At 37.7% G+C, this 144,179-nt stretch overlaps 1 protein-coding gene across 14 annotated transcripts; it reads left to right on the top strand.

Moving 5' to 3' along the window:
• Window positions 1–27,794: 27,794 nt before the first annotated feature.
• Window positions 27,795–114,469, top strand: POT1 (protection of telomeres 1). Of its 14 annotated transcripts, none has more exons than XM_074827642.1 (22): window positions 27,801–27,890; window positions 28,795–28,968; window positions 29,163–29,248; window positions 37,172–37,305; window positions 42,285–42,357; window positions 43,904–43,995; window positions 50,006–50,116; window positions 51,430–51,477; window positions 52,681–52,795; window positions 66,775–66,905; window positions 76,959–77,249; window positions 81,534–81,689; window positions 88,011–88,171; window positions 95,120–95,208; window positions 96,329–96,373; window positions 96,820–96,976; window positions 100,455–100,660; window positions 103,440–103,575; window positions 106,342–106,436; window positions 108,036–108,127; window positions 111,443–111,548; window positions 112,539–114,469. In XM_074827642.1, exons 4-22 carry the CDS (start codon window positions 37,183–37,185, stop codon window positions 112,649–112,651), a joined length of 2,340 nt encoding a protein of 779 aa, XP_074683743.1. In that variant the 5' UTR covers window positions 27,801–27,890; window positions 28,795–28,968; window positions 29,163–29,248; window positions 37,172–37,182; the 3' UTR covers window positions 112,652–114,469. The 14 variants fall into 14 exon arrangements, with proteins under 14 accessions (XP_074683739.1, XP_074683741.1, XP_074683749.1 ...); XM_074827641.1 differs by lacking the exon at window positions 27,801–27,890 and adding an exon at window positions 28,513–28,695; XM_074827645.1 differs by lacking the exons at window positions 28,795–28,968; window positions 29,163–29,248 and adding an exon at window positions 33,998–34,057 and having other exon boundaries at window positions 27,814–27,890.
• The last annotated feature ends 29,710 nt before the right edge of the window (window positions 114,470–144,179 follow it).

Below are 144,179 nucleotides of genomic sequence, written 5' to 3'. Positions count from 1 at the left end.
AACCCATTCTGTGAAGAAATACTTCCTAATATCCAGTCTAAACCTTGCCTGGCACAACTTGAGGCCATTACCTCTTGTCCTATCACTTGTTACTTGGTTAAAGAGACCCATCCCCATCTCTCTGCAACCTCCTTTCAGGTAGCTGTAGAGGACGATGAGGTCTCCCCTCAGCCTCCTCTTCTCCAGACTAAACAACCCCAGTTCCCTCAGCCACTCCTCGTATGACATGTGCTCCAGATCCTTCACCAGCTTCGTTGCCCTTCTCTGGACACGCTCGAGTAATTCAATGTCCTTTTTGTAGTGAGGGGCCCAAAACTGAACACAGGAATCGAGGTGCAGCCTCACCAGTGCCGAGTACAGGGGTAAGATCCCTTCCCTGTCCCTGCTGGCCATGCTACTTCTGATATAAGCCAGGATACCATTGGCCTTCTTGGCACACTGCTGGCTCATGTTCAGCCGGATGTCAATCAACACCCCCAGGTCCCTCTCTGACTGGCAGGTATGTGCATCAGAAGGCTCTAATATGTGCACCAGAAGGCTCTTAATTGCCCTGCCCACTCTGTCATTCTCTGTAACCTCTTTGCTCAAGGATCAGCTGTCTGTGTCAAAGTCAGCTACGCTATAGCACAGCTGTGAAATCCTGGTTCAGACTTCTGTGAAGACAACTAAGTTGTGAAAAAGAGCAATGAGAAGCCTCATCTGACTTTTCTAAACATGTACTCTATGCACATTGGCTCACAAGATGCAATTAACCTGAGGCCCTTGCTTTTCATTCTTTCTTGTGCTATAATGTATGCATGCTGTGTATGGCCTTGTATCTTGTTGATCCTGGCCTTGTTGGATTGACTTTCTGGTTTGACTTCAAATGTGTCACTACAGCATTCTCTGGTGATCACTTGATGAACTTGGTTACCATCACCAGATCTGCTCTCCTCATTTGCGTTCTGTGGAACTGTGTCCCCTGTCTGCAAGGGAACAATTTGCCTGCTAGAGGCAATTTGTGTGCATTGCCTTTTGCCCCATCAGTGGGCACCACTGAGAAGAGTCTGGCTCTGTATTTTGTTCTCTCCCATCAGGTATTTACAAACATTGATAAGATTCCCCCTGTGATTTCTCTTCTCCAGGCTGAATAGTCCCAGCGCTCTCAGTCTTCCCTCATACGAGAGATGCTCCAGTTCCTTAATCATCTTCATGGTCCTGTGCTGGACTTGCTCCAATACATCCCCCTGTCTTATACTGGGGAGCCCAGAACTACACACAGTGCTCCAGGTGTGGCCTTACCAGTGCTGAGTGGAGGGGAAAGGTCACCTCCCTCTCCTACTGGCAACACTCTTCCTAACTGTGTTGGGTATAAATGCCAAGGTTTTGGGAGCAGGAAGGGATGCATGGCTAGTCTCTGTGGGAGGTGTTAAGGGGCTCCTCTGTGCCACTGCAGCTGTTCCCAGCTGGCTCCACACCAGACCCACCACAGGACACAGCTGAGGCCATCCATGAAGCTGGCGCCTCTGTGCCAACATATTTAAGAAAAGGCAGTAAACACCAAGACAAAGGAACAAGGCCAGAGCAGAAGGTGCTACACAGTGGAGATGGTAACATCCCAGAGGGATTGCAGCTTGTAGATAAGCCCATGATTGAGCAGGTACAACCACAAGGAGCCTGTGGACCATGAAGAACCCATGCTAAAGCAGGTACATCACTGAAGGGACTGCAGCCTGTGGAGGACCACCACCAGAGCAGAGGAAGCCACTAAGAAGGAAGACACAGTGGAAAAAAAAGAGTAAGGAACAAGTAGCTTCGGAAAGAAATTGCTATGTAGTGATCCCAACTTCCTGCAGTGTCCCTTGCCTCAATGAAGGGACTGACTGGAGTAAAGTTGAGCATGGGAAAGGGGGAAAAAAGATGTTTTCTTTAACTATTTAAATGTCTGTCTTCTTTGCTTCCCAATACTGGATCAGTAATTAAATGTTTTAAATTGAGTTGAATTCTCCAAGTCAAGTCTGTTTCATCCATGACAGTAATGGTTTCCCTGTCTTTACTCTGATTTGTGGGTTTTCTCACTCTTTTTTTTTTCTGGTTTTCTCCCCTGTCTCAATGTGTGTGTGTATGGGAGGAATGAACGAGCAGCTTGGCTGTTAGCTGGGGCCAACCCACCACATTGTAAAGAACTGAAGGAAATAAGGCCTCAAACATTCTTTGACACAGAAAACCTCAAGGACAAGCTGTGGCCTTTGTGATTAGTCTAAGGAATGTCACCCAAGGAAGTGGGAGTGAATCAAAGGATGCACAAACCCACTCCCTTATGGTTGTATTGACAAACTCCTTAGATAAACCTCAAAGGGGGGAAATGTGAACTGAGTGAAACCAAATGTTTCTCATCAAGCACAAGCACCGCTAATTACTGGCTCCATTGTGTAAGCACAATAACTTTGTACACCATGCAGGCTTTGCTAACAACTTCACCATTGAAGAGGGGATAAGAACTGGTAAGAGTTGAGCATTTCTGCCCAGAAGTGGGATGACTGCTCAAGAAGCAGGAAGTCAGCAAAATCTGTGGGAACTGAGGAAAAAACAAAGGTGGCAGGGCGAGCATGACCACCAACTCAATTGGACAAGGGGGACGGTGCACCGGATTTCCCCCTCAATGCATGCGCAGAACCCATGCTCCACCTTTTTCCTTGTCTCTCATGGAAATGAGTTCATGGAATACCTGCCTATCCATGTATAGTATGTTAATCAGCTGATAAGATGATCTTAAAAGGTGACAGAAAACTTTGCTGTGTGTGCATCCACCACTCAAGATTACTGGAACTGAGACAATGCTGGATCCAGGAGTGCTGACCAGATTTCTTTGACCCTTCCCTTCCCTTCCCTTCCCTTCCCTTCCCTTCCCTTCCCTTCCCTTCCCTTCCCTTCCCTTCCCTTCCCTTCCCTTCCCTTCCCTTCCCTTCCCTTCCCTTCCCTTCCCTTCCCTTCCCTTCCCTTCCCTTCCCTTCCCTTCCCTTCCCTTCCCTTCCCTTCCCTTCCCTTCCCTTCCCTTCCCTTCATTTTGTCAGCTAATCTATGAGGATGTTATGGAAGACACTGTCAAAAGTCAAGGTAAACAAAACCCACTGTTCTCCCCTCATCCACCAACCTAGTCACTCCTTGTATAATGCTATGAGGTTGGTTAAGCATGATTTCCTTTTCATAAATCCATGCTGCCTATTCCTGATCACCTTCTTATGCTACCTTTGTTTAACTTCTCCCTAACATGGTCCTCCTCCATCAAGGGTAATTCTTCCTTGCTCCAGACTTCCTCTGGTCTCAGGGGCTTGTGATTACTGAAGGCTGGTCTTAACAGTAAAGACAGAAGCAAAGAAGGCACTGAGTACCTTGGTCTTTTCCATACCCTTTGTCAGTGGTTCCTCTTTCCTATACAGCATTGAGGACAGGTTTTCCCTAGTGTTCCTTTTGCTGTTTATATACTTTTATAGTCCTTTCTTTTTGTCCTTTGTATCCCTTGCCAGATTCAATTCCAGGTCAGCCTTGGCTTTCTTAACCCCATCCCTGCATGATCAGACAGCAGCTTTTGTAGAGCAGCCCACTCATGCTGCTCCCTGGCACAGAGCTAACTTCCAAGGCTGGAGCAGGTTGTTCAAGGACTTGCCTGGTTGAGATTCTGCATCCTCTCTGTGCAACCTGTTCCTGTGCTTAACTGCTCTCACTGTGAAGACATTTTTGAGCAGCTCCAAGAAGAGTCCAGCTCCATTGTCTCTAATCCCATTTCAGTAGGGGAAGAGCACCTTAGCCTAAACAAATTCAGCTTTGCAGCCCTTCTTCCTATGTCCTATGCTCCAGGCCCATAAACACCTTACTGGCCCTCCACTGGATTCTCTCCAGTTTGTTGATGTTTTTCTTGTACTGGAGTACCCAAACTGGGCAATTATAACTGGTTAATAACAAAACATTTAAAATTATAGTCATCTTCAAAATTTTCTCCTCTTCTGAGTAATTCTTTTAACTAAAGAAAATAACTTCTGACACTACTAAAGGAAAAACTATGCTGACATACAACAATAAAAAAATTAAGCAATTTACTCCCTCTAGCTAGCCATTCTCATCCCCATAGGGCTGGGATGAGAAGGGTTGGGAAGGATATTTAAGGAACAACAGAAATAGGAAACTGAAACAACAGTTTCAGGAAACTGAAACTTGTTAATTTGTGAGAGACGAAAAACCAGGCCTGTGAGAAACACGGACTGAGAAAAACAGCCTGAGAAAGAGATAAAAGTTGAGGCCCTCTGAGCTAAGGAATGTCTCAAACACTTGCAAGACAAAACTATAGTCATGGGGTGGAGAGTGTGGAGGTCGAAGCTAATAAGGCTGCCCAAATAACACAAGATGCAGCTGGAGAGGGGAGCCCTGTGGAGACAGGATGGCTCTTCTCTGGTGCACCTGGTCAAATTTCAAGGGCCATATGTCCTGTGACTGACCTTTGCTTCATTATCCATGAAATGCATATTAAAGTTAACACCCCTGAATATGCTAACAAAGACTAACAAAGTCATGCTAATTGCATCATCCCATGAAACACCTTACTCCACCCCATACATGGGATACGTAGGTATGTGGGTCGACATAGGGGACGGACCCAAGGAAAGTGTGTATAAAACAAGGGGGAGGAAAGAAGGGGGCCCGGCCCAGAGAGTGCAGTGAAGTGAAGAAGATGGATGCCTCCTGGAACCCTCACTGGCGGGATCGACACAGAAACCCAGACCAGTGATCTCTATTCCTCTATTCCCCCTTTCCTTTTTTCCCTTTTTCCTTCACTACCATTAAGAAATGCAAGGCATACTGTATTACTCGCCACAACTCATAATATACTTAGCCAATTATCGTGTGTCCAGTTAGTACATTGTGGGTAGTTAATAAATGTTTGGACTCTGAGACTTGTCTCACCGTTGTCCGCTCCATTGGGGATCTGCGAATCTGAGTTACTTGTCTCCCTCATCTGAGCGGGATGTGACCTTAAAATTGGCGTAGTCAGCAGGATCCCCTTTGGATTAGTGAAAGGCTGAGACATTCTCCTTGTCCAAATATCCTTTCTGCCTCCTCAGACTGTGAAATTCTTGTGCATCTGTTTTGTTTATTCTTTCCTTTCCAACAATCAAGAAGAAAGGAATGGACTGCAGTTATCTGATTTTTTTGAGATGCTTTCAGTCAATGCTATAGGGTTCAGAGTCAGAGTTTCTATTTCAACAAAACCTCCAGTAATCTAACACTGCCTTGTTTTAACATGATCCCTCTGAAAATTTGGAGTAAGAACTTTAGGCTGATAGCTAAATCCCACAGAAAAGAATCAGGAACAAAATAAAGAAAAAACCCCAAACCTATGTCATTTACTCATATAAAAATGGCTGACAGCATTATTGGTAATGTTCTAAAATATAACAATAAAAATAAAATTAAGTAATAAAAATATATGTTTAAATAACATGTAAAGCTTTAGCTACTAGCCCTCATAAGCCAGATGATGGAAGCTTTAACATATTTTCTTCCCACATGTTACAACTACATTTCCAAACAGGAGCTGCAATATTTTACAATGTAATAGGCAGAGACTATAATAAAATGGTTAAAGAATGGAGTTTAAAATGCTAATTTTGTGTTCTTTGTGTGAAGTGGGCCCCTATGTGCAATATGCTTATGATGAGAGAGCTTCTTGACAAGAAGAAAGATTTGCCTATTTTTCAAAGGTAATTAAGAAGCAAAGCAACAACTGAACAACATTAGTACTGTGCAACATTTCCAGTCCTCAGTCTGAGGAGAGCTACTTCTCTCAAAACATAATTATTAGTTATGATTAATTGTTCTCTCATACAGACTGGCTAGGATCATTGATTCACTTCAGAATTTAACAGTTTATTGTCTCAAAGGAGGATATTTAAGCCAACAGCAAACAGGAATAATGCTGAGATGGAAGTGATGTCAAAGTATTTAAACTGAAAGGGCTGAAACACAAAAACATAAAGCAAAAGGACAACGTGCAAAATTTACATATTTGTTCTTGCCTTTCAACGAAGAAATGCAATGTAACACCTGTCTTAAAGTCTGCTTGCTCATTCCATTAGCTTTGCCTCTTTGATTTTATCTTTTAAAAATAGGTCTGTTGAAGGATGATTCCATGCTTGGATTTTATGCTGAGCAAATTTTTTTGTTTGTCATGCTACAGAAATTGTTGCTCATAGACAGTCTGGTTAAAGGATACACATACACCCTTGCACTTATCCAAATTAAGGCTCTTCAGATCCCGGGAAGATTATTCAGAAAACTCTGTTTCAGCTCCCTCTGTGCTACTGCTACCATCTAGTTGATCATTTAAACTAACAGATTACATGACTGCTAATACACTTCAAAAGCACGCAAAACTTTAGCTTATGTTCCCATTGAAACAATGGGTATTTATCATGGATATTAGCGGGTGCTAACTTGACATAGATGTCTTTTTTGAGGCATTTGGTGGTTAAGATAAATAATTTTGTAATGATAAATCACACGAAGAATAGGTCATTGGAACAGAATTCAGCAGGGCTTTTGTCTTAAAATGAAATGGCAGAAGTAAAATTTGGGAGGTATTCCAGTCCAGATCCCTCAGCCCTCATGATGTGGCTGAACTGTGCATTGGGAAGCCAGATACTCTAGGGGCAGGAACAGACCTTCCAGGGTGCTGCAGGCCATGCAACCTGTTGAATTTAGCTTTGCAAAACTGGAACAGCCACTGAATTGAAAAAGGCCCCCAAGACTAAGCCCCATTTCTTGCCAAAACTATTGCTGAGAAGCAGCAATAGGCAGGGTGCTCCCCAGGGAGGGCAAACCACAGACAAGGTTTTGCACAGCACAGGCATCACTGTGTCCTCAGCAGCGGGGCACACACCCGCAGCAGCAGAGCAGGGCAAGCACAGCAGAGATACCCATCACAGTGGGTCCCACCCTCAGGCCAGACAAAGCTGAAGTAACAAGTCATGTCTAATATCAGTCCAGAAAATCTAATCAACAGCTCAGGAATGGCAGTGGACAGGGCTGGAGAGAAGCAGATGAAGCAAACACGAGGGGCCCAGGCTTGAGCTGAAAGGGGGCGCCTGGGCATGGACAGAGCAGGTGGGTAGGTGGGAGGCCCAGGTGAGGCTTGTCAGGGCACTAAGACTACTTCACAAGGGGATTCAGGAGCCTCAGCAGAAGAGGTTTTCACAGTTAGTAAGAGGAAAATGCTCACAGCAGGGCCTCTAAGCTGTCCTCTTACTTCTGTAGCAAAACATCCCAGTCTCATTAGAGTTAGAATTACCTTGGGTAACCGACTGTGAAGGAAAAGCAAATGACTGTAGACAGACCCATAAAACCAAAGAAATAATTAAATAGGTCCTTGTGGATAAGTAGCATTCCAGAAAAAAGAGCAACGGTTGAGCCTATTTATTATTTGGTAGATGGTGTTCTGACTTTATGGGAAGAATTAAAGCTGCTTATTACTTCTCCCATTTTCAGTATTGATCCTGGTATCATGAAAAATAGTGCTTGGATTATGATTCCAACTGGTTCCTGGGAAAGTAGAAAGTACACAAACCGTATCTTTCACATTTCCCTCCTGATGCAACACCAGCGCCCATCCTGCCTGTTTCACCCATGATTAGTGTTAGTTAAATTTAAAATTAATAAAACCCTAGAAGTATAGATTAAAAGATACCTTCTTGTTCTCTGATTCCATTCCCTTGCTTTCTGTTCTATAACACAATCAATAAATGACTAAGCTTGGCATTTGAAATAACTGGTGTTTGTGCCATCACGTTTTTTTGAAGGCTACTCCAAGCTATTTCTTTGCACACTCTGTAATCAGGATGTGCAATTCTTAACACTGGTAGGTCTTAAAATCAAATGTTCCTGGCAGATTTTTAAAAGAAATGGCTAATTTTATGACTGGCAGTATCAAGTCATTTATTTTATCAACAAAAATTGATCAATTCTTACTCTTCACTGAATCCATGAGTGGAAAGACCATTACAGAATTGATAAGTAAACAAGGTCCTATACTTCAGGACAGGAATGGATCATCAGATCATTGCAGTTTTCTCAGAAACATCACTAAGCCTCTCTCAAATGTGTTTATCAAGTTGAATAAATGGGTTGATCAGAATTAACAGCTTCACTTACATCCATATAACACTGAAGTGTTGCAAATAACTGTGGCAGACAGAATCTCTACCTGACAAAAATTCAAGATAGTTCAAGCTACAGAGTGAGATTTTTCTGAGTTTTGCTTCATTCTCTATTCCTTCCCCCAACTTTTCTCTGGTCTGTGGCAGAAACATGTTAATACTTGCCCAATAACGGAATAACATTTAAATGAATCCTCTTTCCTCCAGCTCTGCCAGTTTTTTCAACTACTTGACTCCTGCCACTCTATTTATCTTATATTTCATTTATCTTTATATTGCTGTGGCTACAATGGTACTACTAATGGTGAAAGAAGGTCACTTAGAGCAGCCTTAGTATTGGCAAAACAGTTTGAGTGCTGGAGTAGCAGATTTGCTGTGTAAACTTAAATAACCTCAAACTACTCTTAGTCATAAGAAGAGTTGAACTGTTTCTTGGCTTACCAGGATCATAGCAACAGAAATTGGGCTTTAAGCATAGTTCACCAGAACTCAAGGGAAGCTGTTTGGGCTCAAATGGTCTTAGCTTAGTGTCTGAGTATTATTTAATATGGCTATACAGAATTTTTAAAAAGTAAACGTCCCATGGAGAAAGGATAGGTTCTTCTATTTCAATTGCCATCTTTAACTTTAGATGTTGTGAGCTGGATCCATATCTCTCTGAACACCTGTCAATTACTTTTCCATGAGGAAATCTGGTATAGTAAAAAAAAAAAAAAAAAGAAAAAAAAACCACTAGGCTAGCCAGAAGGGCTTGTAATAACTTACCTCTACTCCTTAATAAAATCTTGGTGTTTTCCCTTGAGGGAAATCGCAATTTTACAGAACGAGATTACATTACATTTTAAAAAACTGAGGTAAAATTCTGAGGTGATAGTTTTTTCTTTCTTATATGAACTTTCACTGGCAGAGAGAAGCCAAAATCACTACTTCTTTTTAAGAGAACTGACCCCCGGGGTTTTATTTATTTTGTGGTCACGAAAATTTCTAAATTTTTTACTAAGTCTGCTCCATCTGACTATGGAATTTAAAAAAAAAAAAAAAAGTTTTATTTTACCTATATGTGATGCTGCTGCAATTACCAATGTTTGTCCATAATATCAGCCACTGTGAGATGTCCTACTGATTTCACAAGGATTAGTTATGTCAGTAATATTAAATGCATGCATCTTTGACAACAGAGAGTTTAAAATAATGTAGTACATGAATTACTGTATGCCTTCAAGGACTTCTGCAGTTAATTTTATGCACTTCTTGCATTTTATGATGTTTTGTTGCATATTACATTTACAGGAAAATCTACTGACAATTTTTTTTCCAAAGCTTCAGTGTATTCTGGTGATTCATGAGAAGCAAAAATATTAAATTACTAGACCTAGGTAGTTGCAGAGAAAAGTCTGAACATCTGAGATATGACACTTAGGGTAACTTGAAGCAATAAAAGAAACCTCAAGTTATTTTCTTAGTTGACCTTTCAGCCAGTTTCCTAAATATGAAAGACCCAACTTACTTTTTCTGAATGCAGTCTCAGTAACTCTGGGTTGTAAGAGATCAGAGGGAGTTTTATGGAGATCAAGTAAAAATGAAGGGAAAAGAAAGATAAGACACCTGAGAATTATGCTAGTAAATGAAGTTTACTGAGAGTATTCCTGGCTCTTGGAACCAGCAGGCACAGAAAAGCCTGTTTCTACACTAGTAATTGCTGTTATCCTAGGAAATCGGGCAGTTGCATGCAATCTATTTGCAGCCCTCACTGGAACTTTCCAACTCCAGCATCATGTCCAGGAATTCTTTGGGTAAGTTACTCATGGAACATGAAAATATCATGCCAAAAACACCAGCTAAAAAGCTAAAAGCTTACTAGCATAGGCAGTTGTGTTCCAACACTCAGAAACAGCACTACACATTGCGTGAAGAGATAGTAGTTTGTATCCAGTATTAACATTGCATGAAATATATATATATAAAATTTTAGATATACATAAAATAAACATATAAAAAATAAATGCTGTAACAGCCATATAACATGACAACAGCTCCTGTGGCTTTCTACGTATGTTACAGTCTCAAACACTATGTCTATTCATACTGATTCAATTTTACATCATGTCCTTACATTGGGTTAATCTAATGCTATGTTTACTTATTCACTATTCATCTCACACATTGCTCTTCTGCCCCAAGTTACAGCTAACTACCCTGGCAAGGGAACCGGCTGCATTTTCACTGAAAAAACCCACAGAGCACAGCACAGCGGTGAAACACAGGATGTCTGACGTGCACACATTCCTTTTGTCACGTATTTTCTGACATTGTTTATAGCTCTGCCATTCTTCAAGAAAATCCTCTAATTCACTGTGTCACGATCACAGAGCACTCTCAGGCTATCTGAGCTGACCCTTCCACCGTCAGTAGAATGGCACCTTACATGGACAGGCTGGAGTATATGGAGCTGATGACCAATAGCTATTAACAGTGTCCACAATAAGTACAAGCTATGATAACATACAGCAGCAGGGAATTTATCCTGTCTAGGTAAACTCTGTTGGTATAAAGTTAGCAAAAAAGTGTATGCAAGGAGCATAGCTGGACTAGACCAATAAAACTGTTTCCACGCAGCTCCAAACAATTCCAAACTGCTTTGAACTATGTTGCTGTACTGGCTACTTGCAGCTGTCCTGTTCTATTACGCCCAGCCTCTGGAAGGTATTTTGAATGCACAGATCACAACCTCAGGATGAGGAAACTTATCACAGAAGACTACCAAACAGTCCTTCTCGGTAACAGAAAACAGAAGGAACACTGGCTCTTGTTGGCCAAACCCAGCCATGATCATCTCCTGTAGCTGTTTCCAGGTGATTAATGGAGTGAACACTGTCTCAAGGCACGAGAAATTGTTGAAGGCTTGTGAACAAACTGCTACACAAATTGCAGGCTGGGACAAATGTCTTGGACCCAAAGAAAGGAAAAAAAAATCCTCATATTTTGAAGCATTTTTCATCTTGAGGATGGAACATCAGGTTTGGGAAATTTACAAACCTGCCAGGTGAAACAGTCAAATTGATTTCCAGAAAAGTGTTTTGAGCAAGAGTGGTTCAATTTGTCAAATTTGGTAGTTCTCTCTGCTGACAGAGAAAATGTCAGGTGTGGTAGCACAAATCAAACTACCTCAAGTAATGTTTGCATGCATGTAGCAAGAACAAAAGGGTTTTGTTATTACTCTGGGCTCTCTGACATATAACTGCCACAGCAGAGCCAAGCATGCTGGTTAGTACTAAGGCTGTGAGGCAGAAGTAATTGTATAAAAGATTGAAGGTCACATTTCTAGTGCTGTTTATGCCATAAATCCTCCAAGGACTTTTGTGATTTTGTGAATATCAATTACACATCTCTGCCCACACATTCAACTTATCTCGAGCTCATACTTCTGCCAACAACTGAAAGAGTCCTGCTGCTTTGGCCAGCACTGAAAGACCACTTCGCATCCTCTGAAGCAACACTATATATGTTGCTCTGCTAAGCAACAAATCTGCTTTGTCTTTGTTCAGAGCCTGGTATTGTTATTCAGAAAAGCCAATGCAGTTTTCAAAAAACTGAACTAATCTCTTCACTTCATGCAAGAGATTAAATCAGTACAGAAAACAGAAAAAAAAATTGAATCCTTCAAAATGTCTACACCACATCAAGCAATGATACTATCAATAGGCTATATCATTTGATAAAGTACAATGATGTGAATGAAACTTAATTCCAGCTTAGAATTCCACACAGTCAGAATTGGTTTATATGTTTGTATTTTTATTTTTCCTCTTCACTTGCTTTCCCCCTAGTAATTTAGATAGTTTTGCTTCTTTTAACTCATGGCATCTGCTAAAACATGGCAAAAATCAATTTCACTAAAATATCACAAATCACATGTGTGAAAAGAAAGCGGGAGAGAGACCTGTTAGGATCTGACCTAACTTTTCTTGGTTTACTGCCGTATGTATTGTAACAGCTTAATACCCTGCTCTTTGCAATAGGGAAATAAAAATAGGAAAAAAAATAATCTATGAAGTGGAAAACTTCTTTGAAAACATAACTTCAAAAAGATGACAATATTTGAGGAATGGAGGACTCAAGTTGTTTATCCAGCCAGCAAAATAAGTGGGTTTTTTGATTATCCAAGTGCTTAAAGGTTGTATCCTAATCATTTTTATAACATACACTCTAAGAGCTTACAGATATGGACCAAATACTTCCTCAAGGGAAGCTCTGAGTTTTCCTAGACCAGTGAGAATTTTCTGAAATAAATCTTTGCTGCACAGCAGACTCTCAGATGTTGTTAGATAATTTTTAATGAAGCCCTTCTGCGACCTTCTGAGCTCCTTTCTTTTGTTGAGATTTAAAAATATCTTACACTATTTCTAAATTAGTCACACTTGAAGCAATCACCAGGGGTTTCCTTGCAGGTCTCTCAGAATTGGTTGCTTCACTGAAATGTTGACTTTATGAACTGTGAAAAGATTGGAGAAACTGACAAATTTGTCAAGCCTGAACTGGAATGTAAAGACAGCTTGTTTGATGCAGTAAATCATGTGAAAGCTATTTCCAAGGAGCCTATTGACAAGCTGTCAGAGCATTGGTTGGACAAGCACTGGGTAGCGCTACTCGGGAGTGAAATGGTGACAATGGTGAGGAAACTCATGTCATTTCAGCTCTGTGTCCCACTTCTTGAGAACCAGTTGTCATAGGATAGAAAATATCTTTCCTGTCAGATTGATTTTATGTGCTAGGGCTCTACACTGGCTGCTTAAAAAGTGCACATTCACAAAGTGTAACTTCAGGCACAAGAGCTTAAACTATGTAGGTTCCTCCTTTCTCAGCCAGTGGTGAGAGACAAACTCTTCCGCAAACTCCTTCAGAGATCACAGGTGAGGTTCCTTCCATGAATTCACTCTAAAATGGCTTGTCTCCTGGTTTCTTGTTGGCCCCCTTCTCTAGCCTGTTGAGGTCTCTCTGAAGGGTAGCACAACCATCAGCCACTCCTCCCAGTTTTGCATCATAATCAAGCTTACTGAAGGTGCACCCTGTCCCATTGTCCAGGCCATTAACAAAGATGTACTGGCCCCAGTATTAGTTCCTGGGGCATACCACTAGTGACGGCCCTCCAGCAGGACTTTATCCTGATGACTGCAACTCTTTGAGCCCAGCTCTTCAGCCAGTCTTTAGCCTACTTCATTATCCACTTATCTAGCCTGTACTTAATCAGTCTGTCCTCAGAGACAAGCTGTTATAAGAAATAGAGACTTTATCATCTAAATTTCTCTACTTTATTACAGATTACCACAAGTACCACAAAAATCACCACTAGCCAGTATACCTATAAGTAATAAAGAAAAAGAACATGTATAGATATCAAGCTATTACAAATTATTATCAGCAGTCTGTAATACAGTATCAATTAATGGTATGGCACCAATCAACTATAGTAACAATCAATAGCAGCAGCAATCAATAGTATAGCAACAACTAATTATATAGCAACAATCAACATAATAGCAACAACCAATAATAGCAACAACCAAGTAGGTATATACAGGTTAAAAGAAACATCATTAGTGAAGCAAATTGATCAACAATATACATTCATGTTCATATACTTATGAAAGACGACTTACATGGATATATAATACCTGTATTAAGCAAATTAGACAGATTTCAGAGGGGGGCAAACTACTCCAGAGCAGGAACCAACCATCCCAGATGTGGGAGGACAAAGCAAACTGACCCCAAAAGTGTTGGCCCAGAGAGGGACCAACAGAATAACAGACAGTCTCAGTGCAAAAATGATCCATGTCACAGAGTCTGGAGTCAGTCAGGCATCCCCAGTGACAGCCCAAGTTCTTTTAGAAAGTTTGTGTGGAAAATTCAACCTGTTTAGGAAAGAAAAAGTATGTTCAACATCAGAAGTTCTCAGAGAGAGGCTCCATTTTGGGTAAACATTAACTCATTTTTATATCATAGAGATATAAGAGGGCATAGGACACCACCACTTCAAGCAGCCAATAGGTCTAGTTAATTTTTATTTTTCATCTGGAACAGCCAGCAGATGATTATGTTTTCTATTCTCTCAGACCAACTTTTATTTTTCCGACTGTTTTCCTGTTCTTACAGTTAAAAGAGGCAACAGCAGTTACGGATTCTTAATTTCTGAGGGTGTTTCCCCTTTTTGTGGAAAATTGTGAACAATTTTCAGCAGTATTTAAAAATATTATGATGATTACTGCATTGATTTAAAGGAAAAGCATTATGTCAGACTCATAGCCCCACATGATGAGCTCTGATGTTTCACAAGACCCACCAATAACTGACATCCTTTGGCTTTTATAAGAGCCTTATAAAATTTTAAAGTCTACTATAGGGATACTTCTCCTTAGTTATCAATAAACCTCAGACCTAATTGTTAGTCTCCCCTTTCCTAGAGTTCTTATTCATCCTAGTTTATGCCCTAAGGGACATGGTATAGATTTACAGTAAGTTATAGATGTCTGGACAGATAGTAAAACATATGGTTTTGGTTTTATAGCCTTCTTTTTTCTTGTCCTGTTCCTTTTCTATCCTGTCTTCCATTTCAGATTTTCATATCAGCTTTCTCTGGTTTTCTATGTAGATACGCGTATGACAGTTAAATAATTCATATAAGGAGTGTTCATGACTTTTCCTAAATATCTATTAATTTCTGGAATGTCATTCTACATCATAGAGTCCACATCAATTCTCAGATGGTTACATGCAACACCTGTTGATATCAGTGGAAGCTGTGCTCTGTCATATGTTATACCACCTGATAAATATTTCCAGAACAATCTGATTCCTGACATCAATATAAGAAAGGAAGATTTTTAATATTCTGAGCAGTGTGTGATGATACTTTGCTTTACAAGTGCATTGTGGGAAATCACTCTATATTTCAGTGATTATTAAGTTTAGAGTGAAATTACAGTAGTAAACAGCCTATGAATTAAACAATGTCTTACTATTATTTTGCCTATGAACTTCATGATTGTCATCTCTGCATCTTTTCACTTGTGAGATGTGCCAAACTGCAGTACCACTGTCCTAAGAAAACCCTGTAGAAAAGTCCTCTCCATAGAGACCAGAGGCGCTGACCCACAGAATGCAGAAACCTTCGTCTCTTTGTTTTCTTCTGATCCCAAGAGTTTCGTGAAACTATTATGAAGGGTAGATGAGAAAAAAGGCAGAGTTAATAGGTAGTGATGGTATTTTCAGAGTTTGAGATGTACAAAGTAATTATCTTTAATCACTACTGCAGTCCTTTTTTCCCTCTTTTTTCCCTAATTATCTCTGTTTGTGATTTCTACTATCATTTAGCCAAATACACTAGCTGCGGGATATGTGAATCCTCTGGAATGGTTATTGGATATTTCTCCAATGAAGGTAATGACCTACACTGTTCATTACGATCCTTTTTTTAAAATCTTGTCCACCACAGTTCATGCCTTCTGGCTTTTTTTCCCTCTTGACTTTTTCTCACACATGGAGACTGGCTTCTGTCAGACCAACAGGAAAATGGACAGATGACTCACTAAGAAATTGGACTGCTGACCCTGGCAACACTTAATTTGCTGCTGTGTTAAAACTACCTCTCATCAGGCTGACCTTATTACCTTGCTGGCCTTCTCTTGCCTTCTACTGGTTGAAAGCACTTACTGTCTGCAGCTGTTTTTGTCTTCAGGACAATGTGGTGTTAGTTTCTGATAAAGCTCATACTTACTACAGTAATAAACCTAATAAATAAGAATAAAATTTGCCCACCCTGAGAGAAATGTAGAGCTGGAGGTCAATACAAATGATAAATTCTCTTTGTCAATGCATAGCTGTATCTGTTGAATATCACATAAGTCAGACTAATAGCTATAAAATACATATTTTTCATATTATCTGATTAAAAGCCATGAGGCAGGCTGAGAAGAAAGGAATGATTAAAGATGATGAGAGCATGCAGAACTTCAAATTTCTGATGATTCTATTCGTTCGTAGAGTGATCTTCTGTCTGAAAAAGCAATCTGGATAAAAGTTTCTGTGTTGGTGTGGCAAGGTTTTGGTAGCGGGGAGTTGCAGGGGTGGTCTCTCTGGAATTTGGTCAGGGACTTTCCTGTGCTGGACATAGTCAGCTCCAGATGGCTCTGGACCCATCACAGGCCAAAGTTGAACCTATCAGTGAAGCTGGTGTTGCCTCTGTGAAAATGTATTTAAGAAAGGACAGAAAATTCCAGAGAGAGGAGGAGGCAACATGGAGAGAATAAGTGAACAGAGATAGGAGGAGGAAATCAGAGGGAAACAGGAGAACACTGAGGTCAGATGTGCTCCATGGCAGAGCACATATTCCCGAAGGAACAAAGCCCATGGAAGACCCACACCAGAGGAGAGGAAAAGAGCAAAGAAAGAGCAACAAAAGGAACCACTATGTCCTGACTGCAAACACCACCACTGCTCCACCATTGCTGTTCCTTGCCACACTGAAGGCACTGCGGCCATAACGAAGTGCGAGGAGAAGTGTCTGTTGTGAAGTCGAGCCTGTGAAAAGGTGTGGTGTGTTTTCCCTAAATGTTTTAATGCTTTTTTCTCGTTTTGGTTTTTGCTTCTTAATACCTGAAAGAGTAATTAAATATTTATATTAATTTTCAATAAATTAATTTGCCCAAGTCAAGTCTATTCTGCCTGCCACAGTAATTGGTAAGTGACTTTGTCTGTATTTCAACTCATGAGCTGTCTTGTCCCTGTTCTATTTTCTCCATGCTGAGAGTGGGGAGAGTGAGTAAGCAGCAGGGTGGGTGCTTGGCTGCCAGCCAGGGTCAACCCCCCACAGACTTTTTTGGTGATTATCTTTTTGGTAATGTTGCTGATTTCTTCAGTCGTCCCTAGTCTTAAAAAAGAAATGAGCCTTTTTTGGAGGAATCCACCTGTCTAAGCCACAGAGAAGCTAAAACTCCTGCAGTGCTCACTGTTGTAAATACTTCAGAGACAGCTTCACATTTGAGAAGACATATTCAGATATGTAGTGTTTGATCAACTGTAATGTTGTCCTGTGAACAGAATCACACAAAAGATTCACATGACACTAGCAAAGAAATACTCATATTCACCAAGGTTGAGACAAATGTGATCTATGTGACTCTTCCTAATGTGTCTTCTTGGAAAAAGTCCTGTTTTCTTAGAAAATGGCATCTTGGGCATCCTCTCTAGAGCTATAAGTTATATCAACATTAATAATAATGTGCAAATAAATTTAACTTCTCCTATAAGAAAAGATTATTTGTATTACCAAGAGTTGCAAGCTCCAAATTTGGTGTGTTATTATACTCCTTCATGCTTGACTGCTTTCCTAATAATGCAGAAATCAGTATCAGAAACCCTTGTCTATATTCAGTGCAAATGCAGCATCCAACTGCAATTTTTCAAAATAATTAGATGCTTGGTTGAGCACCTAGTTTTAGCCAATTCAGTTGAATGCACGTGTAATTATGATGTATCAGAAAATACTGTTTACAGTGTTTATTTTTTTTTGCTACTAATCAAATTATCAAATAAATTTTAAAATTTAATTTTGAAACCACTTAGCACTTCTTCTTAGATTTTTATGAGTTATCTAAAAGACGACTATTAAACCAATAACATTAAAACACACAAACCACAAAACTGAATGACACTGTCAATACAAAAAAAACCCCAGACAACTAATGCGGCATGAAAATGTGGCAATGAACAATCATGCAAGATTGTGTAAAAAAACCCTAAATGACAGCTTTTAAGCACTTATTAACCACATCTAATCAAATACAATGAACATATACTAAGCCACAAAAAAGCAACTAAAGCTTTCTCAGCTTTCTATTACAGAGGAAGTTTTGATTCCTGATCAGAAATACAGCTTAGAGCAGATTCATTGGGAAGTTTCAAAGCATCTCGGTAGAGTCTGGTTCCCGGACATGATGCCCACATGGTAAAGTCCTTAAAAAACTTCAGGGCAGATGGAATAGTACCTTAAACCCAAGCTTACCAGATTGCAATTTACTGTATAAGCTTATTTAATACTATAGTTTCTACTGTAAGCTACTTCATTGTTTGATTAGAAAATTAATTTTTCATTCAAAAATTATTTACGAAATCCCAATTCAGAAGTAGAAATTGTGGATAGCTCCAAAACCCTTCTTCATCCAAACAGAAATCTGTTTTCTGTTTTAGATTTCTTGTTCATTGACAGTGACCTCAAACTTTTATGGAAATAAAAAATGTATTTAAAATACTGGAATGTACCTGCAAAATAGCAGTTTTAATATGCTGTCCTCCTTTGATTTAGATACTAGTATTGAACACAATCAGATTTGATTTTAAACAAACAAACAAAACCCCACCAAAATTGCATGCTTCTGTTGCAGACCAGCGCATTTCTAAATCCAATCATCTGGATGACAAGATAAAGATTATAAGGAGTATTTAGTAGGCTGTGAAATGTACGTGTTCTTTTCTATAAAAGTCATAAAAGGCAAGAGCAATACACAATAATATAGTTTAGACAATTAAAATATCAAGTTTGCTACCTTATTCAACAGATTATTAGATCCATCTAAAATATATTTAGAGTGCAAAGAAATAGTAGTGTGAGCTACCAAAAGTGGTGTGGTTTGTTTTCCCTCTATGCATTTTAACGTAGTTTGCTTATGGCGTCTCAGATCTGTGTCTAAACCTGTTCTAAGGTATTTTATGTCTAGCTCAGGAAGCAAAAGTATTCTGGGGAAAAATGTAGATACATTGTATTTAAAACCACATTGGAGTTAATGAGCATTTCTTGCACATTAACTGGTTTTGCAGCATACGGTTAGATGGAATAATGTATGGTTTGTTAAATATGATGACATGGATGTGAACAGTGTGAGACAAGAAAGTTAAAATTTGAATGGTGACCAAGAACCTTTTAACAAAACCTTTGATCTTTTGGCTGCTTTCAGTTTGAGTGAATGACATTGTAACAGTGGCTTAAGCTGTATAAAAATTTTTAAAATTTAAAAATTTCCCCAGGGAGGTGGTGGAGTCCCCATCCCTGGAGGTGTTTAAGAGTCGGGTTGACATAGCGCTGAGGGATCTGGTGTAGTTGGGAACTGTCAGTGTTAGGTTAATGGTTGGACTGGGTGATCTTCAAGGGCTTTTCCAACCTAGATGATTCTGTGATTCTGTGAAATTGTTAATATTTATTTCACAGTCTGCATATGAACAGACTTCCATCCTTGGCTAGTGATTGCTTTGGATTCACGTAAATAGCTTAGAATACTGCCATCTAACTGAGAATAATACAGCTTTAAGAAGTGAATAAATTTAAGTAAAAGTTTTGTACCAGATCTTATAGAACCATAGAAAAATGGAGTTGAAATGACCTTCAGAAAGTATCTTATCCATCCATCTACTCTGAGACAGATCAGATGGTTAAACTAAATATTTCATTAACCTAGTTCAAAAAAAACCATTCAGTAATGCAGATTTCAGAAAAATTATTCCATGCCTCAACGTTTATTTTTTTGTCAGAAAGTCTGTCCCATTAAGAATAATTCATTTTGGAATTTAAGCTTATTACTTCTGCTATGTACCATTGACACACAGAAAAAACTATTTCTTCTTTGTTTCTATTTTTTATGTACCACATGATTCCACATGAGAAAAACATATTCTTGACTTTAGGCTAAGTAACCCCAGGTCTTTCTATCCATCTTTGGAGGTCATCTTTTCTAAGCCTTTCATCATTCTTGCTGATGTCCTTCAGAACCCCTCCAACTGACCTATGTTTTTCTTGAAGTTTTATGACAGAAACTGAACACATTACTTGAGCTTATCAGAGCTCTTGAACAGAAAGGTTATTTTATGTATCTTATAGTTTATTTATGTAATTTTTTTTTTTTTTCAGAACAGAATGACATGGCTGACTCACAATCAGTTTGTGATTCATTCCTTTTTTCTCTAAAAAACTACGACTCAGCCCATTGTTTACCCTCATGTATTTATGCAGTTGATTATTTTTGCTTAAGTGCAGCATCTTTTGCTTGTCCCTGTTGACTGCATCTTATTTTTTAAAATAATTTTCTTTAATTTGACAAAATACTTCCATAGTACAGCAAAGAATCAACATCGTCAGTATTTGATATTATTTAAGAGTCTTTCTTAGAATCATAGAATCATAGAATGGTTTGGGTTGGAAGAGACCTTAAAGGTCATCTAGTTCCAACCCCTCTGTCATGGGGTAACAAGAAATTCTTCAGTTTAACATGCCTCCCAGGTGTGCTATATTTTAGAGGCCACAGCAACAACTCCATTGTCAAGGTTGTAAGAACATACCAGCACATTCTTGTAATTCTGGAGGTGCTGATTATCTGTTCTGACACTTTTATCAAAATTGAGCTCATGCAGTACCTGTCAAGAGCTCAGTAATCTGTTAAATAAGCTCTTAACACAGTTGAAGAAACCTTATTACTGCAAAATTCCATGTGGCTTTAAGTCCCATTGAAGTCCACGAGAATGTAAGACATTAAGTAGTACCACACAGGTGCATTCAAAAAAATGTGGCCAGTAATGGACGAAATCACAAGCACTCTTGAGTTAAGCAAACTCTAGAAGTAAAGATGAGTGCAAAATGATCACTAAACTGTTATATCAGATACTATCACAGAAGTCAGAAGTTTTTCCTGTGCTTCTCCCTTATTCAGTTCCTGAGGGACATTTTTTCATTTCAGTCATGGTCAAAAAACAAATGGCATATTTTGCCTCAGTTTGAAAATTCTGGCCATTTCCAAATGTAAAAAAATGTTTATGTTTACCATGTTTTGCAAAATACTGTTTCTGGTTTTCTGTAATACGGAAGCTTCAAAAAATAATCATCTAGTTTAAGAAAATAAACAGATAAAAATGTTTGGAAGATTAAAGACAAACATCTTCAAAGTTATAAAAGTTTTAAAATAAGGTGGTCTGTCATTCATGGTAGAACAACTTCTGTTCCGTTTTTCATAGAACACTGAAGCTAAAGAAGTTAAGAGCACTGGATATCCAATACTTTAGCTTCAGGGTACCAAAAACCACTTCAGGCCCTTTGAGCTAAAACCCCAATTAAGGACTTCTTAGAGAATGTTCAGGATATCTCAGGATAGGAGGTGTAATAAAGGTGTAATAAAGTAATTCTGTTTAAGTCGCAGGTCTTTTCACTCCTTTATTTACTTAGTTTTGATTTTAATTTAATTTTCCCTTTACTTTTATCTTACTGAAAGCCAAAAGAAATACATAATTTTTAAAAAATACATTGATGCAAAGCCAAAGTGAGAATTAATTTTAAAAAGCGGGGGGGGGAAGAGATGCTTTTTGTGCTTTTAGGGTATTTGATATATACCAAAAAGTCTGGGTTATCCTAAATTATAATTAATTTTATGTATTGAAGTTTTCTCCAGGCTGGAGAATGCAACAATGTCTAGAAAACTGGCACCATTCTCACACTAGCGAAAGCTAAGAAACTTAATAGAAATAGGCTTCCCAGTAACATCTCTTCCCAAGTCTCCTCTTGCTTCCTGATGTACTTTTTGGTTTCAAAGTATCTCACTACATTATAAATTAACTGCAGTTCTAATTGTCTCAGTGTATTTGGACTGTAAACCTAGTGGGGTGGAGACTGGATTTTTTGTTCACAATTGCATTGTTAAAACACAAAAGGATTCCAGTTTACTATGGCATCTATAGATTTCCACAAGGAGGACAATGATGCCTGTGATAATACCCATAGTTAGACTTTCATTCCTGAAACTGAAGAACCTGAATTTTCCCTGGTTCATAAAAAATTATGTTTAAAAAATCAGAAAAAAAATTCTCAGGTTTTAATATGTTTCACAGAAAAGCAATTGCTTCCTTCAGTTAATGAAAATAACAGAGCAAGGAACACTTTACTATTTTACAAGTAAAACTTAAATAGCTCTTACAAAAATAGTTCTATTTATCTGTGCTCACACAAATGCACCCTTTAATAAGCTCTTTTAATGACCTCCTTGAAAATATGTCCTAGGTTCCTGTCCACCATCGTCTCCATCTGAAGTACACCTACCAAAATTCATGTGCAATGAATGGACATAGAAACAAATGCTCCAATATTAAGTACAAGCACTTAAAAGATTAAACATGTCAGGGATGCCATTTTGGTTTTAATTACCTTGTACCTATGAATGTTGTGCTTTTCTTGCAGAAATAGCTTAAGATATTCCCGGTTTTATTCCTGTGTTTGCAACAAAAGATCCAGTGCTTCTGAAGTGCTGGGGTTTCCTTTCATTGTCTTACTCCCAGGATATGTGTCACACTATGAAGTGCTAAGGCTTGGACAATAGGCCCAAGCCAGAGTTGACCTATAGATGAATCCTGTATATTTTATAACTGATAACCATTGTGCTAGTAGGTATTGTACTAAGTTATAACAACCCACTTACCCTGATGTAAAAAGTGCTAAAACATTGAAATACTGCAGCCTGAACAACAGGCCCCAAGCCGAAGCTGCTAACTTAGTATGTAATCATTAACAAAGTATGTAAGCTCACTAGCGAAAGATGCAGCTCAGACAGAATATAATCAGTAGTGAGGATGAAATGCTGAGAGAATATATCCAACTTCCCTTGTTTAACCTTGTTCAAGGCTGAGAACCCACGTATTTGGCCTTGTTAGAAACTCCCTTGGTCTCCCCCCCCGAGCCCTGGCCAGGCTTTGGGTGGAATCCAACAGGAGAATGAAACCAGAAATTTTCTGCTCAAAACAAAGGTGCCAGTTATTCTCGCTTGCTGATCTCTGGTATATAAGGCTGGACCTGTTCACAGCGACTTTGGATGCCTCACCTACGGCTGGACGCACCACGTAGGATTTCCCACTTGCCGGGACAGGCTCTCCAAATCCTCGCTGTAACCGGGGCTCCCCAGCGACTGCGGATCTGGATGATGGTAACGTATGCAAGTGGTGATGGATCTTTCTTAATCGCTATTCTCTTTCTCATGTAGTAATGATTTGATGCATTACCCTGTATTTTCATGTTTGTTGCTTTAGGTGCATTATTCTGCCTTTTCTTACTGCATGTTTTCTGTATTACTCTGTTACATTATTTGGTTATCACTAGTAAAATACGCCTACTCTTTTCACTCTGGTGTCTGAGTTTAATTGGTATCCTTAATCAGCAAAACACACTAACATATCAACTCCTTGGGAAATCATATAAATTAGATTTATTTTTGCATTAGCCTTCTTAGGCACTATAAGCTTATAAGCATCAGTGAAGGAAGCACAAACTTCTATAGCTAGTCAGACAGCTGAGGTTTTAGAATCAAGAACAATATTTCAACATTCTTAGAGCTAGGGAGTATTTAATTTAAAATACAGAAAAACTACTATGCAAAGAGATAACAAATATCCATTATTGTTCATTTCTACAGAAGGCTTTTGGGTAGCTGCCTCATTTGAAAACAAAATCCTATTGCTAAGCAAATTAGCTAAGAACACAACCACAGAGCAAGCATACTTAATGACTGTATTAAATTTAGAAAAGAAAAACGTCTCATTCTAAACAAAGAAGCAGACTTAATACCAGCAAACAAAAATCTAACCTGCAGTATGTGTGATGATTTGATGAATAGGAAACCCTTGAAACCAGTGGAAAGACTAACACTGATGTCAAACAGCTTTGGGTCAGGTTCCAAAATTTACACTGGCTCTTTATATTCTATTAGTATCTGTATTCTTGATGCTCAAAACACCAGTGAGTTCTGAAGTAGCCAGAAGGCACAGGAACTATTCCTTTGTGAGAGACTCCACGTATCATGTATCACCTTCCTTTGCAAGAAAAGTTGGACTTTTTCAGACATGTTTTAGACTTGCTAAACCACAGAATTGCCACAAGCAGAGATGTCTCCAGAATCACAACAGTGGATACCTTCTTCTCTCCCTTGCCTACATTCAGTCTCTTGCTTTCCCTGGACCCTCTCCCATTTCTTTTTCTCATCCCCTAAATATAGGAGAAAATTGTCTCCTGCTCAGAATGAGTCTTTCTTCACCCACTACTCCATTAGTGAGTTATTTAAAGCTGGCTTCTGCTAGTCAGGGAGCCAGTCATGAATCCGCTCTGTGAGTGAGCTACTGAAATACCAGCAACAGTCTGTGAAAGTGTTCCACTGCTATCATAAAACTTGTACAATCTATAACCTATACAATTTAGTCTAATAAAAGGTTTATCCTCCTCTGCAAATCTTGCTTCTTAAATTACCATAATGTACCCATTAAATTCTTATTAAATGTATGCTCTATTTATTTTTACATCCACATAAGCTATATCCATGTAAGTGAGGTTCAATTACATGGAACACTAATATAATACAAATAGGGAAGAATGACTTATTTTAGTACTTCATATATATATTTATTTCAAAAGACTCTAATTCTGGCCTCTGCATTTCAGGTTTGCCAGCAGTGATAACAAAAACTCATGGGTCTGACTGTCCTTTACAGAAGGAAAATCACTTAAGCACAGCACTTTGTAGTGAGAAGCATGTTATAATCACATGATTTCTTATTGATTCATTGCACATGAACTATGTTTGTAAATAAGCAATTAGTCAAAATGCACTCTTGGAAATCGTCTAGAAATTATTAAATATTTAAATTTTAATAAATCTGGATTTTTAACATCTGTGAGAATCAACAAGCAACATGTCATTTCAGATGTACTGTAAAGGATCTCTGCCCCACAACTGACTGAATTTGGCCTGTATCCATAATAGTCTACTAAAAAATCAAATGCTGTCATCAAAGCAAAGTTAAAAGAGTAGAAAAGGGCTGCCTTTAGCTGTGGAGGTATTTGAAATACTTTCACAACAGCTCTCAAATGAAATGAAAGCTGAGCCTTTTTGAGAGCTGCATTAGTTAGAATCATATTTAACGTTGTATCAGCAGCCTGTGAAATGTCTCATGCTGAACCTGGAAAACATTATGTCAAGACAGCTGCTAATGGAGCTAGCCTGTATTCCTATAGGACAATTCTCTAGCTATTGTTTACTAAGATATCAGAGGGAAATAAGGTCAAACAGATAGAATTTTCGATATTGCTTATGGACTTGACTACCATTGCAAAGTGTTTTCAAATCATATTTGAAAATCTTGCCCAGTATTTTCAAATGGCTCCAAAAATTTGAAAAAAACCCATGAGCTTGAGGTTAGTTTCCCAACCCATTTAGTTTCCTGCCTTATTAACAGAGGTTGTCAGGAACTCCCATGACTAGGTATTGATTTAATATATAATGCTTCTATTTCTGAAAGCTTTGATTCAATGTCTTATGTTACATATATTTTCGATGCACTGGGGAAAGTTTCATCTTGCTGAAGTGAATGGAAAGTTTTCATTATTTTCAGTGGGATCAGAATTTCAGTTGTATTTGGGGCTTTTAAGTATTCCTAAACTGGTTGGGAGCATGGGCAACTGTAACGTGGGGACCCTCTTTGCAAACCCCCCATTTCAAAACACAAGCTCAAGAAATAAAGCTACCATGTTGTTTTTATCAGCTTTCATTTAGTAGTGAAAGCTTTAAACATGATTTATTGAAAGTCACACACCAAACCAATGTTAAGATCAGAATTCTCGTTTGGGGGGGGGGGGGTTGGTTTGTTGGTTTTTTTTTTTTTTCCCTCTGCAGAGGTATTATTTTCTACTATGATATGTATAAATTGCAGCACATTTCAAGATTACTGCAAGTACCGTGAGAACATACAGTACATACTTACTAGAACATTAAAAATCACCTTCTGATGTAATGCAGTTCAATATATCGTTCATCTAACTTCTCATACTGACTATAACATTCTACTGTCAGAAACTGGATAATTTCTTGAAGAAAAATGAGTAACTGGAGAGAAAGATGACTATCATTAAAAAACAGTTTTAGAAATTAAAGAAAAACAGATTTCAGGCTAAATTTCTGACAGACCCAACACCTGTTCTGTCAGCACATAAAACTGGGATATATCTTCTTTTATCAAAATTCTGCTCCTCTTTCATTTTTCTCTTTTGATTATACACAGGACAGCACAGACAAAACTCAAATTCCTCTAGGTTTGAGATGACTTTATGAAAGAATTTAAAAGTAAATTTAGAAAAGGGAGCTGGGAACAGAAGCAGTAAAAGATGAGAGAAGATGAGAAGATCAAGTAACCACTTAAATTACTCAGGAGTGCAACTTGATGTTTCCAAATGATTTTAATTTAATTCATCTATAATGTATAAGCTTTCCATGATTTCACTTCACCATAATTATAATTGCTAAGCAGATCTTTCACAAATATGAAAAAAAGAAACAGAAAAGAGTGGGTTAAGGCAGAATTCCCTCACTTTGCACTCTCTCAAATTTTCCAAGGTTTTGACTCAAGGAGCTCTAAAAATGTTTCATTCCTGATTGTATCCTTCATTGCTTTATCAACTTTTTTTGCTGATAAAGTTCTGTTATTGAAACTGTTGTTTTCATAGAGTCATAAGAGAGGAGAGATAATATTCCACCAGAAATGCTCACTTCACAGAACTTTAAATAGTGTAAATATAAGGCTGATTTCTCCAAGCCTTTTGATGGAAACAAAGGACACGGGCAAGTGGCACTAATCTTCTCAGCCTATCTGCTCTGCTGTAGTTGGCTCTTCAGATAGCCAGATCATTAGTCCTCCAGGTAATCAGGTGGGCTTAAATTCCCAGCTCCATTTTAGCTCTGGCTGGGGGCTATTTTTATCACGCCTGTATGACAAGGTCTTAATAATATTTTTGCTGATAACCAAGCATGCTATGTTAATACCCAGTGGAAGGTATAGGATTAAAATTTATTGAGAACAGTGATAATCAGAGAAAAGAAACCTGATCCAGAAAAGGTTGTCAGCAATGAAAATGAGTACAGAACATAAATGTCAATGAATGCCCCTCCAGAGGCTTTCTGAACATGCATGGATTTCAATTCCCATTTTTACACTGAATTTGAATTCCAAGTGTAATTAAAACACTTCAGGCTTAAATAAATAGGGGGATGGTTGTGAAGATTTAAAGGTAGAGAAAGGAGAAAATTATTTTCAGTGGGACTTTTTTTAAAGTCACTAAGTGATGAGAAACAAGAAAATGAAAACCGTCCCAGATAACCAGGACTACAGAGATGCGGGATCGGTCCCTGCCGGCAGTGGGTAATCCCTCCCCAGAGGGCTGGAAAACGGCGCTGCCTCGGGCCTTCCCCAACCGGCAGCCCGAGGTGGGGGAAGACCCAGGGGAAGGCCGGGAGGAAGCCGCTCCTGCAAGCGGACCTGCACCGACACGGCCCCTGAAGAGACTGGTCGCCCCACCGCGGGGCATAGGGCCAAGCGGACACGTCCCTTCCCACACCGGCCCCTCCGCGGCCACCGCCCGGGCCCACCCCACTGCCCGCTCGGCCGCCAAGGGCGGCGCCTTCCAGCCTCCGCAGGGCGCGTGCTCGCTCCGCCCTCTGGCGGGGTCGGCAGCCGGCACTGCCGGTGCGCATGCGCGGGCCGCCCGGGCATGCTCGGTGGGCGGCGGGCGCGCGGCGCGGGCGGAAACGGGTTGGTGGGGGTTGTGTGTCGCGGCGGCGCCCTCCGCCCCGCGCTCCGAGACAGGTACGGGGGGGCTGCCGCCCTCCCCTTCCCGGGGGCTGAGGGGAGCGGACGGGCGGGCCGGCTGTGGAAGAGGGGTCTCTCGTAGCCCGGAGACGCCGCCGCCTCCACCTGGGCTCTAGGCCGCCGCTGCCCCGGCGGGGCGGAGCTCCCGGCGTTGCCTTGTGCCTCCCTGGCGCTCGCTCTGCCGGGCCGTGCTTTCCGCTGTGAGACCTGCCGTTGCCTTGCACCATCCTTCCCTCCCTGAGCTACCCTGCACTCGGTCTCTGCTAGGGGAATTGAGTCCCCGCTTTGAAAAGCACAATGCTTACGTATTGGAAGCCCCTTTTCTCCTTTCCTTTCCCTTTCCGCTTAGTTTTTCTTTTTTTTTTTTTTTCTTAAGCACTGAGTGTACTGAAAAGAAATTTTTGTTGTTAGTATGCCTGTGCTCATACATCTGAGCACTTGCTTTTAGAGATCTCAGCCTCTTGGCAAGTTGCCTTGTTGCCTCTCTGAAGTAATTACAGTTCAGATCCGGAAAGGATCTACTTTGTAGGCCTGTTTTCCTGAGGACTGTTTGTTTTGCAGTGGGTGGCTGCTTTCTAGAGCTGAAATATTGTTGAGATAACAGCAGTCTAAGAATCCATTTTCCTCAGGTAACATCTGGCCTCTTGCTCAATATTAGATTAGTAAATTTTAATCTGAAATTAATGAAGGAGATTTTGGACTGGGTTGGGGTTTTTTTGAGAATTCTAGTTGTATTCTAGTGAAAGTTAAGTACCAGCTGTGTTACTAAGAGTGAAAATAGCCTATGACATACTTCCAGGAGGTAAGTGCCTGAAGGTCCGCAGCAACAGCAAGCAGATGCCTTGCAGCTAAGGGAATAAGATGTGTCACACTGCTGACTTGGTTTCTCCTTCTCTTTTAGTTAGTTGATGTGGTGTTTTCTCCTCCTGAGAATTTTCAAGGAAATTACAAGATACAAGATTAGACTATTACAAAAAATCTAGACTTCAGACTTTGTTCTTCATGAATGTCCTTGATTTCATTAAGACTGCTGTATGACAAAAGATTTCTCTTGTGACTGCAGGTTGAGTTTATGGTAGGTCTGTACTCTCTGCTTTGTTCAGTGGTGTAAACATTTATTTTTATGAGAAAATTTTGCATAAGCTACATAAAGAGTGTATGGCTGTGTCTACATATGTGTGTGCATTTAAAGTGAGGCATTGCCAATTTCATAGTTGTTTTAACTTTTGCACAATTAGCCCAAATATTGACTAGTATTAATGTTTACAGGGGCTTCAGATATCTACCGTTCTGACTGACCACATCAGTAAGATGCTGATACTCTTGGCAGTTCCTTCATTCTTCATGAAACTTTGGTGAGGTTTCCTCCAGTGGTCCCCACAGTTACGTATTTTATTCTCCAATTTGGAGAATGAGTTTACGTGTGACTCTGCAAATAGCATCTGCTTTGATAGCTCCGACTGCTACAGCTTCCTTTTCCCAAAATGACATTAATCCCCTTTATGTCATTTTCATCTATCACTGAAGTATTTCTTGGTTGTAGAGAAGGGAGTAATTTTCCAATTTACCTCACATCTCTTGTGTTTTCTTCACTTTTCTGCTCCAAAGCTAATCTCTCAGTAGTTCTTGAAGAAAACTGTTCTAGAGGAGGCTTGCAGAGGTATAGTCCATTTGTTGTAGTGAGAACTAGAGTCAGGACCCAGTAGTGTGTATTTTTGGCTTGAGCAAAAACTCAAATGTTGTGTGAATCTGAGTAATCAAGGCAAAGAGGTGTTAATTACTTGCTGTCCTGTGCACTGGATTTTGATGTACTATGATGATAAACCCTAACAGATGATAAACTAACAGAGGAACAGATCCAACTTTGACTTCCTCCTCCATGAAGTTAATTCTGCAGTCAAGATGGAGAATATAGTGTGCTTATTTTTCAGTCTTGTTTTTTTTCAAGTTTAATGGCTTGCAGTTTTTACAATGGAGTTCTATTGTCTATAATACTTATATTTTGAATTTTTGACAGTATGAACTAAAAGTGGTAAAGCTTGTCTTGCATCTTATTTATAATTTAGGGTGCTATCAGTGGCTCAGTTTGATTTATTTTTTTTTTAATATTTTTCTTTTAAATATGTCTTGAATTTTTACTGAAGGAAATAGCAGAATTGTAATGTTTTAGAGAACTAGATGTGGAAGACAAATATGGTGGACTTATTCGTCAAATAAAAACAATGGGGAAAAGTTTTGCTTTGTGATCTCTTTCTCTTCTTCCAGAACATTCTTGTTTCTCTTGATCTGGGAGGAAAAAAACAAGATACAAACTCTGACTGTCATTACCCTATTTTCCTTATATTACTTGTTCCTCTTATGCCCTCAGATATGATATCTACGGGACATCATTCCATTACTAGTGAAATGAGTTTTCTTCTGATTTGTTATCATCTGTGAAAGTTCACTTGATCTTCACTGAATCCTAGAGATTCTCCTTGCTCAAAAGAATTCAGCAGCTTGTATATTCAGAATGTACATGGAGCGATTCCCAGTTCTAACAGGAGGTTGGCTTGATCCATCTGTCATGGCTAATAAGCTGTTTTCCACTGCTAGAATGTTCCCTGAGGCTTTAGACTATTATAAGGCATGTTGGTACCTTTAGTTTGACAGTGTATGAGAACATTTTTATATACTGAGCTTGCTACCTACAGCTTTTTGTACTGAAATCTTTCAGAAACTTCGTACTTTTACTATGTTAGTTGGCATACAAAATTTGTCTATTTCCTGTTGCTTAGAGAGGCATGGAGGAAGGGGAGAAACAGTGATGAATTGTCTTGATGATAAGAACAAATTTGCCTTTCCTATGTGGTTTTTCTTTTGTTCCTGTCTTTCAGTCATGTTGCGCTGGTGTTCATGTCAACAGTTTATTGTTTGTGGCTGTGTGGTGTAACTTCACTTGCAACTGCAGCATTAAGAAACTCTGGTTTCTCAATGATTTTCAGTGTGCATTTAAGGGTGATATAACTAAACTGAGAGTTTAAATTCTGGTGGTTTTACAAACATAATTTAAGATTTTTTTTAAAAAAAATGAAAGTTTAAAAAGTCTAGGGAAAAAAGATGTAAGGCTTTCACAAAAAGACTTAAATGATCACGTTCTTACCACCACCCTGTTTTGCAGTGTAAAGCTCAGAAATTACAGTCTTTAAACCTCTTGTAGAGCCACTGTCTGATTCTCTAAGTGCATAAGCCTTGGGGTGTGTACTTTGTCTTAAACCCTGAAGTTACCAGTCTCTCAGAGCTTGTATATGGGGTGTGCTGCACGTAAAGGAAATGATAATTCTTTTGCTTTCTGTGTGAACTGATGAAAAGACTGGGAGCCTGAAAGCTTGTTTCTTGTGCATGCACCCCAGACCATACCTAGCTGCCTAATTCAGGTCTGCGGATGTTTAAAACTCTCAAGCTGCAAGTGAGAAGGATAAGGTAAAGTCCTTCAGATGTGTTATAGGAATTTTTCGCATACTTCTGGACCTAGAGATAGAGGCATTTTGTGACTGAAATATTTTGGTGGAATAATGTCCTCATGCCAGAATAAAAACAAATACAAAGTGACTGCTTATTTTTGTTGAAGGTTAACCCTTGCTCAGAGCCATTTCTACTAGGCAATTGTTTTCTAGCATACTGTTTAAGATGGTTTTTATGCTTTTGAAATACATGTTAATATTCTGTAGGCAATTAGGACAGAGCTAGTGTGTTGTAGATTGTTCCACTGTCAGAAATTTAAGGTCTAGAAAATTAGTAGGCAGAAGATCTACGATAGGGCAGAGCAGCACATAGCCATCCTCAGTGTTACATTTCACTTGCTTAAGCAAGTGATATATATCACTTTTTCTTCCAGGGTGTTACTTATGGGTTCTCATAGAGTGTTCATACTTTCAACTAATTCTTTGCTTTTGAAAATTACTGAGCTTTTTGGTTGCGCTCTCTCCATATTTTTGTCACTTTCAGCTACTGGAAGACGAAAGGTGTTTGTAGCCCGCTGCATTCTTCCTTCTACTGTGTGTGTGTGTTGTGCATCCATCCTGTTTCAGGAGTGTCCAATGATGCTGTCTACCTTTTTTGCAGCCTCTTTTTTTAACCACCCATCCTTATGAAGAGTTCTGTGTATGCCACTTACAGACTACTTGAGCAGCAGACTGAAGTTGGAATGGTTCTTGTTAGTGTTATGAAGTCAGCCTTTTGAGAACAGCAGAGACACTTGGCAGACTTATTTTCACTTGGTTGCTATTCAGGAGAGCTGTGAACACCAAGGACAGCACTAAAGGTATCTTCACATAGATTTGTGAAGCCAGTGCTGTATCGGTTTGGTTTTGAAAATTTACTTTTGTAGCTCTTAGAACTGGATACTCAAATCCTCAAATCTCCTTTTTATTTTTTTTTTTAATTGCAGAGAACAAGAATCTGGGAGCTTCAGTGGTTAGCAATTAAAATACATGAGTGTTATATGTACAGAAGTTTAAGATCTGGAAAAGAAAAAATCTTGTTTTCTACTTGAATGTTATTTACATAAATGTCTTAAATTGTAGGAGTATGCAGTAAGTAAATAATATGGGCACGTCCCACTGTATCAGCCTACATATGGCTCCTTTTTAGAAATTTTCCTTTGTAACCTTGAAGGCATGTGTGGAATATTTGTCTTATTGAAATAAATAGCAAAAACTCTTTTTAAATTAAAGCAAGGGAGCTGCAGAATTTGAGACTAGTCATCAGAGAGAGATGAGTTACTAAACCTCACTTCCTTTCTTTGTTTTGTTTTAGCTATGTTTGAATTGTAACAAAATGCATCTTGCTGTTAGAGGACTTTGTGGGGAAAAAAAACCCAGAAAAGTCTATTTAATTGCTCAAGTACAGTAACAGAGAGCAACATAAAAAAAAAAAAGTGTTAACCTGTTATGTTGTACATTTCTCTAGCTCATTATAGTGTTGCTGGATGAAGATCAATATTACTGATTAACTTTGAAGTTGACTATTTCTAGGTGGAATAGATCGGCTTCTCAATGTGAAGTGATACTTTGAACTGAAAAGCTTTGTCAGACTTCTAGTTGCTCTTTTCACTAGAGCTTGAAATCCTAATAAGCTAATGACGATGCTATCCTGTTTTCAAAACATAGAGATAAAGGCATCATTTTTAGTGTCAGTAGTATTTTACAAGAATTTTAATACTTTACTAGTTAAAGCAGTCAAGAGAGCTGGAACAGCATCTGCATCTCTGCACCAGGCTTTTGCTTCTCCTTCAGCACAAGTAGAAGTTGAAACCTGTCTGGTATTGTACCTCCCAGTTGTATGCTGTGGTCGGTTGATGGTGACTGGCCACCAAGTGCCCACCAAGCTGCTCTGTCACTCCTCTGCCTCAACAGAACAGGGGGAGAAAATAGAATGAAAAGCTCATGGGAGAGAGATCACTCACCAATTATCATCAAGGGCAAAAGAGACTTGAACTTGGGGAAATTTAATTTATTGCTGATCAAATCAGAGTAGGATAATGAAAAATAAGAACAAATCTAAAATCACCTTTCTCCTCCCCCTGAGCAGTACAGGGGGATGGAGTATGGGGGGTGTGGTCAGTTCATAATGCGTCATCTCTGACACTCCTTCTTCATGCTCTTTCCCTGCTCTGGCATGGGGTCTCACCCACGAGAGAGACAGTCCTTCACGAACTTCTCTGATGTGGGTTCTTCTCACAAGCTGCAATTCACGAACTGCTCCAATATGTGTCCTTTCTGTGGGGTGTCACTATATCCTGTTGGATACATTTTAGAGATATATACTGGGTCTGTCTGGGGTGGATTTAACTGTCTTTGTAGCAGCGTGCATGGTGCTGTGTTTTCGATTTGTGACTAAACTAGTGTTGACACACCAGTGTTTCAGCTGTGGCTGAACAGCACTTGCGCAGCACCAGGGCTTTCTCTCTTTGTCCCTCTGCTTCCCCCAGAGAGTAGGCTGAGGTTCGACAAGAAGTTTGGAGACGACACAGCTGGGACAGCTGACATGAATAGTCCAGAAGGACATTCTACATCACAGAGAGTCATACTGAACAATAAAAACTGTGGGGTTTTTTCTGTCAGGCCTTCCAAGGGAGCTGTTGGTCAGAGGCTGTCAGGGCACTGGTCTGCTTCTGGGAGATGGTGAGTGATTGCCTTTGAATCGCTTGGTTTGTGTTTTCTGGGAGGTATTTTTTCCCCTCCTCTTTCCTTCACTTACTAAACTGTCTTTATCTCAACCCATGGTTTTTTTGCTTTTACTATTCCTATTCTCTCCCCTGTCCTGCTGTGGGAAGATGAGTGAGTGGCTCTGTGGGTGCCTATGGACTGGCCAGGGTCAACCCACCACAGTAGCACAGACAGTCAGAAGGTAGAACTCTTGTCCAGTGCATTCTACAGCTCTCTGGTGAGGTTGTGGCTGGACTGAAAAATGTCATGCATGTTGACACTTGACCCTTAATTAATGTGTTGTGCCCCCCCTCTGCCGCCGCCCCCCCCCCCCCCCCCCCCAAAAAAAAAAGGCACCAGCATTGAACTCAAAATTGGTTGACACCACTGCTAGTGAGTCTTGTGGATGTTGTTATGTCTTTCTAGCTCCTTGGCCATTGGATCTTATGAAGGAGAAGGGTATTGAGGTTCCAGTTAGCGATTTGTGAACCCTTGTAAGAATTTAGTATCTGCTGTTTCATACCAAGTGACTGATATTAGATAACACTTCAGTTTTACCCCAGTAAGAGTGAGATTTTTTTTCTGTTTTATGATGTGTTGAAGCTCCCTGCCCTGCTGTCCATTCCAGGTGATTGTTGATCTTGTTGTGTCTTCTGGGTTCCTTTCTCTGAGGCAAAAGACTCTCAAAAGCTTAAGCAATTAGGTTTAAATTTGTTGTTTATTTGTTTGAGGTGTAAGCTAACAGGTTCTACTTTGCAATTGGGACAGATTACACAGATACTCTATACGGATAGTTACTGAAGTGAAGGTTGGTAATTTGTAACTGTAGCTAACTCTTGTCCAGTTATCTGTCCCTATATAAATTCTTTCTGCACATATCCCAGATAATAAACTTTGAGTCATCTCTTCTTAGTAGTGAAGCTCTCAAATTTATTCATCAGTATTTGGTAAACTATGTCAGTTGCTCAAAATCTGTGGCATTTTGAGTAGTGGTGTTTCCTGGAGCCTCTGTGTCTTCTGAATGTTGTACGGCCTTATTATTTCATGCACACTGGAAAGTTAGAGAGAAACAAGTTGCTTGTTGACTTACATTGTGAAGTAGGGGAATATATATTGTAAGCAGGGAAGATGCATGGCAGTGTGGCGTTGTTATGCTCCTGCTACTCAGTCTCCTGAGTTCTTGGGGCTGCTTAGTATTTTGGAGTAGATGAGCACTGGTTTTCAAAGTCTAAGTTACAATTTAAAATAAGACCCACAAGTCAGGCACTAATGTTTTTCCTATTTGAGATATGATATTTGTTAGTCTTGGTAGATGTATTTTACTTTTAAATGCTTACTTTATTGCCTAGATACAGTAGTTTAAGAAACCAGAGGTTCTTTTGCTGTTACTGCTTTTTAAGTCTTAAATGTTAAGGAAAAAAGCTGATATTGCTAGTGAAAGGTTAACTAGTCTTCTAAGAATTGCAGATTTAAAAGGAATGTATATTATGCCCAACATTTCACTTGCTACTGTACATGACAAAGTAAAAGATGCAGTCTGGGACAAGCAACAAGAGACAGGCATGTAAACTGGAAGCTAGGAGAAAAACAAAAGCCAGTCATTCTACAGTAGTCATTTTGGCTGAAAGATCCTTGAACCAAGGTATTTTAATTTATAGGATTCTCATTAGTGAATGTGAATTCTTGATAATATCTGTTAGACAGGAATAACACCACAGGGGAGTTTTCTAGAAAATGAGAAAGAAGAAAGGATGGTCATTCACAACTAGAGAAATAGTCATGACTAGTAAGTGAAGTTGGATATCTTTGGATACTGGAGTGTCAGTAAGATGGAATTTTGATTTTTCTGAAGATTAAGCGTTGTTTTTTTTTTTTTTTAAAAAGAATATCTATAATTTTGCTGAGTATCTGCACCTATATGCACTGACTTATGATCAGTGGTCTTCCCATTTCACAATGTCCTCTCATTTCCATTTAATTGTAAGCGAAAATTTTGTAAGAATTCAGTCTGCCTGGCACTGAAAAAGCACTTCTGAAGTGAAATGAAAATGTAGTTTAAGCTTTTTAGTAAAATACCAAGTTTTTGTGTCCATCCAAAGGTATAGGAAATACTTTTTTTTTTTTGTTCTTCACTGTCATATAAAAATTGCTAAAACTCTGTCTGAAAGTAGGACTGGGGCTATAATATTGCCAGCTGGGTTTTTAGAAAACAGAAAGCGTTTTTTGCGTAGTTTACTAGAAGTTACTGAAAACAGAAGATTGATAATACTTTGACTTTTCTGTAGATGCCTGCTTTAAATAAAAATTGTACAACAAAAACCAAGATACCCCAAGAAGAGTGACATGACCATTTGAGAAAATATAACTGTAATTACTTATTGATAGATCACTTTCTCATCTGTGTAACTTCACTATAATAGACTAGTTTTCCCCAGTCTCAATATTGTAACAGTGATGTCACCAAGAATTTCATTGACTTTTAGCACAGTGAGAACAAACAATAGACAAGTCATATATTTCGTAGCTTTTTTCTAGTGCATTCAGTGTTTAGCATTTGTAGATGCCAATTGTATTTTCTTTATTCTTTAGTTGATACTTCGATTATTTGTTTTAGTCTGTACATAGCATTTTTTGTGTGTAGTAAGTTAAAATGACAGACATTTTACTTCTAGGGAGTCAAATTATTTTATAGGGAAACAGCTGAATATAAAGACTCTATACATGACCTGTGCTGGGGAAGGAGTCATTCAAAGTCTCTGCTTGGTTTTTAATGTACATTTCTGTACATAAAATATTACATTGTTTACATTACCTTTTGCATTCATATATAAAGTAATATTTTGTTGCCATGTGTAGTGTTTTGGAATCTTTGCAAAATAAAGTAATTTGGATGACTGTCTGTTGCCAAGGAAATCTTCCTTCCTGCTATTCATGGTACTAAGAGATGAGGCCAATCCCTCTAAAGATTTTCAGTCTTACGTAATTAAACCTATTATGAAATAGATAAATACTCCTGAGTAAACTGCAACTTCTAGTAACTCTTAATTTGAACAAGATGAGTAGCTTCAAGGGTCTATCATTTTGGTTTAGATAAAGCAGCTATGCCTGTTCAACTGCTGAAGATTGTTAACGGAAAACCTGAGACTCCACTACCAAGCCATTTGCAGAAGGAGGATTTGAAACATTTGCAAGAAGGCTTTGGTCATACCAACAAATACTTTCAGGTAACTCACTAATGAAAGAATTTTGGCTTCCTTTGAAATAGATCCTAGTATATTTATAAGGGACCTCCATATTCCAGCTCAGTTGGTGGCTTGCTGCAGCTGTGTGTATTTGTGTGCATCTGTTGAATACCATTAAGCAACGTGAAATTATGACCCTGTTGAACTTTGTTGCGTGTTGCTATTGACTTCATTGATTCACAGTTCTGCCCCTTCCTCTTACATTGTCAGACTTAAATGTTATGAGGTTTTCTTTTCTTAGTTTCTAAACTCTGAACCTGTTTAAAAACACATCAATATGTAGAAGGCTATGCTGCAAATGGAAGGATTGGGGGAGGTTAAGTGGGTTTGTTTTTTGTTTGGTTTGGTTTTTTTTTTTTTTTAAATAGTAATAAGCACCACCATCCTGTTAAAGATCAGATTTCAGTGTAATGACTTCTAAAGCGGTTTTCCTGTCTTGTATGAAGCAATGCAATATCCAGTTTTATGAAAAGAGGACTCCGTAGCAACTACCTGCATCAAGATACAGTTAGGTTTTTTATCATTACCAAGTATGCATTTATATTTTACAGTAGTCACAAATATATTTCAGATTGGAAGTAAGATCCTAGTATACTAGTGAAATGCAGAAATATTTTTTTCATCCCAAACATAGGTACACTCTGTAAAATGCAGTGTCCATTCTTGAGGATTTTCTTTTTTAACCTGTTTAACATTTTTTGTGAATGGTTCTGAAAATCCTTTTAATCATCCCTGACACTCAAGTGGCAGGAAATCAATATCATCCCAGTCTTGCCTTCAGTCTGTTACCAAAAAAAAAAAAAAAATAAAAAAAAAAAAATAAAAAAAAAGCTAAATCGGTAGAAAACCTTAGGTGGCTTGAATACTTAAAAAAATGAAAATGGCACAAATATTTTAAAATTTTAAGCTGAACTGGCCTAATGATTTTCTGTATCCAAAACCCATTTTTGCTTCCCAGTTCCAGCTGTAGTGCTTATCTGACCCTGTGATTGAGTCCATTCATGAGAAATAAACTGGCAGAAGACTGTCCATATTGATGGAGAGAGGGTAGTTCTCTGCTGCTCTTACTCTCTGGACTGGTTCATTATGGTGTCAAAGAGATGCCAGGAGTAGTGCAATTAGGTAAAACAAAGGAGCAAACCTGCCCTTTTTGGAAGCAGGCAGCAGTAGAGTGTGATAGGAGGTGATTTGACTGAGAATGATCCAGCCTCCCTTAGGTCTTGTAAAGGAACAAATGGAAACATCAATAACCAATGCTGCTAGTAAACAAGGTTTTTATTCCTCAGGGTGTAGTTTTCTGTCCCCATTCACCTGCAGGGGATATAGGCTTTCCAGCTTTTAAGACCTATGTCTGCAAGCACCCCTGATATGGAAGAACAGGGATTCTTGTTCACAAAGGATATGTTGAAGCAGACAAAAACAGGTTATAAATTAGAAAATGTTTCTGCCAAAATAAATGTTACCATTAGGAAAGCAGAACAATTATTACCAGACAATGATTTAAAGCATACATGCAGTGTTACAGCTGACTGCTGAAAGAGAAAGTGTATAGAAACTCTTTCTCAGACTTCTGCCTTATGTTAAGAGAACTTCATGCTGCTGCTGACATGGATTAGTAGATGACTAAAAAAGCTTGGCATAAAAACAGTGCAACCAAGGAGCCGATAAAGCTGGTGCTAATGCACCATTAAATATGTAGGAAAATCTGGTTCTGCAGGCTGAGCTTGAAGTGAACTTTAGAATGCACTGATGTTAGGTTATTTTAGCCGTGGCACAGCACACTGTCACTCTAGACCTGCTAAAATAGGGATCAGGTCTTGCTTTGAGGATGGAGGGACGGGAGGATTTTTATTAAGTGTGTTGGGGGAAACAACAGAAAACATCTAGGATGCTTCTGTCTGGCTTGTGTGCCTCAGCCCTTTCATTCTTCAGAAACTTAGCTGTTTTCTGTCAGCCCTCTGAACAATGCAAATTTTAATTTAAATTTGTGGGAACACAGTACAACCAATGTCCATACATCCTCGGTCATGATGTCCATTAACTGAACCTGATGTCTTTTCCCGTTAATTAATCATTGTCTGGATTTTGCTGTGGCAAAGCTGAATCAAACCTGAAAATCAGCTGCCAAATCAGCCATTGGACAAGACTGAGGCTGCAGCAACGAAGGAGACAGATTCACTAGAGGGATTGCACATAGTCAGTTTGAGAGTGAGGCTAGTGGCATATGGAATGGAGAGGGTTTTGGAGGAAGTTTGTCTATGGGCTCAATAAGCAGTGCAGGATTTGTGGGGGAAGAGTGAATTTGAGGTTTTGCTAAGGTAGGTTTTGTTGAAGTTTGGAGCTGTCATGGCTGGAGTCATGCATTAGAGAGAAGCAGCAATATACTTTTTATATAAATAAAGTGAGTTAAAATTTAATGGTAAATGCAACAGTGGTTTAACAAGATTTGATGGCAAGGTACACTTGATTACTTACTGCAGAGAGAACAGGGTCAGACAGGGTCACTGTCAGTGAGACCCTCCCATTGAGCCATGACATTCAGAATGGACCCCCTTGCTTTCTAACCTTCTCAGAGAGGAGCTTAGGTGCAGCTGGATCTACTGCTATTCCCAGACCTGGTCAACGGTTTATGTCTAAAGGATTATATATGTGCAGTCAATCCTTTATATCACTTAGCTAAGATTTCAAAGATTAGCATGCTGTTAATCATTTACTGAGAATCTGTTGCGGCAAGGAAACTCTCAGCCTCGAGGAGTAACCTTGAGAGGCGTCCCTACTCAACAGGAGATCCTGGTGTGCAGCCTGCTACTGTGCGGGAGAGCTCAGCGGTTGTCCACTATTTATAGAGTCAGGTGATTGACTTAGTCATATTTGCATACCAGCAAGATGTCTGAGTCACTGTTCAGACAGTGGCTACTGTGTTGCCATCCATCCCCCAAAGTCCAGAGTAAGTTGGATGCAGCCATCACAATCCCCCTGGTAGTTATAGTTTAAGTGGGGTGGGGGGAGCACAGGGCTACCGGAGCCCAAGAGTTTCAGGTGTGTTGAGGAAGCAGTGGGTTGTATTTCTGCTGAGGAAGAAAACTAGAGCATGGGTGTTTGGGATACAAAGGAAAGTGGTGGGGCCAGACTATTATAGCAAAGAATGGGGTCCCAGAATTTGAAAACTCATTGTAAGGTACTGGGGATGTCTCAAAGGAAAAGTAAAAATGGTCAGAAAGCAGCCTCTATCTCAGCAATGTATTCTGCTTTTAAATAGCATGCTTGTGCAGATTGAAATTTCTTTAGTAAGAAAAAAATATATATGTAAATACAGTGTTCCTGAGGTGACTTTGTTTCATTGTAAAGCTTTATTACAACAAAAAATTCTGTATTTTATTTACCTGTGAGGACATTTCAAGACAATCTCAGCAAGAACAGTTCTATATAATACTTGAAATTTTAAACAAAGTTGTAATTTTGAAAACAAGTGGCAAAGCTTTCTATAAATATTCATAGACAAATCTCAGAAGAATATTATTTTGCATTATATGACTAAAGTAAGTATTTGATACTTAAGTCTTCTTACAAAACTCATTAGTCTTCCCTGTGAAAAATAGGAACTTGCCTGGTCATAAATTTTTGACCTTCATTTTGGTTTAAAATGATGCATTACTACTGTCTCAAAAGCAATAAAGCAATATGGAACATGTTAAATCTAATTCAATATGGCTAATTTTTTAGTGTAATAAATTTAAAATTTTGGTTGGAAAAGGGTGATTTCTGGAGCCTTAGTATTTCCGTATAGAACAGTGAAATAAATTGTTGAATTAGATTTGGTTTCCTTGTCAGTTAACATGTTGTAGGACTAATTTTACTCTGAAGAGCCTCTACAGTAACAATTCACTGATTTTTGATTTTTTTCATCCTAATTTGGTTTAAGAAGTTTTTACTGACGTTAAAGTCAAGCTTCCCACTGAATCTGTAAATTCATTATGATTCACCTAACTATCCTCTGAGTGCTTATTTTGTGCATTTATGAACAGATTGCCCCTGCTGTCTCTTTACAAGAAACCTTTTATTTATTTCCTGTGCTGTTTGTGTAGTTCTCTTAAACATTTTATAGTATGTTTTCAAATTTTTGTGTTTTTCTATATTGAACAAATTTCTGTGTTTCTGTCCTTGAGAAGGATACAGTGCTTTGCCTGCCATACTGTGGAAGAATACATTTGACTGACATTTTTGCTACTGTTGAAGGAGAACCTTTTTTGATGAGATCTCATCTTTCTAAAAAACACGTGTTTCAAAGAGATGTTAACATCAATGAAGTTGCTGATCCGTGATTTTTGCTTCATTGTAACGTCTAACTTCACTATAAAGAAAGTATTTTTACATAATTAATAGAACCTTTGCACCTTCTAGATCATTTGTATTATTGACAAATCAATAGGTCACTACAGTTTCAAAACTTTCTAATACTGTTCTCCCAGCTGTACCATTTATTTTTCACAGATTATTTATCTTCATATACATCTTTTACCTGTTGACTGTGATTTCTGTTTTGATATTTATGTTGTAACTCTTTGCCAATATTTTTTGAGAAACTGCTGTACCTTTTAAGATTTTGATCACTCTACCTTTTTAGCCACCTTTCAGGTTTTGTGCTATTATTGTAACTAGTAAAAGGTACTTCCACACTACTATTCCATTGTTTAGTCTAAAATTATCATCTAGTTCGTAGCATCTAATTAGTATTGATATATAATATTTTCTTTGTTATATCCCAAGAATTTTGCTCTTCAGTGCTGTCTTTAGCAGTTTTTAGTTTTTTTTTTTTTTTAAGAATTCAGATGGTAATTTGCATTTATCACTTCAGTTCTACCTTTTTTTAACTTACAGATGTTTTAGCTGTTATCAGTGTCTCAGCAACTTAGAGGCGTATAGTCTTAGTTAACAATATTTATTGTTTTTTTACTTTTTAGGGAATAGTTATTCTTTACTATCCATTAACAAAACTCAGTGATGGGAGAGACTTTTTCAAGCTTGTTCTTCAAGGTACTACATTTAAGTATACATTTTAAATTTATTTTGTTGAACTTCTTGACACTTTTTGTGACATAATGCTATTATGTCACTAGTACCCACTTTTTTAGTGTTCAGTAAAATGTTGTATTTAAAATACTCTCTAAAAGTGTTCATTCTCTACAAAAATACATGATTTTAAACTTATGCCAGCTAAGTTAGTGGAAACAATACAGTCTTTGTATTTCAGTAGACTTCTTGTTTCAGAATCTTTTCAAATACTGTCCTGGAAATGCATTAGCTATATGTACAGCTTTAGTAGTGTTTTTTTAAACTACTTATCATAAAGGAGGACTAATAAAAATGCACACTTAATAGTTACTATATTATATACATAGTATATACTATAAAAATGCACACTTAATAGTTACTATATTATATACATAGTATATGCTATAAAAATGCACACTTAATAGTTACTATATTATATACATAGTATATGCTATATAAATACACATTTAATACAGGTTAATATGTTGATTAGCAGCAAAATATTTATATTTCATTCTGGTTTAATCTAAGCAGTTAAAAAATAGAATTTAACCTTATTACTCAGGTAGTCAAATATCAGTAGACACATTGACACATTGAAAGACTTAAGTTGTTCATCGTGCAGTAAATGATACTAAAAAATAATATGTCCCTTTTAAGTCCAAAGCTCATCACCCCTTCCAGCCAGGAAGGAAAAGAATGTCATTAGTCTTCTGTGGGATTCAAGGAACTTTCAGTTTTCTTTCCAGTTCCTTCTCAGCTCCTTTCCTTACATTGATTAGAGAATCGTCACTTGCTCCATCTTGAGCCTTCCTGGTTCTACAAATTCTATGACTCTGACGGAACAGGAGGCTGGGAGGTGCAGATGCTACCTGGTGATACTGCTTGTGAGTGGTGTTAGAAGAGGCGAATTAAGTTGATGGGACCTGAGTCAGTTTACCTGCTGGCTTCAGGGTTCCCAAAGAGGGACACAAAACTTCCTGGAGTCTTGCTAATTTCATGTGGCTGTTCAGGAGAGATGAGAGTTTCTGCACATTCTCCACAGCCTCAAAAAATAAGTTTGTGCATCTAAATCATTAGGGTTGTTTCTGAAACAGTAAAAGGTATAAAACTTTTTAAAAATAACAATGTAACTTATGCTTCAGTTCTTTTGGAAGGCTATTTATTGATATGTCTATGTCCTGGAATATCTCCAGTTTATATAGTTCTACAGTATGATCTGTGTTAATGTAAAAAATCAAATGTTAATGGATAATATTTCCTCTCTAACACTATACATTGAATTATCTAAGTGGAAATCTTTGTAATTTCTGTTTAATGTGCAAAGTGTGCACATTTTAAATGGTCCTCTTATGCAGAATATTCTGCTTGATAAAAGCAGTTGTATAACTCTTTGAAAGGATTTTCTGTTTGTAGATTAATTGCAATGAAAAGTGTTAAACTCTGTAGATCAAGTTATTTGGGAAATCTCTTCCTGTTGCTGGAGAAGGTGTGGTGGTTGGAATCACTTTTACTTTTTTTTCTCTAGATATGAATAACTCGTGTTCACGGACCGACAGCATCAATATTTTAATCTATGGGAAAATGGCAGAGGATTGTGCAAGAGTTGTACGCCACGGGGTAAAATATATACATATATTTTCATAGAATCATAGAATGGTTTGAGTTGGAAGGGACCTTAAAGAGTATCTAGTTCCAACCCCCCTGCCATGGGCAGGGACACCTTCCACTAGACCAGTTTGCTCAAAGCCCCATCCAGCCTGGCCTTGAACACTCCAGGGAGGGGGCATCCACAACTTCTCTGGGCAACCAGTTCCAGTGTCTCACCACCCTCACAGTAAAGAATTTCTTCTTTATATCTAATCTAAATCTGCCCTCTTTCAGTTTAAAACTGTTACCCCTCGTCCTATCACCTCACTCCCTGATAAAGAGTCCCTCCCCATCTTTCCTGTAGCCCCCTGTAAGTACTGGAAGGCCAGTATAAGGTGTCCCTGGAGCCTTCTCTTCTCTAGGCTGAACAACCCCAACTCTCTCAGCCTGTCTAAAATTTTCTTATTTTAGGAATTGTTTTCCACAGATGTATGTTGACTTCTTATCTTTTCTTTGTATAGCTATCACGAAAATTAGAAATAGTCTATTCAGTCAGTTCAAATCTATAAATATGAACTAGAAAAAAACCAAAAAGTATTTACTTATGTAAATTTTTTCTAGCAATAATATTGAAATAAAGCAATTCTTTTCATCAGTGATGTTTACCTAGCAAGTAAAGGATCATGAATATGGATTATAGAGAAGTCATCCATTTATGTTCATAATTTGAATGCCTATTGCCATTTGATAAGACAGATTTTAGAATTAAATTGATTTAAAAGACAGTTTTACTAGAAGCCTTTTTAAAAAAAATAATTCAAAACTATGTACATGGTTTTCTTTATTGGCTGGGTGCTGCTGTCTTGCTTCATTAGAGATACAAGCTTGATTTGCTTAGCGCCAGGGTAAAGGATACTGGCAAGTCATCCTACGAGTTTGTGAGACAGAGTGTTGCAACTAAAGAAGGAAAACAAGCTGAAAAAAATTACCTCAATATTTTTTTATTAGATTGCCTGTCAGTTTGCTGATATTTCAATATTAGCCATATAACAAATTAGTGTACAATACATTATGAGATCATGTTAGTGCTTTTTCATTTGCAAAATAAATTCACACTAAATCATAGAATGGTTTGGGTTGGAAAGGCCCTCTTAAAGATCATCAAGTTCCAACCCCACTGCCATGGGCAGAGACATCTTTCACTATATCAGGTTGCTCAAAGCCCCGTCTAATGTGACTTTGAACACTTCTGTTGATGAGGCATCCACAGCTTCTCTGGACAACTTGTTCCAGTGTCTCACCACCCTCACAGTAAAGAATTTCTTCCTTATGTCCAACCTAAACCTACTCTCTTTCAGTTTAAAAGCATTGCCCCTTGTCCTGTCACTACAGGCCTTGGTAACAAGTCTTTCTCAATCAAAAATATGGGAAGTTAGTTAGTGAAGAAAATAGTGCTTTATTTTCACATTCTTAGAAATATTTGTTATCCAAAAAAAGTTAAGGGCTTTCTCAAATATGGAAATAGTAATGGCTTAGTTAGAATTGTGTCAGGGTTTTTCAGCTCAAACGGACAAGTAGACCTGAACTCTGGTGATCTGTATGTTGAAAAAGGGTAAAAATTATAGCAGACCTTAGGGAATGACATCAAAATATGACTTAAGTCCAAGCTGCTCTGAATTGATGGGACATTTTAATTTCAGTTCAGAGACACGCGTGTTCTTTTTATGTAATTCTACCTAAGGTTAAACAATGACTCTTGTTCACCTTGGTTCCCACCTTTATATTTTTGAGAGGGAAAGATCTATTTGTATTCTTTGAGAGTGATCTTGCTGTTTCTGGATAGTAGCTTAGACCCTGAATTGTATCAGCTTCAAAGATGCATGCATCAGTTCATGACACACATGGGACCAAAGCTGCTAATATAAAGAATTACACCTATAATTAGAGCTGAAGCATTTATATAATGTATAGTGACCTATATTCTAGTTTTATATAAAATATGTGCTTTTAAATATTCAACCACTGAAAACTTCTGAATCCCTGTATTTTCAATATTGTTAATCTGAATAAAGTACTATGGATTTGATGAATATGTATAGATCAGAGAGATGGAACTGAATGTTTAATTATTGCTTTTATCATGTAGATAATCCTCAAACAGCAGGTGACATACGCTGGCTGCCTTTTCAGATGGGTAAAAAAAAAGTATCTTGTGCAAGAAAAAGTCTATTGTTTCTCTTCAACAGAGATGTAACTGTTTTGAGATTTTTTTATCACTTTTCAAATTTTAGTTGAAGTCATAAAGAGGTTGGGAAGTTTCAGAACATAGGAAAGACTGACATGACAGTGGAATTTATCTCTGTAAAAAGCAAGGCTAAAAAAAAATCAGTTTTATAAATGTTTAGTGAATAGTTGAAGAAATTTGAAGTTATTGTTGTGACCTAGTGCAGCATTTAAAAAAAATAAATTGCAGGATCATGTATAGGTGAAAACTTCCCATGGAAATGAAAGATGCTGGCATATATCTTTATAGACCCTTCTCTCTCTTTGTCACTCTTACCTTGCCTCATTTCCAGTCACATACTTTGTTTTATTAAATACTAAATTAATATTATTAATCATAAATAATATTAGAAATTAATATTAAATATTTAAAATACTGTCTTTTTAATGAATTTGTAAAATACTTCAGAAGTCTTTCTTAGCAATGTGATTCCTTGTACTTTGAGGATTTTGTTCTGGCATCATTTAGCATATGGCTTCCATCATCAGATAGTCGAGCTTGTGTCATGAACTGAATGGGTTAAAACTTTTTGAAGAAATCACTGAATCTAAGAAATGTTTTCCAGCAAAAGGTGCTTGCTCTTTACATTGGACTGTGCTGTATATGAAAGTCTTGTTTTAGTGATTGTCAAATGCTGTGCTAAAGAGAGAAATATGCCTTGAAGATCAGCAAAATTAGTTCAGCCTGTTTAGGGCAGAAAAATCTTTTACAACAGTCAGATACATATAAATGAAGAAGTGACAGTCTTTATACAAATGTCTCGATTCCACAGAATTTTGGCAGTGAGTCCAGGATGGGAAGTTCCTGAGCTAATTTGCTAAATATACAAGTGGCAGAATAATTTTAAATTTAAAGAACAAATCAGTTTTATCGTCCTGATAAAAATACAAATCTTGAACAAGGCCCTGAGCAGCAATTAGAAGATAGAAAGATCAGTACCAAGGAGCTGAGTAGGAAATCACAACCCACAGGCAACAACCCTTAGACAGCCAGAGTGCTGTAAAAAAAAAGAGTGTTCAACCTTTCCCCAGTGTACTGAGCCTTCATGGTATTTCCACATGTCTCAAATGAGATTTTGATTTTGGAAGAATCTGAATCGGAGGGAACACAATGATTTCTGAAACTAGCAGAGTTGCGATTCAGCAGTTATGAAATTTAATTTTTAAAAAACCCAAAGTTTTAGCCATCAAAGAATTACGTCAGTAAGGTCCAATACTTTTTGTTTGCTGCTTACCATTTCAAACTTCACAGTTTTGTAGCTTTCCATATTGTACTTCCCATACTGTAACAGCTTTAGCTAATTAACCTGGGGGAGGCGGGGAGGAGCAGGCTATTCCCAAAAACGTGAATAACTGTGTTGTTCTTGTCTCCTGAGAGACTTCCAGTTCTGTAACAGAATAACCGTCAGGGAAGATGCTGTCTTTCATTTATTTCTCACTTCTTTTGAATGAGGGGAATAGGATATCTTTTTGCTATTTAAAAATGTTGGTTGACTCTCACAGTTTTAATATATATGCAATGTAATACTCTTCTGTTGACATGAAAATCTACCAATTTATGTAAATGGCTTTGATTCCCAAACCAATTATAAGAGAACTTCTAATAATTACTCTTAGCTAAAGGTGAAATGGAAACTAATCTATTTTGAAAACTAATATAGCATTAAATTTCAAAGCACTGTGCAAACCTTATGTAAATTTTTTGTATATAAAACTACCTGCCTAAGTTGACCGTGGATTTGTGACAAATCTGAGAATGTACTTGTTCTTTCTACCTGTAAAACTAGATTGAGGTTAGTGCTGTCTTTTCCTTATTGAAATTGCACAGTCTTTTCACAAGCCTATTTTGAATGTCATGTTACGCATTGCATATTACATGAATCATCACCAGTGATCTAATATTCACTAAAAAAGTTTCCATTTGTTATCAACCTGTGTAAAGGCTCGAGTCTGTGTAATTCTAAAGTTTCTTCTGACATGGGAGAACAAGACAAGTCAGGTCAGCTGTACAGAGCTCCAATCCTGACTCAGCAACCAGGTCCCAGACTCTTGTGCAGCCCTGCAATCTAATAAAAAGCTGAAATGGGAATAATTTATAGCAGGGCATAGATTTTTATCTGAAGGTTGATTCCACTGTTGAAGGAACACCATGAGTAGTATCAGCAACAGTGAAGGAAAGACACATGCTAGCACCTGCTTTCTGAAAAATAGCTGAGTTTCCTGAAGCTTGTGTGTGTGTGCGTCTGGAAAGAATGAAACAACTCTAATGTATGTTAGCAGGGTGGTGTGTTCCAGGTGCAAGGAATATTGAGTTGTCTAATTATTTTGTCCCATTTTAACTTACTTAGCTCTGAGTATGGCTTCCACTTAGGTGATTTACATATTATCTTTTAGTCAAAATATACTTTGTATTCCCATTTATGACAGTACCTGAAAATTACCATGCCCAAGTAGTTTATGTTTTAAACTGTCTGATCAAACTTACGTTTTCTGCAGTAATTTTTTTTTTTTTGGCAAATCCTTTAATAACTAAATATATCACTGTCACTTCAGCTAGCAGCCTTTCTTTTTCTTGCACAAAACATTAAGGTTTTGGATCTTAAATCATTTAGAGTAGCATTGTCAGATTGCTGAAGTAGCAAAAAAGACCCATCATAGTGCAATGTTTGGCTAAAACTGTCAACTTTAATCAGAAAACTCTTTTATTTGTTGTAATCAAATGAACACATGAACAAAAGTCATTCAGTAAAAGCTTACAGAAGTGCTTTTGGTAGAAGGTCGAACAGAAATAGGTTTCTGAGTCTAACATGTTTATTTGAATGGATCACACTGGTACAGCCCTGTTATACAGTGCTGGTACCAAAGGAGCTGTCTGTAAAGGAGCCTTACATTGTGTCAGAATTCCCAGCATTATCTTTGGTCAGATACCTTTCTTATCATCCTTATCTCCTAAATGTATTTATGTATTTTCTATCTTCTCTTTTTTTTTTTTTTTTTTTTTTTTTTTTGGTAAGGTTGCTACTCAAAGGTGAGCTGCTGCAGGGACTTAAATCATTTACCCCTTGAATCATCCTTTTCGTGTTCACTTTGTGGTGTCTGAGGAACTTTATACCAAAGTGAAAGTGCAGTTGCAAATGCAATGCCAAAATCTCAGGAGTGATGCCAGAGAAGTTTGTAATGTCTCTTTTGCTACCAGAAACTTACCTATTGATTGACCTACCTATTTGACTCAAGGAAGAAATTGAAGATGTCAGTCCAACCAAACCAGAAAATATCTACAAGGAGAGTCTCTTCAAAGTGCAGCTGTAACCCAATAAGAAATAAGCTCTGAGAAAAGAGTGTTTTGTCAGTGCTGATCTCATGTGTGATTCCTTTTCTAGGTTAGTTAAGCTTACCCAGAGAAGGGTTAGTCTTCAGTATATTTGAAGGGAAAGATTCTTTTGCTTTATTCAGTGTGACTCTTCTCCTTTAGCCCTTATCAAAATTAGCAGTCAGTCACAGTAGCATCAAGAGTGAAACAATTTTAGCAGATTTTGGAAAAAAAAAAAAAAATGTTTGTTGGCATTGGTTGGAAATATGAATTCCATGGGTAGGAGAGCTAAACAGAGAAACTTAAAGGCAATGCTTAGAATTTCTTCAGGATTTTTGTTTCTTGAATGTCTTGAGATTTTAGGGTGAAATTTCACATCACATACTCTTAAAATACAGTATGTGATACAGCCTCTATAATCATTTGTTTATCACCCTGTCCCCATAGGACACCTTCGTAGTTGCAGGATTTAAGTTGGCAAAATCGCCTACAGTGGGAGAGGATGGTAGACATGGTTGCCATCTGGAGGTGTCTGAAGAAGCTGGATCAGCCATTTATGTACGTGGGTACCCAACGTTTTTACCTTTTTTTATTTCCTCCAAATACCAACATTAATATTTTGCTTTACATTAGAAAAAACAATAAAATCTATTAGAATCTGAAGTTTTACAGATTATTTTAGCATGTTCATCAGGAAACAATCAGGATACATTTGTGTGTGTGTACGTACAATTTTATAACAACGCTAACCATTCAAGGCCCAAATTATCTCAGGCCTCCCAGGTAAATTTCTACTTGTTGAGTGCAGAAAATTGACCTTAGTTGGCTTTAGCAAGACTCCTAGAGGTGTTTAAACCATTCTCGTGCATAAAACAATGCAGTAAGGCAGACAAGTTAGAGGGTGCAGTATGATCGATATATGATCCAATCCCAAGGAAGATGTGCAGCTCACTGAATGTCTAGTTTCTGCTGAGGAGGTGTCTGTCTCATCACTGACCACAGAACGGAGCTTGTGGCACTTAATTTACTGACGTGCTCATTGAATGCTTAAAAGTGATACGAATGATCTGAATTTCTTGTGTGCTTTGCTTTCTCAATTATAACTGTTCACTCAACTATTTAAAATAAACAAATGGAAGTAAAACTAGCTTCAGGAATGCAGTTGAGGGTGGAGACCACAACCAGATCCCTAGCAGGAGTCTGCACTTCTGAAGCAATGTGCAGCTGTGACGTGGGACCCTGCGTCAAACAGGCTGTGGTGTTGCATCAGGATGGCAGCTGAGCCCTGCGTTTCTCATAGGGTGGGTATCTGTTTGCATTACATCAAATCAACCACAATTAGTTCTTTAAAAGACCTTACAGTGAAAATAAGTCTGACTTATAAATATGGCTCTAAAAGCTTAGGACCTTTAAATAGAATTTTCCCATTCTGGTGAATTTGCCTTGACCTTTTTTTTTAAATATTTTTTCCTCCAAAGGAGAGTAATGAGTCACTGAAAGTAGATCTGCTCTAAGCATTGACATGTACAAAACCGAAACCCGTTTAAGTTCTCTGTTAAGCAAGTACTGATTTAAATTCGTGGTCTCCGACTCTCAAATGCTGACTCTACTAATGTGACCTCCAACTAAGTGCATTCCTACTTTAGAAAATGTATGTGTTTAAAGTGCTTTTGGCTGAGTGTAATTGGGAGTAAATATTTTCTTTTTTTCTGTAGGATAAAATTTTACTAGTTTCAGAGGTGATTCACATAGTGTCTATAGTGCTGTTTTGTATTTGCTGATAGCATTATATTTTCTTTAGTTATTAGATGTTGTTATATTTGGAATGCCTTCAATTTTGTAATCAGAGTTTGCTGGTTTTCTCTCCTCAGATTTATACTAAACCAAGAACAACTGGTGCTTCAGAAACTGCATCTATGGTGAGTTTATATTTGGGATGTTTTTAAACTGCATGAGACTAACTGAATGTAAATAAGAATGTGTGGAATACTTTTTCTTTCCTGTTTATTTTACTTCCATACCCTCATTAGTCCTTTGTTTAGCTTTTAATTTTGTAAATAATATTCCTGGAAAACAGAATAAAATATTAAAAAGTAGTACTTTTTTTCTATACTTGCAGTACTGTTCCCATCTCGATCTCAAAATAGGCTGCATGTTAGTTTAGGAAATATGAAGTAGAAATTAATTACGATTCTGAAGATGATTGTATGCTTGTGTTTTAAAAAAATGGAAATGTGAATCTTCCTTTGGTTTAAAATCAGAGTTCATGTACTGGTCTTAACATTTCTTTTGATTACTGTTTGGAACAAGCCTTTATGTGTCTAAATTAAAACTCTGCAGGAAATAGTATATTAAAGTCATAGAAATTGGTGTATGAAATTTTATTGTTCTCTATCATAAGGTTAAAGATTTAATACTGAAGATGATACAGCCTGGTTTTGTGTTAATTTTATGAAGAGTTTATTTTTCTCTCCGCCAATGTAGTAATTGAAAGCCACAGTTTTCAGTCAGTTTGGCAGAACTAGTATTCTTTAAAAGATACTAATCAGCATATAATATAACCATGAGAGGAGAGTAGTCCTTAAACAGTGGAAGGTAGTGCTTAATTTCTTTAATCTTCCAAGTGTGCTATTCTAACAGGAAGACTTACAAAATGGCTGTGAGAGGTAAATTCCCCTTCCCCCCCCCGCCCATCCCAAGACAGTGGTTCTGTGCAGTGACACTGCTAGTAAGAATTACAAAATTATTTATGTATGTGCTTTAAAAAGATTAATGGACATGTTAAAATCAATCAGAAAAAATTACCTTCATCCTTTATTATGATGACTTATTCACCTGTTTCATGTATTGAAACTTACTTGAACTGACTAGTTAGTTTATTGTAAGGAAGATACAATCATAAAAAGAAATGAAAATAAGTCTTGTGTGCTTTTGCCTGTGAATATATACATATATTTATCTTTAGAGAGTCTAAAGTGAGTAAGATAGAAAGAAATGGATAACTTTTAAGATGAAATAAAGCATATCTGAGGGTGGATGGTGTTAAAATACAAAGTTCTGGGTGAGTGTTTGAATGATTTTTTTTTTTTCTTCTGTTCCCTAATTTTATCATGCCTTTCCAGTCTGTTGCACCAAAATATGCATATACTTCTCTGAATCATCTTAAAGATGGAACTATAGTGAATTTGTATGGCGTTGTGAAATTCTTCAAGCCTCCATATGTAAGCAAAGGAACTGGTATGTATTATATTCAAGAGATTTAAAATCTCCCCCCAAGCAGAACTGTTCTTACTATGTTAAAAATCAACCAGAATAACAAATTCAGGTGATCCTTTGACAATGGTTCTCAGCTTTGACAATGGTTCTCTCAAGGAAACAGAACAAATAGGTAAGGGATATCAGAGTTGGTTTAAGCAGGATAGTGGAGATAGCAAGAGAAGAAAGTATTTAGCAAGCTAATACCACCAGTCCAAAACAGGGAAAAGGACCTGTACCAAAAAAAAGTACAGCAGCCCTGCACCTGTCCTTGTGGGAAAGGATTGTTGTGTAACCACACACAATTCTTCCTTGAGATTTTGACAATAAGTGTTATGCTATAAATGTGGTGCCAGCGTATTTGTTACTTCTAGAAGCTGTGCAATGACTGAATCATTTTTTCTCTCTGTGAGGTGAACGCTTACGGATTGTGCTAGTTTTGCTAGAAGATTGTACCATTTCACTAGGTGCTCAGTAAGTACATAGCTAGGTGATATCCCTGCTGATTATCTACTACTTGATTAAGTAGTAGAATTTCTCACTGGATTCAGAGTTAATCAAAGTATTTTCTGCGTATTATAAATTTACTGTGCATTGTAAAGCTGAGGTTTTTTCCTTCTAAATGTATTTCTAATTGAACAAAGAAGAATAGATTATGGCGGTGACTGTTGATTTTTATGGTCTTAATTATGCATGCAAGTTTCTTGGATAATGTCAATAGCCATGAATTTGGCTTCTGAATACAGAAATTTAAGAAGTGAGCATTAAATCAGAACCAAGAATTAGTGTCTTGTCTGCAAAACCTTTTGCAAACAGATTTCTGTGATCTTACTTGCTCAAGAACTGCAGAAGCAGTCAGAAGGTGATGGGCTCAAGGCAGTAAATGCCTTTGTAAGAGCACAGCGCTATACCTGGAGTACCATGGCTTCCAGAATGAAGCTTGCTTACAGTTAGGTAGCTTGAAACGTAAGTGAAATAGCTGAAACATGTGCAAACAAGGTGCCACACCCAAAAAAAGGTTCCAAGTCCAGCTAAGGTTCAACTAATGACTTCACTTTTTGAGGACCAAGCAATCTTCAGCATTTGTCTGAATCAATTTAGAGTGTATGAGAGGGAGGAACATCTGGGTGGTCTGTGCGAATGTGTGTATGCTAGTTTCAGTATGTTCAACTGAACTATGCTGATAATCTGTATTGTGGGCAGGCTTAATTACTTCTATTTGGTGCATGTAGCTAAACAGATATACTGGTATTAAAGACCCTCTTGACAGGAAATTTTTGCTCTCACTTGTAGCTGAAGTGTGGCTTCACTGTACTTGTAGCTAAAGTGTGTTCTGACGCTTGCCCACAGAAAAGACAAGACATGCGTGTGCTGCTCTCTGGGCTGTTGTACACTGTCAGCTGTACTAAAGGCAGCCGCTGGCCCAGACAGCAGGCGTAGTTAAATTATGCAGAGCAACATAGGATTTTCAAGATTAACTGGGTCCATAAGCTAATGAATAGCTTTTGGGAATTGAACGGGGTTTTTACATCCTGTTGACTGTGTCAACAGAAGAAACAATGTATTCGCAGCACTAGATATCAGTGCCCTGGTGTCTGCCAGGAGCACAGTTCTATGCTTCCCATACAGTTGGTTGTTGAAATGTATTCCCATTGGTGTTTGTTATAGCAGGTGACAAGGCTTGCTCCTAGAAAACCTTTCTGCTCTACATTCTTACTCAATGTTGACAAGGCAGTAGTGTTTCCCAAAATAACTCTGAAACATTAAAAAAAAAAATAAGTCTGAAGAATGTGGGATAATCTAATTTAAGTGTTAACATTTAAAAATAGATGTAGTCATGAAGTTGGGAACTAAGCCAGTAATGGTCCATCTGTTTTTATAGTGTGTTGTGGTTTTTTTTTTTCCATTTGAGACTAAATTAAAATGAATATTATCATATTCTGCACAGTCATTGATACACTAAAGTTATTTTGCTAAAGAATAAATTACAAATCTTTAAGATGAAGTAGTTTTTATTGTTTTATATAGGAAAAAGCAAATGGTATTTGTTAGAGAAAGCTGTAGAAAAGTTGGATGTCACTATTTTTCAGAACATAATTGTTTTTTTGATAATACTGTAGCCCAGTAAATGTGGAGAAGTACAAATTCCAATTGGTTTACTTTATGAATGTTACAGCATGATATTCCTAGATGTAAATGAGGAATAATGGTAAGTGAAAGTATCTGCAGGAACTCAATGCATTTAGACTGAAAACAGAAAAGTGTTCTGGCATCTAATTAGAAATGCAAACATTCATAAAATACTGAATTAAGTGTGTGTATGTTTGCTGTGTGTATAGCAAATCCCGTTATAATGCTAGCTTAGAAGTAATAGTAATAAAAATTATTCAGCCCCTAGAGCTGAATACTTATGGAACTGTTGTGTGATTTGGCTACAGTTAATACTTAAGTAATACTTAATATTTTAAAAGAATTAATTCAAAGAAAGACTCCAGAGGGAGCTCTTCAAAGGTTGGAGATAGATTCCGAGATGGTAGTGAATGGGTGGTGTTAGGTTGCTGGGGGCTTAAGGAGAAGGATTTGGGGCTGCCAGACATAAAAATGGATTGAAAATGGGAAAGCAAGCTGTACTGGGTGCAGGTGCCTACGTGTTGGTAACAGGGGGGCTGCTGGGCAGCCTCTGTGGGGAGAGGCTGGGGCTGCCCTGTGCCAGACACAGCCGCTTCCAGCCAGCTCCCAACTGACCCACCACAGGGCATGGCTGAGCCCCTCAGCCAAGATAGTGGCAGCTCTGGGAAAACAAAGTTGAGAGAGAGCAAAACACTGCATGGCAGTGAGGAGTAAGAAAAGGATGTGTGAGAAACAGCCTTGTGACACCAAGGATGGAGTAGCCAGAGGGGAGGAGGTGCTCCACGTGCTAGAGCAGAGATTCCTCTGCAGGCTGGGGAAGAGACCTGGGATGAGCATATTGATGTACACTGCAACCTGTGAAGGACTCACACTTGAGCAGGGTTATCCCAAAAGACTGCAGCCCATGGAAGGACCTACTCTGGAGCAGAAAAAAAGTGTGAGAAGGAAGAAACAGGAGAGAAGAGGAGCTGTTATGGACTGACCACAATCCCCCATCCCCACTGTGCGGCTTGAGGGAAGAAGAGGGGAGGTAGAGATTTTGGGAACGAAGAAGTGAAGTTGAGCCTAGGAAAAAGGAGTTGGGGGAAAGGTGTTTTAGCCTTTGTTTCTCACCATTCTACCCTATTTTTACTGGTAATAAATTAATCTTACCCAAGTTGAGTCTGTTTTGCCCATGATGGTAACTAAGTGATCTCCCTATCTTTATCTCAGCTCACGAGCTTTTCCTCCTTATTTTCTCCCCTGTCCTGTTGAGGAGGGGGATTGAGAGAGTGGCTGGGTGGGTGCCTGGTAGCCAGCCAAGGTCAACCCAGCACACATGCTGGGACTTTCCAGGGTTTTTCAGAATTTCCTTTTCTTTGTGTTATAATAACATGAGGATAAATCTGGAGAAGGGATCTTGAGAAACAAGTTTCCTTAGAAGATAAGAATCTCAGGGGAGTGAAAAATCTCTTTATCTTAAAAAGAAGAGCAATAATAACATATAGTCTCTATGCTTTCTCAAATGGAAGGACCAAATTAAAAAGTTTACAAAACACTTCCTTTGGGTGGGAGATCTCATCTCTGATATTCTTTCCTGCTTGATGTACCACTAAAATCCATCAAAGACTTCATTGTAAAGATGTAAGTATAATCTAGACCTGTACAGAGCAGAGTATTGTGTTTTTAATGTAAATGATTGATAGATTATTTTAATATTGATTTACGCTATTTAGTCTTTTCTGCACAGGCTGCCAAACATCATCTGTCTGTCACTGTAGTGAGCTTCTCAAAATCTTCATTTTATGGTGGTGTTTGGTGATTGCTTGCTTATGCTAGACCTGTACAAATACTGTCAGTCTTACAATATCTGTATCATATATAAATATATAGAATACACACATATATATATATATGCTTATTTGAAAAGTTGGCTCTCACTGATATTCTCAGCCTGCAATTGTAATAGATTTCTTAGCTGTGTTTTTAAGGAACTGAAAAGATTAGCTTTATCTGTAATAATTCAGGATATTGCCAGTGGTGAATGGAGTACTTTCCTCTTGAAAAATATTGTAGGTTTAAAACTATCTTAAAAGCAAAGACAAACAAAACAAACCTCACAAATATTTTAAAGGTTTTGTTTCCTTTGTTCACATTGCTGACAACAAATGGGGCAAGAAGGAAATGAATCAAATGTAGAAAGCACTACTTTTATTCTTTGAGTACATCATGGAAGGGCAGTTCTTGAAAGATCATGTGGTCTAGATTTGTCATTTGTCCAGCTGCTTTAACAAGACTTTGGGGACCTGAGGACTTTGAACATCTTACTTAGACAAGCACTGATTGCTGGAAATTATTAAGACAGCCATTCTTTCCAGATATGTAAAAATTGTAAAGTAAAATGCACTGACTTTCAAGGTAATATTGTCGCGGATTAAAGTATTGACACGGTAATGATTTAGTAAGAAATCTAGATTTATTAATAACTAACAGCAATTTATTATTATTACAAGATAATTCAGAAATGCTGAAAGAAAGGAAAACGACTTATTCACAGATTCTAAAATGACAAGATTCACACTAACTTACTTAACGGTACCTTAATTTATACATATATACATGCACATACACAAAACATACAAACACATACACGGAGACAAAAGTATTTGGATCCAGTAGAATGAACACAAAACATACAAACACACACACAGAAACTAAAGTATCTGGGTCCGGTAGAATGAAGTATGTACCCACACACCAATAAACAGAGAAAGAACGGGTGAAAGAGAAGCTAGCTCAAAGGAAAATTTCCCTCTCGAGTTTAGAGTAAATACTCACAATGCCTTGACATTCCTCAACGGGTGATAACTGAGACTCAAGCGGGAGACTTCACCCTGGCCTTCCGTCTGGAGCAGACAACACTTTAAGGGTTTGGTACCTGAGAGGCGTCCCAGCTCAGGGGAGATGCTGGTCACAGGCCCACTGTGATCCAGGAGAGCTCAAAGGGTCTCCCTGGTGGTCGCCATTTATAGGGTCCAAGATAATTGACTTTTGTCATATACCTTCTGGTGCCTTCCAGCACTTGCACAAGAGCTTCATGAATGTGCAACTCTGTTATTGTTCCCATTTGACCACATCCCAGGCACAGGTGTGCCAGGCCTTTAGGAGATGATGGGCCATTTTAACTGTTTCCGAGCAGGGGCAGGAGCCAGGCTCGTTATCAGTCCTTATCTCCACAGATTGGTGTATAGCTTGGGAGATGTGGGTGGAATCGCAGGTAGCACCAAGCAGCCCAACAAGAGGGACAGGGAGGGGTAAGAATTGCACCACCACAAATATGTGTCTGAAACAACTAGGACAGATTTTTGCAACTGAGTTATTTGACAAGTTAATCACTTCAGTTTCATAAGTAGTAGAAATTTAATAGGGAAAATGTTGATTTACTTAACTAGTCCTTGCCTAGATGTCATTAATTAACTTCTTAATATATCTTCCCTGTATATTTTCAGTTGGTAACATTAAAAGAAACCAATGCAACAGTATCAGTGGAGATCAGGGACACAGTTTGAAAACTTTCTTATTTATGAAGATAGTTGTGATTCACTTGCTACTTTATTATGAAAATCTCTAAAACAGTTTTAATTGTTTTAATTAATTTGTTTAGTGTAAAAATATTCACTACTATTCATTAAATATTTCAGTGTTGGTTTTGGTTTTTTTACACAATCCGGAGTTACGTCTGCTTGAGAGGGTGCAAATGCTCAGTGATTGCTCTGGACTGCCAGGGCATGAAATGGCTCTTGTCTGAAAATTCTGTAGTTGCATTAGATCTGGCACAATCCTGCACTAATACATTCTGTTTCTGACACTGTGTTAATAGAATCATATAGCTTTAAGCTGGTACCTGCTGGAAGCATGGGCAGTGGAGCCACTGTACTTAATTCTTATCAGTCTTTATTGACTATATATATGTGCCCCTAGATATGAGATATTGCTCCTTTTTACATATATTAAAGCTTAAGGCTGAAGATTTGCAGTGTGTTCCCACTGAAAGCAAGTGGTACCTAATTTAGCCTTGTCACTTTATGTAATCTATAATTAAATGTTCATCATTTCAATTACTATTATTGCATTAGACGAATGTTAAAACACTGATGAATAAAATGAGTTTTCAGTGTGATCGTAAATTATTATTTATTTCAGATAAAGTTGTTTTAACTGAGCATGCTTCAGCTCAGGGCATGGAGTTTGGAATGTCTGTACATGAGAATCTTATGTGTTCTGAAAACTGTCCAAGGAAGTACTTCAGTTCCTGCTTGGTACAACAGGCAGATGGGTTTCTGTCTGCTGGAAGGTCCGTTGGAAGTGTTTAAAATTATATTCTAGCTTTCCTTACCGAATAGTTTTAAGAGTCTTAGATATTTTAAATTTTTTAATAAAGGCAATTTTCTCCTCTCTCCCCTCCCTTAAGCCCAAGGACATCTCAAGTATTTAGCCTGAGTAAAAACAGTAAATTAAAAAGAGCCTCTGTCTTTGTAGTGTCCAATTACAGAGATTATGTGCTTGACTGTGAAACCTTTGTGACATTACAATGTGATGCTACTCCTTCCCCAACTCTTTCTGTTTTTTTCCTGCAGATACTAGTCTGTGTTTTCCATAATGCAGGGAAGAATTATGGCAAGAAGAATCCTTGCTGCTGGTTAACAATAAGTCATAAGAGTAATGTCGTATTTTCTTCCACCTAGCTTGTTCTCTTAGATATATGCAGTATATTCACATGTCACGTGTTGAATTAAAATCTCATTTTAGCGTACCTAGACATGTATGTGGACGGTAACTATTTTATTTTTACAAAATATTTCTTAGAATCAAAATTAATAAAGCATAGCATTTTCAGAAAGTTCTCTTCTAAAAACCTTGAATAGTTCCAGGTCAGTTCTGTATGTCCAAAATACAGCTTAACCATAAATCAGATTTTTAAAGTTATTTTGAAGCCTGAAGTTTTTTTTTTTTTTTCAATTTTTATATGATCTTGAGCCAAGTTCGTCAGCGTTATTAGCCCAGAATTTGTTTAAAACTGTGTAGCTGAAAATAACATTAAACTATAGCCCGTGGGCAACTTCAGTTAAAATAATCAATTTTTAGTAAGTAATAGCAAACCAACTTTAGAGTGCAAAACAAACCAGTCACAGACTGTTGTGATATCTGATGGTATATTTGTGAGGAAGCAGACTCAGAGTTAAATCTGCAGCAGTTTTGTCCTTTAAAGTATTGTGTTTCATTTTTTTTCCAAATCAAAATACTGAGGTTGTATTTAAATTTTGCAGAACAGAATAAAAACTGTTGCAGAAGTGAAGATAGTGATTTCATTTCTGGAGCCTAAAGATGAGAGCGGTGTTCTATCAGTTTCCTATCATCTAAAATAAAGTTTAAAAAAATTTTAAAACTAAATGAAAAATTAAACAGTTGAGATTTCTTTCTATTAATTATTTATTCAAGACAGTTACTTTGATCTACAGTTTACAAATAATGGCATTAAAGCATCTGTTTAGCCAGATGCTTCCTTCTGGTAGTTACTGAATGTTTGTATCTCTTAAGTGTGTTGCCATGTTAGAAATAACAGGCTGTAGTAAAATATCTTCAGTTTGATTCTTTAGAGGTTTTGTTTGGGCTTCTGCAATATCTGTGTTTGTGTGTACATATATATACACAGACACAGGAGTGTGTGTACATTCATATTATTTTTCTTCCTCTGTTTTGTTGAACATATTTGGTAGGTTAGCTAGTTCAACTACTTGGTTTTAGTACAAAGACACTTGTGTATTGAATGGCCTGAGTAATTCTTGAAAACAGCATTAATGTTTGGTGTAGTTTTGAAGAGAGAATAATTTGCTACAATAATCTCTTTTTTTGTGCGTGTATTGAAATAGAAGAAACAGAAGGCAATCTTTATATCAAGTCCCTCATTGCCAACAACATTGCCAACAACGTTTTTATCTCTTTGTGTGGGGAAATTAGTGATTCAGGATAGTGGATTTTCCACTTAAATGTTAGTCAGGAATTACATATGTGATTGCCCAAAAGGGGATTTGTAATTAGATTGATGCTTTCTACCTTAAAAATTTATACAAGCCTATTTGTTAAGAACTGCTGAAGTCCTCAGGAAAACTAAACCAAATGTTTAATCAGTAAGTACTAAATGTCTTCCTACAACATCAGTAACTACTAATCTGGAAAGCTTTTGTAGAAATTCTGGTTTTCTTACCATGACTAAAAAATAAATTTGTAAGAGAAGCTGTGGTTTTGGGGGTTTTTTATGTACTTTTTTTTAATATATCTGTACACTGTGGAGAGATGCTGACTTTCTGAGTATGCTAATGACTGATGTAACAGTCCATAGAAGCATGGAAACGCTAAGGCATTTATAAAAAGAAAGCTATAACCTGAAGAATGAACGCAAACTGTCATCACAGTGGAGATGCTTCTCAATGACTGTTACAGGGCTACAAAACTTCCATGTTTCAGACTGTTTAAAATAGGGACCTAGAAGCTTGGAGATCAGCGTTCTCCATGTAGTTAATGTAACCTGCTGATCTTGACTTGGAATTTCATTGATTTTTAAGGTAGCCCTTGCAATAATGATGAATTCCTTTTGTTGCTGCTTCACCCCATTGTTGTGGGTGTTTTATGAGATGAAACAAAAAACTAAGTAACAAGTTAGAGTAATTGTATTTTAAAGAACGGTAAGAACTAGTCTGAAAGGATATAAGAAGCGTGTAAGACAGATGAATCACTCTGTACTTCCATTTAAACCAAATGTCACTTCTCTCTTGTTTTCATAAACACCAATTCTGAGGTGTTACAAGCATCCCTACAGAGAGCTGACCATTGCTGATGGTCCCTCACGTGCTGTTAAGCCTGAGTGGGAATACCTCTTAATTAAGTATCTTAAAAAAACATAGGTGCAGTTTGGAGTTCTGTGTAGTATCAGCCTAAAACCAATGCTTTTACTGAGCCAATTTAGTATGAAAGTTAAAACTTTCTTTTATAGTATATAAATTTGCTGAACTGTGCATCCGTTGTGTTGTATTTTTAAGCCAGATTATTACAAGTAAAAATGACCAGTGGTAAAATTTCCCTTCTTTAAGAAAAGTTAATCAGTGGAGTAAATTTATCTAGTAAAGAAAAATTGACTCCAATATGTAAACTTTCTTATTTTTTTTACCTAGGGACTTTCCTTCATTGGAAAGTACATTGTGAAAAATCAAAAGTTTGAGCAATGACATTTATTATATTTTTCCTATAACAGTGGGACATTATTTAAATTCAGCCATACTCTTTAGAGTTGACTCATTTGTGCAGAAAAGTGAATTCAGTCACTGAACTATAATGCTGCTGTGGAAAGCAGAAAGCAATTTTCACATTCCAGCTGGTGAAAGAAAGACAGGTGGCTTTTTATTTTTAACCTTCAGAAAGGACTTGATGGATGTCCTGGTTTCAGCTGGGATAGAGCTATTTCTTTTTTTCTTCTTTTTTTTGTTTCCTTCTTGGTGGCTAGAATAGTGCTGTGTTTGGATTCAGTGTGGGATTTGGTATGATAAGAATGTTGATAACGCACTGATGTTTTTAGTTGTTGCTAAGAAATCAAGGACTTTTCAACTTCACATGTCCTGCTAGTGTGCATGTACACAAGAAGCTGGGAGGGAGCAGAGCCAGAGCAACGTACCCAAATTGGCAAATGGAATATTCCATATCATGTAACGTTATGCTCAGTATATAGATAAGGGTTGATCAAGAAGATCACTCTGGCTTCTGGCATTGTGGTTTCAGGATTCTCTCTTCTCTGGGATCACTAGCCAGGAACAGGCTGGGCATTGGTCAGCGTGTGGTAAGCAGTCACATTGTGCGTTACCTGTTTGTATTTTCTATTATTATTATTATTATCATTATTAATTTAATTTTATTTCAATTATTAATTTTTTTTCTTTCAATTTATGAGTGTCGTTACCCTTACCCTTCCAACTCTCTTCCCCCATTCCACGGGGGTGGCTGCATGGTGTTTGGCTGCCAGCGGGTGTTAAATCACGACACTGGATGAGGATTTCTTTGAAAGAAAAACAGTTGTTATGCTTTTTTCTTGAAGTGCTCTATTTTAATTAGGTTTAGTGTAGAAGTGGTGTTTTGAGGTGATAGTTAAGAATGGGAGTCTGAAATCACAGACAGAGAACCTATATTATGTAATGTTCCCTGACTATATAAAGCAAGTATATTTTATACTGCTTTAAGTAGGATGATTATTAGTCGTTTGAGTATGTTCACTGCACAGAAAATGGAGGGAATGTGTTAACTTTTTCCCACTTAAATAGGCAGCTGCACATGTGTGCAGCTGACTAGGTTATATAATCACAGCATCAAAGAGTAACCACAATTTTAATGTGGAATGTTTTTGTTGTTTCACTCTTGATTCATATGTTGGATTATATCAGTGCACTGTAATGTTATCCTGTATCCTCAAAGGATTGTAAATCTATGAAACATATGGCTTTTTTCTTCTTAATTGCTCATTTTGCTCATATCGCTTTGCAGCTGAGCTGTTAAGTTAACTTCTAGAATTCATACCCAAAGAAATAAAACAATCAGGTTTTGGATTACGATAGTAAATACTTGCAGTTCTGTCAGCCACTGACTAGGCTTTAGTCATGTCTGCTTATCCTAGCACAGAATGTCAGAATAGGTGCTGTATGACACTTGACCTTGTGCCTTTGGTGGGAGTGTGCAAAAGAATGATGCTTATATCTTTAAAGTAGTTTTATTTTTCTTGGTTAAGCCTTCACTGGATTTCTACTTTCAAGACTTCAGTCACTCGAATAATTAGAGAATGTAAACTTTTAAGTTTAAATGATAGTAAAATTTAAGGGTCTATTTGCTGGAAATGGCAGAATATTTCTTTTGAGGGCATAGGCAGTGCACACAGAAGCATGTATTTTAATCCAGTCCAACATATCTGTCTTCATGTTTGGGGAATCTGTTAACAGTCTTTACATATGACAATTGTCTTCTTTTGACTGCCTTCTTACAGTTTTTATATAAGGCAAATCTGTCAGTTTTAGGATTCTCTTTCAACGCTGTCTAGCAACAGTTTATGTGTCTGTAGCTTTATAAAATGCATGATGGAGATTTTATTGGCTTTGTTTTAGTGCTATGACATCTTTGTTCAGTTCCCAGATATGTAAACTCTGGTTTAGTGTCATTATCATGAACTGCCTTGTAGAATTATAGCTAAGAGAAGTTGTGGGGTTTGATTTGTTTGGATTTTTTGCTTTTTTGTTTGGGGGTTTATGTTTGAGAATTGAAAAGGTGTCTGTCACAGGCAAAACAGATTTGACTTGGGGAATTTAATTTATTGCCAGTTAACATAATTTAATAACTGGTTCAGGTATTGAGAAACAAAGAGGAGAAACATTTAAATGCTTAGGGAAAACACCTTTCCTCCACCTTTCCCAGGCTCAGCTTCACTCCAGACACCTCTCCTTTCCCCTTCCTAGTCTCCACTCCCCTTGTTATAGTTGCAGGTTAGACTGTGTCTCTTAAGGGGGCAAAAAGTGGGGTTAGTACCTTGCAGTTTCTTTCTGCTGCTACTTCTTCCTTATCCCCCTTTTTTTTTTCCTTCCCTTTGTCCCCACTGTACGTTCCTTCTTAGTGGTGTCCTCTTCTCCAATTTAGGTTCCTATGTGGCCTCAATCTTCTGTGGGTGTATCTGCTGTGGCATGGACTTACAGTCCACAGTCACTTTTACCTTGAACTGCATTTACAGTCTTCCAGTATTTAATTTCACCATTATAGAAGTTGAGAAAGCTTACACTGTCAAACAAGAAGTTTCTGGTCAGTTTGAAATTTCAGGTTCATGTAGTCAGTTTCTGTAGTTTGTTCAAGCACGGAATTCATAAACAGGTTTATTCATTGTTTGTTAATTTTGCCTCTTTACTGTTGACTTGATGACTGCTGAATTATGATCATGTCTTTGTGTGTTACTTTGTTTAGAGAGTTTTATATCTTGAACAGTGTTCCCATTCTTGGTACCTCAAGAGAATGGATGTAAGTCTTCATGCAAGCCTGTTTCTAAGAGTTACAACTACAGTTGTTTTTACAGTGTTGAGATTCTGTTGTTGGCTGTTACCAAAATGCAACATAAATATTGGCAAAGAACTTTTCGTTTAAATGGGGGTGCACAATAGTAAGATTATGGCAGGAGTAAATGGGTTCTGTACATAGAAGAATTGTTCCTGCTTCTGGATGGTATGTCTGCATGTGATATGCAGGTCAGTAGGATGAATAAGATGACTTTTACAATGAAAGCTTACATTCTTAAAATAGGATTGTGAAAGAAAAAATATGAGTTAAAGTAGATGGCATTAGAAAATCAGAGAGTTGCCCAAGCATTCTGGGTAATTCAGATGTAGTGATTTATACTTTTTTAGTCAGAATGAATAATACCAGAATCATTTCATTCATGATTCCAGTCTGAATGTACTGTGCGTGCTGCAAATGGTTTAGATATATCCACTCTTTTCAGAGTACAGAAAAATGCTAAGAAAAATAGTAAATCAGTGTTATATCAGTGTGGAAAAGTATGAAATTATTTGATTTAAAATTTTCACCACGCTTACTAATACTGGTTTTGTGCTTTCTCATTCCGACATGTAAGAATTATATGCTGAAATGGAAAACCAACAGAGAGTTCACCATTGCAAGAGTTCAAACTTCAGAAATTTTAAATTGTAAATCATTGAGTACTGTTAATTTAATGCCTAAAAATTGTGCTTTCTGCTTGAGGATCTTGTTAACTCTTTCTAAAAACCAAACTGTTGTTGTGTATGTAAATGTATCAAGGTTGTCATCAAGGTAAAAATAATAGTTTATGATGTCATTGCTCTACTGATCTGCTGAAAAAGTTTTAATTCAGCCCTGAACTGTAAGTTTCAGTAAATGCTAGCATAATAAGTATTTAAAACAAAAGCACTCTGTCTTCTTGATTAAAAGCAACTAGGACAAGATATGTGGATGTTTGAGGTTCTAAGCACACAGCTGAGTTGATATTGGGTATTAGAAAAGTTCTCAGGCAGGTTAACTAGCTACCATGGTGTGAAAGAGCAAGTGTACTCTCACTCCATTTTATAAGATAACTGAGCACACATGCTTCTCTAAACTGAAATGGAAAATACAGGTTTAATTTATGTCAACTGCAAATACTGCTCTATTCTGGGCTGTTCTGCTCTGTCATATTTATATCTTGTTTTGAGTTTACTTTTTAGGTCATTAATAGAAGTGAAATTCTGTTAATGATGTTTCACTTCTAAAGGGCACATGTCAGATTCTTACTATACTTTCTACCACTGTGTGACTGTATCTTTTCAGTGTATATCTTGCATATTTTGTTGAAGTGAAAGATAAGTAATTTATGCTTTAATTTGCTTTTAGAATTTGTAGAACTCATTGCCTCTTCAGAAAACAGTGCAAAACTAAATCTTAGGAAAGGATTGTACAAGATGGTACATACACTCCTCATTTTATGGATTAAACCTGAAAAAATAGCATGCCTGTTGCAGACAGAAGAAAAAGTTTTGTGTGTTCCTAGCTCACAGACCTGTGCTTAATTATCCATTTCATTTTCAGTTATTTGGGCTAATTATTGGTAAGATGGGCCACACTTCAGTTGTTATGCTACCGTAACTAAGTTGACTTTGGAAGATCATAGCAGAACAAAATTGGCCATGTGATTGTTCATCCCGTTTAATATCTGTGTATTAATTCATAATGTCTGTTATTTATTCAAACACTTCTATATTTTACAGATTATTGCTCAGTTGTAACACTTGTGGACCCATCAAATGTGAAGTTAACGTGCACTCTTTTTAGTGGAAATCTAGATTCCCTACCAAAAATTTACAAAGTTGGAGATATTGTTCGATTTCATAGAATAAAGGTATGTACTAGGATATGGTGGGGGGGTTATGTACTTGCTTTTTTGCAGTGAGAGGACTTCAGGAATAATTTAATTCTTCATGTACTGAAATTAACACATGGAGACATTGGATAAAGCAGTTCATTGATAAAACGGCTATGATTTCCAAAATTGGAAAAAAAAAAAATAATCATTTTTTTAAACAGTAACAGAGCACTAAGCTGGTATCTCTCTTCAAAAAAAAAAAAAAAAAAAGTGTTAGATGTGGTTATGACAACTCCAGAACAGCTTTTTTTTTTAATATTTGTTAAACTAGTTGACAAAAATCAAGTGGTAATACTTCTAGATGAACAGAATGTAACTGTCATAAATGTGCACAATTTATTCCACTTCAAACTAATATAACTGAGGGATTACTCTAGAGCTTCTGTCATGGAGCAGTTTAGATCAGCTGGAGACTTACTAAAGTAAGTGTAATCTATCTGGGCTTGTTAGTGTGCAATATGCTCTGACTGCTTCTTTGATGTTTTCCTGCCTTAGCCCATATTTATCTGTATCACAGAATCATCTAGGTTGGAAAAGACCTTGAAGATCATCGAGTCCAACCATTAACCTAACACTGACAGTTCCCAACTATACCATATTCCTCAGTGCTATGTCGACCTGATTCTTAAACACCTCCAGGGATGGGGACTCCACCACTGACCTGGGCAGCCCATTCCACTGCCTAATAACCCGTTCTGTAAAGAAATGCTTCCTAATATCCGGTCTAAACCTTCCCTGGTACAACTTGAGGCCATGACCTCTTGTCCTATCGCTTGTTACTTAGTTAAAGAGACTCAACCCCAGCTCTCTGCAACCTCCTTTCAGGTAGTTGCAGAGGGCGATGAGATCTCCCCTCAGCCTCCTCTTCTCCAGACTAAACAACCCCAGTTCCCTCAGCCGCTCCTCGTACGACATGTGCTCCAGACCCTTCACCAGCTTTGTTGCCCTTCTCTGGACACACTTGAGTAATTCAATGTCCTTTTTGTAGTGAGGGGCCCAAAACTGAACACAGTAATCGAGGTGCGGCTTCACCAGTGCCGAGTACAGGCTTCCCCGTCCCTGCTGGCCACGCTATTGCTGATACAAGCCAGGATACCATTGGCCTTCTTAGCCGGCTGAACATGAGCCAGCAGTGTGCCCAGGTGGCCAATACAGCATGTATTCACATTTCCCTGTCCCAAATACGCTTTTGAGAGACTTCCAATAAGGAAACACATTTTAAAAATGACTACTCCCAGCTACACTCTCTGCTGCAAATGAATAACTTCTCTTCATAGTAACACAGGTGTTGGCAAGGTCTGATGGTTCAGAGCTAATAGAAGTTAATGGAGAGGATTCTGTTAGGATTACAGTGGGTAGAGAATAATTTTATTTGTTCAGTATTTGTTGCAGAGAATGAAAATTTTAAGTGTCTTAGAACTGAAAGACTATCCAGTTACAATTACACTTCCAATATTTCTTGAAGTGTATTTTTATGACTTAAGATGATTTATCATGAGTTATAGTACTCAGTGATTTGCAGTCCTGTATTTGGGTCTTCAACCACAGTCAGAGCTCTGCAGAGATGGTGGGGGGGCGGGAATCCCACCACCCCCAATATAAAAGCTAGGCCTGTAATCTAATTGTCTAGCCTCCCTCTATCTTCATGTCAAAGAATGAGTTATCTCAAGTGGAGTTTTCTGGGAACTTTTTTTTATTGTTCACTGTGGATGCTCTTAATATCGTAGACATAATGCCTAATGTTTAAGCTGTTGAAGAGAGGGAAGATGCAACCTGATGATACTGAATAAATCCGCAGTATTTTAGCCTCACTTGACTTGGGAGTTTTGGCATGTATTCTGCCTTTCTTGTATTACTCAAACCCTGCCATGATGATAGAATTGTTAATTTCCTCATTGACTTTTCTCTAGTATTCCTTATTACCTCTGAGTGATTCACAAATAAGAATTTATTTCCTCACTCCCTGTGAAGTGAATTGGTATTTGATTTTCATTTTTAATGTTTGAGAATTAGAGAAAAGTGAAGCACATTCTTATTTAGGTGTTCATCTTGTTCAGCGTACTCTAGTTGCCTGATACAGTCCCTGTCTAGGATGTGGTTTGTTGGGTCTTCTTCCTGAATACACAGCATTATAGAGCGATGTGACTCATGTGGAACACTTGGAGAATAAAGACCAAAGGAGTGACCTCTTATTATAAACTTTACTTATGTGACTTCCCCAGCATAAAGCAATTTCTGTAGCACTTACAAAGTTTTAATTCTCTAGCTTTTTGTCATAGTGATCTTGATACTATTCTCCTTTCTTACTTTTGTGCCTTAACTTCTGTACATAGGCTCCAGTTGCTGTAACAAATGAAGTAGGAGTCTTAAAGATGATGGCTTCTTTGTTACACAGCAGTAATTCATTACCACTGCACTTTTCTCAAATCTTGCACTGCATAAGGAAATGTCCTGTAGAAAAATAAGGTAACGGAATAAAGTATCATAATATAAATGCACCATGAGCTGAACTGTGTTTGCACAGACAACAGTAAGTCTGTCATCTACTAACTTTGGAATAGTGCTTTATAATTCTAGTGTTTAGCTTTGCAGTTAGTTGCAGCATCCTAGATCTTTAGAATAACAATGAAGAAAAACGGCAAAGAAAAAACAAATTCCTTGTATGTCATCAATTGAATGTTCATCTGGTTCAAACTCTTTAGGTTTACAATATAAACACATTGCTGCTTTGAACAAAAGTACTTTATAGCCATGATATAGGTGGTTATTCCCTCCATAGGTCAGTCAGTTGACAAATATAAGATGTATGATAGTGAGTTTCTAAGCCGTTTGCCTGTCCACAAAGCAGTGAGAATCTGAATATCAAATATTTGTGGAGCATAGCTTCATAAAAACATAAAAGGATCAATCACACTCCCTTTTTTGTTATCGATACTAGTTCTGTCCTGTCTGTCGTCTTGTGCATCACTCTCCTTAACCTCGTAATACTTAGCATTTGTTCCACTAGGTAACCTACTCTGATCTTTAAACCAGTCTGCTATTGTTTCTAGGAGCAGTCTTCTGCACTTTGCTAGCGGTTTCCTTGTCTCTGTGTATTCCCTTTTTAGTTTAATCCAGTTTGTCCCATGAAAGTTGATTCCTTCTCTTTCTTTCTATTTAATGCAATATGGAAGGCACAGAGAGAGACACACAGGAGAAGTATCTGCTCACTTCTTATTCCTAGGGAGGTTTGGCCATAGTTGTCAGGTTGATAAGGACGAGAGGGGAAAGTCTGGAGCTTAGATACAGAACATATTGAGAGAACATTAAACTTGGGCAGAATTTAGCTGCCAGACTCTTAGTGTTCTCTGAGTAAATGTGGTCCAAATATACAAACTTGGGCAAAGTTAGGTTTGAAACTTCTTGCTAAAAAGGATGTTGAAGAACATGTTGTCTGCAGCAACCCTGTTTTCAAATTTTTCCTCTGAAGAGTGGAAGCAATTAAAATTTTTTTAGTAAACAATTATGAGATTCTTTTTAACACAGAGAAACCAACATTTTTCTCAAATATTAGTATTGCTATTATTTTTGCCTTCCCTTCAAAAATTATGTAAGACATGCAACTCACATTGAAGTTTTGGTGGAATTTAAATTAAAAACAAGTATTTGTCCTATAGTGATTAATGTCAGGAGATACTGGCTGTAGGCAGTGATAGTTTCTCCATAATTCGAAGTCTTAGAATTTTGCACATTTTCTGAAATTTTCATCAGAGTACTTTTGGTCAAGTTACCTGATCATGTCTTAAAAATGTAGGAAACGTTCAAAAATATTTTTTTAAATTTTTTTTACTTTACTGGAATTTTCTTAAATATACTGTGCCACTTTCTCTGAGGAAGATGTATGACAGAATTCTAAAGAAGTATCACAGTGCCTACTGTTTTTTTAAATTATTATCAAACCAAATTATTTCAGCTGGTTTAAGTATGTATACTTTTTGCATACAATTCTTTTTTCCATAAAATAGTTATAGTTTGTTCAGTTGAACTGGTAAATGAAGTGTACAATGTATTGTTAATTTTCTTTAATTTGTATTCCCATTGCTGAAGATGTTTCTGATAATCTTATTTTGCAGACAGCTATTCTCAGGAATAGTAGAGGATAAGCTATAATTGATGGTCCTAATATCTGTGTGTATTTTTCATGTCTTCATAAAAAATCATTTTACTTCCATATGACTAGCCTTGTTAACTTCCTTTTGGAAGGTGCCTGCAGATAGTTTTTTTGCAGGTAGTTTAGTTTTTGTGTTGTTATATTTAAATATGTTTGTAAAATGATTTGAATTATGTAAGGACAGAGATTATTTACTAAGTTACTTCAGTTTTCTTCTCTATTTCACCGTTACCACTCTGTTCATACAGCTGGAAGTACACGTACACTAGGATTGTATTATTAAAATACAAGAAATATAATCAGCATACCATATTATCCAAACTTGTTTAGGCTGTGATTTACTCTACTTAATGTGAGAAAATATTTACAAAATATAAGGAAATATTCCAAATGCATCCAGGTGTTTTTTTGACAGGACACTTTTTTTCATATAAACAGCATCAGTGACAATCATGAAACTTTTACAAAGAAATTAATCTCTAGATCTGATATGGTGTTAAGACTCAGGTTTAGTTGTCTAGCGTATTTTGGGGCAATAAGGGATTAAATTAATAACAATTTTAACAACAGTATATTTTTTTTAGTATTGGAGTATTTGTCTGTTTGCATGTTCTGTTTTGGGATGTGTATATCATTCAAAGGCTTTATCTGCAACTTTGTTTTAGCTTGGAAGTACATCTTCAGTGTTTGTGATAGGGTTTTTTTTTTTAGCCCTCCATCCCGTCCCACCCTTGTGCACTGTATGACACTCAGAATGGAAAGCAAGCATTACCTGTTTCCAGAGTGTAGGACTGAAGTCGTTCTCATGTTGCCAAGTCTGGAGAGGGCTAGTGAGAAACATCTACAAAGGTCTTACTCTGACTTTTAGCCTGCTCTTAGCCCTGTGCAATTCCTAATAAAGCTCAAGAGTTTCAGCAGCAGTGGAACAGGGACAAATTAAGGGGATTAGTTTTTGACATCCTGTAGGTGATACTGGACATACAGTGTATTGTATTCAGTGGCTACAGTCTCCAAGATGGACAAATCATCATAAATCCAGGACTTTGATTTTTCTCTTAGAAGTCCATAATACAAAGGAGCAACTGCCATTTGATAGAAAGACCATTTGGGAAATAAATTGTTGAGCCATTCACACCCTAAAGGCCTTCAGGAAAATTCCTTTGGGATTTCTGACATTTTAAATAACAACATTTAGCAGGAGAAAGCAACTTTTTTTTATAACCCATCACTGCTCAAATGGCAAGCAGTACATACAGGGTGTTTCCAAGTTTTAAAAGCTCTGTGGTTCAGTTCAGAGAGCTCTGAAGCCCATACTGTCTTGATCCAGTGGCTCTTAGATGCCATTCCGTTCTGTGTCAACTACCTGTACAGCCAAAAATAGATAAGAACAAACCCAAGGAAATAAGCTAAGTGAACTAATTGTTTGTCTTGACACAATGGAAAATCTGTGGTTTATTTCTTCGTGTTTTTCCATCAAGTAGCTCCAGCTATTCTAGACCATTTTTCAAGTTAAAGGGCAGTGATCTATCTCTAAAACTTTGTGTAAGGTGGTGAGTGGATGGGAAGAATTGAAGGGCATCCCTTTGTGACTTGGAACCCCCATCCCCTAGCATAAGGTAATTTTTTTTATCCATCTTCTAGAAAGAAATCCTTTTTTATAGCCATCGTTTATAAAAACAAATTAGAAGAGTGTGTGGCACCTAGTATATTGTGTTCTTTTTTGCACTGTCCCAAGTTCCAGCCTCGGTTTTTCGATGGAGTTTCGCTTGGAATACAATTCGTGTGTAAGTATTTTCCCCAAATTCCCACAGATTTTTTTAAACATTCAGTACAATCAAAATATCTAGTGATCAGTGCTGGGAACCTTATGGATCTAGAGAGGGTAAGATTTAGTATGGCAAAGGGGGTGTTTCCGAGGCTGGTTGTGGACTAAGAGAATAGTGCGTTATTGAAAGGGGTTACGTGGGGAGGTTCTGGAATCTCCCTGCTTGGAATTTTCAGGGCTCAACTAGCCAAAGCCTGTGACACAGTGCTGACAACAGCCATGACCTGAGAAAGAGGTGGGACTTCATAATCTCCTGAGGTCCCTGCCAACCTCAATTCCTGTGGTTCTGTGATTGGGCCATACCCTTCTAGTACTTGGACAGTGTCCCTTTTCAGTACAGCCATTCGTAACCCTGTCTATACCTTCATAAATTTTTTTGCTCTTGAGGCTTGTGATCAGATTCTGTGTTTGAGAAGGAGGGTTTTTTTTGTGTCACTGCTTATTTCATAAGATATCTTGCTTCTCTGTCAACTGAATCCTGTTTGTGTCACACAGTGGCATGTGTTTATATACATGTGTTTAATTGAGGGGAATACATTGCTCCCCACCGTAACTATAAGTCTTGCAGATACATTGCCTGTAGACAATTTTGCACTCTCCTTTTCACTAGCATCTTACATATACTACATTTCTCCAGTTAAGGGCAGACTTGGTAGCATCACGTGAACATTGATCTTCTGTTATTTTGTTGTCAACCATGAATCGCAGGGATTTTTTTTGACTTCTGCTTAGGTAAAAGGTACCTTACAATAAGGTACTTAGCTGAATGTGTACTCAAATTGGAATAGAAGTTTGAACAGTGCATTTCAGATGATGCAATAATTCTAAGTAAATAAAAAACAAAGCCCACAATGTTTTGAAATAATTTTATATATAAAAATAATAATGAAGTTTTAATGTACTCATGTTTCAATATATTATCTTGAATTCTTGATCCTTCCAAATCAAATGTTAAATCTGTTTTAGGAAATCTTCCTTCTTAGTATAAGAACATCTACATTAGCTTTGTATATGTTGTTCTACAAGGCATTTTTTTAATATTCTGAGGTGATCTGTAACTGCATTGGTTTCATATTAGTCCTTCACTTCTGCAATTTAACCATCAGTTTTGAAGGAAAACTGCTGTGGAGATGCTGTTATTCCGGCTTTATACACTGCTTACTATCACACTTTTCTCTCCCATTGAGTGAGGTGAATAACACCAACTTTAAACAAAAAATAAACTCAGGTGGTTGACGTTGCTGCAAATCTACTTATAAATATTTCAAGATTAGCTTCTTTTCAGTGAGCATATTCAGGATAGAGTTGTACCCCATAGAAATCATTAGTTTATTTTCCATGCAGTTTGTTGAGGTGACATTTCACCTTTTGTTCTTTAGTTTATAAAAACTATGCTAAAGACTCCTGCAATATGTGTTGGAATTTACTTGGCAGCTTAGAACAAGCCAAATACAATATATCTGCTCCCTTTTTGTCCCAGAAGATATTTTTGTTTAGCAACCATTATTTGCTGAATTTATTTTAAGTTCTCAGGGAATTTTTAAAGTGATAGCCATCTGCCCTCCTTCCCTGTTCTCCTCAAACCTATTTTTTTAAAAAATACCCAAGGCCTCTGGAAATGACACAAAATTTACTAAAGAGGAATTGTTATTATATACAGAAATCTCGGATTAGCTCTTTTCCCTAAGTTTAATTGAATTTCAAGATCATTTGTGTGTGGAAAATATAACTAGTTTACAGTATCACTGCTTAACTTGATCTGAGATCTACTTACAGTGCCATAATGAAACAACATTTGCCCATGGATTTTGGTCATTTTATACTCCAGTGATTCCTCATCACTTTAGCAATGACTTGTTTTCAAAGGACAATCCCAAAGAATTTCTGTTAGCTGTCATCTCTTCTGTGGGTCTGACATAAGTAATGTTCCAGCTATGACACATTTTGTTCTGTGACCCTTTCTATGTTTACTTTTCCTGTTTGTTCACTAAATAACATTTAATGCTGTTTACCTTTGAGACCACTCAGTGGCTTCTCCACATACCTATGCCTAAGGACATTGGTTTTGCTTCAAGATCGTTGGCAATTTTCTCATCATGACACTTCAGGTTTACCTTCTTATATATTTTATTTCTTTTGTTATAACTGCCTTTCCCTACATTAAGGCTGATTTCAAATCCACTAAATTAGGGTATTAGGAGATGTCAGAAGTACAGTATGTTCAAGCACAGATGTGTGAATGCTCAAAACATACCACAAAGGATTTGGGAAATGGGGAAAATAGTCTATGATGAAATATTAATTGAAGCCGAGGGAGACAATGTAGTTTTTTGAACTGGTTTCCTGAAAGGTTTAGAGCCCTCATAAGTAGGCTAGAGGTTTAGGACTTCTAGTAAGAAAGAAGTCAAGACATTTTGATGATGATTTAAAAGAATTAGTGAAGAAATAAGTAGGTAAACTGGAAATTAAAACACTTTGAGAAACATTAGACATGTCATACAAAATACTTAAAAATATGCTTGAAGTATCTTTTGATAGCGGATGAATGAGTAAGAGTGATGAAAGAGCTTTCCTCCCCTCTGGATGTTACCTATTTTGAGAAGCTGTGGAATATAATGCCAGTGGCACTAACTAAATTAAATTGTATATTTATATTGGATATCATCTTAGTGTTATAGTGGAACATTTTTTTCCAGATCATGGGTAATGGGCATGAACTGATTATGAAACTGTATGTTGTCCTGATTTGTCCATTGGCTTTTCTTGTATTTTCAATATTTAAACCTGAAGATTAAAAGATTAAAGCTTTTCAGTGTTACAAATGAAGAAAAACTACACCATGAATTGATGTGCTCCGTTGGTCAGGTCTGGAGAACGCTTAAGTAAATGAAAGTTTATCCTGGAGATGATCCGTAATGCATTTATGCATTATGTCAAAGAAGCAGGGATTATAGGAGTTCCTGTCACCAAGATTGAGCAGTTTTGCATATGGATTTCCAAGGAATAGTTGATTTGTGTGCTTTTTAGATTTCAGTGTGTTTATAAAATATAGGCCTAAATGGTTGGTACTGTTTTGGTAAAAAATGTTGCTGTTTAGAACTTCTGTCCCATCTTTCAGATTCTGCACTTTTAAATCAGTAGGTTTTTCAACCATTTGAAAATTAAGCACTGGGAATCCTAAACTGGATTGTCTCACAAATGCTGTATTCAGAAGTCTTGTTGCTTTTTTGGTAAGCAAATTTTAATTAAACAGGGATGAATCAAAACAGCCAGGTTGAGATTTCTGGATACCGAGTCATGCAGTGCATTGGTGTGTGTATATGTGTGTGTGTATATATATATATGAAGTGCAGGGAACAGTAAGACTAGACTAGATCTTTGCAGGAGTGCTTCAGACTTTGAACAGTTTTTTTAATTTGGTAGCAGATACACAGCTAAATCAGCAGGATACAGGGGACCTGCCATGTGCAGGGCAGTAGACATAAGAGTAATTGTGAAAGCCGTATTCATAATTCAAGGGATGAAAGCTGGTCACTGTTTGCTTTATAGAAAAAAAAAAAAAAATAGCTCCTAGAGCTGATATTTTCTTTTTCAGTTCCATAATATCAGGAAGTGGAGCTATTGTGAGAGGCAGAAAACAGGAATCCATAATAACTTTGCTCTGCCATCACTCTACTGTGTGACCCCTAAAAACTAATTTCTCTAGTGCCTCAGTTTCCCCGTCTGTAAAAGCAATCCTCATGTGTTCCCCACACTAACATTTTGAGATCTGTGAATAAAATACTCTGCACTGATGTTGTATGTTTACAGGTAGGTATTAGTCTGCCTCTTTAAAAAGATTTTTGTGTTAGATTATATTTTCTGCTTATTCACTTTGTTTTCGTGTTAATGTTTTAATTTCCTTTTTTTGTTTGGTCTTATTTTGACTCCATTCTCCTAGTAGAACCAGGACCAGAAATGATCAATGGTCCATTCTTTATGCACGTGATAAAACAGAAACATATATATATTTTGATCCAGTGCAACCTTTTTTTTTCTTCATATTTTGTTACAGATCAGGGAATACAATGGACAGATGCAGGGAATTACTAGTGTGGGATTTGCATCCCTGACATTTGATGGAACTGTAGGAGCGCCAGTAGTTCCTCGAACCTCTAGCAAAGTGTACACTTTCATGGATGAAGAACAGAAAACAGTAGAAGAATTACGTGTTTGGGCAGCCAGTAATCTTTCCATCTCTGGACCAGCAGCAAAATTATCTGGTGTTCAGCCAATGCTGTTCTTTGATCTCACTTGCCAGCTGGTAGGAAAAGCAAAAGTGGATGGATCTTCTTTTCTTCTAAAGGTAGATTTATTTTTTTAAAATAGTTTGTTAGATTCATTTATTAAGACATTGTCATTCAGTTTTTGATAAAATAGGAATATTCATCTATTTAAATAATGTTATGTAGATAAATATTTCAAGGTTAAGTGAATTTATCATCCTTGACCTTTTTATTGGAAGTAAATGACCATTTTATATGGAAATAAAACAGAAATCCCAGTTCTCTTAAAAGTTGTTAATCTGATTTATTTCTTTAGAGAGGTTTTGTAAGATGACATTGGTATGGATCATTGTTTCACAAACATTTTAAATAACTATCGCAAGATTTCTTAAAGTTCAAAAATACTGTTAGTTTTAAATTTTAACCTTGTTTTTTAGTTAACAGCAATTGCTCATTTTTCTAGATTGCTGGATATAATTAATGCAGTAAGTAGCACTATCTAGAAGATTAATGAATGGATTATGTTATTTAGCTTGATGGATTTTAGGTAGCTTCTTTTAGTTGTATATAAGTGCTTTGTGGATCAGTGCTCACTGAAAGTACAAAATGCTAAGTGCCACACAACGGGAGAGTACTTTCCAAGGGTGATCCTTAATATCAGCTAAATGAAAAGAAAGTCTGCATAATTTTCCTGGGTTTAGCTTCAGATGTATCAGTCTGGTGTTATTCTGAAATTCCTCTGTAGTTCTTTTTCTTTCTTTTGTAAGTTGATTGTTAAAATGTGAGTGATGAACAGTCTGTTATTTTCCATTTTATGACTTCATAACATTATTGGTTCTACTGTATTAAGCTGTATTGTTACATTTTTAGAAACGTCACACTACCTTATTCCTTCATTAAAGCAGCAAAGATTTTTCTCGTGCAGAACAATGCATGCATTACACAGAAACAAACCTTCTTAAGTGTCATCCTATAATATGTTTTGCAACTGTCACAAATATTTCCATTTAATTATCCCTTGTGAAATAGATGTCAAATGAGACCCAGTAAAATTTCAGAACTTTGTGAACTCTAAGTTGTTCATTAATAAGTATATGTTCAGTATTGAAGGACCCTTTGCAAGGACAGAGGCAGGTATTATCTTAAATTATTAATATTTCTCTACAGTCTTCTGTGTTGTAAGATCTGAAGTTGATTCTGTCAGTTTTGTATAGCAAAGATAATTTCTTGGGGGCGAAACTTAGGATAGACTTAGGGAGGTAAAAGTTTGAAACCAAATAACACTACATCAATTTTTCTGATATGCAATTCCTTTGACAGTATATTTTTTTTTTTAGTAGTATAAAACATTAAATACTTAAATCCATATTAAAATACATCAGACAAGCTTAAAAATGGTAGATTAGCGTTGGTATGCTGTTACTAATTTCCTCCATTTTTCAAGCATGGCAAAATCCCTTTTGCATATCAAATGGTGGTCATGATAGAAGAGAAGCCTTTTTAAAAACTTTTAGACAGATCTCCGATTATTTTGTTGATTCACTAAACAGCAAAGAAAACCCAGCAAATTCAATACCAGCTCAAATAGAGTGATCACTAAATATTATATTATTTTGGTTATACATTTTATAATACTGATTTAAATTTATCATGTCGTTCCAAGTATATCAGTTACATTAATGGTTGATTATACTGTAAAATGTAATGATTATTTTAAGTGTTAAGCTCACGTAACTAGTGGGGACTGCTTCAAAGACAACTAAAATGACTTTCAGTGATTTTTCGCATCACCCATAACATAACTTTTAATATTACACTTGATCACTTGATAAATTAATTGGGATATGCACAGCACCTGAGACTGAAATGGTACAGAGATGGTGGAGAAAACTGATGGAGACTGAAAAGCTCACATTAGAAATTATTCTGCATTTATGATCTTTATAAGAGTTTTACTATTACTCTTTCCTTCTGTCAGTTAAATTGTCCACGGTAACCTCTGTCATACAATTAGCATACTCTGCTGAAGAGAGAAACAGATTTCATTGTGTCTCTCCCATTTTCAGTGTTTTGCCAACTCTGGTGATCAAAGGTTGTCACTAACTATTCCTTAGTCTGTTCATGACTAGTAATGGAACCATTTGCTGTTTCTTATCCAGAATTAATTTAATTAGTGTTGGTTTTTAGATGAGTGTTGGTTTTTGAAACCAGGGCTTCTGTGTTTTCATCCATAATTTGAGTAAAGTGAAGCAGGCAAGCTCCTGAGGTAGAGAGCTCGATATCTTTTCTTATCTGTGAAAGTAAAAACCAAAACCAACTACTTTACAAGAAGAAAAAAAAAAAATCCTTAGAAAAGAAAGCTTACTGGCTTACAAATTCCTCCAAAAGGTCCCCTGATGCTAGCCCCTTTAGTTCCTCTAGCGAAGGACATTTTAAAGCCAAGTAGTCATCTGTGTATCTGACAGGGAGCATTCGGGTTATTTCAATCCATTTGTCAGATCCATCTCTTGAGTGTAGAACTACCAAAGTGCCCCAAGTAAAGCCAGTTAAAAAAATAATAGGAAACTTGACAAATTTAAGGTTCTTTGTCAAAGTGAGTAAAGTGATAATATATATGCACTAAATCTATGTTTTTCAAGCTCAGTTCTGGAAAAGGTTTCATAATTCAAGCAATGGGCAACCTCTCTTTCAAAGGTAGTTTTAAGTATTTCATGGTACAGGCTTTTTTTAAATCTGTGGCAACATGTACCACCTCATTATCTGGGTCCTTCAGAATACACTCTTCGGAAACATTAATTTGATGTTATGGGTTATTTTCACTGTGAACATTTTTTTCTTTTATCTCTTGATTTGGGATGACTATTTCAACCATGAGTTATTCTCAGTGTATTTACAGATGGCTTTGCTAATTCTTAGATCTTTTCCTGGGGGTCCTTTGATCCACAGCAGTTAAGCATAAGAGGTAGAAACCCTTTAAAAATTAAGCTTTGTTGTCTTTTTTTGAACCCCTCTGCAGTGCTTAACTCATGGGACAAAATGTCTTGGTATCACAAACTGAAAATTAGCTTCTGTTGAACCTATATGCATGAAATCCTATGAAATGCAGAATTTCAGTCTTACAGTCCAAATGCCTCTAGATTTTTTTTCTTTCTCTATGCCAGTATTTCAGACCATTATTTCTGTTGTCTTTGAGAAGAGTTTATCTTCAGGAACTCAGGAAACCATAGTTTACAGAATATATCATAAGCAGCTATCACTGAAATTTTAATGTTTAAGTAGTAAGATTTTGGTTCCAAAGTGCTATGTCTTCTGGTAATCTTAGTTTTTCACAATAACTTTGATAGCTCAAAAATAACTCTGTTGATATTTCAATACTTAAGTGTTTCAAGAACTTAGCTTCAGGCAAACAATTTTTAGAATCCTCATTATTAAGCATATGTTAAATACTGATGTTTTTCTAATATGTTCTAGGTAACTAGCAGTGTACGCTTACATAGGAGATCATCAGTGTCGTGGTTTGAACTCGGCCAGTAGCCAATCACCACGTGGCCAGTCATTTACTCCCCCCCCAGTGAAATAGGGGAGGGACATAAAAGAGAAAATTTGTAGGTTGAATAAAAAAAAATTTAGTAACAAAACAACAGTAACAATAGTAAGTCCAAACGGGTAATATACGATGCAGTTGCTCACCAACTGGTGACCGGTACACAGCCCGCCCCCAGCAGCGATCCTGACCGCATCAAAAATCCCACCGTGCCAACCAGAAAACAGAAATGAGAGAGCACGTGTCCCCTTATATACTGAGCATGATGTCCCATGATATGGAATAATCCAATGACCGATCCAGGCCCGGCTCTCTAGCTGTGCTCCCTTCTCAGCCCAAGGAAAGTTAACTCTATCCTGGCCAAAACCAGAACAATCAGTAATTAAGGGAGTATATGCTGTGTAGTCAGTCTCCACATATTGTAGCTGGAATAGTTAAAAAACTATAGTGGGATTAAAATATTAAGTATAGACAGTTCTGCATATGGTGAATTCTAGTGGTTGTAAGTGGTGGATAAACAGTTGAGGTTTTTTCTAGTGCTTTTTTTTTTTGCTTTTTTTTAAATATTAACAAATCCCAGTTCTTAACACTTGATCGTATTCTCCATAGAGGTTATTTTATAATCTGTTAAGGAATAATAACTTTTTTTTAAAATCCCATGAAACCTAATTCAAGTAATTTAAGGACTTTAAGACTGAGACTCCAACTAAGATTTCTTATTGTTATCAAATTTTAGTCAAATTTCTTTAAAAATAAAAATTATTTAAAATATCAATCTAAAGTATTCTGAGCATATTGAAATAGTTCATTTGCATTGCAGGTATGGGATGGCACAAAATGTCCCTACCCAACATGGAAAGTGCCTGTGGAAGCAAGAGACCTAGAAGGAGAAAAAATTCTTCTTCATCAGCTTCGAAATCTAACGGTGGACGTTCTAGTCTATGATAACCATGTACAACTGGCAAAATCACTTAAGGTAATATACAATTTGGTATTTCTGACTCTCATTTTGTGGCCTATTTCCTGCTTAGAACTCACTTCAGAGAATGTATCAATTCAGTTCTTCTGTTAATTAGTTTCAAATGTTTCTCTTTGTCTTTCACTGTATTTCCCATACCTTTTATTTGAATGCAAAACTCCTTCAACTTGTAAAACAGCCTCATTACCCTAAAATTGCCATGAAAAGATTTCTTCCAATTAAGCAGTTCTTTCCAGACTCTGTAGTATCATATATAATCCTGTGAAAATAATGCACTCAGAAAATGTATTCTGTGCTTTAGAATTGTTTTTTAAATGATATAAAGTGGGGTTAAACTTTTAGTCCTATTAAAGGACCGTGATTCTAAAGTCAATAAAAGATTTTCTGTTCTATAAACTTCTGCAATTTGCAGTACAATCTTCATTTAGTGGGTCAGTAATGTTGATTATGCTTAGATAGAAAAAACAACAACGTAATTAAACATCTGATCTTCAGCAATACTGCCATCTTGCTTCTGAATACAGTAAATTAACAAAGAATACAATCTTTCATTTTATGCCTTGCCCTCTATACCCAGCCATCGTTTTTAAGAAAGTGTTTGCCAGAAAATAGAGATAAGTCATAGCCATTTGTTAGGCTGGGACTATGAGCAGACATGAAATCAATTTGATATGTTGATGCCTGTTCTTAAGCAAATGACAGATAGCAAAGTAACTTACCTTTGTGTAAGAATTAATAACAAAACTTATTCACAGAAGTATTTCATTACTTAAAGGTTCTCTTCCAGAATTTTTCTCTTGCTAACTGGTGTAATATATTGATATAAATAACTTCACTGTTCCAGTGAAGCAATATGTTCTGAAACTTAAGGGAAAAAATATTTCAGTGTTAATAAAACATATTTTCTTGAGTAGCTGGTGATATTCCCTTTATTACACTCTCCCATTTATATTCAGGAATTCCTACTGAATAAGTGGTATGTTGGATGTCTTAATCAGCTCTCTCAGTATCTTTCCTTCCTGTAAGCCCTTTCTTTCTTATCTCTAAAGTATCTGTGCCTTTGCTGGATACTGCACTGTGTAGCAGAAGCTCTAACGTCAAAGGAAACTGTTAAGAAACCTGGTTTGACCTACTGAGCAACATGGGCTGGTTTTCTCCTTTTGGCTGTGTCCAAAGTTGCAGTAGTTTCACTCGTGAAAGCTGTAGAAATTAGGTAATTTTTGAACACCACTTTTTAGTGGGTTGTCTTAGTGGAGTTGTTGGAGAAAAAGTGCTGATACCCTAACAATTAAGCTTCAGGAAGATTTATTAAATTCAGGTTGCAATATGTGCAATTAATCTTATTTCACAGAATAATCTAAAGGTAATAAAATTTTGGGAGACTCTTCCTAAACTGGAAGATGTAATAAAAGGTTTTTAAATACTAGTGAATTACGTCATAGTGTGAGAAAGTTGAATTGAAATACTCTATATTAATCTGTATAATAATTTATTTCTTTCAGGGTCTTGTTAGTAATTTTTTTTTAATAATAATTTGTGTAGAAGTATAAAACTGGAGAGCCTTTAGTGTATGCATGTACACCCTCCCAAGTGTGAGCACGAGAACAGTGTGGACAGAAACTGTAGTAGGTGTTTTGCCAGTTTATGATTTCAGAAACTATTCAGAAATAAAAGTGCACTATTTTTCAGCCATCTCTTCTGCATTTGACAGTAGCTTAGAAATGCCTTTTTTAATGTAAATTGTTTTGGAATTGTTAGGTTACACTCCCATGTTGTCATGTACCATTTGCAATGACAGTTGCAGCTCTAAAATGAGATTTTATGTAGGAACAATCTGTTTTACACAGCCTTGATACCAAGAAGGGCAGATTGGAAAAAAGAAAAACCACACCAAACAAAAAAACCCAAACAAAACCAAACAAAAAACCCCCAACCAAACAAAAAAAAACCCCAACCCAAACCTGAAATATTCTTATTTTAAAATTGTATCTGTAGGCCCATGTTCAGACAAGGAAGCTCTGAGTAAGCACTACAGTCTAAAGAAAGTGGGTGATGTATTACAATGAATTTTTAGCAAATCATGGAGCACAGTGTCGGGAATATATTCCTGCAAGAGTTTGTTAAAAGCTCCTGATTTGGATTGTCTGTCCAGAGAACACTGAAGATACAAACATTTTATCCCATTTTCCAAGACAGTCAAATAATATTTACAATTTTCAGTGGAGAGAACTTGAGTAATATTGAAGGTACACTTCAATCAACTTAGTTGATACCCTAAGTAGACATTTTGTCCCCTATATTTACTGGCCTCCCTTTCCTGCTTGGTAAGATTGTGGCTTTTCAGCATTTGCTTCCTTAGCAGAACTACTACAGAATTTTCAGAAATCTCATTGTTTTCTTCCTTAGCAGGACAAATACAGAGTTTTCAGATATCTCATCTCTGAAGTAGATTACTTCCTGGAGCACAAAGACGCAAGCAAGAGCTACACCTAAGCAAAGACAACAGTGTTCAGTGCTTTTTCCTGAATTTCCCTCATCCTCTGGCTACCTGGGGTGCATGAGGCTTTCTTGTTACTCTAGCAACCCCAGCCTGCAACTAACTCTCCAGAGTACAGTTGCAACCCACAGGTTGTAGTTCATTATTCAGCGTTTCCTATTGCAGTTTTTCCAGAGGTTCTCAGGATTCACTCAGACCTTGCCATACAACTTGGAAATAGATCTGTGACGTGGGTTTCTCCATCTGGGGCATTCTGCTAGATGGTGAGCATTAAGTTGAGCAAGCATCAGTGGTCAGTCAGTGCACAGTAGGGGTCCAGCTGTCCACAGCTGGTTGGAGGTTTCCTTATGTATTGTCATTCAGTGAGTATGTGATACTTTCTCTTATGGCTTGATACCATCAATTTTGTGTTGCTATGCATTTTCTGGATAGTACAATTAAAACAATTAACCTTGAGCGAGCATATATGTCCTAGACCATAGTTTCACAGTATTTGCTTCATGTTATGTATCTTCAGATGCAGAATTTGGATATTTTCAGCTGTTCCTACAGCTGTATACAGTGTCATATCTTTTTTGATAGTTGTTTGGACTGAGAACTGTTCCTTGCTGTTCTGGTCTCTTGAGTTACATTTCCAACCTGCAACTTAAATGAGTTACATGGCTTTAATATCTAGCTCCGTATCTTTCAGGCCTGGGTAGCATTCCTTTGACCTGTCAGTGGTATTTGCCCCACTTCTGTAGTCATTAAAAGGGGAAAAAAAAAACCAAAACACAACATCCCCCATCGCATCCCCAAGTCCTCCAAACCCTTTAATGGATTTAAATTGGTGTTTTTTATTGCAAAGGACCACAACCCGATGCTGTGCATATGCTTCCTTTCATTTGTAAAAAGTTGTTCATAATGTACTCAGTAAAAGTAGACTGTTGATATGATGAAATAATGACAAAGAAATCTCATCGAAGCCATAAAATAGGCATAAAAATTAGTAAAAATGGTTTTAAGTGATTCCTGTAGATAGGCTCTTGTCATCAGTGTCTTTCTGGCCAAATGTGAACGTTTAACTGCCAAGATAAATGATCGCTGTGAGTTTGTCAGTGTCTTAAATGTGAACACAACCCTATGTGTTTTTAAATAATCATGAGAATTTGCTACGCTGAAAAGTTTAGTTGTCTAGTTACAGGAAACTGCATGTGTGACTTCTTCATTTTAATTCTTTTTAGCCTTAATTTGTATTTTTAAAACAGTGATATTTGAATTAGACTGCAAATAGGGTATTAGTATATTTTATATTACTGCAAGAAATGTGTTCTTATTGCTTTAATTTCATTTTATATTAACTTACTCTAAATGAGGTAGGTAGTTCATAAACAGAACTGCTGTAAAGTCAAGGAGTTGGTTTTGTACTAGATTTTCATCATGGCTCTGTAAATCACGCTGTTTACTTTAATGGAGATTATAATTTCTTCTCAGTCAAGTATTTAAAGTGTGCTCGGTCTGCAGGCATTCTGTAAACAACAGAAATACAGTAACGTTTTTAGCCGTAACACCCACACTTGCCGCTGTTAACAGTAAGCAATGCTGCCTCCCAAAGGAATTCACGGAAATGGCACACAGTCTCGCATGGTCAGATCTGGTGGTCTGTGGTGACATGCATAACCTTCCGGACTTTTTCAGTATTAGGCAATGCTGATTATAATTCATCTCTTTAGTACAGTTATAAGTGAAATTATGTAAAACAATAACATTTTCAGAAAAGGGATCTAATAAAATGCATATATAGGAAGCTATATTTTTATAGGGATCATAAATCTTGGAAAGTTGAGTGTTGCACTAAAACATGTAATTTGGTTGACTTTCGCATGAATTTCAGCACACAAGTTTAGAACGCAAAACCAGCATTTTGTATTCTTGACTTCTGGACTCTTATCTCCTATGTTTAATGGTTTATGTTTGTACATCTATGAAAAACTTAAGTATTTACTATATTGTTTTTGAAAGACATTCTTCAATTATAATCAACTTTTTCCTGCTTCTATACAAATTAATCTTAAAAATAAAAAACAACCTAGTTTGGCACTGTTATTTTGACATAAGGTTTTTTGATAAGCAGAACTTAGCTAAATGTTTTTAAAAAAAACTTTTTCCAAAAACATTTGTCATAGTCATTAGATTAGTTTTATAATATGACTGTCCCTTGCATTTTTGGATATTCAAAATAATTAAGTGAAATTTAGCATCCGGAAAGGAAAAAAAAAAGCCTCCAGATAAGCCTCTTAACTGCCATCTAAATAAATGCACAAGCTTTCCTGTTGATGTGCTTTGAATGAACAAAATGAGCAGCACCCTAATGGTGCGGATCAGTGAAAACTCTGGTAAGAGCTCCATGCCAGAAGCAAAACAGGTGCAGACTGAAATGCACTTTTTATGTCCTTGGTGCCTGAATTTGAAAATATGCTACCTTTGTGTGTGATTATTGTTTAAAAGAGCAGTTTATACTAGCATTACATAGTCATAGTCTTGATACAGAGGAGGATTCTATAATCAGGATGCTACTCTATCTGATTTTGTGCATATATAGGTACATACTAAGACCTTGACAATCCAGTCTAACGGAATACTTTTTAGGTTTCTACTGGTTAAAGCAGGAGCTGAAGCAGAAATAAGACTCAACAGACTGGCTGCTGTAATATTAATGTTAATTGAAGCCAATTTAAAATAATTTATCATTTATATAGGACTATTTAAAAGATACTTAGAGTGAACATAAATCCAGCTTATTGAATGTGTGTGGCGTGCTGGCTATCAGATCTTAGGTTATACTTTAAAAAAAACATTTGAGTGCAAGTTAATTTGATTCAAAGGCCTTTAAAACACATCAAAGGGAAATTAACTATATAATTAAGTCTCCAGATTATCTACCTCTAGAACCTTGGTTTTGATTTGCAGGCGCTTTTTTTTTTGGGGGGGGGAGGAGGATAATGGGAGTGGCATTTTGAAATAAAAGCAAAGTTATAAAGATGTCCTTGATGTTCAGCACTCCATAACTTCTTTCTTAATAGGTACTTGTATAAGTTAGCCTAAGTCCATTTGTGTAACTTGACGAAAATGCTTCAGAGAACACAAAATAATTCTAAGCAAAGCAAGTAGCATATTCTTCATGTACCTGAGGAGAAAATCTAACAGAGTTAGGAAGAGTGTCAAAATCTCTGAATTTCTAACACATGTTGCCTTTCGTCCTGGTGCTGAAAAAATCTTACCTGTAATGTAAGAGTAGGGTATGATAAAGAAATCTGGGTAAGCAGATGTGCTTGCATGTATAGATGAACAGATAATATGCCATGCATGATAATGGACATGAGGTCAATTGCTGAGTGTGATCATACATGGAAAAATTACAGCACATCAGTCTCTGGAGGGCTTTATTGTGAATATAGAAGACAAATTGTGCCCTCAGGAAAGGAATATATTGGCTCGTTTGATCTGTCTTCTGAAGTCTACTTGAGAATCAGACTTAATAAGAAGGCTTATGCTGGTTCTGAATCAGCCTGTGATGCCAGTAATGTTGTCTAATAAAGCAAAACAAACAGGTAACCCAGAGAGGTTTTAGAGTCTCCATCTTTGAAAATATGCAGAACTCAGCTGGAGACAGCCCTAAGAAACCTGCTCTAGTTAACTCTGCTTTGGGCACAGGGGTTGCCCCAGGTCCCTGGCAGCTTGAGCTGTTCTGTGATGCAGTGAAAATAGGGAATAAACTTTGAGGCCTAGAATTTTCCAAGTAAATAGCTAACTTTGTTATCAATTTATTCTTTTTCTTCAAGATTGGAAGTTTTCTGAGAATTTACAGTATTCATACAAAACAAGCAAGTGCAGTTGATGAAGATGTCTCACACATAGAATTTCATCTTCATGGTGGCACCTGTTACGGTCGAGGAATAGGAGTCTTACCAGAAAGTAACCCAGATGTTAAGGAACTAAAAGCGTAAGTTCTATATGTTAGGTTAATGTAACAACTGTATAGTTTAGAATTGTAAATATATGTAAGAACCATAAACTCTGGAACAGAATATGTCTTTACCACCACTAAGATGAACACTAAGTATTTGGGGGGATAGATAAATAAAGGATAATTTAAAATTTAAAATACAATAGGGATTAAGATTTCTATTTTATAGTGCTGTAATAATAAAGCCTGACCACATTAAAATACTTATTCTATTTTATACTGGCATATAATCTTTTAAAGATAAAATCCATGGTTAAGCAAATATATTAAGCACATTTTAAGCATGTTGCATATATGTTACATAGAAATGGTGAGGCTTAAAGATGTTCGAAATGAAGCATATAAATGCTTTACTGAACTGTGTTATATACATAAGGAATCATAAAATCATTTAAGTTGGAAAGGACTTTAAGATCATCAAGTCCAACCATTAACCTAACACTTCCAAGTTCCACTAAACCATGTCCCTAAGCACCACATCCCCATGTCTTAAATTCTCCACCACTGCCCTGGGCAGCCCATTCCAACGCCTAACAACCTGTTCCGTAAAGAAATGCTTCCTAATATCCAATCTAAACCACCCCTGGTGCAACTTGAGCCCATTTCCTCTTGTCCTGTTGCTTTTTACTCGGGAGAAGAGACCTCACTACCCTTGTAGAGAGTCGTAAGGTCTCCCCTCAGCCTCCTCTTCTCCAGACTAAACAGTCCCAGTTCCCTCAGCCGCTCCTCATAAGACCTGTGCTCCAGACTCTTCACCAGCTTCTCTGGACATGTGCCAGTACCTCAATGTGTTTCTTGTAGCAAGGGACCCAAAACTGAACACGGTAATTGAGGTGCGGCCTCACCAGTGCCGAGTACAGGGGGACAATCACTTCCCTGGTCCTTCTGATACAAGCCAGGATGCTATTGGACTTCTTGGCCACCTGGGCACGCTGCCAGCTCATATTCAGTTGGCTGTCAACCAACACCCCCTGTTTTCCAGCCACTCTTCCCCAAGCCTGTAGCATTGTGTGGGGTTGTTTTGACCCAAGTGCAGGACCTGGCACTGAGCCTTGAACCTCATAGAGTTGGCCTCAGTCCATTGATCCAGCCTGCCCAGATCCCTCTGTGGAGCCTTCCACAAGCAGATCAACACTCCTACCCAACGTAGTGTCATCTGCAAACTTACTGAGGGTGCACTTGATCCCCTCATCCAGGTCATTGATAAAGATATAACAGCCAGTGCAATTAAGAAAAGGCAATGGGTCATAGTAGTAGGCAACTCTCTTCAGAGAGGTATGGAGGCACCCCTTTGCCAACCTGATGCACTCTCTAAAGAGGTGTGCTGCTTACTGGAGGCTCGTATCAGTGATGTCATCAAGAGACTACCAAGCCTCATACAGTCCACTGACTATTATCCACTGCTGTTGTTTCATGTGGGCAGCAATGATACAGCCAGGAGCAGCCTGAGGAGTATCAAGGATTACAGAGCCCTGGGAGTAGTAGTAAGGGACTGTGGAGTGCAGGTAGTTTTCTCATCAGTCCTCCTGGTCAAAGAGCTTGAAAGGGTCAGTCAAATCTGGCAGATCAACAAATGGTTACGGGACTGGTGCCACAGCCACGGGTTCAGATACTTACACTATGGGACTGGCTTTGAGAGACCTGGTCTGCTGGGGGCTGATGCAGTTCATCTGTCAGAGAAGGGGAAGAGCATCTTCGGTCATAGGCTTGCCAAGCTGGTGAAGAGGGCTTTAAAGTTTCATATCTGAGAAGTCGTGGCAGTCTAGTGAAGTTCCCACTGACTGAAAAAGGGGAAATATAACCCCATTTTTAAAGAGGGGAAAAAAGGAAGACCCATGGAACTACAGGCCGGTCAGTCTCACCTCTGTGCCTGGCAGGATCATGGAGCGGATCCACCTGGAAATTATGCTATGGCACATGGAAAATGAGAAGGTGATTGGTGACAGCCAACATGGCTTCACTAAGGGCGAATTGTGCCTGACAAATTGGTGGCCTTTAACGATGGGATTATAGTGCTTGATAAGGGAAGAGCAAGTGACATCATCTAGCTGGACTTGTGCAAAGCATTTGACACTGTCCCACTTAACATCCTTGTCTCTAAATTGGAGATACATGGATTTGATGGATGGACTGCTCAGTGTATAAGGAATTGGCTGGATGGTCTCACTCAGAGAGCTGCGGTCAACAGCTCGATGTCCAAGTGGAGGGCAGTGACAAGTGGTGTTCCTCAGAGGTTGGTGTTGGGACCAGTGCTGTTTAACATCTTTGTTGGCAACAGGGCAGTGGGATTGAGTGCACCCTCAGCAAGTTCGCTGCCGACACCAAGCTGTGTGGTGCGGTCAACACACTAGAGGGAAGGCATCCCATCCAGAGGGACCTGGACAGGCTTTAGAGGTGGGCCTGTGCAAACCTCATGAAGTTCAACAATGCCAGGTGCAAGGTCCTTGTCTCGTCCCACGTGGTGGGGTATGAGGTGAGTGAATCTTTTGAATTGCCCGAGAGCCTGCATGATGGTGGAGGAGCCAGTCTTTGCTCAGCAGAGCCACAGGGCAGGGCGAGTCATGACGATGACTCAAAGAAACAATTGGGCTGGTGACTTTATTAACTGACCACTTTAGTGAATGAATGGAGACAATTTGGCAACAATCAACTTATAACAGTCCAGAGAACGATTAAAGGCACTTTGGTGATGAGACTGTTTTCTTAATAACCCATCAGCGATCAACCGATTGCAATTTATACAAAATTTATATATATGAATATATGTAAGAAAGAGAGAGAGTAGAAAGAGGAAAGAGAAAAGAGAGGAGGAAGGGATAGGAAAAGGGGAATCACCACGCTTGGATCCCACGCTGTCACAGAGTAGCCAGCATTGTCCATAGGTGGTGGGTCAACAAAGACACAAGTGGGGTGTTGGCTTTATATAGTCTTTCTTACGCATGTGCAGTAGGCTGTTCCAGAAGGTTCTCAGTTTCTCTGACTTGTACCTGCACAGTTTAGGCAAGTTCTGTCTCTGGGCAACCACAGAAGGGAGGGGGAAAGAAACAGCCCACTGCCCTACCTCTGCAGAGCTCGCTCTGCTTCTCCCCCACAGGGTGTCCCACTCGAGTTGTTTGAGACATCCTCTTTATGAACAGTTTTTTGTTTACAAACAGTTTGTGACAGTCCTGCACATGGGTCGAGGCAATCCCAAGCACAAATACAGGCTGGGTGATGAGTGGATTGAGAGCAGCTCTGACGAGGAGGACTTGGGAGTATCATGGATGAAAAACTATGAGCCAGCAGTGTGTGCTTGCAGCCCAGAAAGCCAACCATATCCTGGGCTGCATCCAGAGAAGTGTGGCCAGCAGGTCGAGGGAGGTGATTCTGCCCCTGTACTCTGCTCTCATGAGACCCTACTTGGAGTATTGTGTCCAGCTCTGGGGCACCCAACATAAGAAGGACTTTGACCTGCTCGAGTGGATCCCGATGAGGGCTGTGAGGATGATCAGGGGGCTGGAGCACCTCCCTTATGAGAACAATCTGAGACTTGGGGTTGTTCAGCCTAGAGAAGAGAAGGCTCCAGGGAGACCTTATAGCAGTCTTTCAGTACTTAAAGGGGGCCTGCAGGAAAGGTGGGGAGAGACTCTATCAGGGGGTGTAGTGATAGGACTAGGGGTAATGGTTTTAAACAGACAAAGGGCAGATTTAGATTAGATATAAGGAAGAAATTCTTTACTGTGAGGATGGTGAGACACTGGAACAGGTTGCCCAGAGAAGTTGTAGATGTCCCCTCCCTGGAAGTGTTCAAGGCCAGGTTGGATGGGGCTTTGCGCAACCTGGTCTAGTGGAAGGTGTTGGATCTAGATGATCTTTAAGATCCCTTCCAACCCAAACCATTCTGTGATGATTCTATGATATGAAGCAGAACTGTCCCCAATACTGAGCCCTTGGGAGCACCATTTGTGACTGGCTGCCAACTGGATTTTACTCCATTCACTACCACTCTTTGGGCCCAGCCATCCAGCCAGTTTTTTACTCAGCGAAGCATATGCCCGTCCAAGCCATGAGCAGCCAGTTTCTCCAGGAGAATGCTGTGGGAAATGGTGATAAAGGCTTTACTGAAGTCTGGGTAGACAACATCCACAGCCTTTCCCTCATCCACTAAGCGGGTCACCTTGTCATAGAAGGAGATCAGGTTTGTCAAACAGGACCTGCCTTTCATAAACCCATGCTGACTGAGCCTGATCACCTGGTTGTCCTGTACTTGTGTGATGCACTCAAGATAATCTGCTCCATCACCTTCCCTGGCACTGAGGTCAGACTGACAGGCCTGTAGTTTTCTGGATCCTCCTGCTGGCCCTTTCTGTAGGTGAAAGTCACATTTGCTAACCTCCAGTCAACTGGGACCTCCCCAGTTAGCCAGGACTGCTGATAAATGATTGAATTTATTTGATTGAAATGATTGAAATGATTTGCCTCAGTCTTTAATAACAAGACTAGTTGTATTGAGGGAATCCAGCCTCCTCAGCCAGAGGACAGAAACTGGGAGAACGACCCCCCCGCAATCCAGGAGACAGTCAGTGACCTACTGCATCACATAGACACACACAAGTCTATGGGACTGGATGGGATACACCTGAGGGTGCTGAAGGAGCTGGCTGGGGTGCTTGCCAAGCCACTTTCCATCATTTACCAGCAGTCCTGGCTGACCAGGGAGGTCCCGACAGATTGGAAACTGGCCAATGTGACGCCCTATTACAGGCCTGTCAGCTTGACTTTGGTGCCCGGGAAGCTGATGGAGCAGCTCATCCTGAGTACCATCACACAACACATGCGGGACAACCAGATGATCAGGCCCAGTCAGCATGGGTTTATGAAAGGCAGGTCCTGCTTGACAAACCTGATCTCCTTCTACGACAGGGCGACCTGCTTATTGGATGAGGGAAAGGCTGTGGATGTTGTTTACCTTGACTTTAATAAGGCCTTTGACACCATTTCCCACAGCATTCTCCTGGCGAAACTGGCTGCTCATGGCTTGGATGGGCACACGCTTTGCTGGGTAAAAAACTGGCTGGATGGCTGGGCCCAAAGAGTTGTGGTGCATGGAGTTAAATCCTGTTGGCGGCCGGTCACGAGTGGTGTCCCCCATGGCTTGATTTTGGGGCCACTCCTGTTTAACATCTTTATTGATGATCTAGACGAGGGGATCGAGTGCACCCTCAGTAAATTTGCAGATGACACCGAGTTGGGTGGGAGTGTTGATCTGCTTGAGGGTAGGGAGGCTCTGCAGAGAGATCTGGTCAGGCTGGAGTGATGGGCTAAGGCCAAATGTAGGAGTTTCAATAAGGCCAAATGCCGGGTGCTGCACTTGGGTCACAACAACCCCCAGCAGCGCTACAGGCTTGGGGAGGAGTGGCTGGAGAGCTGCCAGTCAGAGAGGGACCTGGAGGTGTTGACTGACAGCTGGCTGAACATGAGCCAGCAGTGTGCCCAGGTGGCCAAGAAGGCCAATGGCATCCTGGCTTGTATCAGAAATAGCGTGGCCAGCAGGGACAGGGAAGTGATCTTACCCCTGTACTCGGCACTAGTGAGGCTGCACCTCGATTACTGTGTTCAGTTTTGGGCCCCTCACTACAAAAAGGACATTGAATTACTTGAGCGTGTCCAGAGAAGGGCAACGAAGCTGGTGAAGTGTCTGGAGCACATGTCGTACGAGGAGTGGCTGAGGGAACTGGGGTTGTTTAGTCTGGAGAAGAGGAGGCTGAGGGGAGACCTCATCGCCCTCTACAACTACCTGAAAGGAGGTTGCAGAGAGCTGGGGATGAGTCTCTTTAACCAAGTAATGAGCGATAAGACAAGAGGTCATGGACTCAAGTTGCGCCAGGGAAGGTTTAGCCTAGATATTAGGAAGCATTTCTTTACAGAACGGGTTGTTAGGCATTGGAATAGGCTGCCCAGGTCAGTGGTGGAGTCCTCATCCCTGGAGGTGTTTAAGAGTCGGGTTGACATAGCGCTGAGGGATATGGTGTAGTTTGGAACTGTCAATGTTAGGTTAATGGTTGGACTCGATGATCTTCAAGGTCCTTTCCAACCTAGATGATTCTGTGATTCTGTGAAAGTGCATCATCAAATGGCTTGATGAGCACTTCTTCCAGCTCCCTCAGTACCCTTGGGTGGATCCATCTGGCCCCATAGACTTGTGTATGTCTTAAGTGGTGTAGCAGGTCGCTAACTGTTTTTCCTTGGATTATGAGGTCTTCATTCTGCTCCCCATTCCTGTCATCCAGCTCGAGGGCCTGGTATCCTGAGAACAACTGGTCTTACTATTAAAGACTGAGGCAAAGAAGGCATTAAGTAGCTTAGCCTTTTCCTCATCCTTTGTCACTGTGTTTCCCCCCACATCCAATAAAGGGTAAAGATTCTCCTTAGCCCTCCTTTTATTGCTAATGTATTTATAGAAACATTTTTGTAGTCTTTTACAACAGTAGTCAAATTAAGTTCTAGTTGGACTTTGGCCCTTCTAATTTTCTCCCTGCATAACCCCACAACATCCTTGTAGCCCTTCTGAGTGGTCTGCCCCTTCTTCCAAAGGTAATAAACTATCTTTTTACCCTAGGAAAGGCTAAGTAACCAAAGTCTACATTTCTTTATCAAGAATTCTGTTTCCAGTGGTTCAGGTTTCTTTTGGCACTCTATTGTGTTTAAAGTTCCAAAAGTGATTTTGAAAGAAGTATCTCATCTCCATCATTAATACAGGATCCAGCAACTTCTGACTCAATTGTTTTATGTCTCTGCTGGAAAATTTATGTCTGAACATTATACCTATGTATTGAGAAACCCTAGGTTTCATGTAAGTGTATGTGTAGTCCCATATATATGTGTGCATGTATGTATATGAAAGACTTCTCTAGGTTATAAAATATATAGTAATTTTTTTTTTAGATTCTTAGAATCTGTGGAGCTGGCAGACAGTCAGAATATGGAAAGCATGTCTTCTGTGGAATTAGACGGCACTTTTAACAATGTTACAGGTAAGAGCAATTGAAAGCTCATTTGCTCTTTCTTCCAACATATATGGTCAAGATAAGGTCACTGTTACTGCTTCTCGAAGTGTATAATGTTACTTTCACATACAAAGCGTTAGAGAATTCTTTTGGATTTATTAGACTGGAAATTGACGTTACACTACACTTCTGTCTCACAGCAGAAGCCTTTCATATACATGGAAATATACTTTCATAGAAGGTAGTGAATAATTTATGTGAATAATTTACAGATGGTGTTCTTAATCATAGTATATTAGATCATAAAGCAGAGCGATGTAACTCCTTGTCTCTAAAGGGGGATTCCTCAGAGACAGGCACTGATAACTCTACTGAACAGATGTTTGCTGAGGAGCCCTTCTAAAGCCGTTGGATGGAAAGTTGTATCCATGGCAGAGTTGCAAGGTGAAGCACCATGGAAGAGTATCTTACAGACAGTTCTACAGATTCCGTATTATTCTTTGAATGGTATTTTTAGCCCAGAATAAAAATAACTAAAAGTGAATTAAACCCTAAAGCCAGTTGGACATAGTTTGCTTATGACTTTTAAAATCCTATGTTACTTAGCCGTTATTAAGATACTGTGACAGGGTATTTCTAAAAGGGTGCAAAAGTCAAGAATAAATAAATACTTCATATCTAGACCATAATAGGGCAAATTCAGAAAGAATTTTGCACATACTTATTTCACTGTGTATGTGTAGTAGAGGTTGTTTAGAGGAGGAACCAAGAAGTCCATATTTGTTTTAGAATAATGTATTTATGCTCTTGTCCAGGATTACAGGGGGATGAATACAGTTTATGTCAGCAGTATCATTCACAGTATGCATTTGAAAAGTGTTCACTGTGATGAGCATTGCTCTTGAAAGTATACACTAATTTCTCCTCAAATATATTAACTCTTAATATCTAATGTTCATCTCCTGCTTACTTTGCCTTTAACCTTTTGCTATATTATTTTCATACATTATTAGGATTTTCATTTTCCTTTGTTCAGCTTTTGGTTTTGTATGTGTATCTACATGCCTATCTGTCTGTTTTTGTGTGTCCACATGATAAAGATGAAAACAAGGGAGGAAAATAATTAGGACATTCTTCTTGATTTTAGATCTTGAATCACACTTACAGAGATGTCAGCAGTTACCTGTTACAGGTAGGAAACATTTTGACCTAAAGGTGAATTTCATTCTTACTAAAGAACAAAAATAGTTTTGAGACATCAGCTCAAAGGTTGAAATAATATCTTTAACTTATTATAGGAAGAGCTATTCTAAGAGTATAAGTTTATGAATGTTACGTTGGTTTTATTCTGGTTTTAAAGGAATAGAGCATATTTATATAATCTACTTTCATTTGGTTTTTTCTACATGTTGAATGTCTGTACCCTGAAGTACACCATGCTCTCACAACCTGTTGTGATTTATCTTGAAGACTGCGGTAACACGTTTTATTGATAAAACAGGCTGCAACTGGGAAGGGGAGAAAAGCTGGGAATGAAGGGAAGATGCATACCTGCAATGGCCATTTCCCATATATCTAAATATTATGGTGTTTAATAGGTATGCATGGCGCTTTTTTAAATGTGTTTTTATTTTGCAGTATTAACAGATCATCAGGATTTGAATAATACAGAACTGAAAACCATTCTGAACAGCACGGCTCCTCAACAGTATCGCATTAGAGCAAAGCTGAGAACTTATAAACCCCAGAAGCTTTATCAGTCTATTAAACTTCACTGTTCCAAATGCAAATCTTTGTAAGTGTTTCACACAATAAAAGTAATTAGGAATTTTTCTATATGTTTTGGGATGCCTAGATTTTTAGTGTATTTTCATCTGTTTTGTGTAAAATAAGCTGAATGTAAATGTATTTCATTGTGAGCAAAGATCTGAAACTCGCTGGTAATAGGTAGGAAAATTTTAAATCATCAGATGAGTTCCATTTACAGAATCCTTTGAGTGCTTTCAAAACAATTTTTCTTTATTTTCAAATTTAGCAGTGCTGTTTTTCCCATACCAAAGTTATATTTAAGTACCTGTTTCTGTATTGCGGTTTTAAAATAGGATATACAAAAAGGTATGATAGTCTCCAAGTGAATGAATATCTTTGACTAAAGTGTATCTTCCAGAGAAGGCATCTTTTCTGGATCCAGAAATATCAGGTAAACACCATTCACCTTAGTATTTTTGTCTTTTTTCTGAGTCAGTTCACTGACAGTTTTATCATTGTTATTTCCCCTTTAATGCTATTTGTCATTGTATTAAATAATACTCAATCAAATAATCATACACCATTTCTGGTGTACATTCACCTAAGAATGAAAGAAAGTTTGTTTGAAATGGCCTGCTTTTGATTAAGCCACCGAGTGACAGGCATTACAGTGCTATTCGTGACCATCTGAATCCTGTATCACTTTTTTTTTGCCTGACATAGACTAGCATCAGTCCCAAGCAAACAGCTTTATTGTTACTGGTGTAAACTATTGCTTTCTTTAACTGATGGCACATCAGCATTCTCCTAGTCTTTTGAAATTTTTTGCACAATCAAGATTTATTAGATAGAAACAATGCCCCTACTATCCTTTTCTTACAGCTTTTGGATACAAAGTAGCACACTCGCAGCTCTAACAATATTGGCCCTTATCAGATGTTGTTACAAATTTTCTTGGTCACTAATGTAAGAGGAAGTGCTTCATCATCTTCACAACATACAAGTATATGGTCTTTATTGCCAAGTAAAAAAGGAGATAATTATCAACTATCTCTTTTGTCACTTTTTTGGATATATTTTCCAACTCTGTCTAGTAATAAGCAGATACAATTGATAGAATTTTGTTCATGCCTTCAGAACTTTATCCTTATCTCACAGTTTTCCATGACTACTATAGCCCTGTCTTGTTAATGTCTTCATTTCTGTTCATCTGCGTTTTGTCCTGTTTCACATATTGCAGTCTTCTCTTTGCCACAGAATTAGGGCAGACTTTTAACCAGATAGATTTGTGAGGCTTTAGTTAGCATATTTCCTACTACTACTACTACCACCATCCTGCTGCAATGATGGGATTATTTGCAGTGCTTTCCCAGAAGTTTAGCTTCCCTGTTCTCAGCTGTGTGCATCAGGTGGAAGGAATCAGTGAAGTATAGTGGAGCTGTACTGCAGCTTGGATTGGATGAGTTAGGAGGCCAAGGAAGGAAACATGATTTAGGGGCATCGTTCTCTCCTACATGTTCTGCTGTGGCAGAATTTGTTGTTTCCTGTTTTGGCGTATGCTAAAAAGCCTGACTGAACAAAGTTCAATGCAAGTTTGATCCTTTAACACTTTATGCAGTAAGGTGCATATAACGCTTGGGGTGTAAAATCCTTGAGATGTATTTTTGGTTTCTAGACTTTGTCTGGAAACTTCCCTGTAAATAGCAAAATATTTGTATACATGGACATAGTTTTATTCATGTATCCACACTACAGAAGTTTCATTCCTCGTGTGTTGCTTTGTTCAAAAACAATTCATTCCATTCCTGCCTCTGCGGAAAATCTATAGGCAGGCTGTAGGGGCAGGAAGATTTTAATGGATATATATGGAAATAGGTCCTGTTATGTTAGGTCCATTGCTTTTGCATTTAAAATAGTAATCCAGGAACACAGGTGGAAAGAGTTCATGTGAACAGTACTGTTTTCATGAAATAAAAGTTCAGGTTCAGGAAGACCTCTTGTGTACCAGTTCTACAGTCACAGCAGAAGAATATCAAAGTTTGATTTCATAAGCAGGAATTGTTCTATTCACAGGTGGAAGCAACTGCTCTTGGGTTTGAAAGTGAAACTGTCAGAATAATCTGCAGGAGTTGATGGTATTTTTTCCTTAACTCCACTCTGAACTTAGCACCTACTTTCATTCAGTGTTTTATGAAATAGCCCAAGATTTTGCCTTTTTTTTGTGTCCTTTTTGTCAGGGTTTGTATTCGGCCTGAAGCCAGCAGGTCTGTCTTGCTTAGGAGAAAACATTCTAATGGATTTTTAATTTGTGTGCCAACCACTGGCTTTTTGCCTGTTGTTGGCAGCATTGGTAAAATTTGATGGCCTGCATGACTTCTCTGATGACAACTGGAAATGCAGGAATGGTGCACTCTAGCAGGACAGGAAAGAAACTGTTTGGTGCAGAGTTGCATATTTTCCCTCTACAGTACATATGTGAAGCTATTCTGCTCCTGCCTTTTTTTCTTTTATTTCCCCCCTCAAAATATGCAAAGTAAAATAGCCTATAGCATAAAACTTGAAATTATATGACCTTATACATTGTTTTCAGTCTACTGAAGTGGTATGCAGTTGTGTGGCCCTTTTAAGGCCCAACTGAAATCACATAAAGCTGATACATTTGTTTTTTCTTTTTTTTATTTACATATGTGTGGATAAAGCCACGTAGTGGTTTAATCCCAGCCAGCAACTGAGCACCATACAGCCACTTATTCACTCCTCCCCTCTCCCCCCCAGTGGGATGGGGAGGAGAATCGAAAACAAGTAAAACTCGTGGGTTGAGATAAAAACAGTTTAATAATTGGAGTAAAAAATGAAATATAATAATAATTAAAAGGAAGATAACAAAAAGAGTGTGAAATAAAACCCAAGACAAGTGATGCACAATGGAATTGCATACCATATGCTTACCAGTGCCTGAGCAGTCATCTCCCCGCCCCCCGGCCAACTCCCCCCAGTTTATATACTGGGCATGACATCATATGGTATGGAATATTCCTTTGACCAGTTTGGGTCAGCTGTCCTGGCTGTGTCACCTCCCAGCTTCTTGTGCCCCTCCATTCTTCTTGCTGGCAGGGCATCAGAAGCTGAAAAACCTTTGACACAATACAAGCATTACTTAGCAATAACTAAAAACATCAGTGTGTTATCAACATTATTCTCATACTAAATCCGAAACACCAGCTACTAGGAAGAAAATTAACTCTATTCCAGCTGAAACCAGGACAAGCCACTAGGCTGCCTCTGCTCCTAGGTAAGATTAGATTTCTTAGCATATTTATTAACATGAAAATGAATTATCTTGTCATAATTTGCTATACAACTCTCAATGTTAAAACTGATAAAACAACAAAGTTATTTTTCCTGTATATTCTTTAACTCTCATGACTATTTTAATATTTATTTTGAGTACTGTTGTCCTTGTTGCTAGATTGCCTAAGGCAAAGCTGTTAGCATTTACTCACTCACTTTGGAAATGGTTTTAGGCAAGAAGTTCCAGATGGAGATGGCTTTGACTTTATTTTACAAGGCTCTGCCATTACCGCCCCAAACGCAGAATTACAAAATACATCCTGGTATGATTCCGTAATGTGGACTACACAAGATGAGAAACAAAGGAAAATAGTTATCCATTTTGTAAAGCATGATGAAATGCTTCAACAGCCTGAAGATACTTTGCTTATGATAGAAGGTAAGATAAGTTGCAAATACACGACTTCTTGTGGCATGTTGTCCACTCTATCTACAAAGTTAAGATGTGTTGAAGTTGTATTCGGTGTAAGTGGGGATGATCATAAAGGCATCTTCAACAAAAAGAACTTAGCTGGAACTTTAAGTTACTGTTTTGTAAACAGGAAAAAGTAATCTGTGAAGCTCTTGTAAGATGCTTTTGTCTATTTTAAAACTTTACCAATAAGTTTATTGTTGATTCTGAATATTCTGAATGTATTTTTTTCTACCTGTGCTTACTGATTCTTTCTGATTTGAAAACTTGCTGAGTCTTCTAAAAAAGCCTATTTTTAGTGTTGATGTGGAAAAGTTTTGGAAGGCTTCTAATAATACAAGCCTACAGTTAACTATGTCAGCCTCTGGATGTCAGTGTTGTTTCGGATTAATAGAGCTTCTTGCAGCGTGAGTTTTTTTGGTTTGTTTTTTATCAGATTTCATTAGGGAAGAGAATCAGCCACTGAACTTTAAACAAAGCAATTTAGCAAGAATACTAATAAGGAATGTTTTGATTGGAATAAAAGTAATAAACTATTGCATCTAGTACCATTCTGAGTTTAAAACAAAGTCTTCAGTTGTGCTCAGGTAGTGGTGTGAATAATCAAATGTAAGTCAGGTGGTCCTTTGTGTAAGGGTCAATGGCAAAACTCCTTCTGTTTTCTGCTTTGTTTTATATTCAGCTAGTTCTGATAGCTGCTTTATTTCTGACATGTTCCAAACTGGGGTTTCTTGTGGGGTTTTTTGCAATCTAACCTTATTGTGGAAACAAAATGAGAAAGAATCTGTTTCTACTCTATTTTCCTAAAATAACTGAACAATATAACTTGGTAAATCTTTTTTCAGCTATTAAAGTGCCACCAGCTAAGTATGTGTGTATATGGATATATGTGCTTCATGTTGGAGCACAAGGAAAAGGCGTAATCAGTGTTTTAGCACTTTTCTCCCAGAACACTGATTGTGAACCTTGCCAAAGCTACATGCTATTTTAATTTTTATCTTTAAGTTTTTGGAGGTGGAGATTTTGAAGTTTCCCTAGAAATCTTCCCAGCACTTTTACAGATACAGGCCTCAAAGGCAAAACACGTTATGACATTTATTAGACAGAGGTGGTCTAGATTCTACCCATTTGTTGAACACAAGCAATTTGCTCTTCTACAACATAGTATTCTTCCACATAATCATTATGCTGCAGTAAGGACTTCTTTTTGAGAGTTTGGCATCTGTTGGGCTGGAATTTAGGAAATAGTTGGATAATATACAGAATTTTACGTGACCCTCCAGAGGGAGTAAGGGGAATGCGTGACCATTGCTACAGATCAGTTGACCTGACGAGTGGTATGTTACAGTTCACGAGCAGATTAATGCTCCTTGCATATCTTCATTATTTGTACATGAAATCAGTGTGATTCATATCATTGTCAAGCCATGGTAATTCTCTGTGTTTTACACCAGTCTCTTAGAAGCCAGAATATATTTGTTCAGTGTAACTTAGTATTACAGCAAAGTTGAAATTCTGAAGACCTTTTAGCAATGTTAATTAAAACTACCCTGAACTTTGTGTGTTAATCCCTTGAATGAGTACAGCTTTATCTGTGTCATTGTACTTGGAGGAACTTTGTTTTCTAACCTTTTGGGAAGCCATTTCAAATATCTGTGCCTCTGCTTTATTTATTTTTTTCACCAGAAGTTAAGTTCATTGAGGAGGTTTCATGCTGTGTATTTTTTCATCACCAGTAATAATGCAATTTTTTTAATTTTCTTTTCTTCTCTAGTTACTTCTGCAATACAAGTAACAAATACGTGCAATAAATATTTAGTACAATCCAGTGTCATAATTGCTTGTCATAAAGTCTTTGAAACATCTTAGTTTCTTTGAAACATCTTAGTTATAGTTAGTGGTAAACAACACAGTTGTAGAATATATTTGTTTTAAAACAGGTTGCTCACTTTTTTTATTGTTGTTCACGAGCTGATTAAATCATATATTTTTACTGAACTATTGTCAAATAACTGTTCTCTCTGTGCTAAGTTAATACATTTACCACATTTCCACTGAATTGGTGAAATGTCAGAAGGATTCTGTAATCAGTTCTGTAGTACATACTACAGAGACTGAAGGCAGGTAATTCCATGATTTATAATAAATTTGAAAGAACTTTTTCCTGTCACTGGAATTGGAAAATCTCAGGGTTCCAGCAGTAATGTACTAAATTTCTGCTTTGTTCCTAGAATGGACACAACTTTAGTAACTCTGAAATTAGCATGAAGTTTGGTGGTTCTGCATTTCCCACCTCATGTCAATTATGACATGGTTGAATAACTACTTTTTCATAAACTACTGGTTAAAAATTAATACATTTTTGCCACTTGAAAGCTGAAAAAAGTTACTTTGGAACAATTGCAAAATATCAGTTTATTCTTTTTTTTTTCCCCAAGAAAATTACTAGTTAAATCATAGGAGAAATGTGGAAATGATGCTAACTAAATACAACTTCATGGTTACAGTGATGGCTCTGAGGAAGATATTAAGGCATCTGCTCTGATAAATGTCCATTTTTGATTCTTTATTGAGTCTGTTGTTCAGTAAGAGTGAGAAGGTTGTGGACCATTTTTTCAGTTTTCAATAGTGAGTCTCAATTTTTCTTGAGGGTCTTGAAATCAACATCTAATCAGCTAAGAAATGCAAGTTGTTCAATTTATTCTTGATTACAGTTTAAAAAACCATGGTTTTCTTTTTTTAATAGGTGGAACACTAAAAGAAGTTTGGAAGCTTACAAAAATATTTAAATGTGTTATTCCTGTGAGATCCACAGAAGATGATCTTGAATTATTAGACCTTTCAGCTCCTTTTCTTTTACAAGGGAATATAAAATATTATGGGTAGGTTAAAACTATTTGTTGATATTTTAGTAGTTGGAGTAATAGATATCATTTTCTTCAGTAAATCAAACTGCAGTGCTCAAGGGATAACTTACGCAAAGATTTTTTGATGCAAAATACATAACATGATCAGCAATACTGAGATCAGGGATGAAATGCCTTACTATTCATATCTCATATCAAAGGACTTAACTGCAGCTGGGCTTTATCTTGCTCTATATAATCTTATGCCCTTAATTATACACCACCCCAGGTTCAGTCTTGCTTGTGGTATGTGGGTAGGGCAGTATACTACAGAGGCAGAAATACATGTATGAGTCTCTTTAGGCTGCAAAATGCCTATATCTTCCTCTTTTATCCCAGCTCTTCCATTTTCTGGCCAGAAAAGTATCCTTTTCTGGTCTTACTCCTTAGACTAAAGTCAAAACAGTTTAAAACTGTATGCTGGGTTTTTTTTGTACACAGATAATATTTAAATAGAGACCCACAGAATAATTTCAGGGTGTCAATCCATGTTTTGTTCTTTCATTCCTAGTGTTGGGAAAGCTTGGGTTTTGGAAGAATTAAGGGATTTTGGACAGCCTTTCCTCACCATTTGCCATTTATTGAGATCTACAACACTGCAAAGTGCCTTACCTATTTGTGGATAACAGTCACTGTAGAGACAACTTCAATGGGTTTCTGAATTCCACAGTTCCAGGGCTGTGGAATACGGTAGACGCATCTAGGTCTGGTATCTGTGCTATGCCATGCAGCACCATGTTCCTGCTCAATGAGAGCTAGCAGCAGTACATTCTCCCAGTACTGCACAGCAGCATGCAGTTGCTGAGCTCAGAAAAAAACAGGCCATGAAAGATACTGAGTCCACTCTCTCAGCAGTCCTAATAAGTTTAAGCAAAGTGCTGTGTTGCACTACTTCAGTCCTGTAGGCAGTAAAGAAAATTTCTGTGCAGAAATATTGCATGTTTCACATGAACTGTAAAATTTCCCATAAGGGCCTGATAAAATTAATACAGATAATTATCTCTCTTTGTCATATATTGTTTTGACCTTTTCAAGTATGGCTGTCCACAGCTTTTTTAAATAAAGGCAATATATGGGTGTTCCTACTGGGACTGGATCTTCACCAGCACAAAGTATTTCCCCTTACACTTTCATAATTCATATATTTCCCCAGCTACACACAACTCACCTTCAGACTTCATTCTCTGTTTAAATGGCTGTATTGTAAAAGCCAGTGCTCTACAAGATATTTGTAATTGTTTATAGGATATTTAGGAAGGAACCTCACAAGGATGTTGACATTTCAGAGCTTTCTTCCATGTGCTTATTTTTATCAATAGCATAGACTTAGCAAAGTCTAAAAAAGATTCTGTGTAGTAGAATGAAAAGCAAAGTTATTTTTTCTGTAGGAATGAGCTTGAATACCTGTATAAATATTTATATATGTGTGTGTATGCATGTATATTCATATATATATAAGTAAACACTCGCACACTTGCATATAAAAAACAAAATTCACAGCTAAGTTTCTTTATTGCAGTTTGGGTGTTTTATTTAAAGGAAAATAACTTCATTGAGCTTGCCTTTATATCACTTGAGCAGAACTGGTGCTATTGATTTTTATGACACATTTTGCATGTAATTCTAAAAGATAATAAATGTCTATTTTAAGTTCTAACTGTAATATACTAGCACAGAAACTCAATTTGGAAAAAATAGTTCTGTAATTTTATTCCTTGAGGCAAATGAGAACAACTTTGAAAACAATTTTTCAATATTTTCATCTACTTGCAGCATTTGCTTACTGCCACGTGTAAAATCTATAATTAGTAGTGTATTTACTGGTGTAAATACACCAGTAATAAAAGAGATTGTTTTAATAACTCATAGTTAATATTTTTTAATATAGGTAAAGCCAAATTTTTGCTCTAACCCTATTGTCTTTTGTGTGTGTGCTGCAAGTTTGGATTCAATCCTGCTTTTTACAAAGTGAGGTGTTGTTTGTATTGCTAAACGACTAATTAGTGACATATGTCACTGCTAAACATATATTCACATGAATATAGGATTAGCAGTGTAGTGATCTTAGAGTTGTAGAATGGTTTGGGCTGGAAGGGACCTTAAACATCATCTAGTTCCAGCCCCCCCCACCGTGGGCAAGGACACCTTCCACCAGATCAGGTTGCTCAAAGCCCTGTCCAACCTGGCCTTGAACACTGCCAGGGAGGGGGCATCCACAGCTTCTCTGGGCAACCTGTTCCAGTGTCTCCCCACTCTCGCAGTAAAGAATTTTTTCCTTCTGTTCAATCTAAATTGACCATGTGTCAGTTTAAAACCATTGCCCCTTGTCCTGTCACTATGGGCCTTGATAAAAAGTTTCTTTCCATATTTCTTATAAAACCCACTCTATATATTGAAGGGCTGCAATAGTATCTCCCCAGAGCTTTCTGTTCCCCAGGCTGAACAATCCCATGCCTTGATGTACAGTTTTCCTCCTTTCTATTCTGTTCACTGAGGTGGTCTTTTCTGGACCAAAATGACTTCTTTCTTCTCGGGGACAATTCAAAAGCAGCATTAAGGGTTTTAATGTGGTCTAAAGTTTGTATGTCTGGTAAAATAGTAATTTTAAACAACAGTAGAAATACTTTTGCACTCCCACTGGGTAAAGAAAGCAGAATTTTTTTTTTTCTTTTCTGTGCAGAAAGCTTCTGGTATAAATAAATCAGTGTTTGGTTAGTCTCAGTATCTTGTTTTAAATGCTAGGTGCAAGCAGTGTTCAACTCCAAAGCCTATCAAGAGTCTAAGTTCCATTGCAGCAGAACAACGACCATCATGGGAACCAACTGAAATAGCTCAAGGTCAGCTGACATGATATTGTCCTGAAATACTCTCATGCCTTGATTCTGAAGTGCTTATATGAAATAGTTTGGTGTCTGGGTTGCAGTTTTGTACTGAAAGCATGTAATTTATGGTTATGATTGAGTATGAAGCTCTAAAATTTATTCACCTTTTACCAGCTGAAACAATGTATTTACTTTTGAAACCATTACAGTATGAATGAAAGGATTTTATGCTGAATAGTTTCTTCTACCATAGGTGTCACTAATAACACCTATCATAGTACAGATGTGATGAATTTTTGATTGCAGATGACATTTTTAAACTGTGTAGATGCTTGCAGTCCTAGAAATTTGTCTTGCTTTTCCTTTTGAAGATAGCATTTTCCTGACGTGAACTAAAGAGTCTTACTTAATGACTAGTACAAGTTAGACTTTTATATTCTGTAAGCCTTATCAATGCTAAGCATATTCCAGAGAGTCTGCAAGAAATAATATTCAAATGAAAGAAATTATACCATAACATATATGTGTTCCATGCTTTGTGTGTTCCTTGTGTTACTTTATGTAGTCAACATGTGCAAATGCTGTAGGTGAAATGAAGCTTAAAACATCACAGCCCATTAAGGAAGAAGAATATTTTCATGTTTATCAGTTTGTGTTCTAACATATTAAATTGGAATATCTAGCAGTATCTAAGCTTAGTAAAGACTTTATAGAAAAAAAAACTATTTGAGAAATGCAGTGGTTCCCTTAAATAAACTATGTCATAATTGTATTCTATTAAATAACTGTAAAGTAATATATAACCATCAGTGTTACAGCACCTGCAATTGACATTTAATTCTCAAAATTAAAATAATACTCATTAAATGTTTTCTGACGTTTAAACTCTTTTATGTATATTATTCTTTTATCATCTCTATTTTCAGACTAAATGATAACCTGCAAGTTTATCAGATCGGTTGAATTTAAAATGATTAGCCAGTTTAAGTAGATGTACCCAGAAAAGACTGATGCAGAATTGCAGTAACTTTGTATGTTTAAGATATTTTATGTTTGCGGGATAGCATACTGCTGCCAGTGAGAGAATGACTGTAGTCATTTACTGATGCTGGAATATTTTCAGAACTGCCAGCAAAGTTTTTCTGAATAAGATTGCCTGGTAGCTTTTACTACATCATATGAGACTTTTTTTTTTTTTCCTCAGAAGATAGGTTTTCAGGTGGAATGCTATATTATTATCACTGAATTAAGAGCAAGTCTCCTTTAATCCTCCATGGATTAAAGAACAGGAGTAGGAGGATCCTACCAAGGTAGGATCCAAGCTCTAAGCAAATATTACCATTTCTTTTACTAGGATGAGAGTAAGTACTTTAAAATCTTTCTGCATTTTTATAGACTCATTTATTAAAGTGTTTCTAGGCAAATTGCAATGCGCTCACAAAATATGAACCATGTTTTGCTGTTCAGATCATCTGTTTTTTGGCCTGTCAATTTATACTTTTAATGACAGTATTCAAAGTCAGTTACTATTAAAGGAAGGTTATTGTGAGCTTGAGTTGTTATGGTTTGTCTTGCCTATTCACTCTAAGAAACAGATCAATTTTTTTTCTTCAGTTCTAGGTATTGAGCTGCTACAGTATGTTTTTATTATGAAGTTTACACTGATTGATGGAACAGGAGCACTAAATGCATATCTTTTTGATTATGTAAGTAAATCTAGGTAAAGGTAGACTCTATAGATTATGTGGGTTTGGATTTTATTTGTTTTTAAAATAGCAAAAGTTTGTACAGAAATATTCATTCTATGTTACCTGCAGTGTTTTGCAGGGACAGTTGCAAGTGCTGTAATGTTATTAATACTGTCCATCAGTGAAGATGCACAGAATGTAATTTTTCAATAAAATGTCAGACTGTAGAATATTAAAGCATAAAGACAAAACTGAAGCTTGTAGATAGATTATTTGGTATTTCCATAGACTTTTATACATTTCCATGGCTGAATTTCTCTTTTATTGGCAATGTTAAACTGTGCAGCCTGAATACTGTGTGAATGGTGGGAGTGTTTCAGGATTTATGCAGGTAACTTCTGGATTAGTTCAAAATCTCATTACCTCTTTTTTTAACTCTCAGTAGAATCTATCCTTTGAGTAATTCTTGATCTTTTTTGTTTCATATGACCATGAGGTAGAAGAAGCCTTCCTTCCTCTGAACCTAGGCAGGACTCAGCTATAGCTATACAGATACTTATCTTTGATTTCAGAACCAGTTTATTCAACTACTTTGCTAACCTTAGAATTAACCTCTCTTCAGTTTTCTCTGAAGCAATTTAAGACCATTCCTGCTACCCAAGACACTGAAGAACGGATGGTTTTCCTGTCTCCACACACTGTATAATGATTTTACCTTCTGAAGGCTAAAAAAACACCATTCATTCTATCTTCTTCTATATAAGAGGCTTTTTCTTCCATATCAGAGTTCTTTGAAAACTGACATCCTCACTGTTGTTCCTCTGAATTCTTCCCAGGCGATCCACATGTTCCCTGAAGTGCTAAAACCAGTATCCTACAATCAGGCATTGCCAGATAATGCTTCTATATGTATAAACTAGTATGGTGATCACTTAAATCTCTTGCTTACTGATTCACTCATCTCTGAGGGGAACCTCGGCTTCAACAAATTATTCCTCATTCTTTGTTTGAGCAGTTGATTTAGCTTGCTTAAAAGCAATACATGTATCTGGTAGTAAGTGTTGGAGGGATTAGTTTTTTTGTCCTACTAGCTCTCAGGTTGTCAAAAATTAATTCTAATTCTTCGCTCCTGTTTACTTGCAGTTCCCCCATCCTGGCTTTGTCTGTAAACATAGTGGTATTCCATAAAGCATGTCACTAATGAAAATTCTCAGAATCACCAGGCTTAGGACAATCCCCTGCAGATTTGGACATCTCTCATTTTGACAGTAAACTCCAGATTACTCTTCAGTATTTTTTTATTTCTTTCCTTTTTACTCTTAATTCATAAGCTTTATTTTTAGGTTAGCAGTTCAATGCACAAAGATGACTTGAGTAAGAATTTTTTGTGATGCTGAAGGTGGAGGATTTCTGACTGACAAGAGCTGGTCATTGCTTCCTACGTCTCCAATTTAGGGCTGAAAATAAATTGTATACATCTAGTATCCTCCTTAGTGAATTTACTCCTTTAAATGTATTTATGTGTGCAGTAGAAATATCTGTTGCTATGTATTTTGTGGGTTTTTTCCTTTTGTTTTACATTTTGGGGGTTTTGCTTTTGCTTGTTTTGTTTTGTACACATGCATACATACATACATTTTAGTTACTACCGTAAATTTTGAGATGGTATGTCAATCGTTTTGAGAAGGGAAAATAATTAAAAAGTGAGAAGAACTTGGTAAAGAAGAGAATTATAATCTAAAATAGATTAGTATTGCATTGTACCTTTTGTCCTTCTATAACTGCATTTGTGTGTTTTCTTATCCCAGCAGTTCGTAGGTGGGAATATCAGGATCTCACAATACATGTTTGGAGTAATCTATCTACCCAAGTGCAAAATAGTTGCTGTAGTGACACTTCAGAGTTACAACTTTGTCCAAAATGAGACAGAGAAACAATTTAGTGGGATTTTTTTTTTTTCCCCACAGCAGTGCTATTTAATGTAGATATATCTGCATATTTTCCACCATTGTACTAAATGACTTTGAATGGGACTTTGAAGGGAATACTCTTCCTTGTTAAATTTTAAGACTGTAAGTAAAAATAATACTGGAAAAAATGTGTTTTCTTAAAATACACAGTGTGTTAGCAGTAAATGACATCAAAGACTGCAATCCCCATTTTAGCTAGTCATCTTTTCCTTCTACTGTCCTTTTTCCTTTTTTATAGTGAGGAACTAAACTGCAAAAGGAAGGTGGGGAAAAAATCTTAAACAATTTCTTGATGCAGAATTCCAAAAGTCTCTACTTCATGGTAACTCAGATTCTTATCAGATACTGCTCAGTACTGCACCTTAGCTGCAGGAAAAAAACCCACAACTTCTTAAGTGCCAGCTACTAGCATTCCTGTTGGTGGTACTTCAAAGACAAGACAATATCTTCCAAGCCTGAAATCAGGTCCTTCAGCACCACATGAGAAGCAACTAGGCTACTCTGAAATCCAGCTTTACACTAGCTTCCAGTCGCACTTCCATAGGAATGCTCTCAGTGTAGTTACCTGTGTCAGTTTTGCTGCTGGATTATCCTCTAACTGATCCATTAAACGTGTCGTGCAAAAATTATACAAAGGCAGAGTATTCTAATTTGTATCTTTTAACAAAAAGGAGAAATTGCCATCAGAAACTTTAGCTCACTTTGAAAAGGTGTAAGATGATGAGCCTTTAGAGATACAAAATCAGGTAACAAACTTGGAAAGAATAAAATGGAAGTTTTGTCGGTCATGTTTACTGTATATGGTTTAAAAATACATAGAAAAGGTTTATTTAACATTTTAGTATTCCATTCTTATTTTTCTGAATGGAGGAGTAAAATAATCTCACAGTATAAGCCTTTCTCCATAGTTTCTAAAACTATCAAAAAATGAAACTCAAACTAAGGGAGTTCCACTTGTCTGAAGCCAGGTTGCAGTGCCCCCTTGTTTTCAAGTGACTTTGCTCTCAAAATGTTCTGCTTACTGCAGTGAGGGACTGCTGAGGAGGATTGACCATTCTCTCTGGCTGTAACATTGTCTGATTATGGAGGTTTGTGAGGAATACCTGCCAGTTGTGTATACAGACCTACATGTGTGTTTTCTGGGTGGCTGTTGTCCCAATACTGAAATACAGACTCTTATTTTTTTCAGACAGTTTGGTTTTTTTCTGTATCTGAACAGTTTTAGAAACAATGTTGTTCTCCAGTTGTGTTTCCTATGGCTAATTTTAACTTCCGTAAATGATAAATGAACATGCAGTCAGGGTTCTGGCTAATGATTTCTTATCCCCTTTCTAACACCTCATACTTTTCTGTTCTCTTCCAGGAAAAGTTTTTCCAAATTCCTGCCTCTGAAATCTTAAGTAATAATTTTCTTCAGCAAAAGATGCAAATGACCATGAATACACTCTGTCCTCCAGGAAGAAAATTAGGTCAGCTTGCTATTATTTTAAAAGGGGGATGAGAAGGGAAAGGGTCTTTCAGTCTGCTGTTGCATATGCAAAGTCTTAGAATTCAGTTTATGCATGGGCAAAACTCAGGAATGCAGGAGTCTGTAAGGAGAGTTCCAATTAATTTGTTTTGATACATTTATTTAATAGAACTCCCTTTTGAGAAAGAAAAGTAATGGTTCAGTAAATTCTCATGTAGCATGCAGTGATGTGTGAATACAGTCCTAACATGTCATTTGTATTCATGTGGAAGTTAACCACAACACCCTCGTACTGAATGTCACAGCACATTAAGGAAAACTGAAAGGGAATTCAGCGTATGGCACGTGCTTTGGGTGAGATTCTACTTTTGGATGCACATGCTGATTTAGAGCATCCCTTGCTAGAGGAAACATCCATGGAAATTGAGCAAAAACTTAATCCAAATCCAGTCACAGAGGTTTCTGTGCAGTATTTCTGTTGTGGCAGAAAGTAACTCTGCCTAAACTACACGTCTAAGGTAGCTATATGTCTCAGCCACATCTCCGACCTCCGGAGCATGCTCTAAGTACATGGCTGTCAGTGACCACCACAACCACACTGGAGTTTTTACCATACTTAAAAAAAGTGACCCTATTGTAAAGGGTGTAAAGGATGTTCCCTTTGAGACCAGTGAAATTGTGTCATTGAGACACATGGAGATGAGTTTTTATTATTGGAAAGTCCTTGTATGTGCTATAGTGTGGTACAACTACTGTTACCAAGTTTGGGGGGAATGTTGGGGCAAGGAGGCTGAGAGTTGGAAGATTGTCATTGAACGCCATTTCAGATGGTGCAGGAAATTTTAAGATACAAATTGGAATTTCAAAATTTTTCTTCCTATTAATTGTTGTATACATTTATATATCCTCATTAAGATCCTGCTCAAGTTATACTTCTCTCCTATAAAAGTTAGAAATTAATATTAAACAATAATTTGGGTTTTGTTTTCAGATGACTTGCCATGGCTGGAATGCTTCATCAAGTCTTATAATGTCAGAGATGGGATGAAACATCAAGTTTATTACCAAATTTTTGACACTACAGTTGCTGAAGATGTTGTATAGTGATGTGTTGCTAACAGGAAGTAATTCAGTAAGAATCCAGTTTTGAGGGTTTTTGGGATCAGAGACTGTATTTAAAAAAATCTTTGTTCCTTTCTTAGGAATTCAACCTGTATGTATGAAGTTTTAGTTTGTATATTAATATGAATGGGAATTATGCTTTGATGTATTTACTACTTTCCTAGCATATACAGCCTTATGATCTGAGTGCAAGTGCAGATGCTAAGCTTTTCACTGGAGGCTGCTTGGCTCAGGCTGATGGATGCAATCTAGTATCTATCTGTCATTCAGAAAGGCAGCAATGAGGTTACACTAAACTGATTAATTTTATTCAGAAAATATAGTCGGAATGATTATTAATTCTGTATTAAAGTAAATGATGTCAGCAGAGATAGGGAAAAGCAGCTCTTCAGTAAACTTTTTCTCAAACTACTTTTTGCAAGCATATGTTACTGTTCTCAGCCAGTTTGACAGGGAGGTTGTCTGGTTTTAGAGATTCATTTGATTTTGCACCGATGTGTACATTTAGGCAGAACTCTTCCTGTTAATCATACTAAGGTAACTGTTATGTGTGCCAGTTACTATAGGTTTTGATGGCATTATGACTGTGAACATGTAATGATTAGCACTAAAATTAAAGTCAAGGCATGAAAGTAAGGTAGTGTAAAATTGTAAAATGAATATTGACATTCACTAGATTGTAATGATTTTTAAGGTGGCCCTACTGGGTACCAAAGTTGTTAGCACACTTACAATCTGGGTCTGTGTTTTCAAAGGCTCTCATGTATCTGGCTAAATTTACTGTCAGGTTACACTGCCCATATCTGCTGTTTCTGTCTTACATAATCAGGTTGTATGACTAAATTTAGAGATACAGAACTGATCTAGTGATACCATGGCTTGAAAATACTGCTGGGCTAGAAAAATTACTCAGTGGTTTTACTTTGCATTCAGAAGTCTGTAGGACAAATTCAGGACATGTTTCTCCAACGATAATTAATGTAGAAATTCCTGTCAAACCAAATGCTTTCCATCAGAGCAAAATTACTTAATATTTACAACAGCTGGTTTTTAAGCAAGTTCAGAAACAAGATGGAATACTTGTACACAGATTACTATTTTGATAGTAGATGACAATTTATTTTTTAATTTTTCAGGGCTGCTTAGTAGATTATACATTTGTCATTTAAAGTTTCATCTAAATATCATCTGACAATTTTCTAGTACTCTAAAAAATTATACCGGGTTTAAATGTCATAAACCAGGAGATTATGTTCTTTATTGATCAGTGTATAGGGAGAACCAATATTAAAAATGGTTAGTGGAAGTTTCCTTTAAAAAGTAGGAAAAAAAATCAACTTTGGAATTGATCAAGCAGTTTACCAAAGAGCAGTACTGGCTTATGAAAGTTTGTCTGAATCTGTGAATAAACACATAAGTGAAAAATAGTTATAACAAGTTATTAAATGGCTATTATAAAACTTTAGACACTGGTCATATCCAAATTATTTCAGAAGTTAGGGGTTAAATTGAAGGCAATATTATTTACTTTTCTTATATATAGTATATGAAAACTCTGGAAGGAAATGGTTTTAGTTTTACATTTTTTCTTAACAACTCTGATAGTGATATTGTACATTTTTTTCTAAGTAAGTCTTTGTAAAGTAATGGGTAAGAATGTTTTGAACTTCAGTGTAAACTAAATCAATTTCGCCACATCCCTGCTTTGAGGTCCCTGCCAGAAAACCCTGCATATACATCACTTAATTTTTCTACTGTTGAATAGTGTGTTAAAATGTTTAATAAATATTTTTTAAAATATTGAGTGTTTTTTGTATTTGACTTTTAGTTCATAATTCATAAGACTGTGAGAACTTTGTCATCAGTAGCCTTCATCCAAGAAAATGCTCAAAATGAATGTTTGTATAGTTTGTTGGATTGAAGCATACATGTTTAAATCTCTTTCTAAATATAATTTATAGAAATAATTATTTATGAAAAATTATGTATTTGGCAATACTAGAAATAACTGTGTAGAAAGGAGTTAGTGCACAGACACTGAAAATGTTTGTGTCTCATTGGTAGCCTTTATATGGGACAATGGAAGTCACTGAGATGGGACTTGGACCTTTAATTGCTTAATTACTTACCCTGGTCAATTCTGAGGCCTGTGAATAGCTGACTGATGGATGGAAATCTTGAGATTGCAGTGTCCTGAATCTACAGCACTGACAGACTCCCATTTCTGAAAGCTGAGCATCTCAGGCAGCAGTGACTTTTAGCCATTACTAGCGACCTCCTTAATAGAAATAGAAGTCACATTTTCCTTGGTCAGTTTCTTAACCAGGTATGTGATTTAAGTTTCTAAAACATTAATAAAAGGTCAAATATCTCTTTTAATGGTTAAAAAGATTACTGAAATAGATCATAATAAATTTAAAAACACTCAGAAGTTGAAACAATAGTGGATCAGGTTGACATTGGTACACTCAGAACCAATGAAAACTCCAGGCGTGTCCTGGTATCTCATCATCTTCCTCTGGCCCCATACATGCCAACATGCAGGTAACTGCATCAAAACATCAACTTCTTGCTAGAAATGTGGACTAAATGGCAAATATGCTTGGAATGTGAAGTATATAATGCACAGCAACATCATCACAGGCAAGGGCAAAGAATATCTGATTGTAACGGAGGAGCTATGGGAGAAAATAATAAAACTGTAAAAGAACAATAAAGGAACATGAACACATCCCTCCCCTCCAATTACACAGCTGAGTGCATGGAAGTGGTAACATTGTAATTAAAAAATAAGGAGACTTTTCAGGGAAAACAAATAAATGTGGAATAGCTTTTTCAGGGGTCCCTGTTTGATTTGGCTCCTTGAAGTCCTTGTTTTAAGGGGGTTTAAAAATGTAAGATTGGAAGTCTTTCTAAAGTCAGTTGAATTTAAGCTCTTGGATGCTTCACGGTCTCTTGAAACTCCAATTGAAAAGACAGAATGTAAATAACTAACTTACAGTGCAGAAACAAGGAGGTGTTCCTGGTAGGTGACCTGCTGATCAGTGGTGATTGAACCTGCTCATTGGCTTTTGCTGTTATGGTGTCCAGAGATTTACAGACAAGACTGAAATGCTTTCCTTAATACCAGTCCTTTGGCTACTGAGCAGCAGGAAGTGGGATTGCAAAAAAGACGGTAGAGCCCACAGGATAACAATCTGAGGTTTGCCACAGAAGGAAGACAGTTTGTTGTGTTAACAGGGGTGAGTGCTTAGTTTTTCAATAGTGTTTTACATCACAAGAATTTATTCACATTAAGTCACTTTTGGCCAAAACCATTGCATTAATACGTGAAACTTGCAGGAACTGGGGCACTGCAGTAAGGAGAAAGGCCAAATATTGAAATGGAATTGTGAAAAAATTAAGCAAATATATATGTTCAAGTTCTTTCGATGGAATGGGAGCACTGCAGAAAATTTTCTTCAGTGGAGAGAAAAAATTTCAAATAAGAATTTACTTCAAATAGGTATTATTCCAAGTGTACTGAGCAGTGACAATTATTAAGAATTGGAAACAAGGAAATCCATTAGCAGATAGAGAAGGAAAGAACAGTTTCAGAGGACAGTAGCAAAGGCATGCAGTGAAAGTAGGGAGTCTTTATGAGACAGTTTGCTGCAGCTCCTGTTCACAGCATTTCCTATACATTAAATTTCCAGTAAGAACTGTGGTTTGTGGAAACAACCATCTGATGAAGGATTACCAGATCTGAAGTGCTTGAAAAATGTAGAGCAGAATTATGCTATAATTAATGAGTTCATATTTATGGGAAATCTGTGGATGGACTTCACTGCAGAACAGTGCTACAGTGTGATTTTCCTTCTTGTTTTCTTCTGCAACTCCGATACATGCATACAGAGGTACCTCTATGAAACTGCTGCAATGTTATCATTTCTCTGCATAAACCAAGCAAAGTGAAAGCGTAGGAATAAATCTACATTTAGTAGATACTTGGTTTAATTTGAATATTTGCAGGTAAACTAAGAGGAAATATGCTTAATGTGGAAATATGTGCCAGAGAGGAAAGAATGAGTATTTCTGTCTCCTAACTGTTCTATTACATGCAAAGCTTTGAGCATAAATTTGTTCTGTACCTTCTCCTGTGTGCATACAGCCTGTGGACTACCACTGTTAAAAAAATACAGTTCTGTGAAGTACAGGCTACACCTTTATAATTGAGTCTGTATTTAACAGTAATTTCAAAGAATGGCTATCAGGTAGCTTTGAATTATGGATCAAGTAAATCTTCTGTGAGTCCTGCAGTACTGTCCAACAAGACTATGACTTTTTTTTTAAGTTTTGCCATAGGCTCATTCATTTGGCTAGCCATGTGTCCACTTAGGTAAAATCCAAAGTCAAGACCTATGCAGTATTTCGTAAAGCAGTGGCTATAATCTGGGCAGTCCAGTCCATTTATTCAACTATTATCTTTGCAGTCACTTGAAATACAAAGAGCTTTGTGAACCTGGTGGTGTACCAGTAAATTCGAATATTTGTTAAGGACAGATGAATGAAACAAGCAGTCAGGTGAAACTTTTCCTCAGTATCTGAAGAAATCGCTGATATCTGAAGTAAACAATAACAGCTCTGGTTGCAAAAGGTGATAGATATAATACTATTTGGGAAGTAAGATTTTTACATGCCTTTTTTTTTTTAACCAGCATCATCATATTGATGGAGGAGCATTTTAATTCACTGTGGTCATATTTCAAACTTAGCTGAGAACATCAAGTGAGATTCCAATATAGAACAGAAATGAAAAAATAAATTCTGACACAACAAGCTGAAGGGGAACAAGGATTAGTTGGAAAAATTGGCTTTAGACAACCACAATAGGAACCATATTTCATTGTAATTTACTTAAAGAGTAAGACCTCAGCCTAAGCAATATCATTATCTTGTTAGAAGTGCTTCTAAAGTATTGCTATTTGATCTCCATGGACAGAAAACATCTGACTAATACCCATTATTTTTTAAGCTAGTCAAGCCAGGGACCACAGCAAGAGTTGGGAACTGTGTGTTATGCCCCTCACAGACATATGTCTATGGAGACAGTCCTTGTAGATTGTACATGTTTATGATCAGATGCAACACATAAATGAAACATGAGTAAGAGGGACGTGAAAGAAAGGATGTCAGGGTAACAGTATAATTAACAAACTTGCCTAGCAGCTACAGACCAGCTCATGGTGCCCATTTTCCTGGAACGGGAGTCATTCCAAGTCCACTGAGTAAGAGAGATTTAGTTTTCATACTTAGCTTTGCTACAGGTCAAGGTTTCAAATACTGCTCATCTCCCACTTGAGAAAGTAACTAGGTTTTCAAAAGCACCTTTTCTGAGAGCTGCTCAGCTTGTCTTATGAAAAGTTGGCAAGGATTTTGCCCAATGACTTTGTTAGAAGCTTTCATTCAGAGCTCTGAAACACTAGTGAATTATTCTGTTTCCTAAGGAAACAGACTCAAAGCAACAGGACATCATGCACAATGTATGAAATAGACCTTTCCTCTGTGTTAAAAATATAGGAGGAAAGCTATTATATAGAGAGAAAAACAAATCTGATTAAAGTTTTTCACTTAATACTTCTAAAAGAAATAGAAAAAGCTCCTGCCTTCTGGGATTATACACCTGAGTCTTGATATTGTGCATAATACTCTGTGGGTGTGAAAAGTAGCTAAGAACTGGATCTTTACAATTTCATGATCATTTTTTGTGCAGAAATCAATTTTGAATGTTTGCCTAATGCATCCAGTACTGGTTTTCACTTTCAAGCAAGTTAAACACCTTCAGCAGTCTTGGAATTTGAGTTGAGATTGACATAGCCCTTCTTTGAATGCTGATAAGTGATCACTATCTTTAACATTTTATCTTTGGAAATAGAGAGATGAGTCGTTTTGTTGCTTCCTTAAACTCAAAGAACCTTATTCATCCCTTGTGTAATTATGGCAGTTTCAAAGCTGTTACACTACAGATAAGTTGGACCACTTGTGAATCAGATTCCCCAATGTATGGCTCTTTCTAGATAATGAAACGAAGACCTAAACGTATTGCACTTTATAGCAAAGATTTACTGTTGGCTTCAGACTGCTCCAGTTGATTGCTGATTAGACATTTGGCCTTAAAAACAAAACTTTATGTGAACACACAGAAAAGCTTTCATGATTACGTTTGTTAATCTTGTTAGAGTGGCACAGTTACCAAAATCATCATGGGAAAGTAGGTATAGTTATTATGCCAGTACAGGCAAAAGAACTTTGAAACTTATTTCATTGGCAAAAGGCTAGAGCTCAGTTCTTTCCAATATAGAAAGCAATTATTATATCTCAAGCCCTCTAGTTTATTATGTGTTGGTCTGGTACATGGAAAAGAATTCCTCTAACAGATTTATCCCTTTAACAGATAAGCTATCCATTACATTCTACCTTTTTGATTAAAAGGAGCTTGTGTGTATATATCTAATAGGTTTAGTGCTCCTGCAGAAATCCATTTAAAATTGCTTCATCTGTAACAAAGAACATTGATGGAATTGGGGCACCTGAATGCAAGAGGAGCGAGAGCCGTGGCTTGATATCAAGTTCTGTGGAGCTGTCTCTGTGTCTGATATACCTGGCAGCATTCTGAAATGCTGCGCTACTCGGTGAGAATTGGTTTTCTGGAAGCGTAGCAGTCGCTTCCCAGTCTGGGAGGGACAGCATGAGTTCAAGGATCCCACACTGATAGTACTTAGTTGATACTTAATGTTAGATGATAGGTCCTTCAAATTCCATCTAGGTTCTGTGAATCCAGCTTTGCTCTCAGATACCACCACAGATATCCTGAAATATCACCACTGGATCCTGAGACAATTGCTGCCCTCCCTAATATCTCCACGGAAGGCCCTGTGCATCAGCAGGCTTTGCATAGACATGATTCTTTTCTGAAGATGCAACTTCATAAATCATGTCCCAGCAAGTCCTTGATGCCACCAGAAAGATGAGTCCTGCGTTTGTCTCTGGTTGTAAGTTTCCAAGCCCTCCTTCATACTGGTTGTAGTAGGATTGTGTGATCTGGCTCATCAGTTCCCTGAGGTAGCTCAGAACTAATCTTTGTAGGGACAGAGAAAAGGAGGGGAAAAATGTAGAAAATATCTATGTAGATGCAGGGAACAACCATCCATTTTGGCGGCATTACTCTCTTAGGACTTAAGCAATTAAGAAATATGTGAAACTGTGTCCAGCCAGGGGCCATTATGGGAGAAATGGTACTAATGGTTGTCTCTCCAGAGCTTCTGGAACTCAGAGTTGGGTTTGGCTATGCTCTTTCATGTTTCCAAATTAAAATATCTGTATTTTCCTCCAGAGCAACTTAAAACATTTTCCACGTTACAAGTTTTAGCCATGTCTGAACTGTAAAGTCCTCACAACTACAAGTTTGCTTTTAGTAGCTTGATAGAGAAAGAAATGTACCTACTTCCTAACAGAGATTGATGACTTCTGAACATGGGAGAGCACAAATGAGATGAGTTCCAGTCCAAACAGTTTACAGCCAGTTAAAAAAAAAAAAAAAACAACAAACAAATCAATTGCAATGGCCTCAAAATCCACATGGCAAAGGCGTTACTCAAAGAGTACCTTTGGTTATTTTCTGAAACACACAGACACATTTAAGAATTAGAGGGTGGAGAGGTACTTTCCAGGTAGCCCCATATTTCTGCAAGGATAGACAAATGGACAGAAGTTCTGCTGTGGGTTGTTGACCCAACATAAATACAAGCTGTGATGTGGCAAAAGTAGGCTAAAATTTGCTTAGTAAGATGGAGAATGCCAACTAACTAAACACAAATATATTGCAGAAACACATCCCATTCAAACCCTTCTCCTGGAACGCAGACAATGCTCAGCTGGAGGTTTGCCAGCTGCCTGGCAGAACCAGATGCTGAAGAGTCTTGTTTTTCAGGATCTATTGCTCTAGGGCTACATCACCATGGAGATGACCCTGGGCCTCCAGGGCTCCCAGGTTATCTGCTTCCCATCATGGAGTCTGGAAATCAAGAGAGCCTTGACCTGAGACGAATGTCTGAAGGATAGGCTTCTTACTCCTTAGCAGGAAGCCATCCATCCACAGCATCAGCATTAGGATTTACTTCAGCATTCTTTTTTTTTTTTTTTACGTCACCATTTTGGAATTATCAGCACATCTGTCATTTGCTTATTATAAGTAGATGCTTGCATAGGATGCAGCGGAAAATCAGATTTTAAGAGGCCATCTAGTCCTTCTCCCACACCCAAGCAGGACTAGCTATGCCTAGACCTTTCCTACAAATGTTTGCTTTGACCACCTGTAACTGAGCTTACTGCCCATGGCAAGGTCAAGAAAATAACTTAGGCAGTGAATACTGTGAAGTTAAGTTATGCATGTGCATATTGTTGTGTAGAACTGTTTTAAGTCTATACCACTGCATAGCCAGGTTGACCCACATCTAATCAACACAACTTCACATTTCTGTCAGGAAAGACTGGGTGAAGCACCTCACAATGCACATGTGGCCATGAAATCCGCAACATTGATTTAAGTTTGTAATGGAGATAATCCATTCTGAATTTTGTGTAGGTTACAAGTACTAAGCAATAATTACCTAATTTAAAATGTCAGGAGGATGAGGGAAATAAGAAAGAGTAAAGGACATTATAAGAACTGAAGTGCTGAATAACATTTTAATAATCAGTGAATTTTGCATGTCTTTTTCTTAATACTCCAGGAAGAACTTACATATAAATTTCATTAACATGTTCTAAAACTTGGCATATTATAAGAAATTGTTTACAGAGAAGAAGCAGCCTTAATATCTCTCCCAATCTGTCGCTAACAAAAAAAAAAGCTGACTCACTAAACAAAGATCTTGCTTGGGGAGCTTTGCTGTCTGTCTAACCAATAACATTCATGATTGCCTCACATTTGAATCATCTGACACATTCTTTGTGAGACCAAAACTGCACATTTGGAAGTGAAAATAAGAAAAATATGGTTGTTTACAATTTGCATAAACCCTGATTTCAGAGGAGACAACGCAAATTTGTCATGTACCATAAGAAAATACTTAGATTGAAGTGGATATTTTAGGGAAGTAGTAAAAAGCAGAAACATGAGAAGGTAGAATCTTACCAGCCATTTGTATTTAACTGTGTCAAACCCTCAGTCAAGTTAGTAATAAACACGCAGGTCATTAAACAGCTTAACTGAATTTGAGTGACATCTGCTTTTGAACAACTAGATGGCACAACATATTTTCATAAAGAAAGTATTGACTTAATTTCCCTCTCTCACTGAAGAAAGTTTATTAAGTAGTTCAGCCTTTAAAGTACTTATTTATTAGTGAAGCCCAGATGGCCAACCACTGTAAGCGTAAAGAATAGCTGAGCCATGTCAGACCTTAATTAAGTGACTGCAAATTAGAGGAACATCACTCACAGCATAGAGGTTGAAATTACACTTTCCTGCTGTTATAATTCCATAATGATTTGTGGAGAGAAAAAGAATAAAGTCTAAATATGATTCATTCAGAAAGTAAATGTAACCACAACATAAGGAAAATATGTGACATCCCTGGTGTTACCCTTGTACCGAAGCTCTGTCACTGCTTCTGTTGAACTTGCAACCCCTGAATACTCTTTCTTACATGCATTTGCAAGGTGCTATCACTCCTGTACTTCACATGCCCTCAATGGGAACTGAGGGTACTCGGAAACGGAAGGATTAGGTCAGAAGTCTGTCATACATATTTAGTTATAAATCTGTCTTGTTTCCTCACTCTGAAAGAAAATGAGCATGTAATAGCCACACAATTTTTTCCTAAATGTAAGTAGTGGCTAAGGAGTGCAACACAGGGTGAGACAGGTGTCTGTCTTCTCTGATTCAACTGGTTCACTTAATATGTGTGAGCTCCCATGGGACTGTTGTCTTGAGTGACCGTAGAGACCCACAGCCCTCCCAGGTCCCATCTTAGCAGTTTTTCTGTCCCAAAATGCCTTCTTTACAGAGGATGGTGAAAGGAGTTGTAATTTAAACTATAGTGGATTTGCATTTCCTGATGATCCACAGCTACCACTCAGGACAGTTTTCTGTCTGCTTTGCACAAAGCTGGTGGAAAAGACATCCAAAGACCAATTTTATTAAGAAAGGATCATGGCAAATCTAAGCCCTTTATAAATACGGATTTATGGTTCCCATGAGATGTGTTTTGCAGTAGCCGGGTTTTTCTGTGGCTCAGCTTCTGTTTTTATTGCTTGTTTCTAAGCTGAGTACTCGGGCAAAACTATCACAGCTTAAATAACAAAAGCAAATTTTGCTCGATGTTCAAAAGTTCCCCAGTAAGTTCATCTCTCAGAAGCACAAGAAGAGTTTTCCTAACAAAACATAATTGTAATCCAAGATGGGAACTGTTGCAACCCAGGCATTCCATACTGCTATTTAAATAACTGCAGATATTAATTAGATCCACTGTCCAGGCTAGTGCTCAAACACTGAAAATCAATTTAAGCTTAATGTTGCACATAACTCTTTCTAGTGTAAAGACTCTGAAAAATCTATAGCACATTTCACTTTTCCTTTAAACATTTAGGGACTTTCTGGATGTTGCTATCAACAAAACAGCTAGAAGACAACTTTTAGTTGAATGCAGTCATGACACAAGCCCACCAGTTCTTCTATCCCCAGCACAGGGTCCTTAATCTACGCAGTATCACAGGGAATGATTTCTCAGGCAACAAACCAGAGGTCACTGTTCTTAAGCTCACACTATTCCTTTTGGTTTTAACTTTTTTCAGTTCCAAAGGCCACAGGCAATAAAGATTGCTTCACAGTCGAAGTTGGTGTTACCCACTGCAACCACATCACCTGACTGCAGGAGATATTAGATGAATTTAGCCATGGTTTAGGCCATCAGTTTAAACTCTCAATATTTTGCTCTTGTGAATTGAAAACGCCACTGGTCACATCACCTTTCTAGCATGAAATGGGAGGTGAATTTCACACTGGATGCATTAAGGATGAGAAAAGCAAACAGATCAAGGACAAAATGGCCGATGAACTGGTAAATGATGCAGTCAATACAATACATTGCTGATACTGCTAAAATCAGTAGGTGTGTTTTGCTTTCAATTTCAAGGGCTGGACTTCACCAAAAGCTTGCATGTGCTTAACTCCTGATGAGATTTATGCCCACAGTTAACTGCTTAGCAGTTCTTACTTCCAGGCTATTCTTGACTAATTAGAAATATGAACTCTCTGGCACAACACAGTGCCTAAACCACTAAGGCACATCAAAGGACATTATCCATCAGCGCTGTTTCTTATACTCTTCCTCAGCTTTTGTCAGATGGAAGAGACAGGGCTATGTTTTATCAGATTTTTATGGTTAATTGACATGAAATTGTCTTTCAATTACATCTGGAGGAACACTGAAAGTTTGAGGGTTTTCAATTCCCCCTGTAACTTTGTGATGAGTGTACCAACTGTTCTTTTAGCTCACACTGCTTACAAGCACAGAATCACAGAACATCTTGAATTGGAAGTGACTCATAAGGATCATCAAGTCCAACTCCCAGCTCCTCACAGGACTGCCTAGAACTAAACCATACGACTAAGAGTGTTGTCCAGACACTCCTTAACTCTGACAGGCTTGGTGCCGTGACCACTTCCCGGGGAAGCCTGTTCCAGTGACTGACCACCCTCTCAGTGAAGAACCTTTTCCTCATGTCACATCTGAACTTCCACTATGCTGCCCGCCTTGAAGAAGTTCTAGACTGAGATGAGGTCACCCCTCAGGCTTCTCTTCTCAAAGTTGAATAAACCAAGTGACCTCAGCCACTCCTCATAAGTCTTAGCATATTCCATTATAGTTTACTATTGGGCCTTTTAATGCAAAAGAAGATAATATTCTTAATGGGATATTACTGTCTTCTTTTTACAGGACTATAGTGTATTTATTCAACAGTTAATAAACTAAATGGCCATCCATCTATTCAATCTTCTTAAAAAAGCCTTCCTTTGTGTTATAAAATGTGTTTGCCTAAAGGGATATCTTTGAAGGATCAGATATGCAGCACTGCAAGCTATATATATATATTTTCATATATTTATATACTGTCCTCAGCTATGGGCCAGTGTGTCATCTGAAAGAAACTGGGACAGCGTAATCAATCTCAGTAAAGTTATGCCCTTTACTCTGGTCAACAAATCAGACTCTAGAAATATGATGTGCAACCCACCAAAATAGTACCAATGACACCAAAAAGTAATTGTGGGTTTCAAAATATTTGCTGGATGAAAAAAAAAAAAAAAAAAAAAAGAAGAAACAAAGAAAAGTGCATCAAGAAGTCCATGTTACTAATTTTGTCAGGTTTACTTCTCTTATTCCAGTAATAATTTGGTAATGACTGTGATCTGATCTTAATTCCTATTGCATCTTTGTCATCTCGGGAGATTCATCAGGAAGCAAAGAAAAGTCAGAGAATGTTACATGTCAGCAGTGACAGGTGGAGATCTGACGTGCTTTATATGCTGCACCCTGCCTAGTAGTCAGTTCTCATGGAAGTGAGAATAGAGATAAAATCTGTTACCTCATCAACATCTTTTTATTGTTCTTAAAATAGTCAGTACATAGCCAAATAGTCAGTCTACCAACTTCTCCATAAATGCGTATGTTTTACCAATTGCAAGAGTGAGAATTTCACAAGGACTCTTGTGCCTTATATTATGGTCAAAACCAAGCAGCTTAGCAGTTTGCTTTTGCTCTGAACCTTGATATTTTGCAGATCAGATGTTGGAAAATGATTAACATTCATATTTGACAGTTTTAATGGCTTCTTATTAAAATAGTGTATGTCTGGATTACTTTATTAGTATTAGTGTGTTGCACATTATTTGTTATTAAGCATATGTTGAGAATGATGGGTATAAACACTGGATTCTCTTTAGAAAATCAAGAAAAAGTATCTGAAATAGGCATTTATTAACTGTTTTCAATAAAGCAGACTCAATTCCCACTTGTGTAACTCTGAGAAGGATGTTTTAAGAGCCAGTGTTTAAATTTCTAAAGGTAATGAAATGCTTCTTTACAATCATACTTTCAGAATCAAAAGAAACATGTTACTGGGAGTGAAAATAATGAACTCTTCAAGTAGGTGTTACATAGCAAGGTTAATAGTCTGTTCTACAACTGTGGGTCTGCAAAATACATAGGATCTGGCAAACATATCATATTAAGTTCTAAGGTCAACATATATACTTCTTTGTTCAGTTTTAAAATCCAGGTATCTTACTCATTCCACCCGCTCTACACCAGAAGGGGACCATTTTGATTCTGGAGTGAGCAGGCTTTCATGTCACACAGCTGGACCAGCCCATTTACACCAGGGCTCTGGCTGTTTAGGATCTTAATCCTGGTGTTATTTGAAACTAATAGCAAAACTTCCTTAGATATCAGTGGAGTTTGATCAAGATTATAGTCTTCTCATTTAATTTCATAATTCTGGGAAGGTCTCTGATATGAGGGACTAAGCCTGGATCAAGAATACAACTGAACTAGAATAGTTTTAGGTAAAAGGTTGGCTAGTACCTTACAAACTCTTTCTTGGCTACCCCAGATTGCATGCTGGAGACCTGAATTTAGCTGTGGACTACTTACAATGTAATCAATACATGTGGGAGGAGAAACGGACTATTAATGCTATGTTTATTAACATCAGCAGCAGTCCAATATCAGATGTACCTTAAAAAAACAGATGTGGAAATATGTTGTGACCTAAGGGACAGATAGAAAAAGAATTGCAGTATTCTGACTGGCAAACCTCTGGAAATAGCCTCCTCTCAGCTGCTGGTCTGAATCTGCCTTGACACCTTTTGCTGAGCATTAAAATACCTTTACAAATTTGCTGGATAACAACATAGAAGTTTGTTATTGTAGATATTATTTCAATTTTTTTGAAATCCATTCTAGTGTTCCTTGTAATTTCATATTTCTAATCTTAGCACTAGGGAAAGAGGGGGGCTTTGATCAATGCTCACATTATATTTCGTATTTGTATTGCTGTTGCACCCAGGGGTCCCAATTAGTATGGATATTTCCAAACACCAGATAAGCAAATGCAAGCAGAAAAACACTTCTCATCTTTGGTAAACCCATTAATTTACTTCTTAGGCCATACCTCTTACAGAGGATGTATAATCTGTTAAACTACTTCTTCATATGTTTTCTTGCAAACACATGACGTGTTAGAATTCATGAAAATGAGTTCGAAAGCATCAGACCCTGATCTTGCAGCAAAGTGGGGTTTTTTTGGCTTTGGGTTTTTTTAGGAAAAGATTGCTCTCTGTATATGCTAGTCTTATACTGTTCTTGAAGCACTGGACATCAAATACTTTTTGAGACTGGATATCATGATAGATGGACTGACCCAGCATCTGGAGTTCTTGTAGCATTTGTATTCTTACACTATTATGCTATCTACATGCTGACCATGAAACAGATGCTTCTTTTATCTTTTTTTTTATTAGAAGAATGTGTAAGCCCTCCAATCAGAGAAGAGAAGTATAAGAGATGCAAAGTTTATTTATTCTTAGGGAAGAATTTCCTTAATGAGCTGTTTGTATCATTTTTTTACTCTTATTATATTTGTAAACTAATTTACAACCTAGATGTCTGACTATAATTCACAAACTACATGTTCTAAATATAGGAAATACTGTACAAATGGATCAGCAAGTGCGATTTACCACTGCAATCCAACTAAACAGGCTGATTTTGCCTTTAAGATTTAAGGAATAGGTACAAGATTGGTCCACTATGGCTTACAGCAATACCTTCTATTCTGCAGGGGAGGGAGCTATTCCCTACATTTTTAGGATGTGGATGTGTAAAATCATTCAGTGTGCTAAAGAGAAACACACAGGGAGTGCAGCTGTGCCAGATAGACTAGAGATGCCTGTGAAACATATATTGTTTTGTTCTGTCTCCAAGATTAAAACAGATAAATAGAGATGATAAGAACAGAGGAAATGCTCTTTCTCACAGATTTTCAGCCTAACAGCATGTTGCAGCTATTTGTTTTGCCTCTACATACCCACCTCATCTAGAGAGGAAGGAATATTTAGCTGAGCCTTCTGGTCTGTTTATAGGTAATGTGTCTGCACACATTTGATGGTGTTAATGCCACAATCTTTCTCTACCTATATAAACAAATACTCTACCAATATCAAAACCAATCTAATTCTTCTACCAAATCCTGGCTATTTGTTGGCATCTGGCAAAAGAATTGACCATCACAACTTTGTGCCCTCTCAGCTGGTCTGTCTCCCAGGGAGGCTGCACTAAGCACCCTTAAACTATGAGTTGGAAAGTCATGAAGTGCTGGAGGAGCAGCAGTTGGTACCTTGGTAATGTCTTTATCTGTAGTATCAGTAGCACACAACTCTTTAGGCAATTTACAGGCGTTTCTTGCAGGGCTGTCAGCATGTGCTTTCTGGGCAAATCAGAACATGGGCAACGCTGGTTGTGCTCGGTGTGTACATCAGTTTCTCCATCTGTGTGGTACCCGGGGGAGCAAAATCTGAGTCAAAAATGGTTTCCTGTTTTATCCATATGTAGCCTCAAACTAGTATTTACAATGGGAGAAGTACGCGTTAAAAAAAAAACACATTCGGAAATATTGATAGTGACAGCTGGAATTATCTCTGCCTCCTTTCATTTAGTTCCCCATTCAAATTTCTGTGCAGACCCTCTTTATGCTGCATAACAGTTAACATTGCAAATTGATATGACTTCAACACAGCCTAAACCACACAGATGAAACATATACAGAAACATACTCACTACATTAGCTAGCAACATCAGTCAATCACTTGCACTGTAAATTGAAAATCACAATAGGATAGATTGTATCAGCTAAACACTTTCTGAAAAGCACTGAACACTCTCTGGATGGGAGGCAAGGGAATGGAAAATAACTTCTTTGGGTTTATAGCATCTCCCCCCTTCCTTTCCCAAGACTGTGTTCATTAGTATAACATGTTCATAGGGGACTGAATATTCCCTCACACCTGCCTCTTTGTACAAAAGGTCAAGTGAAAAATCAAATGTGACTCAAGTTCATAGAACCAACACTGCAATTTCAAATTAGGGAGACACTGTTGGAACTGGTAGGGCTGAAATGTTTTCATTTTTGCTCTGTAATATTGATGCAATTTTAAAATTCTTTTTTTTTTTTTTTTTAAATTAATCTTTTTTTTTTTCTCTTTAGCTTCCAAAGGGGAAATGCGAGTGCCAGAAGCCCACCAGTATATCTTGGACACAAATTGGAGGAAAAGAGCTGTAATAAAGAACAGATTCACTTTCATACTGACTGTTGGTTGTTATGAAACATAAAGAAAGAACAATTTTTACAGTAATTGTCATAATTTTGAATGGCATCTTCTCTACCCTTTTTTTTTCTTGGACAATTGTACTTATGGATGTTAATGGACTTTTTATTTCAGTGCAAATTCTCCTCCCGCAAAACCAGCTACAAACACCAGTATAAATTGCCTGAAAAATCCTCTTTAAAGCTCAATTTGTGTCTACATTGAACACATTAATGTTGAAGAAAAACATGAGAATTACACTCATTATTACACAGGGAGGTTCTTCGGGCTAGAGAAACAGCCATCCCTTGTTTCTGCCTTGAAACCTAATGTTGTTCACCACCTAGTACTATTTATTACCCATATACAAGTAATCCTGATATAGCCTTATATTTTAAGGCCTTTACTGAGTAAAAAAAAAAAAAAAAAAAAAAAAAATTGTTATATTCTTGTAAGAGAGATTCATGATCAATATTTGCATTTTTAAAGTTATATTTATGTGCCATTCTTGGTACAGTATTTTTCTGTAAATATTGCTGTAATTCAGTCAGGTTTATGTCAAATACACTGTAACAAACTCCTCTGCATTTCACTTTTGCATTGTAGTTTTTATTGGCTCAGAAAAAGGAGCTTCAGGAGCTTCAAAGCCATCTAATACATATGTCTGGACCCTTTTTGTTTGATTTTGGTATGAAGGTCTACTTGTTCCCTCCTGTCAGTCAAAGCAGTAACAGCAATATGATAAATAATAATATGCATACATCAGTTTTGGGGTTCGACAAGATGGACAAATAACTAAATATAATTGAAAAAACCCATCCTTTTGGCTAAATTTGAACAGCTTGACTCTGATTTCATTCATGGTAATTTGCCTGAGTAAAACCAGGAAAAAGCCTGGAGGCAATGAAAAACAGTATCAACAACAAACAAGTGTCAGATCAAGTGTCTGATCAGTCAAATCCTGTTCTTTTTTTGTGTGTTTTTCTGGCTCTGGGAAATGCCCATTTAGATTGAGAAGGTACCAGCCTGAGTTCAAGCCACAAATGAACACCTGAATCTTTGAATGGACCCTTCAGGTCCTCAGGAGAACACCAGGAGCTCAGCAGAGCTCTGTCATTCCTAGGGTTTCTGGGCTGCCAGGATTGCAGCTCCCCATTTTGGAGTGCAGCTGGCAAAGTAACTCATACACTCCATCCCAAATAACTTTTCCATCCACATTAAGATTTCTGTTGCCAATAGCACTCAAGAAATGCTTCCTCCTGCTAGTGGATGGGCAGGCAGAAAGCTGCTCCGCTACTGCTTGGTCACCGGCAGGCGTCTATGGCAGAGGTCTTCACCTGGCTGCTTGGGGTTACTTCTCAGTGAGGAGGAAGGTGGTAATGTAAGGCGCAGAAATGTCCTGGGGAGCAGAGGTGGGAGCTGTGTTTGCTTGCTTCCCAGGAAAGTCCTAGCCTAGGAGGTGAGGCAGGCAGGAGAGAGGTGTCTGAATGACTCCAAGGAGGGAACCGAACCAAACATAGGTCATTATTGCCCCATGGAAGGTACTAGTCATTAACCTGTTATGCAAAAGATGAGTGTCTAATCCCTCATTTCTGGAGCCACTCTTTCTTCCTTTCTTTTTGTTCCTGTAACTCCTACTTTCCTGACTACACAAAGGAAGAAAAAACCTGCACTGATCTGAAAACCGTTGTCTTCCTGGCCAAGCACCTTAACCATTAGAATATAAGAGAAAAATTGGCTGCTACTACCACAGTATCATTAACTTCAATCAGTTTGGATCAGACATTTAATGCTTTACTACCTGTCAACTTCAGAGCTACTAAAATCTCTTGTCCCTTCAGTAATTATCTATCTTTGCTGCTTCATTTCTTCTGTCATCCATTATGTCCTCCCCAGCATTCACACTGCATGGTTCTCACTAATCTCTCTAATACTTGTTTTTGCATTCTCCGTTAGTTACAGCTATGAATTGCTAAGCTGCAGCATATTTGAATAGTTCACTTGATATCTTATTGTTAAATACTTAAGTTGCAGCTCATCAGTTTAATTTTTATGCTTCTACAGCAGGATTGCTGAGTTTTCAATGGTAATAACAGCAGCATCCTTAGAGGATATTCAGAGATGGTTATTGCTAATGGTACTCAAACTTCATCAGTCTTGCAATGAGGTGAGTATATTTTTTTAGAACTGCCAAAGTATCCCATGAAACATAATTTCTCTTTTTAAAGTGCATCTCAGCAGAAATGGCTAAAAACTCTCACTCTTGTTCTGACTAAGATGCTGTGGGATTTAAAAAACTCTTGTGAATTAATTGCTGTTATCCCAGGGAAACAGAAGAATGTGTTTCCCCCCCCCCCCCTTTCACATTTTAATAACAATTTTATGTCAGACTTCTTTTCTTTAGTTTTATTTTCAATCATGCCAAATTGTGTTGGGTAAAAGATTCAACAGCATTATCAGCAAGTAAGAGCATCTTCCAGTAGCCCTTGAACATCCTTGATTACTTGTTAAGAGAGAGGTCATCTCTTTTCCACTTATGGTAGCCTCACAAAAAAAACCATGTAGGGTGGAAAGACTTTTCTGCAGGTGTATTATGTTCTCTCAGGACTCCTCTCCTTACTTGGTCTTTGCCTCTAAGCAATCCAGAACAGGTTTTTTTGACATCACAAAATAAAGTGAAAATCCTGAGGCTGTTCCCACAGAGGCTGGGAAATCTTTGCTGGAGAATTTTAGAAATGTGCTACACAAATATCTGTTGGAGACAGTCATTATTTAACTCACCTCATTGCTGGAAAATGAGATTTTTGAAGGTCTTTCTCCAGTCCCCAGCTCCAAAGAACAGAACACTATACTACTATCCCACCATGCTATCTTAGGACAAGACTGCTTTATCCAGTCTCCCCTTACAACATCTAGATGTTAAGATGTCAGAAATAGCAATATTCTGGCAAGAGGAGAGAAAAAAAAAACCCTGCTCCTACACTTCTTGTGATTATATGCAGCAGGGGAAACCAGCAAGAAAAACTAGGAACTTGGTGTCTCAGTTATACAGAGCCATGTACCAGCATCCGTAAGTGACACAAAATGTCACAGGCAGCAGAAATATGATAGACATATTTCTAGAGGGGCAATGCAACATTCATAATTGTGTGTGTGTATTTGTGTGTGGTCAGCAGTGTCTTTAAAAAATAAAGCACTAGGGCACATGTTAATGAAATGACATTACCATTCCTAAAAGTCCTGCCACACTGAGCTGGGCTGTCGAACTTGACAATGACTCTCTAGGATAACAAATTACCTCTCTAGGATAACAAAGACCCTGCACGGCTGGTACCAGCATATACCACCAAATATATTTTCAGAAATTTTCTGTCAAGCCCATAAGTAAAAAAAGCACAAGTGTTCTGAAAAGTATAAATTCAAATGTAATCAGTAATAGCATCATCTAAAACACTTTATTATGTGAAGGTACCATATATTTGCCCTTGGCTCTTTTGTGAATGCACAATTAGTATAATAGTTAGCATTCTTGTATTAATAGGCACCAATAATTTTCTCAATTGTTGTCTGCTTGCTCTGATAATCTACCAAGCTATTAGTCCATGTCTGTCTGATATAAAAGGCACTCTAAAATATGTCAAATATATCAAAAAGTGGTACTCAGACACAATAATGTATTAGATTGATAGAATGGTCACTCATTTAACAGGCTGATCTGTAAAATACTAGCAGGGCTCCCATTATTTTATCCAGTGTATTGATTCAGGGAAGTGCTGTAGGAGATGTTAGCATTCAGATTTTTAAACGCCTCTCACTGCAGCCAAGGTCCTGCTGCTTCTCCTTCGTGCTGACAGCCAAGACCACTCCCCTCTCTTTCACTCTGTGAATACCAATCGTAGAGACTCAAGAAAAAGATCTTTGGCAGCATATATGGCTGAGATGGAGAGGCATTTCACTCAGAAGGGGCAAGATCTTATATTTCACACAACTCACAAGCCATTTCAGTGTGTATTCACTGTATGCAGCAGGTAGGGGGTTGGAGGAGCTGCCAGTCCTTTGGGGGAAGCTGCTAATCGAGCCTTCGCAGTTTCAGCAGGGTACACACAACAGCCCACTCGTTCCCAGTGCTGCAGTGCTCACTGGCATCATCTCTTCTGATTTCACCTGCATCATCTCCTCCCCTATCTTTGGTGACTGATACTTTTGCTATCGTTACCAGCAGACACAGAGTAATTTCCTGACAGGGTATGTCAGGGCCAGGATACCCGAGACAGCATGTATCCCTGTGTGTGTGTGCGTGTGTGTGCAAGGGGAGGACTCCAAATGCGGCCCTGCCAATGGCTCTAATGGCAACAGACCCCCAGCACTGCTGAGATTCTTTAGGGAAAGCTACTGCTCTGAGGCAGCTGCCAGTTGCTTCTGGGGGGTCTGTCGCTGCCTGCCTGCAGCAGGTATTCATGGCCCAGAAACTCGTGGGGCAAGAACTCTTCTTCCTCCTCTCTTCCCTCCTGTGCAGAAGCAGCCCAGACCAGGCTCTTGCCACTGACACACGAATAGTAAATAATCTGAAACAAGAGGAGATTTGCCTTTGCTTCTGTAACTGTGGAGGGCTGCAACCAATATTTTTAGCTTAAATAATTTCTAAGTGGAGCATTTTCTGTGTGAACCTTTTTAACATAAATACTTGTGCCTTTCTTGAGCAATTCAGAGACCTGAATAGAGTGAGGATGCAGTCACCACAGAGGCACAGCATGGGTTAAGACTTAGGAGCTCCTATTTGTCCCCTGTGGTTTGGTATGTTTTGCATGGGACTGCAGCAGATCTTTTCTTTTCTTTTCTTTTCTTTTCTTTTCTTTTCTTTTCTTTTCTTTTCTTTTCTTTTCTTTTCTTTTCTTTTCTTTTCTTTTCTTTTCTTTTCTTTTCTTTTCTTTTCTTTTCTTTTCTTTTCTTTTCTTTTCTTTTCTTTTCTCTTTTCTTTTCTCTTTTCTTTTCTTTTCTCTTTTCTTTTCTCTTTTCTCTTTTCTTTTCTTTTCTTTTCTTTTCTTTTCTTTTCTTTTCTTTTCTTTTCTTTTCTTTTCTTTTCTTTTCTTTTCTTTTCTTTTCTTTTCTTTTCTTTTCTTTTCTTTTCTTTTCTCTTTTTTCCTTTCCTTTCCTTTCCTTTCCTTTCCTTTCCTTTCCTTTCCTTTCCTTTCCTTTCCTTTCCTTTCCTTTCCTTTCCTTTCCTTTCCTTTCCTTTCCTTTCCTTTCCTTTCCTTTCCTTTCCTTTCCTTTCCTTTCCTTTCCTTTTTTCTCTTCCTTTTTTTCTTTTCCTTTTTTTCTTTTCTTTCTTCTTTACACCAGGTGTTCCAGCTCCCTTTTTCTGTGTTGGTGACTGAAATTGATGTCCTGGCCCCACTTCATTGCCATCTTCTGTTGATTTGCTTGTCTGTGAGTGGCAAGTGATGAATTACACCACCATACCTTCCTTCTGAACATATTCCCATTCAGAATAGGTGTGTTTGCCCTACCCACTGCACTTTGCATTTGTGTTACACCACACTTGTAACAGTTCTTCTTGTTAACTATGACGTGGCTTTTGTTGTTGCTTGTCCCCTGCATTGCTCAGAGCTTTATCTCAAGCTCCCTTGGTGTTTCAGATCTGCATGATCTCTCTCTATGAGAAAGTCTGGGAAGATGAAGCAAAATCAATTGAACAGCTTTTGATTCAGGCAAGCCTGAAAATTTACAGTCCCATCACTTCCTGATCGGGAAATTATGTCCTTACCTGACCAAAATGTGGCTGAAACTAGGTATGCTAAACTTGGCTCAATCTTGCTCATGCTTAAAAGATAAGTTCACTTCAAATGTTGCTTCAGAAGTCTAAAATATATGAATATGTGTGGCTGCTGCCAGGCAAAGTTTTTAAAGTTTTAGCAAGACTATGTGAGTGCTATAAAACAGCCTCATATCCAAAATGGGTCTCTTCTAGAAAGGTCAGGATTCTTCTTTTGAACTCCAGAAGTGACCTACTGTAAGAACTGAAATGTTGGAACATATGGCCATGTAAACCCATGGATAGGCAGTCATCATTTAGGTAGTTTGCTCTTTCTAGAAGTGCACATTTAAGTGTACATCCAATTTGGAAAGAGTCTTTTCAAATTTCTAGATCAGAGAGATTGAGAAATATGGAAGGCTGCTGGCAAAATAAATCAGGTTAGTTTTGCTCCCCATTCTGTAAATACATTAAGCAACACAATAATGCACAGGCAGTACGTAGTTAAGAGTGGGGAAGTAGCCTTCATTCAAATATTTCTGAGCATGCAACTTTTAAATTCTCTGAATACTGTCCACAGTATTTATAAGACACTAAAATGCTCAGAGTAGGGAGGGGCGATTCCCCTGATAGACCCTTGATGGGAGACAACTGTGCTACTGGCACAGTTCTCTGGCCCCCATTATAAGGAGGTTTAGGATCAACGTTTTGGACAGCAAACTGCTGCTGAGATTCAGGATTCCTGAGCTCAGCTCCAGATTGTAGAGGGTTTTTCCCAGTCTATTCCCATAACATCTAGGCCTTCTCCATCTCCTTTTTCATCTGTCAGCTCCCAGTCTCCTGCCCCATTTCCCCCTTCTCCAGACTCTTGAGTTGTCATTCCCTCAACCTCATCCTCACCCCTGTCCTGTTCCACTCAGTTCCCCACCCCCTAGGTGCCTCCCCTGCAAAACTCTGGCCTTCTTTCCTTTCTTTTCTGATGCTGAGATTCTTTTCCAATTCTTTTCTGATCTCTGGTTAGAGCAGGGAGATACCCATGAAGAGTAGAAGAAGGAATTTTCTTCCTTTTGCTCACTGTCTCTGCAGTCAGAGACATCTTCATGGCACCAGAAACTGGGATGCGTGATTTCAGAGAAAGTCCTGATTTGGTGCTGTTCCCTTGGGATGGTGAATGCTCAGTGCACAAACACTGGCGCTGGCATGTGTGTGGCTTGGTCAGAGTACTGGAGCATCTGCAGTGAAAACAAGATGCACATCAGGCATCCTGCAGAGAGAAAAAACAGCTCAAGTGGAATAACATTTCAGGGGAACAATAAAAGGGAACCTCCTCTTTCTCTGTCCTTTTGCAACACATTTCAAGCTTCTGCTTGAAAGCTTCCAAAGGAAAGAGGTGTCAGCATTTCATAGTGATCAAAACAATGGATTGTTTCCTTAATGTGCTACCCAGAAACTTTCCAAGAAAATAGCCTAAAAATTCAGCCTGAAGCAAATAATCTTACTCAGTTTTGCCAATTTCTATAAAAATGGGAAAACTCTGGAATTAAATTTAAGGGCAGCATTAATTATAGGTATCATTATCTGTTCTGTCCCTAAAAAAAGTTTAGTATTGTTCAGATTTTCCTGGAATTTTTAAACCAATAAAGTTTCTAATGCGTAATATTTCATTTTAGCAACCAGAGGAAATGGCTGGTGTTTCTAAAGCTGTTCTCCAGTAGTCTTATTCATTATTTGTAGCGTTGTAGTGCACACAGGTCCAAATAGCACTGGAACATTGTGTGTTTGACACTTTATAGGTGTTCTGCTGCAACTGAGTCACATCCCCAAGGTCCTAGAAATATCAAGACAATTAGAAGACCAGAAATAGTGACCGTCTTGTAAATAAGGGGTACCAAATAGCAGCCAGTTGAAGCACTTGCTCATGGGCACACTAAAAGAGCCCTCTCAGAACCAGCTACTGAGCTTGTATCTCCCAAGGTCTTACTCATAAGAGCATCCTTCCTTTTCCAGATGTCTGAAAAATGGGAGATAACTGGCTCTGCTGGGTAATTATGTGTCAGAGGAAAGGAATTTAAAATGTGACACCCTTCAAGGCTCTTTTGCTTTCCCATTTCCCATGCTGTAAATACGAAGTCTCTTGGTGAGATCATTACTGAACACAGGACAGAGTATTACCATTATGCTGATGATGCAAGATATATTTTTCTGGCCTTGTAGCTGCAGGGCCTGCTCCATGGGAAATTTTGAAAGATAGATACTGTTAACTGAATGCGTCAGGAGTTATTCATCCCCAGACCTGAGAAGATCCATGTTCTTGGCAGAGGTCACCAGACTATCGTCACACTGTGTATGCTAACAGAGTCTTTTTAATTATTTTTATTCGGTTGCATTATTCCAGGACCCCATCACAGGACTCTTGATAGGGCAGTTGACGTCATTGCAGCTGTACATTATCTCAATGTGATGGGCTATTGTGACACATTATGTTCACCCAGCAAATTTTTTGCATCAGCTGCTGCTTATTATTTCTAAATCTTTCACCAGGCTTTACTTTGGCTATATTTAAGAACTACTCGCTGAGCTCTAAACTGGTGTGCCTCTGTGCTCATACACCACCCACTGTTGAAAGTTTCTACCATTGAATATGAAGTCAGCTGGATAGCTTAATTCTGTTATGACAGCCCTCCAGAATAAAATTCCTTCTGCATCACATCTGTTCCTATTTATCCATTCCCAGTGTTATGAATTTAGACTGAAAATATGCCTCTACTTTTTTGGTTTTAACATTAACATACAACACAAAATAGAAAGTGTGACATATACACTTTAGTAAGTGTATGACAGAGCACGTGTTTGTGTGAAACAGTACATGTGCATATGTGCATTTACAACATACAGCATTATAAAATGTAATTAATATTAAATTGGACTATACAATCTGTAAAAAAACCTATTTCAGGATATCAGTGTTATGCATTTTTATATTCCCATAATAATTTTATAAGCACTTTATGAAATACTGTGTAACATTTCTATTTGCTCTTCTATGTGCACAATTGCATTCCAAATGCTATTCAAGATCATACTCTCTTGTACTATACAGATGTCAGAGAATATGTAAATAATTTATTGTAAAATGCACATACTGTGACTTGTGCCCCAGAGAGTATCCCCTAATTTATAAGTGCTTGATGAAGATATATACATTTTATTTTATATCATTTATTTTTGATAGCATAGTAGGAAAGCTGGTGTGCAGAGGATAATCTTGATGGATTTGCTGTGACAGATCTGGTGTTTTATAAAGTCTCCTACCCCAAAGAAATCGGTTTTCCTGCAGTGATGGCTCATGGGAAACTCAGATCACTTCCATTAGCAACGACGCATTGGTAATATTACTGTATTCAGACGTTAGGAACTCATTTTAGCTTAAGATTTATCCAGTGAACATAAAGAAAGCACGGGGGTTTCCTGGATGGACTCAGTGTAGCTGCTGTGCATTACTCCCCAGCACAAAGATACCTGCAATATTTATATTTTTCCTTCCATTTTGCCAGCCTTCCTTCACAGTTGCTCAGTCACCACCCTGTATTTTTCAGGGAATAAAGCTACTCTCACCACCAAGAACACTCCAGGCCCTCTGACAAGAAACCCCTTCCCCCACACATGGCCTCTGAGTCTCACATCTGTCTGTCTGAAGTCATTAATCCAAAGACTTCAATGAAAGTAGGATTCTCACGCTAACAAGCTGGCAGCTTGGGTTGTGCTCTGTTTCCTGGCTGCAGCTAAAGCCTTCCCTGCAAGAGGTTAGAGAGAGCAGCCCCTCATTTTAAGCAGTTCTCAAGTGGGTGACTCGAGCTGAACTATGAGTGCTTTTCAGAGAGGCTCAGTCTCAAAAACAGAAGGAACGATCTTCGTGAACATAAAAGCACAGACCTTTCCTATTTAAATTATTAATTAAATATATTTTTAAAATTCTTCACATAAATCACTCCTGCTGTCCCTTACCTTTGTAGTGTTGGAGGGGATGTGACAGAAACCTTACCTCACAGAAAGGTACAATTAAGCCAGGCTCAGGCTATATGATGCATGTGTGTCTCACATGAAATGTATATGTGTTTCACTTTACAGTAAGCTAATATTTTGTCAGCACCCAAATGAAATACAGTTTGACAGTGGCTGCTAAGAGCAAAAAAATAAGCATATCGAACCAGATATCAGTTATTTCATGATTAGATTATAATAATTCTTAACTTACAGCCTGTAAGTAAAACTAAAGAGAAAAATAAATGCCATTAGCTTTCTTTCAAACCATAGCTATTTAAAGGGGGATTCTAGATTATTTGATGGATTTTGAATTATTATTTTTTAAAACAATTTTAATCACCTCCTCCAGCCAATAATATATTTCCCCTCTGGAAAACACATAGCTTTCTCTGTTGTTCAGGCTCCCATGGAATTAAATTCTTTGAGAGGTGAATAACACATTTCTAAAGCTCTTTACAGTGACCAAACTGGATCCTTGCCCTTTTTTTTTTTTTTTCTGGTCCCTTTATGCTATGAAGTAGACATATTAAAAAATAGCTAAAACAAGGCAAGTAGGATTTTCCTGATTTAAGAAAATTGCTGATTGCAAAATGCCATCTAGGATGGCTCTGTGACACCTCAGGAGGAAAGGGCTGCAGATAACAGTCCAGAGCACTATTTCTGTGAGCATCGCTGAACCCCAAAGCAGTTTTCAGAAGCTTTAGAATAAAAGTAGCTAAAAGGCAATTTGCTTTAACTCTGTTCCTGTATCTTTGCTAGCCTGATTAGCAAAGAACAGCCACAGCCAAAAATTTGTCCCACTGTACAAGTCAACCAAGTGAAGACATTTCTGGTACAAGAAATGACTGCACTCTCAATGTCAAGATATCCTCAGTCTTGTAAAAAGCCCCCTGGAATTTATCAATGGGCACAGCTAACAGGTGGCTCCTGATGATATTTAATCTGACAGAGACATTCTGGTAACAATGGTGCTTACTTAAATTAGGTTATTCACCAATGATTTTAAGGGAAGAATATACTAGCTCATGCAGTAAACTGAGGTTTCCACCTAAACAGACATGAGTGCTGATGCTATTTAGGTAGAAAAAGCACAGCCTAATATAACATGACCACAAGCAGCTTTTACCAACGCCCACAGAAGCCTTGTGTGGTCCAGGACATCTGTGATTCATAAGACCACTGACAGAAGAGCTGGCATCCCTGACTGTCTCTTCTCCTCAATGATCCCCTGACATTAACAGTGACTTTATACTAGATCTTCATTAAAAGATGCTGGCAAATTGGAACAATGCTATAGAAGGCAAGAATTTCAGTCTTCAAAAAATATATGGAAAATTATCTTAACACGGAAAATCAAGCTACACCTAAAAGAGGTAACAGATATGTACCTCACAAGGGCATAACATGAAAACGCACAAAAATTAACCCTCCAGCTGCTGAGATGCAGTTAGTAGCTCTCCCTATTCATTCATAGAAGCTATCAATTTGTCATGGGACATAGAAGTGGGAGAGAAGAAAAAAATAAAAGAGAAGGAAAAAACAAAACAAAAAATAGGAAAGATGACCCCAAACTAAAACAACATATGAGATTTGACAACTAAGGCTGTGATCTAAATTCACTGCAGTGAATTGGGATATTCTCACCAACTTTACCACTCTCTGGATCTGTGCTTAACTGAGAACAAAGATGACATGAAAGGAAGAATGTGTATGAAATATATCATACAGTTTTAAATAACTCTTCTCCCCAGGGTGATGTATTTACTTATGAAGAAGAAAGCAAACAAAATATACAGTAGGCTAGTATTCAGGGAAAAGATGAACCATAGAAGGTGACTTGCATGTGCAACAGCAAGGCATAAAATCTTGTGCTTAACCTGAATGTATGAATATTCCCCAAAAAATCTGCATGATTACTTCAGCGATGAAAAGTAAATATATTTGTAGAATTTCATTAGACCATGGTCGAAGTGCTCAATGGCTTTCAGGATAAAGCCAAGAACAAACTAATGATACAAAAGGGATTGTTAAAAGATATAAAATAAATGCAAACATAGTTCAAAAGTAGGGCTACTTTTGTAGGAGAGAGGTGAGCAAAACTCATGATTCCCAGATACATGTGTTTATGATTTGTTCTTACTGAAAGCAGAAGGTTTGACAGAAAACAAGAAATAAAAAATTGCTACTGATAGCACACAATTAAAAAAAACAGTTGTATCCAGCCAATCAGTCCAAGATAAAGGCATCCCTGAATACACACTGAAAATACTAAGCCCTCAAAAATTATTTCTGAAAAGTCATATAGCATAGCAAGTATAGCCGCAAACATCAATAAAGGGAAGAAGAGTGGTTTATTAAACAAGGAGTCTAATTTCAAGTATATTCTCTAATGCAAAAGAACAGAACAATTGCTGAGAGGAAAAAGAAAATAAATGGAAACAAAACAAAACACTCCTCTAAACATTCAAAGGATAATGGAACCATAAGCAATAAGCAGCATGGGTTCATAAGGAACATGTCGTGCCAAGGAAACGTGATTGCTTTTTTGATAGAACTGCAGAAATCCTGGATGAAAGATACACAGCATGATTTTAATAAAGGATTTAATACAGTGTCTCACTAAATCTCACAAAATGAATTCAAATTGCTTTGGACGTAAGCACTGTCATGTAAATTGAAAACAGGTTGAAGGATCGCAAACACTGGCTGATGAGAAATGGCAGCAGATTGCACTAAGTTGTGGGGAAGTATGAAGTGGGTCTACTGCGAGGTATAAAGTTGTTTCTTGTTTTAATAATAATTAATAAGCTGGAAAAAGGTAAACAGCATGTAAATGAGCTCTGCAGATGCAACTACAGTTGGAGTAACAATAAAGTGGCAAAAAATAACAATCTAAGGTCTAACTTTAAAAAAAAAAAAAAAAAGGTAAAAAGACAGCAGCAAGCTACTGCATTGGAGAAGGAACAGCCCACAGCAGAAAAGCAAATATCTTGTACAGGTAAAGCAGTGGCCTACACTTGCCCTTAGGAATGAAGGTTAGCATACATATGAGGTCTGGAGTGCACTTCACTGGACACAAAAGCTGATATATGTTTGGGCTGCATATTTAGTAGTTTAATGTGGCACACTAAGGGAGAAAATCCTCTATGCATGGAGGAAACATAAGGTCTTAAGTGTTTATAATTAAATACATTTTGGCATTCCAAACTAGAGAAAATTCTTGAGATGCACACAGGAGGGAGTGATGGAGACCACAACACTGGGAGATAACAACAGAGGCTAAGGACAAATGATCTGAAGTTGCCTGCTCCATGCTTTCAAGGGATGAGGCAGCCTCTACACTGTAGGCTCTCCCTCTCTTTTATTCCTTAAGCTGTTCTTCCTTTCGTCATATTCTCTCAAGAGAATCCCTTCTTCCTCATGCATTACTCTTCTGTCAGCCTTCCACTCTTCTCCTTCTTTGTCTGTCACAGAGCCTTTCTCAGCTCCCCTTCCCCTCATTTGCTTCATTTCTCCTTATAGTTGCACTGGCTGCTCAAACCCAACAACTGAGATGTCACTCGACCGCTTTTGCCACTCTGAGGTACATGTTATTGCCCAGCTTGGGCTGGACTGCTGGAGGAGCTGCTGCTATGCTGGGCAATCTGGGCCATCCCAAGGACAGCAGTGCTTCTAAAAGCTTTTGGATCTATGAAGTACTGACCACTCTTTGGAATTTCTCAGTACAGTTTCAACTGGAAATGGTGGAGTTTTCACCCTTCCATCAGGCTTTCCACACCAGCTGTGAAACTTTTGCTATGGCCTCACAGATCTTCCTTAGTTCATGGACCACAACTTAGAAGTCACCACAGTTCTGGTCTTAATTTCCCTTGAACATTTGCCTTTTGCATTAAATAACAAACTAGGGCAAGTGGTGACTAACTGGAGTTAATGACCTAGTGATTATCTGTATCACAAGGGCAGACTGACTTGAAGCCCTGAATTGTAGTTTGTGCTTTTTAGGGATTATGGCTCCAGTCCAAATTAGTTGAAATAACTTGGAGATCAAGAAAGTGAGAAATACCATGGCCATTTTTCATTAAGGGGAAAGTAAAAGGACTCTGGTAAATACAGGAAAAAAATATTTTGTATAAAGCAGCTAGCAAAAAACTTCCCCCCCCCCCCCAAAAAAAAAAAAAACAAACAAAAACACAACCCACAACCGAACAAAAAAATATCTAAGAATTCTCTGAAGTGCAATGATCAAAAGAACTTCACCATGGTGGACACTTCAGAAAAATCACTGTTAGGTTGAAAGCTGACACCAGCTACTATTTTAAAAGTCTATAAAGGTTTAACTTGTATCCATAATGACTCTTATTGCCCTTCTAAATTTCTTACTCATTACGGAGTGAAAATCTTGGACAAACTTTTAAAAAGGAAAGGTTTTATTATTTTTTCCATGATATAAATTTCATAGCCAGACAAAGAAAAAAAGTCTTTGCATCTCACCTCTAGTATTGTAGATTATTGAGACCTTTTATCTGTTTGAGCACTTTCTGCACAGAAATTTGTGAAGATGATCACAGGTAAGAGGGATGATGCTAACATGAGAGACTGAAATAGAATGAGTTGATGTGGATGGACATGACTCATGTGGCTTCATCCTCGCTGTCTTAATCAATGGTCTATCAAGGATACTCACTAATAATAGATACAATTTCCCACAGCTCCAGATTATATTACTTATTCCCCAAGTAATTCACCTTAAAAAAATAATTGATGACTTCTCTCTCCAACGATGTCGTTAGATAGTCTATATATCGTTCTGCCTCTTGGACAATATAGGACATAAAAGCAGCAATGCAAGTATTAACCACATTTTAGTTTTCCATGTAATACAGATCATTTGTCTTGTTATTACTAACAGTAATAGAAGGGTTGTCAGCACTTACCTTGCAAAACAAGGATAACTTAAACAACAAATCTATCTGGACTATGTGATACCAGCACTGATGCTTACCCTTTAAAACAGAACTCAAACTTCAGCAAAAGAGAAAGGTTAAAATGAAAAGTATTATAACTTAAAATATGAAACTAGACAGGAATAGCAATCTATACTCAGGAGCCATCATAAGCTTTTCTAATGGACGTCAATAAATGCAGAATCAGAACAGTAATTACAAGAAATTCCCAATATTATGATTAAACTTTTAATTCCTTTTTGTATTTTAATCTCAAGTTTCCAACATTTACTTATACTACAGAGGCTGACACACCCATATAAGCAACTGAATTCAACAACAAAAGTCCTTCCATAGATTAGA

This window comes from Strix aluco, chromosome 5 (assembly GCF_031877795.1).
Source record: "Strix aluco isolate bStrAlu1 chromosome 5, bStrAlu1.hap1, whole genome shotgun sequence".
Classification (NCBI taxonomy): Eukaryota; Metazoa; Chordata; class Aves; order Strigiformes; family Strigidae; genus Strix; species Strix aluco.
This window is presented reverse-complemented; position numbering and strand designations above follow the sequence as displayed.

Excerpts from the sequence above, each read along its gene's own strand:
- POT1 (XM_074827638.1), top strand. Across the intron at positions 51,478-52,680 it reads CTTCAGAAACTGCATCTATG|TCTGTTGCACCAAAATATGC; the intron begins GTGAGTTTATAT and ends ATGCCTTTCCAG. Across the intron at positions 52,796-66,774 it reads ATATGTAAGCAAAGGAACTG|ATTATTGCTCAGTTGTAACA; the intron begins GTATGTATTATA and ends TATATTTTACAG.